At 40.6% G+C, this 121,896-nt stretch overlaps 7 protein-coding genes across 34 annotated transcripts in view; 2 read left to right on the top strand and 5 right to left on the bottom strand.

Annotated features, from left to right (window-relative positions):
- Positions 1 to 887: 887 nt before the first annotated feature.
- LOC122827813 (calcium release-activated calcium channel protein 1-like) lies at positions 888 to 5,324 on the bottom strand. The gene is made up of 2 exons (XM_044110855.1): positions 4,961 to 5,324; positions 888 to 3,319 (listed from the first exon to the last, which is right to left on the bottom strand). The coding sequence occupies exons 1-2, from the start codon at positions 5,072 to 5,074 to the stop codon at positions 2,780 to 2,782; spliced, it is 654 nt and encodes a 217-aa protein (XP_043966790.1). The 5' UTR covers positions 5,075 to 5,324; the 3' UTR covers positions 888 to 2,779.
- Positions 5,325 to 8,069: 2,745 nt separating this feature from the next.
- kdm2ba (lysine (K)-specific demethylase 2Ba) lies at positions 8,070 to 22,542 on the top strand. 10 transcript variants are annotated; one of them, XM_044110843.1, is made up of 11 exons: positions 8,112 to 8,249; positions 9,183 to 9,282; positions 12,367 to 12,591; positions 12,712 to 12,855; positions 14,334 to 14,420; positions 14,765 to 15,058; positions 16,182 to 16,993; positions 17,374 to 17,537; positions 17,636 to 17,797; positions 18,799 to 19,017; positions 21,315 to 22,542. In XM_044110843.1, the coding sequence occupies exons 3-11, from the start codon at positions 12,397 to 12,399 to the stop codon at positions 21,494 to 21,496; spliced, it is 2,259 nt and encodes a 752-aa protein (XP_043966778.1). In that variant the 5' UTR covers positions 8,112 to 8,249; positions 9,183 to 9,282; positions 12,367 to 12,396; the 3' UTR covers positions 21,497 to 22,542. The 10 variants fall into 10 exon arrangements, with proteins under 10 accessions (XP_043966776.1, XP_043966777.1, XP_043966774.1 ...); XM_044110844.1 differs by having other exon boundaries at positions 8,115 to 8,249; positions 9,186 to 9,282; XM_044110841.1 differs by lacking the exon at positions 9,183 to 9,282 and having other exon boundaries at positions 8,070 to 8,249; positions 14,774 to 15,052.
- Positions 22,543 to 24,875: 2,333 nt separating this feature from the next.
- Positions 24,876 to 33,238, bottom strand: LOC122827810 (E3 ubiquitin-protein ligase RNF34-like). Of its 4 annotated transcripts, none has more exons than XM_044110853.1 (7): positions 33,124 to 33,238; positions 31,122 to 31,340; positions 29,555 to 30,001; positions 29,258 to 29,320; positions 28,929 to 29,130; positions 27,723 to 27,764; positions 24,876 to 26,632 (listed from the first exon to the last, which is right to left on the bottom strand). In XM_044110853.1, exons 2-7 carry the CDS (start codon positions 31,287 to 31,289, stop codon positions 26,445 to 26,447), a joined length of 1,110 nt encoding a protein of 369 aa, XP_043966788.1. In that variant the 5' UTR covers positions 31,290 to 31,340; positions 33,124 to 33,238; the 3' UTR covers positions 24,876 to 26,444. The 4 variants fall into 4 exon arrangements, with proteins under 4 accessions (XP_043966788.1, XP_043966785.1, XP_043966787.1 ...); XM_044110850.1 differs by lacking the exon at positions 33,124 to 33,238 and adding an exon at positions 31,808 to 32,018; XM_044110852.1 differs by lacking the exons at positions 27,723 to 27,764; positions 33,124 to 33,238 and adding an exon at positions 31,808 to 32,011.
- On the top strand, positions 31,803 to 59,676 carry LOC122827806 (rasGAP-activating-like protein 1). Of its 11 annotated transcripts, none has more exons than XM_044110828.1 (22): positions 31,833 to 31,872; positions 36,829 to 36,885; positions 40,207 to 40,318; positions 40,420 to 40,533; positions 40,828 to 40,889; positions 44,079 to 44,208; positions 44,873 to 44,954; positions 45,331 to 45,471; positions 46,673 to 46,764; positions 47,203 to 47,320; positions 47,466 to 47,619; positions 50,038 to 50,102; positions 50,792 to 50,904; positions 51,538 to 51,730; positions 51,830 to 51,967; positions 54,417 to 54,561; positions 55,036 to 55,208; positions 57,316 to 57,453; positions 57,619 to 57,754; positions 58,654 to 58,774; positions 58,989 to 59,068; positions 59,243 to 59,675. In XM_044110828.1, the coding sequence occupies exons 4-22, from the start codon at positions 40,484 to 40,486 to the stop codon at positions 59,389 to 59,391; spliced, it is 2,280 nt and encodes a 759-aa protein (XP_043966763.1). In that variant the 5' UTR covers positions 31,833 to 31,872; positions 36,829 to 36,885; positions 40,207 to 40,318; positions 40,420 to 40,483; the 3' UTR covers positions 59,392 to 59,675. The 11 variants fall into 11 exon arrangements, with proteins under 11 accessions (XP_043966764.1, XP_043966762.1, XP_043966765.1 ...); XM_044110832.1 differs by lacking the exons at positions 31,833 to 31,872; positions 36,829 to 36,885; positions 40,207 to 40,318 and adding exons at positions 41,411 to 41,473; positions 41,546 to 41,700; positions 42,003 to 42,149 and having other exon boundaries at positions 40,460 to 40,533; XM_044110829.1 differs by lacking the exon at positions 36,829 to 36,885 and having other exon boundaries at positions 31,803 to 31,872; positions 59,243 to 59,676.
- Positions 33,158 to 34,984, bottom strand: dgcr6 (DiGeorge syndrome critical region gene 6). The gene is made up of 5 exons (XM_044110854.1): positions 34,579 to 34,984; positions 34,128 to 34,288; positions 33,671 to 33,771; positions 33,446 to 33,586; positions 33,158 to 33,297 (listed from the first exon to the last, which is right to left on the bottom strand). Exons 1-5 carry the CDS (start codon positions 34,680 to 34,682, stop codon positions 33,229 to 33,231), a joined length of 576 nt encoding a protein of 191 aa, XP_043966789.1. The 5' UTR covers positions 34,683 to 34,984; the 3' UTR covers positions 33,158 to 33,228.
- A 3,862-nt stretch (positions 59,677 to 63,538) lies between the features above and the next one.
- Positions 63,539 to 118,165, bottom strand: dtx1 (deltex 1, E3 ubiquitin ligase). 5 transcript variants are annotated; one of them, XM_044110846.1, is made up of 11 exons: positions 117,726 to 118,157; positions 117,557 to 117,612; positions 116,493 to 117,074; positions 90,793 to 91,540; positions 79,340 to 79,401; positions 78,976 to 79,137; positions 73,980 to 74,041; positions 73,649 to 73,807; positions 71,887 to 72,048; positions 70,920 to 71,009; positions 63,539 to 69,727 (listed from the first exon to the last, which is right to left on the bottom strand). In XM_044110846.1, the coding sequence occupies exons 3-11, from the start codon at positions 116,749 to 116,751 to the stop codon at positions 69,503 to 69,505; spliced, it is 1,929 nt and encodes a 642-aa protein (XP_043966781.1). In that variant the 5' UTR covers positions 116,752 to 117,074; positions 117,557 to 117,612; positions 117,726 to 118,157; the 3' UTR covers positions 63,539 to 69,502. The 5 variants fall into 5 exon arrangements, with proteins under 5 accessions (XP_043966781.1, XP_043966783.1, XP_043966780.1 ...); XM_044110848.1 differs by having other exon boundaries at positions 78,976 to 79,107; positions 117,557 to 118,164; XM_044110845.1 differs by having other exon boundaries at positions 117,557 to 118,157.
- A 3,362-nt stretch (positions 118,166 to 121,527) lies between these two features.
- slc20a1a (solute carrier family 20 member 1a) overlaps positions 121,528 to 121,896 on the bottom strand; it is an 8,992-nt gene continuing 8,623 nt past the window's right edge. For both annotated transcript variants that reach the window (XM_044110822.1, XM_044110823.1), the window contains exon 12: positions 121,528 to 121,896. This exon is cut by the window's right edge and continues 199 nt beyond it. The gene's annotated coding sequence lies outside the window, so the exon portion shown is untranslated.

Here is a 121,896-nt window from a genome sequence, read left to right as displayed (position 1 = left end):
TTCACTTTTATTTTTTCGTTTTTAAATATTATCTAGATCTAATACAACAGCACATGCTGAGTTCAACATTCACTTCAACCAAAGGAAAAAGGCAACTCAGAGACAACAATTTGTATAGTTTTACATTGAACATCAATTTTGTTATCCACCTTCCACAGGATTAAATCTTAGTATACGTCATGCAACTCTGAGATCTGGTAAAACATTTTTAACCCAAATAATACTTGTTTAATAATTTAATTCAAATTTATAACACAACTCTATTGTGTTAAACCAAGTCAGACCTGGATCGGTCCATATTTTACCAATGAATGTTTGCAAAATAACCTGATTTAGTTTAACTCCGGAGGTTTACCTAAATTTCTCCAGTTTGAAATTTAAGCTCAACACATTGTAGCGCTTTGCGTCTAAAAATGTTAATGCATCCAATTGTGGTGGGCGTGCTAACCACATGTCTTCAGCGAGGGGAATGTCATTGTTGCTGCAAACAGGAAGACGTCTCCTCAAGAAACTTTTCATTGAAACACAGCAAATGGACTTTTGGTTTATGAAAAACAATCTTGAAAATTTGTGCAGAGAAAGTCTAAGCAAAAAAACAAACAAAAAAGAAATCCTTTTCTTTACTTTAGTAAAGAAAAATGGTTTGTGGGTCTTTGCTGTGACAGATGCTCATGGCTGAGAGCCTTGACCTAATTTAAACCAAGATGTCCACACGTTCCTTGTGTGATTGATTCTACTGTGACCCAACTTCAACTGCTCTCTACAGTGTTGCATTGTTTTCCTCTGCATTTTTAGACATGCAAATGAGAATGTCAGGGATGCATAAATAAATATATTTTACTCCCAACCTGATCCAAAGGTAACATGACTAGAAACACGCAGAAGCGAAACTGGAAACAGAGCATTTAATGAACTGTACCTTCAAGCCGTGCTTTCAAAACACACAGTAGCATACACTCGATTTAATAAATAAGCACAGAAAGGAACAATAGCAACAGAAAAGTGTCGTGAAAGATTGCTCTCTGATTAATTCTGTGAGTAATTACATCGCAACCAGACATTTGGGAAGGCACTGATGTATTCTTGTGAGTTTCTGGTGCTTGACTAAATGACAAAAGTGAAAATTAAAACATTTAAACACTGAAAATGACAAAGCAGGACAACTACAAAGCTCTGTACAACCTATGAGCAGGTTGTCAGCAATACATACGCAAGTGACCCTATAAAATAACACAACCTCGATATCAACAGAAAAGTGTAACTATATTCCAACAAAGTGTGGCATCACCATTAGAACTCAAAGTGCAACAGACAAATAAACTTTGCAAAGACAGTGTCTCATGCAGCTCTGCTACGGAAAGACAACAGCAGCCTCAGCCACATTGACCCATTCATTGATGTGGGCACGAAAAAAAACACAAGCCACATTCGGCAACATAAACAATCCGTAACCACGCTTCAGCTTGTAAACTACTGCACAAAATGTACAAAACACACAAGTTTGCAAATAACAATTTTAACAATTTGATGCTCCGCAAAAGTTGTTCAGGGACACTTTCCCTAAAGTCAGTCACCACTTCTTGATTTACAGTGTATTTGATTAAAACAAACAAACAAACAAAAAGGACAGTATGAAAATGAGAACATGGAGAAAAAAAAAGGGTGTCCTTAATTAACAGCTTAACAGTTGTTGTGATATTTAACTTATTTAAAGTTTATTGTCAGTCAATTTGTCCTGCATTTGAAAATGCAGTGCATGCAGAATTGATTGGCAGGTCAAAGGTTACCTACTTTCATGGACTAATTACTGTGGTCCAGGAAAGGCATCTTTATTTAACAATGCCCTGAACTGCAAATACAACATTTCTATATATTTTTGTGTATATATATTTTTTTATTTTTATAATTTTTTTTTTCTCAAATACTGCTGAAAGTCTTTCCCCAAAAATGAACTTTGGTCATTTCAGGAAACTATACTGTGAAAAAAAGCTAAACGTAAATCCCAGAGATGAGTCCTGAAAACGGTTGTTTGGTAATAAAACATTCAGAGATTTAGTCGTGTTGAAAATAATAAAAAACACATGCAATGCAATGCAATCATTTCACTCATTAACTAACAAGAAAACAAGGTGGGAAAAACTTTGAGCTACAGCTGAATGCTGCACTGTTGACATGCAGCAACCTGTAGCACGTCTGAGAGGAAAACAGCACTTTGACAGAGGTATACATTACGGTAGATAGTGAAGACTCCAGACAGCCTGAGAGACTGAATTTGAGAAAAATATTGATTCACCTTATCCCAGTTTTCATCTTAGAACATCTGGCATTTTCAAATCTATTTAAAATAAAGCATGTTGTGCACAATTACTCACATTTGCCCTCTTCAGCTGACTTTGACCTTTGCCTCATCAACAAGAAGACACTCAAAGTGACACATCCAGTTGTTTACAGATAAACAAACGGCTGCTAGAATAAAATACAGATCTTTATATTAAAGCAAATAAAATGTGTAAACCACCCCAGCATCTTAGTGCTTTTGAAATTTTATCTCACAAATCACGCAATTTTATCTTGTAAGGATGTCGGCAACTAAAAATGATTTAATTCCCTGTATATAAAAGTAAACCAAATTTTGTAAACATGCAATACATAGAAAATGATTGAGCTGTGAAAAGCATGCTGTGTGACTCATCAGAAGAAATACCAACATTTAAAAAAAAAAAAGAAAAAAAAAAAGCCTCTTTATAAGGGAAGTCTACGTGAACTCGGTGGGCTGCAGTTAAGGGAAATGTCCGGCTGCCTTCAGCTCGTCGTTCTCGACCCCGTGATTCAGCTGTTTCTGGAGCTGAATGACCTGGTCCAGCTCTCGGATCTGCCGGTCCGTTTTGTGGCTGACTAGCGTGCGGTAGAAGTGGACAGCGAAGATGATGAAGACAAGTCCGAATGGCACCATTATGCAGGTGGACGCGATGGCCGCCGCCTCGCCGGAGCTGATGGTGGCGTTGGTTTCCTTTTTGAGCGGCAGGAACTTCACCCAGCAAAGGAGCATGACCTCCGTCAGGAACAGGAGGGTGCCGATGACCGTGGAGAAGGCCCAGGCCAGCTCTATGTGGTGGTGCATGCGCTCGTGGGGGGACTCGTTGACGGAGTTGAGGTTGTGAACGTTGCTGACGGCCTCCAGGTTCGGGAGGATGCAGGTGCTGATCATGAGGGCGAACAAATGCACGGCGACCAGAACCGTGGTGCAGGCGCTGAAGGCGATCAGCAGTCCGGGAGGATACGTGTGAGTGGGCTCCAGCTGTACCTCCACCATGGCAACCTGGGAGAAAACATCAAGAAATGTTTAAGCAGCAACCAGTAAAGATTTTTCTTTTGTTTAGTTCTGCCATTTTGAAATTGCGAGATAATTATTCTGTTGACATGAGAGAAAACGATTAATAATATTATTTCATTAATGCTTTTCTAATTCATTTTATAACTGCGGACATCCGATGTTAAACTTTGATTTGTATAAATGGAATCAGTTTCATGGTCTGTACTGTCAACTCAGTTCTAATGATGGATACATTATTTTTCCTCCCACTAGAGTCCCTTTCTCTGCTTTAGACATGCATCAAAAATTTTATTTCCTCACATAAATGCATTTACAATGAATCTACTCGTTCTTGATCACTATAAGTTCATGCCTCTAGTATATGTTACTTTGTCAAATAGAACACAATGTTTGTGGGTGTAATGAAACCAAACATAAAAAAATAAAATCCTTTTGCATCTCTCGTATACGCACTAAAAATAGTTTTCTGTATCTATTAAAAGTTTTTGTTCTTCAGGATGCAACAAGGTCTCAGTAAATAGACGTGATGTGTTACTTTCCCTTTATGACACTTCAGTTCAGCTAACACCTTTTCTTCAAAGCATTTTCTTTCCACCTCGGCTATATTTGGCTCGCTGGCAACGAAGTGAGGAAATATTTACGGTACCTTGAAAAAAGTATTTAAATCCTTGGAGAATTTTACATGTTGCCACATTTCAACTGGGAATTTTATGAAATATACATTTTTTTTAAACGAAAGTCTGAAAAGTGTCAGTGTTTATGCTTTTAGTCCTGAAACCAGAGTCCATCACAGCAATTGCAGCTGCAAGTCTCTTGCTGCTGTACTGTTTGGGGTGATCTGAATTTTTCCTTTTTCTTTTTGTCCTGCAGTACTCTGTACGCAAGTCAAAAAGCTCAGTGTTTTGTATCATCAGTTCTCTTTTTCCTGTAAGGTAACGTGAGATTACCTCTCTTGTAAACTTTTGTTAACTAAAACTGATATGAACTCTCCACCCGAGCTGTGTGAACGTCCGCAACTATTCCAGAGTTACCACAAGCGTTTTGGCTGTTTCTTTAATCAATGATGTCTTTGACCAGCCTGTCAGCTCAAATGGACGCCCTTGTCTTGTAACTTTTTCTTCTGAGATATACTGTTTCATTTTTAAATAAATTGGGCATTGACCAGTCTGCTGTGTTTTTTGATTCATGATAGTTTTTTCCCTAACTAACCTATTATGCCTTCACAGAGCAGCTGAATCTATACTGAGAAAATTACAAGTGAATGCAGGCACCACAGGATTTTATTTAGGGGAATCAGTAAAGGGAGCTGAATTTGAATACATATGCACATAATCATTTTCAGTGTTTTTTTGTTTTTAATCGCACTTATACTTGTGCATGACTTTATGTTGGAGTATAGAATTAAAACCCAATCAATTACACTAATTGTTGAGGTTGCAGCTTGACTAAAGTCGCAAAAGTTGAGAGAGGAGCAAATACTTTCGGCGCTCGCTTGTTGGCCATTATAAAGGAGGGATCGTAGCTGAAACAATAATCTGCGTCACACGCAAACTCTCCGGGTGTTGGTGCCCACGGCCTGTGTAGTTGCGCATTATATCTGTGAAAACTTAAACCTCACTTACTCACCATTGCGAAACCCGACAGAAGAGCCGAAGTGCGGCTGGTGGCTTTAAGCTTAGCTCGGCTCAAGTACAACTTTCTCCAGGACAGCGCCTGCATGGAGTGCTCGTTCAGGCTCATTATGACAGCTGTTCCAGGATAGACCGAAAAGTTTTCCTCACGACGCGGAAATATGTTCCCAGACAACACGCCTTGAGTCGACGTAGGAGCTTCAGCCCCAGTCGGATGCTAAAAATAAGACTTCTACAGAGCAGCTCTAAAAATCTGTCAAAAACTTCTCCGCAACAGCTGACTGTTGAAGTCTATGAGGAGGAAACTCAAGATACCCACAATTCAATGCTGCTCGCAGCCGCTGCAACTGTCAGGTCTGCCCCCTCCGCTCCACTTCCCCTTCCCTCTGAAAAATAAATTGTTTGACTTCATTGCTCTCTTTGACACCCTTTCTTTTTCGTTTTCGTTCATTCTTTTGTTGATTTAAGCTAATTTTCTGTATGTGCAGTAGTCTTTATGGTGCACACAACTTGATCGCCTTGAGATTTAGTTGAAGTAAACCTCTGCATTATTGCCATAAGGTAAACAAAAACAAATTGTCTTTTTCACAGAGAGATCTCTGTGTCAACGAGAGGCCGGTTCAACTCTAAAAATGTACAACTGAGTAAATATAAATGTTATTGTGCACTTATACGCTCCACTTTTGTAAGTAAACCCATTCAATTGCAGGTAATGGCATGACAGCAGCCCAAAGCATGTTCTACTTTCTGCCTTCAAATAGAGCATTATAATGGAGAATAAAGACGATTTAGGTGACCTTAATTATATGGGATCATTGTTGGTGACTGAGGTACGTTTTTCTGAGTATTTTGGAAACTGCTGATCTCATGGGAATTTTAGATTTAGCCATTTATTTGACTTATGGTCTGAAATATCCATTGAGCATATCCATGTGGATGCCCATTCCAGAGGTCAGATGGAAATGTGTGGACTGGTTTGATGTGACATAAATGCAACAGTCGAATAACTATTTCTTGTAACTAGTTTATATAAAATACCAGCAAACTTATCCTACATTTCCTGAACACTTACAAAAATTAGGTAATTTTTTGGTCTGACGAGTTTGTCTCAGTTTCAGCTAACTACATTCAAATGGAAGGGGTCAAAAATATAAGCAACAGGAAAGCATATCAATCCTAATTTCTGTCTTCTATCATTGGCTTAGTTTACCATACGCTGTGGTCGTATTTCTATACGACCACAGCGTAGTCATCTTCTGATGGCTTGTTCCATCCATTTTAACACACCGAGTCACAAAGCTCAAATGGTCTCAGACTGATTTGTTGACAGTAACAATGAATAAAAAAGCTGTGCTGCAATGGGCTCCACAGTCGCCATGTTTAAGTTCAATAAAGCATCTTTGCATATAGTGGAGAAGGAGAAAAACGAATCTTACTTTCATAGCTGACAAATCTACGGGAATTGTGTGATGATGTCACATCAAACAGACCTAGATTTATGATTTACATTGTTAATCTATGACATGAAACGTGTTTTAGAATGCTACCTATTACTCTGCACAAATGCATCTAAGCGCATTAACAGTCGTGCTTATCACCGATTATTTGTGAAGACAGAGAAGGAGAAAACATATCAGAGACACTAGATGGTGCCAAAGAAAAGCATTTCACCAACACTTCACTGAACTGCACAATTGTCAGTCACCATTGTACTTATATAAGATTGATAAATGCTGACAGGGCCACTGTTACCTACACAGGTGTACTGGTGCTGTACTCAAATTAAACATTTTTGTAACCCATTATTGTTGATTGCATTTACGTTTGAACTAATGTTTAAATATGTATTTGTTACTGGCTTTACCCACAAAATCTAATAAAATAAATTTATTTTCCATTACATTCTATATACACAATAACTGAGATATATAAATGTTACTGTGAAACATTTATTAAATAGTTAGATAGACTCTAAGAGATAAAAAGTAATTCCTTAATTTAAGATGAGAATGCAGTGAAATAAAGATTGGGGCAATGTTCACAAAAGATGTTTAAATATTAAGTTTGCATGTCTAGTTACAAGTCTTCCTCTAAAATGGTAAAGGTTAACATGTTAAGTAAATAAAATAAACAAAGACGGAAATTTACTAGAGAGACCTATCTTGTATCTGACTATCTTCACTTCCTCCTAAAACTATGGCGCATTCACTTTACGCAGTACGTGTCGTTCCTAAATATAAAGACATTGATCAGTTTGTAAAACATTGTAAATTTCTTTACATTAATTTAAAAAAATTTAAATTAACATATATATATATATATATATATATATATATATATATATATATATATATATATATATATATATATATATATATATATATATATATATATATATATATATTGCAGCACTGTCTGTTTAAAGGGATAGGATGAGATTTTTTTAAATACAATTTTTTTAAAACGTTGGCAGCAGTAACCTTAATCTGGCTTTATATTAAAAGGAAGACTCCCCTACAAAAATACTTGCCCTAACAGTTGCTTTAGCAAATATTTTTATTGTTTTTTCTAATCGCAACTTTTCTAGTCATAACATTTTTATTTTTATTTGAAGAGAAGCACCAGAGTAAATTGGGCTATTCAAATATATTCATCACCTTGTTTTTCCCCTCACTTTTTTCCATTTACCCTTCTATATTTGGAAAATGCATAATTATGATTCCACCACTTCATTGAAGCTTTAGCTATTCAATTATATGTCAAATGTGATTATGAAAGATGTAGCCAATGTGCATGTAACACTGAATATATAAAGAGGTAAATCCATTTGAACCACTGTTTTTATCAACAGAAGCATGCCACAAAAAAAAATTGTCCTATTGATAAACCATTATGGAATTATGAATCCCAAGTTCACTTGTTCGGTATATCCTATGGTAAAAGTCAAGAATAATATGATTACATTACATTACTGTAATTATTATTATATTGTATGTAATATTTTACCTTTTTATAGTCTTTTACAAGGGTATTGCTTCAAAAATTCACAGCTATCTCTTTAAGTGAACAGGAAGCTAATATTTCCTGTGGGGCCTGAAGGCAGCGCGGTGAACATAGCTGGCAGCTGCTGGGCCGTGTTGCTGTGTGGGAGGGGGAATGAGCTGAGCTGTAAGCTCGTTCAGCCATGTTAGTTTCCTTCTGCTGTTCACAAACGATGAGAGAGGAGAGTCATGGCCTTGTCAATGAGCGGAGACGATGAAGAATATGAGTCAGAGTCCGAGCAGGTACTTACCGCTACTCTTCGTTATGTTGACTATTTTAGTCCGTGGGAAGTTTAACGAAATTTGAGGAAGAAAGGCGTTTTTTGTGTGTGTGTGTGGTTGCTTAAGGTTAACGATAACCCCGCTCTTATATGTTTGTGTGAGTCAGGTTCAGGCAAAGATATTAGAAAAAGGTGTTTATAAATATCACTCACCTGTAATAGTGGACATTTAGCTTAGTATTATGTACACATATAAAGATGTTTATTATCTGTTATACACTAGCTGTCCGGGACACAGCATGTACTCTGCTCCTTTGATGTTAGCTACAACTGACCCATTTTGAGCTGGCCATTAATACGGCGCAGCTTCGGTCCGGTCATGATTTCGATAATTTCCTGTTAGCAGAAGCCTCCACCAGCCACCAGCTCGGCTTCAACATGTTTAAATCTACACCCGGGGTGAAGCTCTTATTGCTCCCCGAACACCGACCTGCCACGTTGAAAATGCTTTCTTTCTTTTGATTCATTTCCTCACTCTTCCAAAACTTGTCCTGCCACTCTGCGCCTTTAAGAAGGCTTTTGGCGAAATGTTGTTGAGGCAGGGACCGGGGAGGGGGATGGGGAGAGGGAACAATGAAGTGGCTTTACTTCTGGTGCTTGCTGGACCTCTGCTTCTCAAACTAGGGCTACCCATAATCCCACCACCCTAAATAAAAAACAAACAAACAAAGAAAAAATGCACTGTCCGGCTGCGCAGATCTTAACAGTTTACTCGTTTTGTGGCAAATTAAAGACGGAGTGCTTGGTAGAGTTCATGAGGAACGCTTAAAAGTGCTGATGCAAGATCCACATCAATGTGCTTGCACAATATTTGTACCCACAACACGGTTCCATTATCAGTACATCAAAGATGATGTTTTCGCTTCTTTCCACCGTGACACGTGGTTGACGACAGCAGCACTTGTTGTTATGAGGACCTCAGCAGATGATGAGCCTTGTGACTTTCTCCTACAAAATCCGAACTGAGGCTGAGTCAGACGACTGTGCTTGGCATAGTAAGTTGTATTTTTTTTTTTTGTGTTCGCAGGCCTCTGCAGCCAATCCCAAATTCCTGTCATATTACTGCAGAGTAACAGTCAGCACGAATCAGCTGATGCAGTAATGGCTCTAGGTGCCATCTTCAGCTACTGTGTTCAGGGTTTTTGTTTGTCACAACTTTCACGGCGGTACATTTTCGTTTTATTTAAAGTGAAGAATCGAGGTAAAGTGGACTATTATTCTCCTTTTTTTTTTGCATGCATTTGTTTCCATTTATCCTTCCGAAAACCGGGATTACAGTTTTCGGGATTTTAGAAAACTGCAAAATTGCAATTATGGTATTAATTGCTATTAATCTTCGTTTTCCTCAATCTTCAGTTTTTATTTGATCATCAAGATGGCCCCACCTCTATGATGAAGCTATAGCATCTCGATCACTTGGATCCATTTCAGGTGTGGACAGGAAACATGTAAAGAGCCCGTCCAAACAGCCAGATGTGTTATTTATATTAGGTGTTTCATCCTGGCAGTCTCTTTTAATGGGAGAATTGCACAAATTACTCTCAGAATCCACTTTATTGACCTCTTGTGAAAACTAAAACCTCCTCTTTCATTGCTTAAGGCCACTTCCTCTGCTGCAGCTCATCGAAAACTAACTTTAACGTGGTGGACCACATTTATAGTTTATTTTTCCTCAAATATGTGACGCCTAAAAACGGGCATTTTTCTCTTTCATGCTCCATCTTTCTGTACCAAACTTTCCGTCTTGAAGTGTGATTTTGTACCTTCGGACGTTTATAAGCAGTTTGTTCTTACGCCTGCCTTCACTACTGATTTCTACTATCTACTGCTAGCCTATCGTTTGATACATGAGTTGCATTTTGGTTTGATCAGAGGTCAAAACAAGCAGGCTGCTGCATAACGACTTGAAATGCTCTGGAGTGAAACGACACTCCTCGTTTGAAAGTGGTAAACATTGGTCATCGGAGAGGTCAGGCGAGGGATGAGGGGACTTTGGCTGAAACAGTTGTGAGTGATGTTGACAGTCACAGTCATCCCTGGAGCAGCTGCTCATCCTCCACTAGTTCCCTCCCACATTTTTATTATTATTTTTTTTTTTTACATTTTAACAGGAGCTGGATGCGTCTGCTGGAGTGTGTTTTTTGTCGAAATAATTTGTTAGCAGCCTTTAGGGCTATCGCCGCGGCGGGGAAGGAAAACAGTCTGGAAATGTAAAATTTGGAAAAAATGTGATTTGCAGACTTGGTTACTTTTTTATAGGCAAAATGTTATATCTGTGCATTCCTCCAAGCTTCTGTTTCTGTCGCTCTTCTTTCTTTCCTTTTTTTCCTAGCTCCTTTAGAAATGAGCTCATAGTCAACTTTTGTGTTTGACGCCTTATTGTGTTCTCTTCAAAATGGCACAAAGCACTAGAAAATAGTCTAGGAAAAGTCTGGAAACCAGTCTTGTGGGGGGAAGAATGTGAAGAAACCCTGGAATCTGTTATCTGAAGGATTAGGGAGAGGAGATTAGTCGTGTAATGATTTACTTTGGGTGTTTTCAGTTGGAGTCAACAGGACAAGTTTCACCTTTCCTCTTCAGTAAAGCTGTAGTCATTGTTGGAGTTAACCCAGGTTGTCCCGTTGACCTCGAAACGCATGTTACCTGTTATACCTGTCCTCTGGATGCAAGCAGAAACCAAATCTACCTCCGGTTGTTTGCTAACGTGCAACAATTTAAGGAGTTGGCAGCAGCAGCAGTAGTAAGTCAGCAGCGTGGGGGCTGAGCACCTGTAAAAAGTAATGCTATAAGAATAAATCAGAAAGATGTTCACGGCCTCAAAGGAAATCATAACCACCTCCAGCGAGTTTATTTTTATCCATCTGTCACGCTCCTCTATTTAAACATTTGCCACCAGCAAGGCGAACTGTTGCCAAGGTAACGTCTCCTGCGAAGATGAAAGGAGCTGAGATGGCTTCTTCTTTTAGTTGTATTTTATAGTAATGCCATGGAGACGAGGAAGATTTATTTATTTATTTATTTTTAAAAAGAAAGAGGTTGATATTGAAGATCATTTAATAAACATTGCTGCAGCTTTTCTACTGTAAATATGTGGATGCTAGTTTCACTGTTTTGCATGGCTTCCTCCTACTGCTCTACTTTATATGTTTAAATTCTATTGGACCAGATGAGGCTTCGTTTGTGTGGCCTGCTGGTGTTCTGTAGAGGAATGCATGATGGAGATATCAGGATTTTTCAACTGAGTGACTTCCTTCTGACGTGCTTTCCCACTTTTCCTTGCAGATTTTCAAAAAAAGAAAAAAAAGGAACTTCCCCCCTTATCCGAGTATATGGTTTCTGCAGGATCTTAAGCTGCAGTTAGTTAATGCTTAAACCCGAACATGCATTCACTGCGTTTTGGTCGTGGTGTCGGTAGAGTTCATCCGTTATATTTGTTGTAGTTTTTGCAGAGGAATTCGGATATTTTGCGCTACAACAAAACTACAAGTTCCAGGCTTATAAAGAATTTTACCCTGGAAGCTGCCGAGTTGCAAATAAAACATTCTTTTTTAATCTAATGTTATATTTTAGTCCCTATTTAAATATGTTAGTTTTTGGAATGTTTAAGTTTGAAATTTAAATCTAAGAGGTTTTAAAATAAAAATATAACTGACGTGTTCCTATGTGAAAACTATTTAAAGCAGAAAAGAAGATGGATACATTTCTTTCTGTGGGATGAATATAATTTTCAACATGCTGTTGTTTGATGTGTTTAAAGACTGAAAACTGCAGGAGTAGTTAATTTTGATGTGTTCAATGAATAGGCAAAATTCATCAGATTTTTCAGTATTTGACCTGCAGATTCAGTTTGTACTTTTTTTAGTTTATATTTGCCCAGAAGCTGAAATGAACAGAAGAACAATCAATAAATCACGTGTGTGTTCAGCATCAGCGACTCCCAATAAAGTATGCTGACTCTGCATTTTACCATTAGCATTTCTCTAAGTCTCTCCATAAAAAAAAAAAAAAAAAAAATCAACTCTTGGACCTGTAGTTTAATTGGTTTTCGATGAACCATTTGAACCATTTTTGTCTTCCAGCAGCGAGCAGTCAACCGTCCGAAGCCAAAGATGGGGTCAACGTCGGCCGTCAAGCTGCCGTCCAACCGGAGCGCGTCGGGAGCCAGGCGCAGGAGAACGCGCTGCCGGAAGTGCGAGGCGTGCCTCCGCACAGAATGCGGAGAGTGCCACTTCTGCAAGGACATGAAGAAGTTTGGGGGGCCGGGGCGCATGAAGCAGTCCTGCATCATGAGGCAGTGCATCGCGGTGAGTCAGCGAATGAGCTAGTCATTCCCAAGCTAGTTAAAATACAGTACGAAGCCATTGACTAATTGCCATTTGAGCACCGTTAAATTCTGCCGCTCTCATTTGTCTCGCTCTCCGCAGCCCGTCCTGCCCCACACAGCCGTGTGTGTGGTGTGTAAAGAGGCGGGGAAGGAGGACACGCTGGAGGACGAAGAGGAGAAGTTCAACTTCATGCTAATGGAGTGCTCCATCTGCAACGAGATCGTCCACCCCAACTGCCTCAAGGTACGCAGAGCCTCAGTCAGATGGTTCCCATGGTGACTCATTTTTGTTGGAGCAGCGTCCCGGGAAGGCCACATCATTATGACATGACTCAGCCCCTTTACACTGGAATCTGGAGTTAATTTGATGGGGAAATAGTTTTTTGTTGATGAACCCGCTGCTCTTACTCATGTGGTTATGAGGTTATAATGGCTAAAGCCTGACTCTATTTCATTTTAGTTTGACTTTCAGCCTTTAAGCTGCGAGGAAAACACTGAACCTGTGATTGTTTGGAAGTCGACTGCCAAAGAACAAAAACTCTGCTTGCCGAGTCAGAAACACGTCGCTGCTGGTCCAGACGTGATCAGAGCCGCTTTTTAAGGCCGTGCTGCTACTTAAGCTGACGACATAGAAACAGAATGTCAGCAGTGTTTTCATTTTATTAAACAAACACAATTGAGGAAAAAATAGCGTTCATAAAAATGCCTTGTTGACTTGCACAGTGCAGCTGAAGACGTGTAAGTTCCTCATGGCATCTAAAAGCCACTTCCTCTTCATGCAGCCAATACATGTAGATGGCGTGGCGATATGGGCGGACCACCGCTGCTGCTGCTGCAAGATGATTATTTGCAACAGAAATAAAAATTCCTGGGCGGGGGGGGATTGTAAAGGAGCAACCTTTGCAGTTATAAAGATTGCCTTCAGTACAGCTATGCAAGACTTGCTTAGAGTCACAAATGTTGCATAACCTTATAAAAAAAAAAAAAGACAACTTAAAATTGTTAATAAATATCTACTCCAGGAAATTTGTCATTTTTAAAGAGCCCCACTTCATTATGGTTTGTAGGTTTTAAAATAAAGAAAGTGTCATTCTGTTGTGAAATTAGCTAATTGTATGACAAAAAAAGCTACTTAAACTAGTATTTGTTGTTAAATTTATATTTAAAACTTTAGTTTATTTATCATTTTAAGGCAGAGTTGTTAGGAGTCGTTGCAGACGCCTGCTCTAGGGAGATGGAGCATAGGAAATATATGTGGTAAAAAGAACTGCATGTCACTTTATCTTGTTATTTCTGCAAGGTAGATGGTGGTGGCAGCATCATGCTGTGGCCAAGAAGCTGGTTAAGACTGACGGACAGCTTTTGGCTACGTGTCACTTGTTTTTCCTTTTATGTTGGAGAATGACGGTACATGAATTTACATTTTACAAAAATTAGTTCAAAACTTTTTTGTAGAAATAAAAATGAAAACAATCAACTTTATTTTGATTCAGGTTTGCACAGATGATCAACTGACGTGTTGTTTTTTTGCTTCATGTTTTTATATACATATATATAATAATTCAGGTTGAACAGCGCTGACCGGCCTGACGAGCGCACATCGCAACAGTAACTTTCACTTCCCACAAACTCGCTACTTGTTGGACTCTGTTGAGGCTTGTCGTGGTTGAAATCCTGCTCCCTTTTTCATTTATTTATTTTCTCTCTCCTTTCTCCTGTCAGGTGAGTGACGCTTCAGGTGTGGTGAATGATGAACTGCCTAACTGCTGGGAATGTCCCAAATGCAACCACGCAGGCAAAAGTGGAAAAGTGAGTACAATCATGCACGAGCCGAAGGCTGCACACTGAATCTTAATCTTGCAAAGTTTTGATAATGTTCTGTGAAGTAACCTTAACGATAAAGATAGGAGTCGCTTCCTCTTTTAGATAGTTTCAGTATGTCTTTTTTTATATATGATAATCTGCTGGCCACTTCCTGTTAATTCTGCCGTTTATGAAAGTCCTTCACATGACTGTATCGGACAGAGGCAGGAAACCCCTGACAACTAGAAGTGTTTCTTAAATCTTAAGCGCCTAGTTAAATATCAAACAGGGTTTTCTAGTCACGATAGGCTAAAGGTATAAAGTCGTCTCCACTGTTTTTGTCCCCTTTGGTATTGAAGCAAAAAAGGGGCCCCGGGTTCAAGTACGCCTCCAACCTCCCCGGCTCTTTGCTGAGGGAACAGAAGCCCGCGAAGGAGGAGGGGGACCTTTCCTCTGCGACGAAGAGGAAGCCGGACAGAGACGAGACGCCAAGATACAGAACCGAGGAGGCTCTCCATCGGCAGCCGCCACTGCTGTCCCCCAGTGGCCTGCCGAGGCCCAGACCCGAGGACAAACTGAGGAAGAAGAGGAAGCTTTTCGATGATGATGACGAAGAGGACCTCAATGTGAGAAAGAAGGTTGGTGTAAGTGCCAGTGACTTGCAGTTCCTTGCAAAACTATTCAGATCCATTTAACTTTTACAAGGCGGCGGATTAGAATCGGCATCATCGCAACTGCAAATGACTCCTTGAATGCTGTATTTTCTGGGCTCTTTTATTTTAGGAGCCATGAGAGCTTTAAAGTTGGTTTGGGTAATAAAGCAATAACAAACCCAGAGCTGGGGTGGGCAAAATGTCAACATGGCAAATATTACATTCCAAATGTGGATTTCATGGAGACTTGGCAGAAGAAAAGTCATAAGTTGTTTTTTGTTTTTTCTGCAGTATGCCACAAACTATGTAGGCGACATAAGCAAACATGTGGAAGAAAGTCATCTGGTGAGATGAGAACTTTATAGTCCCTCTTGTAAAAATAAAAAAACTATCTACACATCATAATGTGCGATTCTTCTGTTCATAAAATAACAACTGGGTGCAGCCAGTGGGAGGTAAATACTGGACAGACCTAGTGCAATATCTGCTAGAGCAGGGGTCTCAAACTCCAGTCCTGTAGGGCTGCTGTCCTGCAACTTTTGGACGTGCCTCTGCTGCATCACCTGAATAGAATAATTAGGTCATTAAGGCTCTGGAGAACTGATCTACACAAGGAGGAGGTAATTAAGTCATTTCATTCCAGTGTTTTGTACCTGTGGCTCATCTAAGAACTGCAGGACAGCAGCCCTTGAGGACTGGAGTTTGAGAGCTGTGCTTGAGGCTGCAGAAACTTAAAACTGGAGTGGATTTTACATAATGAAATGACTCAGACAAAAACCTAATCATATTAAATGGCCCAGTTAAAGTCCAGATCTCAATTCAGTTGATGATCTGTTGCAAAATAAAATTGACATTGCACACTTTACACTCGAACTGGAAGACATTTTAAATATCCCCCATAAAAAAAACCCCAAAACAAATGAAAACAGTAAATAAAAAGGAAATAAAAACCACACACAACAGATGACATAAAAATTATCCTTATGAATGGAAATTATCAAGATCATTTTAATTTATGAGATTAGTTCACAGATTACTGCGACAGGCCTGAGGCTCTAAGAGTTTGGCACCAAACGACTCTTCGTAATTGTTGCTAAATCTCTGTCTTCTGCAGGACAAGTCAGACGATTCGTACATTTCTAAACTTCTCCCCCAAGTCAAGACGGAAAAGGAGGAGGAAGATGATGATGATGAGGAAGGCGGAAGGGAGCATCCTTTCCGCAGCGGCGTGGACAGGAAAGGGCGCTTCGGAGAGGCCGAAGAGGAAGCGGACTACAGAGACTCCAGAAACGACTCGTTGAATTCTTCCATCAAAACCCCACTTGGAGACAGCGACCACTCTCTCTGCAGCTCTCCGCAGGCCGGCCCCAGCAGCGAGGGCGGCAGCGAGACGCAGGAAAGGGGGCCCCGTCCGAAGGCTCGCCGTAAGCGGCGTCTGCCCAACAGGGAACTGAGCCGAGAACTGAGCAAAGCACTGAACCAGGAAATCCAGAAGACTGAGGACTGCCTGGCCAACGAGAACAGGCAGCCGCTCAAGGTGGAGCCGGAGACGGAGAACGAGGAGCCAAAGAAGCTGTTCCGCAACGGTAACGAACTCAGCGACCAGAGGTCCCACCTCAAGACCAAAGAGATGAACGGGAACACCTGGGATTTGCGCCACTTTTACCCAAGTCCGATCACTCCCCTGGGCTTCAACCGGAGCACCCCGACCACGCGGCCGGTGCCGCCGCGCTCCCCACCCAAGTGCGTCCAAATGGAAAGGCACGTAATCCGGCCGCCTCCGATCAGCCCGCCTCCCGACAGACTGCCCCTGAAAGACGGGAAAGCACACATCCTTCAGCGCGAAGTCTGGATGAAGATATTCGGCTACCTGTCACACCAGGAGTTGTGTGTCTGCATGAGAATCTGCAAGACGTGGAACCGATGGTAAATGCACAAGCTTCTCTAACTCGAGCTGATTTCTTTCCTCAGAAAGCTGAACATGAAAATGCTGTCTTTTATTTGATAGAGGTAGTAAATTTGAATCAGGGAATGAAAGGAGTGCAAGACTAACTACAGGTGATTACAGAGTATATCAAAACATTTTCCAATTTTTTTAACATTTGAAATCTATTGAAGATCTAGGCAGAAGTACAAAATAAGTGAGATAAAATGATTATAGCCCTCTGTTGATTAGTGCATCACCAAATTAAATTCTCAGTAATAACTGTACATGTTCTAGATGATGTATGAATGTCTGAACCTGTGCTCTGCTTGGACCTGATGTGTCACACAGATTTTTCTTCCTTTATTCTTCCTGTGACCAGGTGTTGTGACAAGAGACTTTGGACAAACATCGATTTAAACCGCTGCACCTCCATCACACCACTCATGCTCAGCGGGATAATCCGCAGGCAGCCGGTCTCCTTGGATCTCAGCTGGACGAACATTTCCAAAAAGCAGTTGAGCTGGCTCATTAATAGATTACCAGGTACTTAGATATGAGACGCACACATGATGTAGAGAATAAAGGAGTCCTTTGTTTTGTTTTTTTGGATCAGTGATGGAAAATACGGTTGTAACTTCCAGGTCTGCGAGTGTTGAAGCTGTCTGGTTGTTCCTGGGCTGCTGTCTCTGCGCTCTGCACGTCCAGCTGCCCCCTGCTGCGCACGCTGGATGTCCAGTGGGTGGAGGGACTCAAAGACGCACAGATGAGGGATCTCCTTTCACCTCCCACAGACAACAGACCAGGTACGGTACAAGGAACTCCAATTATTCTCATCTGGAGCGCCATAAATCATAAGCACATTATGGCGAGTGTGAAGAAGAATGAACATTCTCAGAAATTTACAGACAATAGTGTAAATTATATCAGTTCTACCTACTAGGAAGGAAATTTTCAGTAATAAATAGCATGAGTGATATCAATCAGGTTTGTTTTTATAGCACATTTCAGACAATGTAGTTCAAAGTGCTTTGCATCATAAAAACACAAAGGTACAAAGTCATAAAACACCAGATCACAAGCATGTTGACCTACACTGACATACTCCATTCAGTTTGCGAGGAAACATGCTAAAGCTAAAATTAGCTAAAATGCTAATATTGGCTAAAATTCTATCGCATATGGGTTGTCACTAGTATGTTGACTCACATTAACTCATCCCATTCATTATGTTAAGTTTAGCTTTTATATCAAAAATAGCTAACATGCTATTTTCTCCTAAAATGCTAACGTTGGCATAAATGGTATCACCATGACCTACACTAATGTACTCAATTTAATATGAATGAAACCATGCAATAATATTTTAGCTAATATTAGCATTCCAGACAGACTGCTAATATTAGCTAAAATGCTATCAATTGCATATACTAGCATGTTGACCAACATTAACTCACTCCACTCACTTTAGGTGTAACTTTTATATACAAATTAGCCAACATGTAAATTTTTTCTAAATTTATAACATTAGCATAAAGAATATCATTAGCATGTTGACTTATTGTAATATACAAAAACAAATACCAAAATTAGCTAAAAAACTAATGTTAGTTCAAATACTGTTAACTGCATATGGGCTAGCACTAGGATGTTGGCTAATATTAACTCACTTCATTCAGTGTTGTCACTTTACGTCATAGGAAACTGTTGGTGGACTTTTACTATGCCTGAATGTATCTTGATGACAATTCTCACTGCCATTCTCCTCCTAGCATTAGCTGTGGACTAATGTGTGCTCTACCAACAGGTCAGCTGGACAATCGCTGCAAGCTGCGGAACGTGGAGGAACTGCGGCTGGCAGGGCTGGACATCACCGACACGTCCTTGCGTCTCATCAGCCGACAGATGCCTCTTCTGTCCAGGTTAGACCTGAGTTACTGCAACCACATCAACGACCAGTCTGTGAACCTGCTCACTGCAGCAGGAACTACAACCAGAGACTCACTCACAGAAATCAACCTATCAGGTGAGACCTGCACTAGAATGGTAGCAATAAATACTGATGTGCACCTTCAGGAAGCAGGATTGGTTAGATGTGTCTAAAAACACAAAGCAAATGCTGTTAACTATTTAAAAAAATTTATTTAATCATATTAATTTGTTTCTCAATATAATATTTATGAAGAATAATCTAAAAAGTATACCAAATGATTTGGAGATTTCTTGAAAGTTGCATAGAACTTTATGCTTTATGAAAAAGTCACTCCACCGCTATTTATTAGCTCGCTTACGGCGACGCAAACCTGGCTACGGGAAGCCGTTTGGCTCAAGTTTTCAGAATGTATCTGGGAGCTGCTGGATCCCATTCACACCACAACAGAACCACCTCCTCCAAACGGTCTCAGAACAGTTTTTCACCTCGACACAAACAAAGCCAAACCAGTTTGTTTTAAATGGACTCGGGTGCGACACTAAAATAACACAATGTTTTATCTGATTTAGAAAAAAAGTCTAAATATCTTACTCATAAAAAAATCTGAAATGTGTTAACTTGTTTTCTTTTACTTAATAGAAAATGCAAGTTTATGTAAGTTTATGCTTGTCACTTGTACAAACTTTAGCACACACAATTTTCTCATAGAGTACCATACTGGTGTTACGGCTCAGTACCTCAAATATTTTTAGAATAAGATGGATAATCAGACCTTCTTCAGGCTCCGCCCTGCTAAAATAGCTATAAAATCTCCTACATTAACAGCCTCACTGACTAACAGTGGCCCACAGTGTAGAGTTCTGTGTTTTATCTCTTCACATGAAGGAAGTTGGGAAACCTATATTTCCCATATTTCTCTCCGTCTTTTTTGACCTCGTGATCCGAAAAGAGGGAACCGAAACCTGGGTGACTGAAATGTTGCATCTCTACAAACATTTGTCAGCAGTTGCTTTTTATTTTTAAGCTAGAACTGTACACAAAGTTGTTTGTCTGATGGGTTATTTGATTAAAAATAGTATTACCGTATTTTCCGCACTATAAGGCGCACCTAAAAACCTTCAATTTTCTCAAAAGCCGACAGTGCACCTTATAATCTGGTGCGCCTTATATATGGACCAATATTGAGCCACAACAGGTCTCGCAACTACGATAAGCAGCCGCCGACTTCATTTTACCCTGTAGAAGAAGAACTCCAGCCGCTAGATATCTGTGTCACACGAGATTCAAAGCTAGACTGTGAACTGCGTGGGAACAGTGGATGACAGAAGGCGAACACAGGTTCACCAAGATGGGGAGACAGCGCCGGACGACATACGCCACTATCTGCCAGTGGATCGTAAATGCCTGGGCTGATGCATCATTCTTGGTCCGAGGTTTCAGGAAGGCAGGAATTATCACCGAACTGCGAGACAACAGCAGTGACACTGACTCGATTAATGACGACTTTGACGAGACGGAGCCGGAATGTTGGATGCCGTATTCGCCCAACTGCTTAATTCGGACACTGAAGAAGAAGAATTCGAGGGATTCGTGGATGAGGAATAAATTAATAAAGTGAGCTATACATGTTTATTTTGTGTGTTTACAGCTGAACACGGTTTGTCATATTGTGAATATGGACATTAACGTTTGAACAACGTTGAGTTATTGATATATTGTTATTGCTTTGCACTATTTAGAGTCACTATATTGTGATTGCACTAACGTTTGACTTACCATAACAGTATCAGACTGTTTTTTACGTGTTTATCGAATCGAGGAAAAGTTCCCCTCCACTATGTGATATAAATGTTGCACTACATGTTACCACGTCACTGACTTTACCTTGGAGAAAATAATAAAAAAGCTGTTTATTCATTTAGGGAGTGAACAGAGTTAGTTTGTAATCTATTAATAAAGTTTGACTAACCTATCTGACTGTTTTGTTGACATTCCCTTTAACGCAGCTCCATTGAATGGATGCATAACGTAACCCCAGCCTCTACTGGAGCGTCTCTTCTATGCGCCTTCCAATGCGGTGCGCCTTATACATGAAAAAGTTTTAAAATAGGCCATTCATTGAAGGTGCGCCTTATAGTGTGGAAAATACGGTACTGTATGAGCTTCCTTTTCTGACGTGCCTGAAAAATGAAGTATGGGAAACCTCCATTCCCTACGCTTTCTGAAAGTTGTAAATAGTTGTAAATCCGTCAGTATTTTTGTTGTTGTTGTACAAATCAATAAGGAGCTCCTGTATTTATAGTTTTGAAATGCAAAATGTGAAAAGAACACGACCGCCTTTATTAACCCAAAACTAATAATCCTTCTCTGTTCCTCCCACTGTATTCTAGTTTGTAACAGAGTCACAGATCATTCATTGAACTATTTCAAGCGCTGCGGCAGCATCTGCCAGATCGACCTTCGCTTCTGTAAGCAGGTGACCAAGACGGCCTGTGAGCACTTCATTGCAGAGATGTCTGTGAGCGTCCCGTTCAGACTGAAAGAGGACAAGCTGCTGCAGAAGATAAGCTAGTTTCCATCGGGACGAAAAACCCCCCCAACGTTTTCAGACTGTTTTTGCACTTAAACTACACGTCCTGTGATAAGTCTCTGAATCACTGTCGTCATAGAATACAATGAGAGGGAATTCAATGGGAGGTGATGTTCATTGGACAGAAAAGGAGGAAAAAGGTTGCATGTATTTCTTTTTATATTTTTACTTTTATAAACATGTGGTTGTATTTGAGTTATTTTTATTGGCTTTGTTTCATTTTTGAACAGATTTTTCTACAAGCAAAATCTTTCAAGTTATTTTCTCTTTCTGTTTCTCGAGCCCAAATATCAGACTCTTATGTAATTTTCAACAGAACAACTTGGCTTCCTTTTTTTTTTTTTTTTCTTCTCCTTTTTTTTTTTTTTCTCTTGTGTGCCAAAATCTCTGTTTGACGTCGACGCTTCAGTATACAGATAAGAAAAACATGCATGTGCTGTGATTTAATTACCATAGCTACGTTAAATAGGTAAATTTCAGAGAAGAGAAAGCGATAAATTTCATATTTCTGTTACACCCTTGGATGTTTTACAAAAGACTTTTAACTGTGGGGCGTTTTGTTTAGGGGTTTTCAGCAATCTCTCAATATTAATTTATTGATTTATATTTTTATTACAGTTTGTATTTATTTGTTTATTCAGTGACTTGACATAGGTGTCTTACATAGTTGGTTCAAATGATGCGTGTGAATAATTTATCAGGGTGGTTGGAGCTTGTCCCAGCCACCTGGTTTGTGTTTTGGTGCCCGAAAGTCAATTAAAGCGAATCTAACGATGACTTTAAAGCAGGCAACCTCGCACAACTATATGGGCAACTAATTATGACCTCTGCAAGTATTTGCATACATTTAAAAATATACTTCATACAGTCGGTGTTGTATTTTTGGGTGTTGTGCTGTAAATTTATCGCCTCAGGTGAATGTGATTATGTTTATACATGTAAATCAAAAAAGAAGTGCTAATTTGCATTAAAAGAACTTAATTTGTATCATCATGGAGACTTTTTGACTGATAAATGGCTTAAGCACAGGTTTATGGCTTTCTGATTCCTTTTCCTATAGAAAAAGGTGGAGGAGGAAGGATAATAGAAGTATAAAGTTGAAAGGTAGAGAGTGAGACACCTTAGTAAATTGCTTCTACACCTGTAGAAAGAGAAAAGAAGTGAGAAAAAAGCAACAACATATTCCTATATTGATATGGATATATATACACACATATATATATCAATATGTAATCAACAATGTCACTGAAAAGCTTACAGTTAGAATTATTACAAGATGTATTTAGTGGCAACAGCATCCCAAAATAGCGTATCTGTTTACAGGTTTCTGTACATAAATGTTCAACAGACATTGAGCTTGAATCCACAGAATACAAACATGTTCAAGTGTAGGTTTCCTATCTTTCAATTTATAATAAATATTTGATTTACTTTAAAATTTTACTAACTTTATCACAATTCAATCTTAGATCTATGAACGGTGATTCTGTTTTGCCAACTTTTACTTTGCATGTTTTTGGGTGAACCTAGTTTGAGAACAGTCCTTGTACATGATCCTTGTGGTACCACCTGTCCTGGTTTGAACAACTGGACGATGCATTAGACCAGTAATGTACATACTCAATAGAATGGATGTTACAGGCTTCTAATGATTCATTTGAGGACTCGTGTTCTGCCGTGGAATCATTTCAATAAATTTTAAAAACTTGGATTGGGTTGGGCATTTTCTCTAATCAGAAGATGGTAATTTAGTCAAAAAGCCAAATTAATATGTAGTTCAATCTCCCTTGGAACATTGCAGAAAACTTTTTTTTTCTTTTTCTGATCTGCAATTACAATCTGGCATTTAATTTCAGCTGTACATTTAAGTTTCTTCCTATCAGAAACTGGTGAAGCTCGTTTGATTTGATTTTCCAGAATCTTGATCTGGACTTTAAGCCGCTAACTGGCTCCACTCGTCAGATTTAAAATCTTCATTATGTTGGGCTTAGCTCTTTCCACTGTTTAAGTTCTCGGTTTGAGGCGCCAGCACCACTGGCACTGAGCCAGACCCTCAGCATGATGCCGCCGCAAGCATGCTCGACAGTCTTTCAAACAAACTTACTGTCATCGTGTCCAAATGCCACAACTTTTGTCCCCTTCGCCATATTTGAGTGATACTTTACGGTATCTATGAACAACGAGCTTCAAGAATCGCCTCGACTTAAAATGCATGGACTATTTTTAAATGTGCTCGGAAAGACAACCGATTTACTCGAACTCCTCCATTTGTCGAAAACGGAACAGTAAAATCCAGCAAGAGTTAACGCCAAAACGTGGCTGAGATTTCTACTAAAAGTGAGTGGTTAACTGGAACTTGCTGTGGTGCATTTAATGGCTCAGATCCACTCATTACGTGCAACCGATTAATGGTAAATGTGAGCAGCTGTCGAAGCAAGCTGTGGATTAGTCAGGTTTTTATGAAGACAAACCAAGCAGGAGCGAGGTCAGGGAGGCCTTGCAACTTTAGGCGAAGATGTCTGCTTGGGAGGCGATTTACAATTTGAACTCCCATATTTCGAAAGTCTCCTCATTTCCCTTTTCGATAGAGAGAAAGAAAACACACACACACACAAACAAGACGACGCATTTTATTTGAAGGCATAGAAAGCAAAAGTTTGGCAAAACCTCAAACATCTTGTGCAGCCAGGCTTTGTGGTAGAAGGCTCATGAGTCAAGACTGTTGCACCACCAACACAACACCCAGCGTCTCCTGCAGTCACCGAGCTGCAGGGGACACCGAGCTTGACTTCTGATTTAAAAAAAATGCGTCAAAACTTGGTCAAGCCCAAAATAAAAAAAAAGTAAATATTATTCATACATGAGCAAATCTGCAACAGAATGACCAAAAATATTAACTGTTGCTGTGATACGAAGTTCAGACCTCAAACCCAACTTTAGTCATGTGATGCAAAACCTAGACAGCTACACAAAGGCCTGTTAACCTCGAAGTAGTGGAGCGCTACAATTAGCTATCAATATGCCGCGTCAGTATTTTATATGACTTTTCGCTCTGCAAATGCTAACAGCGCCATTTAACAACAATTTCTTGTTGTTAAATGGTGTAAGGAAGGCTTTATTTAGGCCGCTAGAGAAAATTGAGTTTAACATCTAACATTTACTGGATGGATAACATGATAGACAACTTAAGTCAAATCAAGATTAAAATACATCTATAGATATTTCTGCACAGATCTGATTTGACAGGGAGTTTTTCATCAAATGTTCTCTGTTCTACACTTCTAAAAGTCTTAGAAAAATACTGTAAATTTCAAACTCGTGGTAAAACAAATTATGAAAAAAAAGTGTAGCGTGAATTAGATTTCTTTTTTTTTTCGTTTCAGAAACAAACGACTTTATTGAAAAGCACAGGTGCTTCTTGCAACTCATGCACAATGGTAACAAAAACACAAAACAAAAAAAAAAAAACTAAACAAAAAAAAAAAAAGAAGACATTAATTAAAATCTTTAATTTACCATAATATAAATGTCAACATCTGCAAATACAAAGACCATACCTTGTACATGATTATACCTTCAGTAACAGAAAAGTGCAATTTGCTCCGGACATCTGTACTGTGTCAGCAGCGAGTGTACTTTTTTTTTTCTTTTCTTTTCTTTTTTAAGCCGGGGAGGGAGATACTACAGAGAGAACGATGTAAAGCTTCTTGTTATGGTTCAAAGAAAAGCTCGAGTCAACCAAAACAGATCCAACACATTTCAGGCCACGTCACAGAACACAATCCTGAAAAAATAAACATTTTTGCACACAATTCAAACCAAATGGAAAAATAGAGCTATGTACATCTTATACAGACTGATATATGTACAAGTCATTATCTGGATATACTTTCACATCACTCAAATGGTTTCATTAGTCATCTTACATATGACAAACTTAAAAATAGTAATACATTTCATTCCAACAATGTAAGCTTCATGTGTAAAACGTCTGCTAGAAAACAGGGAAGATGATTGGATGAGTTAGCACCAGTTTAGTTTGAGTCTCCTGTTCGCGGACTGAGACGGGACATGAGGTGACAGACGTTAGCCGTTGCTGTGATGAGATCTTGCGTGAATGTTGGAACGGGTAACGCACTGAATTAAGCACTTATTTTTATGACAGAGGAAATTGACGCGATTAATAATGCATCGACCTCACAAAGCATAACCATAAATCAGTCGCAAGTAAGATAACCGGCAGAGCATCTGCTCCTTTGAGGGCTGCGCAGCGCTACATTTAAAACGGCAAACAACATCTCAAAAAAAAAAAAAAAAAAAGAAAAAAAATCTAATTAGCGTCTCTCATCAGGCATTCAGGAAGAGGAGCACATTATCTAAGCCACTATTAGCTGTCGTGAGGTGCCGTGGGGTTGTGAGTGGTGCTGCATTAGCATGGAGCATGGGCAAAGTGCTTTCCGATCCAACATGCTGAAACATTAACACAGTGTCATCCCGCAGCTGAGGGAAGAAGATGGGAAAAGAAGGAACAGAGGTGACTGCATCGATTGGCACCTACCTTTCACACCTCTGCTGAGATTCAGTGCAAGTCTTTACTAAGACATGTGTTCGCTTGCAGCAGCAGGGAAAGAGTCGTAGATCTGAGGAGGAGCTACAGTTCTACAGGTTGGGATGTTTACAAAAAATAAAAAATAAATGTGCCCGGCAACCTTTGCTTTGAAATACTGTAAAGAACGAAAACCTCCTGGTCGATCAAAGTTAAATTCACCAAAAAAAAGAAAGAAAAAGAAACCATTATTTTCCTGCCTGCGAATGACCATGAAGACTCCCGTCAATATAAAGATCTGAAAATGAGTTGTTGTTTTTTTTTGTCGAATTCAAACTTTATGAGCTGCATTTTTGAATTCGGGGGTTTCGAGTCAGTGGTGCATTAGCATTTAAAAACGTGCACAGCTCTCACGACGTACTGCCTGCATATCGGACACTGGTTCATTCTCTTGCCACAGTCGGTGCAGGTGACCAGGTGACCGCACTCCAACAGGACGCAGTCGATCACCGCGTCCATGCAGATCCTGCACAGATTGTCGTCCTGGAGCGTCAGGGGACACTTTTCACCATCTGGAGACGTGGGGACAGAAGGAGGAGAAACGGGAGGCGACAAAAAAGAGGGCGTAAATAAATTAAGCATTAGGCAATGACATAAATTTAACTGCATTTCAGGACCTCACTGAAGTGCTTATTCCCCCGATTTGTTACATTGCAACCAGAAATTTCAATATCTTTTATTTGGATTTTTATTAACTCATCAGTGTGAAATAAAATTTATAATACATTAACAGTTAGGGTGATATTGCACCGCCTGTAATTGGATCTGAGGGCAGAGAACGAAGAAAATTGGTATTTGGTCTCGAAATTCTTTGTCGTAATAAAACGTCTTGGCAACAATGTTTGAAAAGCCTGATTAATTCCAATTAAATTGAGCCGCATGTGTTAGGAAAACCCAGCTAGGCTTCATTTACAGTAAAATATACAAGCTTATTATTATTATTATTGTTATTATTGTTTTTTATTTGTCAAGAATCAAAGACATAAACAACCAAACACATTTTTTTGTGCCATATACACATTTAACTGGAATAGTTTGTAAAGTGGATCAAGGTTGCATTTGCTTGACTGTATTATGTGCAGTGTTGAACCTCCGCTGCATTGGTTTTTGTCAGTTTCTTAAGCAAAACCTCAAAAATACGTTTTACGTTTGAGGTTGTAAAAGTCAAGCGCTACGAATGTTTTCTAAAGGTATCTGTGTGCATATTTTTGCGTAAGGTCAAAAATATTAATCCCAGCCGTGGCTCAGCATTCTTCTTCAGCAGTGCGGTTTTACTGAAAACATGCCGCTCGTAGAGAGTAGGCACCTCGCGACCAGTGAGATTTTCGGACGATCAACACAAACGGCGACGGAGGGAACCTGATCGCAAAATCAAAACGGCGTGAATTTGTGTTAATAGGTAAAAATAAATGAATATCTACTTTCCCACGGCAAACACAACAGCAAATACCACTCAGCAGGACGAATGGTACGGATGGATAGCAGATGAAGACGGGTTCACAACGGACACATGCGTAGCGAGAATGAGGCTTTGCTCATACGATGGAAGAAGCGAAGGCAGAGGTGGAAACACCTGACCACGGTGATGAGCTGTAACCTTACCTCCGATGGCACCGTTGCAGAGAGGAGAGGGGAAGGCCATCACTTTATAGCGGGAGGAGTAAAGCAAGCATGTGATAAGTTTATCATGACTTCAAAAGAAAAGCTATACGAATAATCCTTTTTTTTTCCCCCCCCCCCGTTTTTGTTTTTAAATCTGCGTAATATATGGCAAGATAATGTTACCGCCTACAGGACAGAATGTCAGCAAAATAAAAGATCGATGACGTTTCTGTGGTTAAAAACAGGATCCTCCCAGCCAGGGCGGATAATCAAAGATATCTACACTGCCAAAGCATAAATACCACTTGTCACAGCGGCCACCTGCTGAGGGGAATATTTAACTACATGTCACACGGAATGGGCCATTTTCCAAATTTGAATCACTTATCATTTAAAAGTCTAAATAATTGTGCAGGTTTCTGTGTGCTGCAGTGCGCATGAAATAACGCAAGCTGTCCCTGTGGAGCATGAAACCTGATTGGTTAATCTGCCCAGGAAGCCAACGTTTCAGACCAATCAGCTCGAGAAGAGCAGAGTGCAGCGCATCTGGAGAGTATTCACTGCACTTTGCTTTTTCCACATTTTATCTTAGAGCCTTTAACATAACGTAACATCCAGCAGTGATAGATTACAGAAATGGCATTTCTTGGTTTCCTATTTTTATTAAATTTGCAAAAAAAACAAAAAAAACAACAACTATCTGTTTCCTACATTGTTTGTATCTGGATATTTGTGTGTAGGATTTTGAGGAAAGAGGTTAGCTCAATTGATACAACTTGGAATAAGACTGCAACATAAAACGTGGAGAAAGCGAAGCGCTGTGAATACTTTCCGGATGCACCGCGAGTGAAAAAAAAATAACGTTCATAATGTGGAATAAATTAAACCAATAATAGTGAAATAATGGCGTATGAATTTACAATTGGACATACATTTTTGGATGCATTTCAACAGAATTTCGGCCCTTAGATAGCTGGTCTGAAGAGGCCCCACTTAACCAATCAGATCTCAGGAAATATTTGACATTATTTCATCACTTTTTGGAACATTGTGATTTAAATAATTTACTCTTTTTTTTTTTTAAAACTAATCCAACTTCAAATCTAAAAGAAAAAAAAAAAGACTAACTGTATGATGCCCCTTTCTGGCCCTAATATGATGTTAAATAAGGAAAGTTGTGTGACCAAAAGCCAAGTAAACACCTACATGTATTTGTATTCTTCTCCTTTTCTCTGTACAATCTGTTGACACGCTCCACCAGCTCCCATTTTTCACAGCACCCGGAATAGTTGACGAAATTCCTTGCCAGGATCTCCTTCAGCTGCCTGACTGACAGGCCATTGATGTCCCCCACACTAGAGATGTCAGAGACGGACGCTCCGGCTCCATGGCGTGTCTGAGGACTCGTCTAAAAAAAACAAACATTTTATACACAAAAATGTGTTTGTTTCAGTTTAGAACCGATTTTAAAAAAATCTGCATTTAAAATCCTGTTTTTATATTGTAACAAGTGTGAGCCAAATTATATGGATCACCTGAGGAGTTTGTTCACTGGAGTCCAAGTTAAGGAGCGACACGGGTGTGGTCTCATCTGAATCCTGCAGGAAAACAATGTTGAGTCAGGAACGTGCCAGATTACAGTAGGTTAGGGTTACACACTCCGTTACCCAGTTTATTGGGCGAACTGGAAACAAAAGTGTATTGTACTTTCCATTCACAGACAAGACTACAACTCCACAAGCAGGCCGTGTACAAGTATTTACAGCGAATCCTGACCGGTCAGAGGTAAGCTGTGTCTGTAGAGTGATCAGGCTCTCTGGTTGGTTTCTCACCTGGTTGGTTTCAGGACTTTCGCTCCAGCTGAGCGATTCCTCCAGCGTGGCAGCAGACAGCTCAGAGGCAGGCGGTGCGATGGAATCTGTTAGCGTGCGATGAATATGAGAGAGGAGGCTGGCTGTGTTGGGGTCCTCCACCTCCTCGTCGTCGTCATCATCCTCGTCTTCCTCCTCGTTTTCCTCCTCCTCCTCCTCCTCGTCCTCCGCCTCAAAAGCCCTATGACAGAGGACCAAATCGACCAGGTCCTCCTTCTCCCTGCAGGTGTCAGTGGAGATGTTCCGCAGCAGCAGATACTGACGCAGGTCCCTCACTCGCAGACGCATGAGCCGCGGCCGATGGAACGCCGTGGACTTCAGCAAATGGCAGGTGGCGCAAATGCGTAGGCTCTCCAGAACCTCAGTGCAGAGCGAGCAGAAGCTCTTCTTGCAGTCGCAGCAAGTGTACTGCAGCGGGAAGGAAACGACAAGCTGGGGTGACGGAGGAGAGGCAGGCGGACGTTTTCACAGAGGTTTAACGCGTCACGCATCGGTAAAGTTTAGAGTCTAATGGGAGTGTATTGACGCATGGTGAAAACACTAAGCTGGGAAATTTAAGAGATCTGAACCATTACCGGGAGTTAGGGCTTTGTGACATGGCGTCAGTATAAAATCTTGGATTTTTAATGACATTTTTTTTGTCCTGCTTTCTTTTACGACAGAAAATATTTGCAAAAAGTGACTTATTTCTATCATCTCTACTGTGAGTTACACGAATGAGCATGAGGCTACAATAATTTTTGTTTAATTACCAGAGTTTTGTCATAATATTAGCAGAAGAAAGATGCAATTTTACCAGGAGAATGTCTTACGATTGTTTCAAAGTTCTGCTATTGATGATAATTTGATGCTAATGCATTAAAAGATTAAGTACTTTCTTATCTACAAAACCAAAACACAAGACGCTAAAGATTCTTCATTGTACGTTTTCTATTATTTTTTTTTGTGTTGGATTTCTCATAAAAACACTGTTATTCTTGTATTATTACAACTTTCTGTTTGTAATTGAAAAAAAAAATTGGCCCTGATATTCTATCATAAATTTAAAGTCTATGCTTAGATTTGTTTGTTTTTTCAATTTGCTCACAAGGATAAATACTTTCTGTTTTCGCTAAAACTCTATTTAACAATATATATTGTTAAATATTTCAATGATATCAACTCTGATTAATTCAAAATTTCCTTCCATACAAGCCTGTTGGAGCTTTATTGTCTCAGTCACTCAGCAAAAATCTATTCAACTAACATATAGATTAAGTAAAATAAACTAACCCAGAATTTTTAGCTGTTAACATATTGTAGCTGTCTTAGTCTTTACTTTTGTGTCACCTATGTTCTTTGTATTATTCAAAGCTTTTTTTTTTATTGCTTAAACATTTTGTGAGCAGATTTAGAAAGCATGACAGAAAAAGCTTCTTCAGAGATCAGCTTCTTTTTTTATTTCAAATCTGTTGATAACCTTAAAATTACTTTTCATATGACGCACATTTGACGTGGACGGGAATCTACAGCATCTAATGAGACCTACCTTCCTCCTGAAGACTGAGAAGGCCTGTCCACAAGCCTTACAAACAAGGCCGGGGTTCCCTGAGCTGTTGGGTGGGTACGTGGAATATCCCGCACTGGGGGCGAACCTGAAGGGCCCGGCACCGGCACCAAACCCTGGCTGCTGGCCTCGGACGGCCCCGGTACCCATGACTTCATTCAGCAGACCACAGCATGAAGCCCACACCGACGAAGCCCCAGCCTGCACACATGACAACATAGTTTTATCTCAAAGGTGTGTCACTCCATGTCAACTTTGAAGATGTTCTCCATAAATGTAAGTAAGCAGCGCTGCTAGCGAGGAGAAGCTGCTGTCCCAGCTTGGTGTATGAACACAGCAACCACAAAAACAACCAATGCGTTGCTGAATAAAATAGTTTTGCATTATTACACATAGAGTGACCATTTTACAGAGGAAAAAGAAAACAGCAATGCTAGTCTAAACAAGAGCTTACTACAGTAATAGTACAACAGAACAACAAAACATATAAATTAGTAAGAAATAAAAATCACCAAAAGCTCATTCACGCATAAGCGATGCATTTTAAAGGCTAATGTAGCACCGGCCGCTGTGATTTCCGCCGGGGCTTCCGTTACATTAGCCACCGTTAGGTTAGCCAGCGTTAGGTAATTGCTGCTATGGACAACAGATACATTTAAAAAGTGCACCTTCATTGTAGCTCCGACGTTGCTACTGAGAAAAACCCGACACCCGGTTCAATCATTGCTAACAGGTACGTAGCTTATTTAGCCAAAAAACAGCCAGCGACAAGGAGACAACCCACTGTAGTGCACTAACTCTCTACCGCTGCTATCCTCCTGCTGCTGCATCTGGCTTCATTGGCAACTGTCAAGCCATGCTAACGGTGCAGTAGCGCCTCCATTTGGACTAAAAGAGAAAAAAAGAAAATCCATCTTCATTCTCTCAGAACTACTTTCACAAAGTCAGTGTGAAATCCTCGAACTTTGAATCTCAAGAGATGATCAAGTAGCACCACCTTTATCACCAATCTTCTTGCATTTTATGCATGGCAGCAGAACTTGCTTACATGTCCTACTTTTGCTCAGGAATGCAAATGGGCAAGTTTTAAGTTAAATCAAAAGTACACATTTCACATGCTGCAGAAATTGTGTAGATTCTTAACCTTCCCCACATGCTCACAGTTTTCAATGCTTGTGAATTCTTCCAGACAAGCAAGACACAGACATTGCTACTTAGTTATTGATAATCTGTGGCAGATTGTAGTATTTTGACAACATATAAAACCCTTTAAATCTGAAGAAACATAGGTTAAGTTAAAAGAAAATTTTAATCTGAGATAATTTACACATAAATCTACCAGAAATGTAATTTTGTGCTTAACAGTATATCTTTGGTACATAGAGCACAGGTTTCAGTTCGATTATGCAGATTGCTACTTAATGTTTATCCAGATGATGGGATTATTCCTCATATTAACAATGTCCACTTTAGGAAGCAGAAAAAACTTAATATGTCTTTCAAAAGTGTGATTCATGACTTCAGGTGACATGCAGTTTTTATGAGTGGACCATTTTTTGCCCAGTTGTCTTTTATTTAGGAAATTGTTCAAAAAAACCAAAAAAAACCTCTAACCTAAAGACATATTCTTTACAGTTTCAGCAGATTAGCATACATTAGCAACATAATTCCAAAACATAAATTTACCGACAACTAAAGTAAGGTCACATGTGTCATTATAACACTAAACTCAATATGACCAGACCATAAACTAATAACAAATGAAACTTCCAACAAAAAAAATTGTGCAAAAAAACTGGAAATACTCAAAACTGTGGGTATTTCTCAGAAAGGTAATGAGAGATACATCAAAACTGTATCAGGCAAAGTGTCCTTAAGAAAGTTTACAGTGCATTAACAGGAATTAGGCCCACTTTTATCATTTCTTAACTATGATCAGGTCTGTCAAAATGTCCCAATGTTCTCCATTCAGGCCAAAACTTACTTTTTCCAGGATGTGACCAAATCTTTGATCGCATCTTTTTTTGATCTTCTGTATTTGACAAGAATAGAAAATATTGTCTCTGTTGGCACATCTTCCTCATAGCAGTCAGGCTTGCGAATCCTTCTGTTGAAGCTTGAGAATCAATTCAAGCAGGTTCATCTGCATCGTGAGCTCCTGCAGTCGCACATAATTGGTTGAAGAGTGGTTAGAGAAGATATAAATCTGCATCTGATGGACATTTGACCCATTTAAAAAAAAAAATTCTGTGTAGAGTGAATCAGAAAGAAATAACTACACTGAATGAATGTGCGGAAATGTTTACCAGAGGATTAGTGGTGATGTAAAACCCTGGGACTCCTGCCTTCTCCAAGGTGTTCTGCTGGTCAGTCACTTTTTGGTCCATTTCTACAACAATCTTCTTATCCATCATCTTTTGCTCCTCGCGAACCCGAACTTCCAAAGCCTGAAACCCATAAACAATATATAATATACATAACAGTCTGGCATTCCTCAGAGTCAACATAGTAGCTGAGGTTTTATTTCTCACCTCAAGTTCAGTTTGCTGGGTTGTCTTGAGAAGTGAAAGGTTGTGCGGCTTGCATGACTGTAATGCATCCTTGTGTTTTCGAACCAGATCTTGTTTGAGTCCTTAGGGGGAGAAAAAAAAAAAGAATTAAAAATAAATTGTAAGTTGCAGGCAAATAAAGCGAAGCAAAACTCTTTCATTTCAAATCAAATCAAATTTTATTTGTATAGCACATTTCAGCAGCAAGGCATTTCAAAGTGCTTTGCATCAAATCAAACACAGAAACACAAAGTCATCAAGTGGGGGGTTCTTACTTTTGCATCCATAAAAGGTTTACCGGTTAAATCACAGCAACTTCTACTGTGATGGTATTTTTATTCCAATAGGTATTGGAAGCATTTAAGAAGACTGTAGGTCTTGAGAATTACACAGGCATAAAAATCTGTTTTTGACTACGTTTTGTACGACTGGTACAGACCTTGATGTTCACAGTGCAGCTTCTGCCTTTGGTTGTACAGATTCTTTTCTGTCAGATGCTGAATATCCAGAAGGCCCTGCACAATCTCATATACTGTGCCATCAATGAGGGCTAAAGCCAGGTCGCTCAGCGTGTTGTAGGTCAGCCGCTGCTGGAAGGAGCTGATCAATGGGAAAAAAAGAACAAGTCAAAAAAGTCAAGTTTAAACCTGCGTGTGTTCTGACACTAAATTACATTTACAAGTTTGTTGTGGGTAGATTTTAGCTTCGATAAACAAATATTCTCAACAAAGTAGTAAAACAGAGTTACCATTATGTTTTTTTTATAGGTGACAAACTACATCTAAGTAAGTTATGCGAGCTCGACTGAATTCAAGTATTGCAAGTAACTTTACTTGCTGAAAGTATTTTGTAGTGAAGAAAAGACATCATGAGGAAAAAAAAAAACATACCTTGGTAAGTCTTTGACTAAAGTTTGCAGTTCAGATAGCAAGTAGTAATGTCTCTCCTGTAGTTTTGTTGAATCCCTGTCGGTGACTCCGGGGAACTCATCCATGTTTTTAAACTATAAATACAACTGCTTGAAACGTTGGTCAAAACAGATAATGAACGTTACCAAGTTCAGCTAACCCCATTTTACTGTTCATGTTAAGAAGGAACATCGCTCAAGTAATTTACAACACCATGAATATAAACTATTATTGTTTTTAAGTTACTAAAACCCGAATAATTTTACAACTCTATTTAATATACCGAAACAGACTGGTTGCTTTAACTGTATTTATGTTTAATCTAAGAAGACCCCAAAATTGTAGCCCGTAAACCTGCCTGTCTGTAATTACTGAGATTTTTCTTCTTCAATTGTTTTGGTGCTTGGCAACTAGTGCATAAGTATATTGCCGCCCTCTACTGGACTAGGTGTGGCAACATAAACCGGAAAAAAGTTTGAATGATCCATTACTTATGAATAATTTTCCTTAAATCATATCATATCATATCATATCATATCATATCATATCATATTATATCATATCATATCATATCATATCATATCTTTTGAAATAATATAAACTTTTTCCTTCAACTGCTTTCTTTCTTTATATATGTTACATACCAATCATGAGTGCTAGATTGGTTCATGTCCACTTTATGTTTCTCTGTAATTTTATCATTTTAATGTATTATATACATGCAATTGATTGTCATTGTTGTTCCTTTATTTCTGTAATATTTGTATATTTTCTGACATTGTTCCTTGATGAAGGACTTGACCTCGTTTTGCATCATGGATATTTTGTTTCTCTGTTGTATAATAATGAATTAATTACTTTAATTAATTTGCTTATGGATATATGGTAATGCACACTGGCACTTGAAAGAAATAAAATAGCACATAATTTTGACTTTGAATTCTGATGTTGAACCTCATATTTATGACTGAAAATCTAAAAATAGAACTTTAAATCCCATAATTCTTCTCTGAAAGTCCATGTTTTGGTATTGAAACCCAAAATTGTGACTTTGTAACGTTGTATCTCATAATTTTCAATCAAAGAAGGCAAAGACCTGGGTTTTGAAAGTAAAATGTATAACTTGTTAGAATTTGTTTCAATATTTGCTCAGACTCAAGGTCCAACCAAAAACAAAAACAAAAAACGTGGGATAAAGAAAGTCACATGAAAATGTTTTCCTCAGGTATACGGACTTTCTCCAATTATAATAAGATTTTTTGATAACAGCTATAAGTAACCATTTGAATTTTAATTTATCTTCGTAACAGCGCCCTCTGGAGTCCAAAGCGTTGATGTAGCAGCTTGGTCGATTTCAACTTTTGGCACTCAATAAAAATGGTCGACAGATGGCGCTTCATATCAAAAGACACGAGCTTCAAAATTATTGTCTAAAATGTATTACGACGATAACGCTGACGCTTCTACAAATATTTTTACCTGAACTAAGTTGTAATTTTATCCCGAAAACATAAAGGAGTTTCTGACTTAGCTGAAAAAAGAGAACCGCGGCTTGTGGTTTTGTAAACAAGCTGTTAAACACATTTATTTTATTGTATTTATTTTTTCTTAGGAATACTATATTTAAACCCCATTAAAAGCTTTTCAGACTGACTGAGGCTCGCATTGTTCACTCCAGCCATGGACTGAATTATTTGGTACAACCATGGACTGTAAAACCGATCACATGCTTTGATTACATGGGGCTCGCGGCTGTAACCCGCTCCACTGACTGGACGGTGAAGCGCGCCTGGGTCGCGCGCTGCTGGTGGGCAGAGCGCCGTCACGAGCTGAAGGTGTCATGAAACGGAGAAAACTCACTCGCAGAAAGGCAGGGGGCTATACCAGCTCGCATGGCAACATAAGAGATACTCGCCGGATAAATAAATTACCGGAGCGAAAATGGCCAAAAACACGTCTCTTTATTTTCGGATTGTCGAGGGCAGGAACCTTCCGGCCAAAGACGTGTAAGTAATTTCTGAATGGCATGTGCTTCTGTATTGTAGCCTTACCTGATAAAATAACCTACGTCTAAAATTTGGTTTCTCAATGGAATAAATTCAAAGAAACACGTATGACAAAAATTATGTTTACCTGCTCGTATTAACCTGAGCGTCATTAAAAAGAAAAAGGAAATGTATTTTAATCAATTACCATGTGCTCAGCCTGCCAACGTTTGCTCCTAATTTTCAGATCTGGGACGAGTGATCCTTACTGCATCGTTAAAGTTGACAATGAAGTTGTAGCCAGGTGAGCTCTGTCCGTTTCAGTCAACATTAACATAAGGTTCCTGTAACAATAAACACGTTTTCTGCTTTACAAACATCTGCAATCTAGTCAAAATGGTCTGTTGGGTCATAATTAATTACATGCTATATTCTGGTAAGCATGTAATAAATAGTACATGCAACCTACAATGGTTACAAGTGCATGTTACCCATGTGGAAGGTGTGTTCAAACGCCCACAGCATGGCCCGTTCATCACAGCTAGAGAACCTGATACTGCTTTGGCCTTTAAACACCCTTAGGTTACCATGGTGAGCATGCATCAATTATTGCAGGAGGCACCTGTAAGAAAAGAAAATACTGGGGAGATGAGAGAACACACCTTTTTACAGGTGTATTTGAAATGTATTGATAATCTAAAAAAATAAAAATGAAAACAATTCAAGAACCTTAGTAAGGAAATGGGAAGTATGACTGTTGTTCCATCTGGAGTGTTGAAAACTGCTCAGTGTTTCACTGCAGGCACTCACATTATTTTCACTTGCTGTGTTACTGGGCAGTTGACTCTTGAGTGTGATTTCCAAGGATGGTGAGCCTGGTAGATTGCGCTGGGAAGTAACGGATACACAAAACTCTTTCTATGCTCATTATGACACAGTGTTTTTTCCCGGTTGTCATTTGTGATAACTTTTAATTAGTGTTCATCTATAGGGCTTCTGACTTTTTCAAATAGTTTGAATGCTCTCAAAATTGCACAAAAGTAATCCAGTTTCTGAAAAATGAGAAACAAAATTATTAGACGTAGGCCTATTCGGTGTGTGACTCCCAGATGTGAACTATTCAGCATCTGAAATCTTAGTCACAGTTGTTGTAGGCTGAACATTGATCTGCAATAAATGCAACTCATCTTATTATTAGCCAGCAATCATTATGAAGTGTCAGCTTTAAGCTTAAGACTATTCCTCTAGCAGAAAAGCTTCCATTTTGGACTAATTAAATATAACCTTGGACCAAAGCTGTTTCGACTTGAGTCTGTAGTCTCTATCAAACTGCAGGCAGGCAGCAATGGTTTTACAAATTAACCAAATTAATTTAGCAAATTAACCTTTGTTGAGCATCTGAAACTCTGTCTCTGAACATATCAGGAACTTTGTTGTTTTTGCCTCCATCCTTTCTCAGTCACATTGGGATGGTTAACTTGAAAGCTTTCTGTAAATATAGCAAAGCTTCCACTTACAGCTGTTGACAGTTTGCATCAAAATAACACGTCTTTATTAGAAGATATAACATTGTTGTTATATATTATATGTTATGTGATGCCACATGTCATTACTAGTTAGTGTAATTTAAAATCTTTTTGTTGCGCCTCCTCAGTCACCTTGTCTCACAAAAATATTCATACCCTTTGAACTTTTGAACATTTTGTCACATTACAACTCCAAACTTCAATGTATTTTGTCGATACACTTGTATTTATGCTGCCTATCCTTCTGTTTCTCAGCCCTTAGATTCACTCTTCTTGCAGTTGAATAGATCAGCTAACCTCCACGTTGAAAAACGTGAGCGTTGGTTTATCATATTAAATCCAAATAAAATGTATTGTATTGTTTTATAACTGTCTCATGAAGCAGATGATCAGGGTTCTCCATCATGTTCTTCATTTTATGAGTAATGTAGTCCCTAAAATATTCTTCTTTATCAGATTGTTTAGCCTTAGCCTTAAGTTCATGGCTCTGATTCTCCAACAAATCAAGACAGAAGAGATTGCACTCTCCACAACAGACTTATAAAAGACATGCACAGACGAATCAAAGCTTCTTCAAAAAATAAAGTGGGATCTGTTCCCTCTTGTAAACAACTTCTCTGTTGCATCTCCAGTTCAGTTTGTTATCCAGATGAACACTGAGATATTTATACTTCCACTTCTTCCATGATGGTAATAGTGTTTGAACTAACCCTGTTTCTCTGAAAATCGACAGTCATCTCCTTTGTTGTTGTCACATTTACCATAAGACCTTCATCCCTGACCACACCGCTCTGTTATGGTTCTGTTAGAGCGTCCTCTCTAGCTTCTTCATGTATACTTTCTTATCTTCTCTAATCTTGACTTTAGTTGCTTCTGTATGCTCCTCAATAGTCCCCCAACTCCCTTCCTGAAGGCTCTTGTTTTTCTTGTTTAGCAGTTCCTTCAGGTCACTGTTAGTCAAGAGTTTGTTACTGGAGAAACATTTCACTGTGCTGGCTGGTATGATGTTGCCCATGCAGAAGTATATAGTCGGTCACACACTCAGTAATGGCTTTGATTTCATCTCCACATGACTGGAATCTCAGTCTGCAGCCTCAAAACAACCCTGTAAGACTTCTGCAGCCTCCTGTGACCATTTTCTCACAGTTCTTTGTTACAGGCTGCCTCTAAACAATGGGTTTATATTTAAGACAAGGAGGCTATCTGACTTGTCCAGTGAGGTTTATGGATTCTTAGAGATCCTTAACTACTACCAATTAGAGGTATTTGCAGATTTATGGATCTCTAACTTTTGCATAAAACCAAATGGCTGTTGCAAAATGTTTTGCTATCTTTGGTAGAGTCACTTTTTAAATGTAGCAGAGAATGAAGCGTGATTAAAATCTCCAGATATTTCCACAAAAGCACTGGAGTGTCGTGTCTGTAGCATAGCAACATCTGGACTGATCATATCACTTACATTCTCTGCAACAGCTGATGGTGAGATTTAAGTGGTTTCCAAAATAAAACATTTCAACTCTCTTGGTGAATAATATGAACAAAATATAACAATTTGCTACCTGGACTGCAGAGTTGACACTTCACAGTTACATGTCCTGGATTACAATATCTGCTGTTGACGATCAACAATGATCCTCCTCCGTTGCTTTTGCCGCTTCTCGTTAGCTTCTCTTTAGCAACCTGCTTTGCCGTTTCTCTGCCTGCTCATATTGTGAGGAAGACCGCCAGAGAGACATTGGCGTTGGTCTCGATCCTGCAGCCATGTCTCTATGAAACACATAGTGCTGTTTTCCAGATACTCTGGTTGGAATTCACCCAACTGGTTTGCAAACAATACCATGTTGCCAAAAGATGGCTTGAACCCCCTTCTTTTCTCTCAACTCTTTGCTCCTGACATCTTCTTTTCAGCAAATCTGAAATTTGTTTCTGCAGTTGAGGTATTATTTCGGTTTTTGTGGTGTTACTTAGCTGCTGGTGATTGTAAACCACCTTGTCGCTATGGTAACAAATGTCAAAAGTAAAAAGTATCACCAAAAATATTTCCAGCTGTACACCATCCAGTACAAGAGGGAATAACTATCCAAAAATGTTTCCACCAGAAAAAGAGGAATTATTAAAAAAGAAGAAAAAAAAAAGTCAGAATGAAATCAGCAGAGCCACTCCAGAATGCTGCCTCATTCTAGAAGAGGTAAAAAGTGAAAAGTATGAGGGGTATGTATAGTTTTGTAAAGCATTGTAGACATTAGAGGTGCATCATTCAGGCATTTATTTAAAAATAAACTTGACCAAATGTGCTGAACGTCTCTTTCCAGAACCGCTACAGTGTGGAAGAATCTAAACCCATTCTGGGGTGAAGAGTACACGCTGCACCTCCCAATGGGGTTTCATTCACTGTCGTTCCTCGTGATGGACGAAGACACAATTGGGTAAGAAGATTTGGAACGTCTTCATTCTTAAACAGCCCAGTATCAGGCAGGGGTTGGCATTTGATTTACAGCCCTCATTATTTAACTTAGCTCATGAATTGAACTTCAAGTTCAGCTAAACTGCTTTGGGAAAAAACAAAAATGAATAGACAAGCATCATCAGGCAGATGGTTGCCCAGATCAAGTTGCCATTTTTTATTTTAGAATATTAGGGCTGCAGTTGTTGCTGTTTGCAGCTTCATCAGATTGTCAATGTTTTTACCTGATAATATGCTTTTTTATTCTACTCTGCAGACACGATGACGTTATTGGAAAGATCACACTGAGCAAAGAAGCTATTGGAGCTCAAGCTAAAGGTATGACTGATGACAAAATAAACTTCAGTCTATAATCGGTTGAAAACATGACCAGAGTTCAAAAGTTAAACAAACATTGATTTCCCAAGACACCGAACAGTCAAATGTCCGTTTTTAGTCTGGGAATGTTTTTTTGTGTGTTGTCTCACATGTTAAACATGATTTATTTGTGCTGATTAATCACTTTTTGGAATATTTGCCTACCACAAACTCATTGGGTTTTTTCTTTTTTTTGTGATGTGTTCCTGCTGCTCATCTGCGTAAACCCTGGGATTATTCATTGTGCATCATAAACCAGGAAGGCAGCCAATGCATTTCAAACAGCCTTACACCATAAAATGCCTGGTTTCCTCACAGAAACGCTTCCGTTTCAGCTCCCAGTGTTTACCCAGCGTCAACTGTCACACCTTCTGCAATGTCTTGGCCATACATATGGCATATAACGCATGAAGCGCTTTGATAGTGCAGTAGCTTCACTCTAATACTGGAGGAGTTTATCATGTTATGTTTGCTGCATACAGATACGGTGCTTATGAGAATCACCTGGCATGGCCTTCATTCCAGTGACTCATGACTACATGACGGTACTGAGTCACTGACTCCCTCGCAGGATTTTTATCACAGCCTGTCTTTAATTGTATTGTTTCTTTTCACAGGTTTGATGTTTGTTTGATGTTTCTGAAGATCTAAACACAGCCACATAACTTGCAGAAGAGTTACGGTGACACTATGTTGGACTTAACAGTCCATTTGTCTTCCTACTCTGGATGTAAAAGAAAAAAAACAATTCGGATTTGTAACAGCAAAGCAGGTTAGAATATGTTAGATATGAGGAAGCAACACTGATCCGATTATAGACTTGAGAATATTCTTTTTTAGATTGCTTTCCAGACATGTTGCCTCATTAACCAGTCATATTATAAAACTACAATCAGGTAAGTCTAAGTCATAAAATGTACACTAACTAAACATAAAAGCACTTAGAGAGCTCTGTTCTTCTTTCATTTTCATTTCAAATGCAAGTTTCCAAAAAAAAAGTGTCATACCTGTAAAGAATCTTGTTCCTGAACTTGTTTTACATGTTTTCTCACAAAGTCTTATCTAACCCATCAGCCAGACTGAGACATAGAAGAGCCACGCAGACAGAGTCCTAGTCCATGTTGCACTGTGAAAACAAACAACAAACTACAAATATATGCATATGGACAATACATCTCTACTGAGATCTGTAGATCTGAGAGATTTGTCGTTTCCACTGCAGTAAGTTGTCTCACTAGAATAGACTTATTTTTCCAACAACTGCAACAGATGCTTAGATTGCAATCTGGACACGTAGAGGCATACATTTTTGGTCTGAACAAATTTCAGAGGTGGAAAGACGTCAGTGAGAGTACTGTAACTGGTTGATGCTGCCATATCGCAACCAACTATGACGCACTGTATATTTTGAGACCTTTTTCTAAGATCCAGCGATGATTTCTTTTAAAAATTAGCCTTTGCTTCATGTAATGCATCAGTAAAGTCTTTACACTGTGTTGGTTTACCACCAATCCCTCCTTGAACAACTGAAACAGTTGTTGATAGATGCTGCAGAAGGTGAGTATCCCAAGAAAGCTGGAGTTTTGAACTAAAAAATTAAGAATAAATTTCTTATATTTCTAGTCTTATATGTCTTAACTTTGTTTCATTATTTTTAGTTGTCAAACTGTTTTATTGAGAAATCAGACATGAGAATTACAACCTCAACAATACATGTTTGTTTTCTTTTTTTATGTGAACATAAAACATAAAGACAACACAAAATTAAAACAAAACAAAAGTGACATAAATAAGGACATTCTCAAGACCCAATCACCTCCCCCAGCCCACCCTCCTCCCCTTTTCCTGGGACTTACATCTGATCACACCGATAATCAAAATAAATCATCTTGAAATAGGGTTATTAATATATTGCTGAAGGGGTTGCCAAGTTCTGTTGAATCGCTTTAAGTTATTTGCTAATGAGAACCGTACTCTTTCCAAATGAGAGAGCCTTACCAGTTCCTCCAGCCACAATTTAACCGATGGAACCTCTGGTTTTTTCCAGAACATCAACAGTTTCTGTTCAGCTTTCTCAATTTAATAAATACCAACGACAATTATTATCTTATGCCTTTATCATAGGAAAAAAGCTAGCGTTGTTTCATTATTTTTATGTAAACCATCTTATGTATGAACATATAAAACTGCCTCACCATGGCGAATCATCCACAATTTTTCCCTTATCAAACTCATTTAAATCCCAACCCTTGGTCAATTTTCTCTCTTCAAATACATCATCTTTGAGAATAAAATCTTCACTTGCATTTGTTTCACCTGGTCATAATGTTATGCCTAACTGGGGTATGTGGGATAGTGGAAGGAAACAAAAAAAAATAAAGAAGCAGCACAAGTAGGTACAGCCATGAATGCATTCCTAGCAACTCTAACTCCTATTACTGGAGCAAATAAAATACATAAATAAGCCAATGTTATTCAGTGCCTAGCAAAAGGGTCAATCTCCCTTCATCTTTGTAAAAATGCGGATGCTCTATGCCACCGGGCCAACAGTTTGGCGTTCATGGATTAATGTTGAAAGCCATTGCTGAAGAAAAGTTATAAGAAGAGTCCCATTTGTGGTACAATGAAAGCCATCCGGTGGATGCCAGCAAACGGTCTCAGAAGATGCTGCTGTCAGATGAGACAAAAACTCAATTTCTTTCCCCTGCTTTCAAAACGCTATGCGTGGCAGATGATTATAACCCTTAAGACATCCACTGTAAACATGGTAACGGCAGCATCATTTTGTGGAAATACTTCTATTCAGCAAGTACAGGTACACTTGATCTATTTCACTGGGTGAGAGGAATGGGCAATCATTTCTGTCTCTACAGGTGCAAAGCTTCAAGAAACTTAAAACAAATAACAATAATAATAAAAAATCATAACAAAAATGTAACATTTTGCTGTAAATGTACAAATATGCACTATACTTTGTCTCACTCTACCATATAAAATCCTAGTGCTTGCTGTAACATAACACAATATGAATGTTCAGAGTCTTCATACTTTAACAATTTGATTTAAGAACCGTTTCTTTACCACCCACTACTGTCAGCTCATGTTAGAAACCACTGTAAATAGCATCGTCTGTCTGTGTGATCCTCACAGGGCTTGATAGCTGGATGAACCTGACTAGGGTTGACCCCGATGAGGACGTTCAAGGAGAGATCCACCTGAGTCTGGAGCTCCTTAAAGATACAATGAAGAGCAGCCTGCGGTGCCAGGTCATTGAAGCCAGGTAAAAATAAAAAAAACTAGTATCTAGTTTATTTACTTTGGATCAACATTATTAGCTTTTTTTCTTTTGCTCTTTCTTTTGGGTTTGTTATTTTGTTTGTATTTCTTTTTAAATCCCGTAAAGCACTTTGTGTACAGTCCTTGTTGCTGAAAATGTGCTATATAAATAAAATTACCTTTACCTTTTTTTTTTTTACCTTTAGTCACTGCTAGTGTGGGGAGGTGAAACTCAAGTGAACAAGAACGCCTCAAATAGTTTAGGAGCAAACTTGTCATAAAAAGAATAGAAATAACTTAGAAACAAATGTTCATACCATCTTTAACATAGTTGAATTTCTAGGGCAAAATGCCACACCATATCTGTTTCTGCGATGAAACGTTCTCTCAATCAGTTTGCTTCCACACTTCCTTCTGAGTCACATTGCCTCTATCGCCCCACTCAGTGCCCCATCTGCCTGTCCCAATCTCTCAGGCACAGATTAGTCTGACAATCACAATTTGACACTGGTTTTCAACAAGGCCGAGATAGCTCTTAGTTTAGCCAAAGAAAAAAAAACAAAAAAATAACAGTAATACCAAGATGAAACTTATATGATTTGTATAAAATAAAGGATTAGATTGAGAGTTGTTTTCACTGTTGATATTTGGTCTGCTGATACCCACAGGGACTTGGCGCCAAGAGACATTTCTGGAACATCGGATCCTTTTGGAAGAATTATTTTCAACAACCACAGTGCGGAGACCTCGGTGAGCTCTATGACGTGTACAGCATTCAAGAGATTTCCATAGTAAAAAGGTTGTTTTTCTGTAAATAGTGGTTGTCTAAGATGCTATGGTTTGTCATAAGCATAAGGCAGATGCAGAGATAATTATAGATATTTTGATTGTCATTTAGCTTAATTAATTTTGTATATGTATAATTTCTTGCATTTTAAGCCTGCAACATATTTCGTTAACTGTTGAGACAGTTAGGATTGGATTCATAACGTTGTCAAACATAACAACTACAGGGAGTTAATAATGTAACTATCTTTGCTGACAGAGCAGCAATGTTGGAAGTTTCTTTTCTTTTGTGCATAATTTTCATTCTAGGATGCGTTACCTTTTTTATGTCTGGGTGTAGATTATCAAGAAGACCCGTTTCCCTCACTGGGGGGAAACCTTAGAGCTGGAGCTGGACGCAGAGGAGCTGAATGAGGAGGGGACTGTGATGGTGGAGGTCTGGGACTGGGACATGGTGGGAAAAAACGACTTTCTGGGAAAGGTCAGGATCTCTTGAATTTTATGCTATGATTGCTGTCAAATAATGCAGGTTACTGAATCCATAGCTACTGAACCTTGTTCAATTTTAAAGCATTACAATTACAAATCTCAGATACAGATACAAATCTAGATAAAACACTATCAGATAAAACACTGGATAGATAAAACACACTTTAACTTGTTAAAGTTTGATGTTTTGTTCTGAGCTAAGGAAGCTCTATAAATAAGTTGGAGGCAAGATGGACTCTGTGCACCATCTGGATCATGTTCATCACTGAGAATAGGTCTTACAGGTCTGTGCAATTAAACAACCAGCGCTCTTTAGTAGCAAATTGTGAACTTGATAACACATTAAGACTGACTTGGTTTGTCATATAATTTTTTGCAATGTGGAAATTGATTAAGTTTCCTTGTTGGTGACTCTCCCAAGCTCACTAGTTAGCTACTTTGATCCACAAAGGTTATGGTATATATATTATGATCATTGTGAGTGTTATCTTATTACTGGTGGACCAATAATAAGACGTTATTGTCTATTGTTCTGTTAGTTTCCTGTGAGCCTTTATCTTAACTTGTCTTCTCTAACAGGTTTTTTTCCAGCCCTGCTTTTAGCTTCCTCCAACTTCCTATCGACTGTCCAACTTCTCTGTCCTTGTCTTCGAAGGCTTTGTTTCAATAATTTCTTTCCCCTTGTCACTCTTCTTTTAAGATCAGATTTACGAAGAGCACAATTATTAAGTGACATTCTTATTTGACATTAGATACCACCAGCTTTTGACTGGTGCAGCTGCTCCAGGTTTCTTTTCTGGTTAATGTTCTCCTTGCCCAGCCTGTCAGTTTTGGAGGATGGCAACATGTTTAGTAGTTTACCGTTGTATTTTATTTTCTCAGTGATGGATTGAACATTGCTCTGTAAGATGATCGACACTTGATGATCTCCACAACTTCTGGAATCAACATTTTATTGACTCATTTGTTTGTTTTTTATCCAAATATGCACAACGTTTATCAGATTTTTATATGTTAAAACTATACATCATTTTCCTTCCTCTACAATTATGCACTACTGTTGGTGTACCCCACAACATCCCACACTGAAATTTCTCGTTTTTACGTGACGCAATGTATAAACCTCTCAACACAAAGCTACCATCTGTGTTCTTGGCTGATGTAGAAGCCTTGTTTATTCTCTTACTCCACAGGTGGAAATCCCTTTTGCTTCTTTGCACAAGACACCTGTGTTAGAGGGCTGGTTTCGTTTGCTGCCCCTGGGAAACAATGAAGCTGATGCTAGGTGAGGATTATGGGTGTGTTTGTTTGTGCAATGACACCAATTTGTGTATTTATACCCCTCAAGTGTATTTTGCTCGTAGATATTTTTCTTCTTTCAATGCACAGGAGGACAGGCAGTTGCTCACCTCCATGCTCCCTTTCATGCATTTAAATGAAGAGTAAGAGGTGGAGGGCAAGGGCTCTGACAGCATCTGTTTCTTGAGATAATTTTAGAACAAAGGGCAGAATGAAATGCAAAAGAGATGTCATATTAGGTGAATTTCACAGGCTTATTAGGAACCATTACATGCTGTTTAGTGCAGTTATAATAAAAAGGCTTTGTTATGTATTACAATATATTAAATATCTCGGAGGGACTTACTATAGTTTGAGGTTACTGCAGGAAATTCCCCACTTAACCAATTCCTGACCTGATCCTTTTGTCGTTGTTGGTTTCCAGTGGCAAGCTGGGAGCTCTGCGCCTGAAGGTGCGTCTGGTGGAGGACCGGATCTTGCCGTCTACGTACTACCAGCCACTTATTGAACTTCTGGTTGAGTCGGTAATCTCCCCCACAGAGGTCAGCATCGTAGCTCGTCCTCCCTACGGATACTCATTCGTTCACCTTCATCATGACTACAGAGAATGCTCCATGCGTTACATTTCTTCCGTCTGTTTTCCAAAGGCACATTGTTAAGGTGTGATGAGGGTCTTTCTTTGAACAGGTGGAGGACAGCAGCGCCCTGACCATGCTGGAGGAGGTGACCACTGTGGAGAGCAGGCAGGATGTTGCGATGACTCTCGTGAAGATCTACCTAGGGCAAGGCCTGGTGGTGCCATTCCTGGATTACCTTAACACCAGAGAGGTCAACCACACAGGTAAGGACAAACAGGTTGAAAATACCAGGAAACTAGAATGAGCAGAGATTATTAATAACTGGTTATATGCAGCAGATGGAGCTTTGACGTTAAATAGTATATTTGTAAATAAATGCGAACTGCGGTGTGCTTTTAATTTCTGTCTGTGTTTCATGTGTGAAATCTGTCTCAACATCAATTTAATTGTAGTTTTATAATGACAATCTTGATCTTGATCTTGGACTGGATTTTCAGATGTAAACGTTTAAGTTCTAAACATGTCACTGGCCACAATTGATAGTTTACTAGTAAATATCCTTCAAATGCATTCATCTCTTATTGCAGTAGCATAAACTAACACTGAAAAATATATAAAGAGAATAAAGAAACTATCATTAATAAAATCACCAGCGACAAGATTTTTGGAACCTCTTTAAAATACATGTTAAAATATAAGGAAATGAAATATTTTTTTCAGCTTTATTCACTTGGTAGAAACTTCTAATTAGTAATCCCTGACTCTCTGTTTCCCGGAGTAAAAATATGCAGTAAAACAGAGTTTCACAGCAGAGGTTGAGATTCGTTTTTGACGTGAACTCTATGGTGTTTTACAATTTGTTCACTCATTACTTTCTGATGATTTGCTATTTCTGTGTTCTGTTCTTTTTTGGTTTAGGTTTCTCTTTGTTTTTACTCTTTATCTTTGGTGTAGTAGGATCCCCTCATGTCCTGTCTGGATCCCTGTGTGTTCGTTTCTGTGTTAATTAGTCATTTTCCCTCAAGTCCTCAGTTCAGGTCCACACCTTCCTGCAGTGTAGTTAGTTAATTGAGTTCCCATGTCACTAATCACCTACCAGCAGCTTTACTGTAAGTCAATCAGTTCCCTTTACTCTTCATCTGCTCTGTTGATTTTCCACCACTGCAGTTTTTCCTGTGTTCTTGTGGCTCACATGTTTTCTGTCACTTTATTCTTGCTGTCCCATCTTATGTTCTCTAGTTCTACACCTGCCTGTTCATTGGTTTGAAGGTTCTCTTGATCAAATAATCATCATCAACATGAGAATGTCATTTTCAGGTCTGTGTTTAGGCCAAATGCCAAAACAGAACATGAAGCTTCTGTATCTTCTGGTCGACTAAAGACCAGAAGCCGGGAAAAAAGTCTTTCCAGTTCTACCATCACAAATGTAAACATGTGCATTTAAAATGGTTAAAATTGATTTTTTTGACAACAAACATCTCAGTAGAATATGTAGAAATTAAGTATGGTGAAGGATCTGTGATGCCGTGGGCCTGAGTCTGGGAACCTTACCAGTGTTTTTTAGCACTGAAAATGAGTTGTGATTTGATCTCTCTGTATTTTCCAACTATATACAGCAGGGGTGTCAAACTCCAGTCCTCGAGGGCCGCAGTCCTGCAACTTTTAGATGTGCCTCTGCTGCACCACACCTGAATAGAATAATTAGGTCATTAGCAAGACTCTGGAGAACTGATCTACACAAGGAGGAGGTAATGAAGCCATTTCATTCCAGTGTTTTGTACCTGTGGCACATCTAAAAACTGCAGGACTGACAGAGTTGTGCTTGGATTTCAAGCTCCGTCGGTGTAGTTCGAGAAAATAAGTATAGTACCCAAGTTTCCATAGCAACTGCACATGATCCAACTGGTAACTGCTTGATCAGGAATAGATGCTGCTAACAGGCAGACATTAAAATTAGGAGCACAGGGCAAGGCGAGGAAAGCATATTGTACGTCCTCTGTGTGGGAATGAAATCAGTCCTGCCAGCCCTGTAGGTGACAACGTTTCACCTGACAACACAGTCCTGTCACCAGGGGCGTTTTTACTACCACCACTTAAAAGGATTTACAGTGGTGAAGCAGCAAAGTCGGGCTGCTCTCGTTTTCGACACCGGGCTGTGGTATTTGTGAACAATATTGTATCTTGGCTGGTTAAGCTGCAACAAAATGAATATCCAAGAAATGTCCACATAAAATATAGGAACTGTGTGTTATTTGCAAGTTCCGTCAATTGCAAATTTATTGACGGAATCTGACTTAATGTTGTGTTTTGATTGTTGATTCTATGTTGCATTGTGTTTTTGTGTTTGATTTGATGTAAAGCACTTTGAAATGCCTTGCTGCTGAAATGTGCTATACAAATAAAATTTGATTGATTGATTGATTGATTGAATTTGTTTTCATCTTGATATAATCCTTCAATTTCAAAGGTTGTAGTCAAGCCTAGTTAATGTGGGTGCTGAGGGATTTTAAGTGTTAATAGTTTCAATACAGCACTGAAGATTTAGATTGCAAAGTTATGAGCAATGAGCAAAATAAAAATCATTTAAATATTTTTAGTCTTAAAGCAGCTATTGTGCGTCACTCATTCAGTTCACTTATATTTGCTTTAATTTGGACATTTTCTTTGTTTTGTTTCCACAGCTGATCCAAACACCTTATTTCGCTCCAACTCTCTTGCCTCCAAAGCCATGGAACAGTTCATGAAGGTGCGACAAACTATGTTATTTTATTGATGTAAGAGTAAGTGTTTGTTTTTTTTTTTCCTCAAGGCATGATTTGTCTTTTATTTATGACTAACCCACTTTTGTCCCCGTTTGCAGTTATTGTATTTCCTGTCTCAGTTACAGTGCCCTACAAAAGTCTTAATCCCCCTTTAAATTTTACACATTTTGTGAAAGTACAATTGGCAAAATTCAATTTCTACCTGAAACAAACCCTCACTGTAGCACATGGTGATGCTTTTCTTCTGCAGGTATAATTGATGAGTGGATGCATCAAACTATATGCAAGGCAATCCTGAAAGAAAACCTGTTGAGGCAGCAGGACTATATGACCTTTGACATACAGCCAGAGCTGCGATATCCTGGTTTTCATATTTGCTCTTTGTTTTTAGATGACCTTTGCCCAAATCTCACTGAGCTCCTATAATTTTGCAAAAGGAACAAAAAATGAGAGTTTCTTGTTGTGTTGCGACCAAATTAGAAAAAAAGCTCGAGAGGTTTTAATGCTGTTGCAGGGCACTTTACTGCAAAAGCACATCTAATGCATCTGACTGTATGCGGTTAACTTTCTGCATTTTGGAGAATTTGGAGGACTTTTACACATTTTGAAGCCAAACCCTGTTCCAGTGATGTAAATGAGGTACTCTGATTAAACGATGCTGTCTTGCTGCCAGGCCGTTGGCATGCTGTATCTGCATGAAGTGTTGAAACCCATCATCAATCGCATCTTTGATGAGAGGAAGTACATTGAGCTGGACCCGTGTAAGATTGACCTGAACCGCTCAAGGTAAAACAGATCTACTGCAAACATCATGCTGGATCACACCACCAATGCAAAAATCTGATTCTGATCTATTAGCGTCGTCTAGGACAAGTTCAGAGATGATTTCAAGCCACAGATTTATGTGTGCAGCTGCTAAAAAGCTCAAGTTGAAAATCTGCTACAAGAGGTTGAGAGCAAGACATACATACAAGAAAATAAAAAGAAATAATTAAAAAAATAAAAGAATTTAAAAATGGGGAGGGTTTGTTGCTTGGCAACAACCATGAGCCCCCTGAGATGTGTCTCTATTTCTGACATGGAGAGAGAGAGAGAGAGATCCAGGATGTAACATCCTTTGAGTCTGCACTGGAGATGCCTATCCTAATCTCTTTTCCCCATTTTCCCTCCCACTGAATGGATCCCTTTTGACATTCTCAGCCTAACACAAAGTAGCTGTGTTCCTCTGTCCAATCTCCACAATATCAGTGTCTTACATTCATCCAGAGCACATTTATCATAATTAACCAGAGCAGGAAGGCCACCACTTGTGTTTAGAGTGGATAAAAGCTGCTTAGTTCTTGTATGTTGCAAGTAAATGTAAGCACAAAATGACTCTGGCTGTTTACTGTGCTCCCAAATCTGTCTTTGTGCCTGAAGACGGATTTCATTTAAGAGCGGCGTGTCAGAGGCAGAGGTTCGGGACTACAGCGTGGAGATGCTGCAGACCTATTTAACCAGCATCATCGAATCCATCGTCAGCTCTGTCGATCAGTGTCCTTCAGTCATGAGAGTGGCCTTCAAACAGCTGCACAAGAGAGTGGAGGAACAATTCACAGAGCCGGAGAATGAGGTCAGTGTCGAGCCCGACGCCTAAAAACTGGGAAAGATCCTCTGGGAAATCATTCTCAGTTCACGAAATTTTCTTTGAAACTCACTTTAATTTGAACAGGATGTGAAATACCTCGCCATCAGCGGGTTCTTCTTTCTGCGATTTTTTGCCCCTGCCATCCTGACGCCTAAGCTGTTCCAGCTGAGAGACCAGCACGCTGACACACGTACAAGCAGAACGCTGTTACTACTCGCCAAGGTACGACATATGGACAGACGTGGGTGTTTTTAGTATGAAACGAAAGGTGAATTGTTGTGTGTCCCAGAAGTCTGCAGAGAGGTGAAACACAAGGCTAATAATCAAGAATGATATAATTATGTTGGTAATTATTCCAACCATGGGGTCAGTCTTAAGATTTAATATTTCTCAGTTCCTCTAATTAACACTTCGTAGCTGAGAGAGACAACAGTTAATTGTGTGAGCAGCGCTTCAGAAACGTATTAACATTTTTAAATTATGTCATTAAAACCAAAAGCTTCATTGCATTTTATTTGGATTGTATCTGATAGACCAACATAAAGCAGAAGAAAAATAAACACGATGCTCCTCCTTATTTTAATTTAAGTTTTACAAAGAACAATTTCAAAACATACCCTAAAAGAGGGAAGTAATCAACATCAGATTTCACCTGTGTGTCGTTTTGTTCGAGGCCTCAGAGGCCTTTTTAAAAAACCTTAGTAAGCAGCATCATGAAGATCAAGGAACACACCAGGAAGTTGTAGACCCAGGATTAAACGGCTCACAGAGCACTGTTCATTCCTCTGTCTGACTACAGAAAGGGTATGACACAACCACAAACACCAATCCACACTGCAAATCAACCTGACACCACATGTGAAGTGAAACATGATGGTGGCAGTAACATCCTGTGGGGATGCTTTTCTTCAGGAATGGCAGAGAAACTGATCAGAGTTAATGTGAATGTGGATGAGCTACAAAGGACTAAAGATGGAAGAAAAACGTTTAGAGGCTCTGATTGAGTTTGCATTTTTTTGAAAGAAGGAGCAAAAACTCCAGATGTGCGAAGTTATGGAGCTGGCTGCTGTGACTGCTCACAATTTACTGATTCAAGAGACTGAATAAAAAAATGCACTTCACACTTTTGAGGTACTTAGCAGTAAAAAAAAACAAAAAACATCAAAACTATGCATAATTTTTTATTCAACTTCACAATTATGCTCCTCTTTGTGTTAGTCTATCACATAAAATCCCAAAAGGATGCATTAAAGATTGCAATTGTAATGTAATGTATAGAAAAGCTCAGGGAATGGAAGGAGGGGAACAAAAGATAGCATTATTTGCAGATGATGTTTTGATTTACCTATCTCAACCAGGCAGGTCACTTCCAGCACTAATGAATACGATGGATGAGTTCGGTCTGATGTCAGGTTACAAATGAAACACAAAGAAAATCCGAGTTCTCTCTTTCAACTATTCACCAGATCAATTTATTTTAAAAAATTAGTTGGGATTGGCATTCAAAATCTCTGAAATACCTCAGAGTATTTCTGTCTCACGACTTATCTGAACTAAAATCTTTCAACTTTAGCATCTTGGTGTCTAGAATAAAGTCAGATATGGGAATGTGGAATTTAATCCCTTTTACAAGCTTAGCGTCAAGAGTAGAAATGATAAAAACAAATGTATTACCAAGGTTACTGTATTTATTTACAACTCTCCCAGTTGAGGTGACAGATAAAGACTTTGCAGAATGGGATAAAATCATATCTAGATTCATATCGCAAGGAAGACCACAAATCAGATTCAGGACTTTGCAGTTATTGAAGGACAAAAGGGGGTTGGCCTTACCCTGTCTTAAGAGCTACTATGTTGCAGCACAGGTTGGTACATAAGCAATCCATTATACACTGCAAAACCGAAAGATACAGAATGTGAGAAACCGCATGACTTTAATCTCAGAATTCTGACTTTAATCTCAGAATTTATTTATTTATTTATTTTTTCGGTGGCCCTAATCCTCTTCCGTAGTGTGAATACTTGACACAAGGCACTGAATGAAAACTGATGATCATGCGAAACACAGGCTGCTGTTTCAGCAACGATGCAGTGAGCAGAGGGTTTCACTTCTTCACAACGGTTTAAAAATACAGCGTCACGAATAGATTGTGTGACAGATTAGATAGACTAGTGCTAGAAAGCCATTAGCACACTGTGACAGAGAGCTAACCACACCTTGAAATGGCAATGACCCACCAGTGTCTCTTGAATCAACACCCACCATATCTTTAAAAATAGCAACCGCATGTCACAATCACTTGCTAGTTGTTGAGACTTCATATTCTCTCCAGCGCATGGCTCTGCAGTTGCTGTCCATGGTGCTGAAAGGCTGTTGCCATGAATCTGCTACAGACACAGCGAGCGGCTATTTTTACCCCAGTATGTGCAGCAACCAGCCCGCGGTTCAAAGTGGAGCATCAGAGAGGGCTGTAGCGAGGGGGCTTCCTTCTCGCCCCTCACTAACCCCCTGCTGGGACCAGGTGGAGGCCACACAAAGAGCCTCACAGCACGCTTTGGCCCTCAGGCACCCTTCTGATCTTTGACTTTGAGACCTGCTGTCAGGGGGCGGATTTCTGAGGTGATGAAAGATATCAGTGGAGAGTGCATGTCGTGTGTTTATGGTCCTCAGGCGCTGCAGAGTGTGGGCAACCTGGGCCTTCAGCTGGGCCATGGGAAGGAGCAGTGGATGTCGCCTCTTCATCCCATCATCCTCCGCAGTGTGGCCTCCGTCAAGGACTTCCTGGACAAGCTGATCGACGTCGATCACAATATCGGTAAGGCAGATGACACTGAGCACTCCACTGAACCTGTACTCAACCAGCAGGAGACCAGCTGTCAGAGGGATCTGATACGAGCGCTATACTGTTGCTCTGTGGTGAAATATTCATAACTAGCTGGAAGTCTGGAAAAGGGATAATACTTGTACACACAACACTGGATACCCACCACGTCTTGAAAACACTCCCCCGTCACCTCCACCCTTCTGAAATATTGTATTTCACACCCCCTCTTTTTCTCTCCGGTGCCAGTTTGACATTTAGTGCTCTTCAGCTGGAGAGTTTTGCAGATCAGAACACTCATTATTCGCGTAATGAGGTTTTCCTTTTGTAGGTTCAGGTACCACTGCCTTAACAGGGGATCACGGTATAAATAACTGTCACCAAACAATTAGATCTTATCTATTTTATAGCATAGGGCTCCCCTGTGCCTGTCAGGTTGAACAAAGTGTTTTCTTCTCCCCGTCGCAGTGTCTTCGGTGCCTCAGAGGGCCGTGTTCATGCCTTCAGTGACGGTGAAGGAGGGATACCTCCACAAACACAAAGCAGAGGGACCCCAGCTGCTGTCCCGCTTTGCCTTCAAGAAACGCTACTTCTGGCTGACTAGCGAGACCTTGTCCTATGCCAAGACCTCTGATTGGCAGGTTGGTATAGTCTGCTAACATAACGTGCCTTTCAAAACTTTTCTTATAGGCTATTATCTATTTTGTCACCTCGTTACATTGAAACTGTGAAGTGGAATGAAGCATGATACATAGACTTCAAACTTTTATACAAAGACAGATTTGACAATTGTACTGTGGATTTGTCCTCAGACTTTTTTAATCTGATATGTAGAAATAAAATCCAGGGCGATCAGCTGCTTGTGTTTGAAAACATTAATGGACAGACAGCAAAATGAAAAACAGGACAGGTCAGCGGTAAAGTTGTGGGGATGTTTGAGGCAGGGTTAGCTTAAATCTGGATTAGCAGCTTTAAGAAGGAGTGGCAAGGGGAAGCCATTGTTCAAAGAAATGCATAAGAGACACCCTTTGCAGCTGACCCAAACCAGTAGGGGACAAGGCCAAGTTTCCCTAGTCCTTAAGGCACGCTGCCCTGCATGTTTTAGATGTTTCCCAGCCTTAACACATCTGATTCAGATTATTGCAGTTCAACAAACGCTTGGTAATCAACCAAAACATGCAGGGCAGTCTGCTTTGAGGACCCGGGTTGTGGAACTCTGCTCTGGTCGCATGAAAGAAAAAGTGCAGATGCAAATCTCTGCGTGTGGTCATGTACCAACACTACATCACTCTGAAATGGTGTGAAATGGTGTGTTCACCCATTCACACCAACACATCAAGTGTTACACTCTGGGCAAATGTCACACTTGGTGTGTTCAAGTGTGACACTTTAGCACACTAAAATACGGAAACATGGTGGTGGCAGCACCAACCTCAGCAGGGACAGGAAACTGAAGGGAAGATGGAGACGAACACAGAACAATCTTAGAAGAAAAGAGAGTGCGATCAACGTTGCTGCAGGACAATGACCCTGAATGTGAAGCCAGTGGAAAGATTTAAATCATAGTACATTTCTGTGTTAGAGACTTTGACTGAGCTGTTTTGCTGAAAAACACTGGAAAACGCATTCAAGACCTGCAGCTGTAAATGCTCGGGGTTGTTGAAAACATTTACACAACATATTTTCAGAATTTTATTTGTAAAAAACAATACACATAAATGTGCATGAAAAATACACATACAGCTTTGTGATTGTACCATGGCAAGACGTGGAAATGCTCAAAGGATATGAATACTTGTGCAAGACCGTGTAGTTTGTACAGACATTTGTGCTGCGAGTTGCTTTTGAATCCACCTGTTGTTTTTTTTATTGTTTTTATGTAGAAGAGTTCTTTTATCGGACTTCCAGAGGGGCCCTGAACAGCAGGTGGAAGAGAGCATTATTTCTTCAAGTCTTTTACTGTGACGCTTGGACGAATAAGCAATAAAACAATAACTATTTCTCCTCTGCCAAATGAAAGACCAGTGAAACCGAGTAATTGATTTTGGAAGCTGGCTGGTTGTCTTGTCATGAATTACTCACAGGTTGTGGCTTTGAACAGAGATTTATCAGCACGGAGAAAACGAGAAAATGGGGAAAGAAATGCATAAGAGATGCATAAGCCCTGTCGTGTTTTGATGTATTTGTGAGATCATCATTAGAGTTATTACCATGCAGAGTCTAACCTTGTAATAATGATCTCCTCTTATTTATTGTCCAGAGGCTATAAGAGAGAAAGAGAGAGAGAGAGGGAGAGAGAGAGAGAGAGAGAGAGAGAGGGAGAAACCCCTTAAAAAGCGCTCTCTTTGAGCCGGGTCCCCCGCTTTGTGTGACCAGAATAAAAGGCGAGGTTTAATTGAAGGCTCTGGATATTCATGCTAACATTGCAAATCAGACTGCAGACAATGTCCTGGCCCCTTCCCTCCACGCTCGGAGCACTCCATCCTCAGTGAGGCCAGCTCCCATCGGAAACGGCTGATTTACACTTAAAAGTAGCCTTCGCTGCCACACTGTTCTCATCTTCGAATCTTTTTTTAATTTTTTTTTTTTTATTTAGTTTTACTGCTTGTGAGATACACATTCTGCCATAGTAATTAGTTTCTTGATGGGTCAGTTTTACTTGAAGTAAACCAAAAACTGAAATCACCTTGGGGTAAGGAGTGATGTATCGTTACTGGTGTGCGTTAATTGTTGGATGAACTGTTGCAGGTGCGCTCCTCCATACCAATTCAGCGTGTGTGTGCCGTGGAGAGACTGGATGAAAATGCCTTCCAGCAGCAGAATGTAATGCAGGTCATTACACAGGACAACGATGGAAAGCTGAACACCATGTACATCCAGTGCAAGGTGCGCTAGTGCCTTCTCTCACCAGTCACCATCTAATTCATTACTTTTTTTGCCATTTGTTAGTGTGCAATTCAACTCAAAAATCTGGCCACATTTGTGCCTGGTTTTCCTTCTAACCAATATGCCTTTTTTTTTTCTCCCGTTGTGATGTTTTTGTCCTAACAGAACGTGAATGAGCTGAACCAGTGGCTGTCTGCAATAAGGAAAGTCAGCATCTACAACGAGCGCATGCTGCCTTCTTTTCACCCGGGCGTTCACCGCAGCGGCAAGTGGACCTGCTGCCTGCAGGCGGACCGTGCTGGTGAATCACGGCGTTACTACTCCCATCCTGAGTTGAAAAGAGGACTCAGGACGGGATTGTCCATCTGTTTTCTTGCACTGACTGCAAAATTATTTATACGCTTTGAACTTTTTCACATTTTCTGCCATCTAAATCACAAACCTTAATGTTTTCCATTAAGATTTAATGAGCAACACTCGTAGAGCTAGCACAAGTGGCATATTATTGGAGGGTGGATTAAAAGAAAAAATACTTATTCTTTTTACAAATATCAAAACTGATACATTTGCTATGTCCCCTGTGTGGTTTGTGGTAAACTGCAAATAGGACTTTTTAAAACAATCACTTTCTTTTTCTCCTTTTCCATTCGTTGGTTTAGTTTCGTTACACTTCCATCCATCCGTTTTTTTACACCCTTGTCCTTAGTGGGGTCGGCAGGGCTGCTGGTGTCTTTCTCCAGCGTGACTTTGTTACATTTTTAGATACTAATTTGTGCGCTATGTATTAAATTTCCTTTAATACTCTAATTTGTGTTTTTTCTTTTTTTTTTTTTTTACATAAATCCCTATAAAATTCATGTACATTTATAGTTGTAAAGCACTGAAAAGTTTACTATCCAAAGCCCTGTAGTTGAACCATATTTAACACGTCAGCATTTCAATTAATAGCTCTTGTGTTTTTGCTGCTTCGTGCTCAAGCTGTCTGTAGCAGCTTCAACATCGGAAGATGTTAGCTCTGTGTAGGTGTGTTCAGGTTTATTAAAAAACATTCTGCAGCGCTGTGCAAAATGAAAGGGGAGTCGCTGGTGTCGAAATAATTTTCCTACAGGGTGCCGCACTGTTTACACCATGATTTGTAGCTGAATCACCTTTTAGTTGTCATGTGGAGCGCCACCCTTTTAACCAAAAGGTTTTGCTCAGTTACAGGCTGCAGCAGAACCCACTCGGCCGTAACTCTGGGCGACTGGAGCGACCCGCTGGATCCTGATGTGGAGACTCAGATGATATACAAGCAGCTTCTCCAGGGCAGAGACAAACTCAGGTCTGCATTTCTTTTTTTTTTCAGCCTGGATGCAGCTCATTTGCCAGTCACTAGAGGTCTATGTTGCAACGCAGGACTGCTCTGCTGCTGCTGCTGCTCATGATATTCAGCCCTGCAGAGAGTCATGCATTTCTCTGTCACTAAATGAAAAGGCAGATGAGTTTCCAGAGGCAAAAGATGAGATAATGTGATGAAATTCTAACCAATACTGCAGGAAAAAATACCTGGAGATGGAAGACGCAGAGCCGACGTCAAGCAATAAGGAAGAGAGGATAAGCCCTGATATTCACCCAGGTGAGATCAGACTTTTATTATAGAGGAACCATTAAATGTGAGTTTGCTTTGACAGTGTTATTGCTAGTAAAAATGCATTTTGACGACAAAAAAATCCTTTTCAGATCGCTTGCTATGTTTTTCTTGGATTTGAATTAACGAGGAAAGCTTATTCTGTGGACTTCTGCCTCCTAGACGGTGCCGAATGCATCGCTCCGCCGACGAGGCCCGGTCAGAGTGTCGCTGCTCGGCTGCTGGTGGTGATAGAGGATCTGGAGCAAGCTCACGCCACCTTCCAGCTGAGAGAAATAGAGGACGCCACCAGAGTCATTCTGAATCCCTAGGCTGCACACGGCCTCTGATCTATTAATGCCTGAAAGGAGGGCTGGGTGTGTGGAGATGCTGGAGGAGGAAGAGGAGGGGAGGGGAAGCAGAAAGAGGGAGCAACAGCTACACGCACTCATGACTGCGACCTCGTCCAGCCTGTTGGTGTAAAGAGCAACAGAGACTTTCTAATCTCTTTCTGTACTTTCTGAATGCCACCAATGAGGAAGGTTATGACACGCGATGCTAAAATGGAGGGGGTCCCTGCAGCACGATCTGGATGTTATATGAATATATATATATATATATATATATATATATATATATATATATATATATACATATATATATATATATATATACATATATATATATATATATATATATATATATATATATATATATATATATATATATATATGTATATATATATATATATATATATATATATATATATGTATATTTTTGTAGATAACAAGCAGTCCGTTGCATGGCTTGCATCCACTTGTGAAATGTGAAAAGCTTTTATATTTCAAGATATTTTACAGGACTTGAAACATTTTTATGCAAAAAGGCTTGTTGTAGTGTACTGTACAGTTCCTAAATGTAAGGTGATTTGATACTTGTGGTTCATCACTCATGTTTTGTACCCTGATTGAGGTAATTCACTGCCAAGGCCACTTTGTAGCAGTTAATTTAACATCACACGTCATTCCAAGTGATGTCACGTTAAAGTAACGCTCAGTGTAACGCTACCTATATAGTGAGCGAAATTAGCAATGCTTACATGTCTTTTTTTTTTTTTTAAGAAAAACAAACAGCTTTTGTCTTTGGTGCTGTGGCCATTTGATTATTTAAATTGAGCTCTGATGTTATTGTTTTTCATATTTAAGCATTTCAGAAATTTGTATGGGTAATATTTACCTGACTCAAAACTGTCAGGCTGTGTTTGAGAGGCCAAATAGTCTTTTGTTTTTTTTCCTTTCACAAACAAGCCAATACAGAATTTGGTAAATTTATTTTCTGAAAATTAAGCAGGTTTGGTGTTTGAAGAGCAGAGCAGGGGACAATAATTGAGATCAGATGTTATCGAGGAGAACCTCAGCAGGTTGCTTTTATGTTATTTTATTTTGGGGGAACATTCTTCCTGCCATACAGGCAGCGTCTTGTCCAAGATTTCATATCTTTAAGAAAGAATATTTACCCTCATTACAACCGCAAACCCTAATGCATTTCTTTAGGATTTTAATAGTTTTATTAGGTTGACCCATACAAAGTGATGCCAACCAGGACATGACATACGGTTTTCAAACTTTGATGCACAGAACGTTTCTGAAAACTACAAAGTTTTGAGAAAAATACTTTGGCTGACTTTCACAGATTTTCTTCCACAATTGTCTGGGATTTTGCTCCATCCCTGCTCTTATAAACTCTAAGAAGTCTTTTTGTCGGTGATAAAAGAAAGAGCTTCCCCACAGCAAAATGCTGCCACCACCATGTTTCAGAATTAGGATGCTCATTGTCTGATTAATGTTCTCCTCGCTTGGCCTGTCAGTTTAGGTGGCCGTGTCTCTGTTGGTTTACATATGTGCCATACTCTTTCCTTTTTCTGAGGCCTTCACAAAACAGCTGGATCTTTACTGAGAGTCAAATACATCTGGATGCACTTCACTTTACTTAAGGCCATCAAAGTAAAAGAGGCTTTTCAGATTTTTGGGATCTTTTTTTACTTTCAATACTCAATTTTAAGCTACTTTGCGGCTGTCAGGTTACAGCTGACAGTAAAGTTGGACAAAATGTGGGAATGTTAAAGGGGTGTGAATAGTTTCCCAAGATACTGTTAAGTCCATCCTTCCACAGATGTAGAAAAACAAAGTCACGTTGAACATCATTATAAATGGGGGACCTCAAAAGAACCAGGAAAGTGGAAGCTATTCATTACATTTTCAATTTTAGAATTAGATGTTATTCATTTTTTGTGCTCTAATAGTTTTAGAGTTTAGGCCTGTTGCTTTGGAGAAACGCTGTCTGACAGCTGGAAAAAAATAAAATAAAATCAACAACTCTTTGCTTTTTGCATATTTTATGAAGACACTGAACAAGCCATAACTTCAAAAACTTTTAAACATATCCGACTTCTTTAAGTGTCTGAGTGCCCAAACCTTGGCGCTTCTTAGTTTTATTCCCGTGATCAAAGTGTAGAAAACAAAAATAAAATGATGTGATTTTTTTTTTTAAATCAATTGATTGTGTCTTTTCTAAAAAAAAAGAAAATACCAGTACCAGGATGTTTTACCTGCCAAGTGATACGAATCCTCTCAGAACCAGAGTAAGCATTGTTGAAAGGACAAAACAAACATGTTAGCAGTTTTCTGGGTGGGAAACAAAAAATAACGATTTGTTTCAAGTGTATTTGTAATTGTGGGAATGCCTGTATTTAATGACTACACCCCTTGTGCTGCAAAAAGAAATAAAGTGGCAATGTTAACTTGTCTGGAGACTACTGTCCTAATTAAATACAGCCACATCTACTCATTCATGAGTTAGCAAATAATGTGACGCTGCAGCTGATCCCAGAAAGCTCCTTCGGTCGAATGAATCATTTATTCAAAACCACGAACCGGAAAGGAGCCGATCCAGGAGCTGCCGGGTCTGTGCTGAGGAGAGCCGGTGTTGAATGCGGGGATTGAATGAATCCAGACACCGACAGATCCCAGAGCTCACTTTTATTTCCACCAGCCACAGCTCCAACAGTCAGAGTAACAAAAATGACCGTAAAGCAGATTTACTGCCAGCGAGAAGCGTCTCTGCAGCTCCCTCGAAGCTCATTTCGATCCACGGAACAAGGAGAGGAGCAGAGAGGCGTCTGAAGCAGCCCAAGTGAGAACACATCACACCTCTGAGAGGTCATTCAGAAAACAAAAAGAAAAAAAAGGGGTTTGGAGGGAAGCTGGGTGGAAACAGAGTCAAGGTGAGAAAATCCCTCAGAGCCTCCAACGGCACATATATTTATTTGTTTCCACAAGGAACACACAAACATGCAACAAGGTCATCACAATTCAATAAAGACTGATTGATTAAGAAGCCCTTTATAGTTTAATCAGTGTCTCTCAATAGCTTGCATTTTTGTTAGTGTCACACTGCTGGAGGTTAAATCAAAAATCAATAAGTGACCGTTTAAAAATATTTATTGAAATGGCCACCTAAATGCATTAGAAAAAGCTTTACCATATGGAGTTTGTAGACGCCTGGTGCTGCCTCAAGCAGGTGCATCTCAATAAATCAGAATATCATCAAAATGTTATTTTCATAGATCTATTCAAAAAGTAACAAACATATTGTATAGATTGTGTTGCGTGGAAAACGTTATGCAATGGCCGAAGCAATCGTGGGAAAACTTGCTGACGGTTGTCCAGCAGTCAATCGCTGACATGTTTCCACAGGAAGGGAAACAACAAAGGTTTGCAGTTCAGAATGGGCTGAATCCAAACACACTGATGGAGAGTTAAGTGTAAGGGGAAAGTGTGGTGCAAAAAGGGGGGAACATGCAGGAGGGACCATTGCTAAAGAAAATGGCTTGTCACATGGCACCTAAATGAAAGGTTCAGTAGAAGGAAAAAGTGTGGTAGTTGGTTCTTATACACAAGTGTGTTCATGGAAAATTGAGTGGAAGAAGGGTGAAGCGGAAAAAAGGGGGACATGCTGCCTGTTAGAGTGCTGCATGCATGCATGCTAATGGAAAGTTAAGGGGAAGGAAAAACATCAAAGCGAATAAGCAACAGAGATCATTGTTGACATAACCGCCTCTATACAAAGCGCTGTATAAAAGTGTGTTAATGAAAAATGTAGTGGAGGGAAAGCTAGTTTCTTTAGCAGTGACTTTTGTGTCAAACACTGACTGCTGGTCCACTGTGAAACAAGCTGCTCTGCTTCATGATTGTGTAAGCAACAACATAGTTATAACACTTTTATATTAAAGATTGTTTTTAGTCTTTTGCGATATTCACATTTATTTTCTGGCAAACTGAATTTTAGTCTTTCATCAGTCGTGAGCTACAATAAAGAAAATCAACAGAAATACACGATTACAATATGTCAGAACGTGTGTAACGAATCTATAGAGATAAGTTTCACTTGGCGACTTAAATAACTGAAATAAATGTACTTTTGATGATATTTTTTATTTATACAGATGTGCCTGTAAATCAAAACCAATATAGGCGATAAGATCTTTCTAACTAAAGAATTCAATAAATCAATCTTTTTTTTCCAGAAGACACTATGATGTTTTCATAGACAGAACTATGCATTGTCAATACACTTACAGTTTGGCTGACATGCACCTCTAGGAGAACATTACTGCATCTTGAAAGGACATGAACATAAGTTTTGTTTACTGGACACCTACCTGCCACACACCCACACCCACACACACATAGAACCCCCCCCCCAACTATTTCCACAGTTTTCAGCAAACACTACAAGAGAATACGGCTGTAAATATATTATGTAATATAGCTCTGACCACTTATTCCGCCTCTAATCAAATGCAACATATGAAGTGAATAAACAGAACGAAGCAGTAATGTTACATAAGATTCCTTTTGGAGACAATCATTAAAAAATACATAAAAATATATGTTTTCAAATACATAGCACATTAATGTCCTCAGACTGAAACCCCCTTTGCTCATAAACCAGGAGGTAGGCAAACGACAAAGGAAACATCCGCTGTCATATAAACCAGAAATCTGCCGTCCTGCTACAGACAAGCCACATACTAGAGCTCAAAAATAGGAAATTGCATAAAAGCCTTCTCTCTCTTTTTATTCAGGCAGATAATTTTCTCTCCGTTACTGAAACTTCATCCGACATCGAAAGAACGAAGAAAAAAAAAAAATCCCTGATTCACAGCTTTCTCTCTTGCTGTCCCATTTATTTATTTATCTTTTTCTATATTTATTTCCTTCTTCTTTTTTTTTGTCAGGAAGGTGCGAAGGAGGAAACTCCTGGAACAGTGACCGTTTTTAACACCAGGGGTCAAACATTGCACTGTAGTTCTTCAGAAGTTTTTTGTTTTTTTTTGTTTAAAACAGGTAACACAAAAAATTGCAGGACAATTTAGATAATAAATACCTTTTGTACATCTCCAACAGCTGATGTCTTTGGTTCTGGGGATCGAGGTCACAGCTTTTGTTCTTGCTATGAGCCTACATACTTGTTTTCCAGCTAACAGCTTGGCAATGGGTTTCACTGCACTCATGTTGTACACACACAGTTCAGGATAACTCCACAGACACAAGCCTTTTATTTCAGCTTTTTGCCTACAGTGTGTTATCCAGCCGCTGGTGACTGACGGTACTGCAGATATTTATAGAGGAATGGAGCTTTTCTGTGGTTTTGTCCTCTGTTAATTTACATTTAACGTGGAAGTTTAGAACAATTTGTCTTGGTAGTTCACCAAGGTTATGTATTATCAAACATATATATATATATATATATGTATATTTAATCTTGTTTAGGTTCTACTCATCAATCGAGGAAATTTAACACATTCTTTAGTGTCATGCAATCCTTTGTACCCTACACACTTATTGGTAGCCCTGGTGAAGATGTGTTAAAACTCTTAAATTCATCTTTTATTGGGACATCCTGTCCCTTATAAACCAAGTGTCAAGGCCAAAAGATAAATCTAGATTCAGCTAAACTCTTACTGGCAAAACTCACACTCAGATTATTTGTTGCAGTTCCAGTATTTTTTTTCTTTCAGCTATTTTCTGAATCATAATGATTAATATGCTGCATCCCAACTGGGAAGGTATGTTCTCTTGTCTTTCCCATTTAGGTGTGGCTAAGCGCATACTGGCCTCTGCATCATATCGACTAACTATAATTTACCTAAGCGGATCGGAGTAAGATGTGAAGAAATAAAAATGCTTGTGTTAATTCATCATAATGAATTGCAAGGAGTTCCAATAATTGTGGTACCTGTAATTTTTAAAAGATAAAATAAAATAAAAACAAATAAATAATAAAGCAAATTTCACTCAAAGTGGAATTTATTTTATCTCGACTAAAAAGAACTACATTGTAGGTATTTCTCTGTTTTCAGTTAATTCTTACAATTTAGATTTTTTAGTTAATTTTTATTTGCTTATTTTCTAGTTGATTTACAATTTGAATTTTTGTTTAATTTGTTATTTATATAAGTTCTTTGGTTAGTAATTCACTTAATTAGTTAATTCATTTCATTTTGGGTTTTCAGTGGGTGCTTCATGGTATAAATAGGTTTTAGGAAGGTCATTATGCACATGGGTGGTCATAAGGTTTTTTTTTAACCAGTCGGCCAGTCTCCAGTCAACCAGTTAGTCACTTCAGTCGGTCACCAGTTGCCAGGCTACCAGTCAGTCATCAGTCAACCAGTCAGAGAACAGGTGCAGGAATCAGAGCAGCAGAATCCTGTAACTAGTTTTGCCTGAATACGGAGTAAAACAAAGAAGTGCGTTTTGACTTTTTTGATCTTTTTGGACTGCGTCAGCCACAAACCCATGGTGCTTCAGGTGACTATTAGAGTTGGATTCACCTTTTGTTTTGATCACCTTTAAGTCTTATGTTTTTTGATTTTTGAATTTGAGTTTTGGACAAATAGTCACTACATATACTTTTGTTTTTCTTTTCATTTTCCATACCACATCTGAACCCAGGGTACCAAAGACATAGGGAGGGAGATACACGTCCAAATTCCTTTCACATAAACGTATTTTATACACCATCAGCATGTGTTACTTTATTTTAGAATTATTTGACACCATGGCTGATCTGATGGAAATATTCCTACTTCCAAGCAACAATGCGCAGATGTTTCTTTCTGCTTGTTTGATTGTCTTATATGACCAGAAACATTAACTTGTAAGAAATATGCTAAGCATTTTTTTGGGTTGTCTTGTTGGGCTGAGTGTTAAATTATTAGACTGGGAATTTCTTTCCTACTCACATTATTGCAAACGAACAATGACGACTGATGATAAAGATGATACCTCCTTGTTTTTATGGTCTTTGATTTGGTTTACATGCTGGTCTAATGTTTCATTTTGCTAAAACATCCTCTTACATTTATATCTGCAATTTCGCCTTCAGACTGCACAGACAGGATTTCAAGTTCTGGGCAGGTAGAAGAAGAGTAAAAGTGGCCTAACTCATTGAAAAAAAAAAAAAAAAAAAAAATAGAAAACAGAAAAAATATCTTCATGCTAACCTTCCCTTGCCAATAATAAAAGTCAATTTACTGAATTTACTGGCGTCCGACAGGCAATCAGCAAAGCAGATTCTACATTAAGGTAACGACAGACGCTTCCTAACACTACTTGTAATATACAACGCTCATGACATGTCACGCACGTTTCAGTCCCTGACAAACTGACAAACTTTGCCAGGATCCATTTTGACATGTGTTTGCGTATAAATATGTAGGACAATCTTTTTTTTCCAGTATATATAAGAGTATAAAAATAAACTAAACTTACGCCACCGACTCAAACTGAGCTCAAAATTAAAGGTATATCACATCTGCAATTATATATCATACATATATATGTATATATATATATATATATATATATATATATATATATATTTTTTTTTTTTTTCTTTAAAGCATCGCAAGCCAGTTTTATAAACATCAACTTAAAAAAAAGATAGTAAATAGTAATTTTAGACATCTTCTAAATGAAATAAAATAAAATAAAAAGACTGATTACACAGAAAAGTTGCCTCAAGGTGCTATGGAAGACTATGATTCAGCCCCTGGCCCAACTCATCGAATTGATCACATACACTCAGGAGGATTATCCACCGATAGGTTGCAAAGAAACATTATGAGGGCCTTGAGAAGCTCAAGCTCTCAGATACTACAAATGAGGAGGATGCAGGAGAAAGAAAAAAGCCTTCTCTGCCAAAACGGAAGATGAAATTTTGCACCCCTCTTTAACTCTACAGCTGAGAAGAAGTGAGGTGGAAGCCATGCGTCAGCATCAGCTTAAAACAACTTTGCATGAGCTCAGTCGGGAAATGAAATGTTTCCCTGCTTGCCCTACAGGGAAACATTGCAGTATTGCAGGCGAGCCCCGCAATGGAGCTCAGAAAAGGAAAAATCGTTGGTGTCCGAGAGAGGAACGTCCATCTGGGCACTCAGCTGTTCCACTCAAGGACTTAGAACCAGCACTGCGACGCCTCATAGCAGGCGATCGCGCTCTCGCGCCTCCCGTATGGTCGGGAGTGACTGTTCTTCCGACAGTGGAGAATAATAATAAAGCAGGCTTTCTGTTCGCAGAGGTCAGCCTCATCAGCATCGCCAACGAAGCGGATGAGTTTGGCCTTCAACAAAATCCTGCTGCACAACCTCGACATCCTGTTGCAGGCTTCGTTTCGGCCGGTGAGACCCCTCCGGGGGTCTGCACCTCTCAGACATCTAAGCACTTTGCAGAATACCAATTGGCAAAGAAATATAAATAAAAGCTAAAGATGACCTTAAATAGCTTTCGCCAAATCAGGGATCTTCACCTTAAAAGTTGCCCAGGCCGTTTGCTTCGTATTCACACCCCCTGGTCTTCTCACAGCTTGTTATGTTACAACTGTAACTGTATATGACAACTGTATTTTTATTTGTATTTTTCTTTGTGGAGATGAACTAAAATGACTGCAAAGTTGTGCAGTGAAAGGGAAATAATTTTTGCACTCGAAAATGTCATCAAGTCACCTCTGACAACTGTAAACAAAACGCACCGTAACCATCTGCCTTCATATAAGTAGTAAACGGCTATCAGGGCGTCCTGCTGCTCTGTGAAGGCCTCAGCAGACATTAGTGAACAAACAGCATCACAAAGTCAAAGAACACAGAGAGAAAGTTGTCGAGACGTTTAAAGGCAAGCAGAGCATTGATCTGCAACGTAAAGAGCCACATTGTTTGAAGACGTTGTTTAAGACGCCCCCATCTAAACTTTGAATGAAAGGAGCAGCTCTGGTCAAACTGGACTAAAATTAAACATGTTTTCTTGCAACAGATGCAAAACTATGTGTGCAAATAAATAAATGATAACAATAAAAAAAAAGCTACCACCACACATTACCCTGAACACACCATCCCCAAGGCGAAACAAGATGGCGGCAGCATAATCTTCTTCAGCCGGGGCGGAGAAGCTGGTTGGCGTTAATGAGTTAACGAATGGAGCTCATTAAACGGCAGTAATGGAAGAAAACACAGAAGAATCTGAAGACGAGCGCAGGCTCATCGGGACAACAACCCTAAGCAAACACTGAGAGCCACAACAGAATGGCAGAGACAGAAGCACAAGTTAACGAGTTCGATGGCTCAGTCAATGTCCAGACCTAGATATCTATCCCAAAAGAATTGCAGTAGTTGTAGTAGAGGGTTATTTATAATTGATTTTCAAAACCATCATTTTCCATTTCACTTAACTATGCGCTACCTTGTTGTGAGCTTGCCGTACGAAATCCCAATTTGAAGCTTGTGGGAATAAAGTGACCAGGGGTGTGAATACTTTTGCAAAACACTGTACTGCAATTGTTGGTTGTAAAGGCAAAAATAGCAAAGCAAAAACAAAATACAGTTATAGTTCTCTCCTGCGTATCTTTGTTATGACAGGCAACGGCTTATCCTGCCGTATTTGCTCAACATTCATTATGCAGCATTAGTCGGGGTCATGCATTCGAAAGCTTAGCCTTTAAAATATGTCTGATTTGGACCCTGACCTTCCAACTCATAAGTGCAGAGCGCTTTAGAGGTTTAAGTCTAAAAGGGGTTACGTGCAAACTGAGGCCCGTGGCTTCCGACACGAGTATAAAACCATCCTCACATCCTCCTCTCAGAGGGAGGGAGCTCATCGCGGCGGGACTCGACATCCTCAAGGCCTGGATCGGGAGACAGCTGGGTGGAGATCAAACATAAATCTGGACCATTGGTTTCTGCTTCTATTGCTCTTAGTCAGCCACTTCTGAAGAACGTTTCAGGTTGTAAGCTGTTAAGGAGTTGCCAGACTTGGAACTGGCACATCATGCATTGTCCCTTGTTCTCTGAAGGATGCTGTGTTGCTGGTCGCCGCTGTGGCCGGCGCATCAGTCCTTCAGATTGTCCTCGCCGACGCCCTGGGCCGACAGCTCCGTCAAGACGTTGTCCAAGTAGTTGGGGTCAGGGTAGCCGTGGCCGGTCAGGTTGGAGCCAAACTCCGTCTTGTGGTGAATCTCGTTCCACACGACCGTGTCCGACTCTCCCGTGGTGCTGGATGTGCCGATGGTGAAGATGAGGCGGCGGTCCCAAGCCATGATGAGGAGTTTTAGGACCTGGAGATTCAGAAAAAAAAAAAAAAAAAAAACAGGGGAAGTTGTATAAATCCAACTTTGGACAAAGGGTAAAATAAAAAAAAAAGTAAAACTGGAGAAAAGCCTAGAAATCTTCTAGGGACTTCATGCTTTCCTGATTTTTGATCAATCACAAAAAAACTAAAAAACTAAAAATCCCATCTCCACTCCCCTCCACCCCCTCTCCCAATTATTGAACACATCATAAATACGCACAACCTGGTCATGTTCAAAACAACACTGCTCAAATTGAAAATAGTTACGTAAAGTTTGACATTTCAGTGTCAGGGAGGTTTTTGAAACATTGCAAGGAAGCTTCTAGAAAGCAAAGTGTATTTTCAAATGGAGTCGTGTTGGCAGTCCAGTCAAGATACTCCAGTTGTCATTTTTTCCCCTCGCTCTTTCATGTTTTTCCAGTTTTACATCTTTCACACCTGTTCGGCTATGAAAAAGACACGTCTGCCACTGAAGGTCACGTCCCATCCACTTTGGACGTTTATAGTGTTCATATAGGCTACTAAACCAGAGTTAGACATCAGCAGATAAGAGAAAGCTGAGCGTAATACAGCAAGGAAGCTTTGTTTCATCCTTTTGAAAGGTCTAGTTTTGTCTGCCAATGGACATAGTGGATTTGGAAATGTTGGCGATATTTTAGAAATCTAACTTTCAAGGGGACTCACTGGGACTATTAATAATGCCAACCATGCTAATTGTGTTAGTCAATAGGCTGCTAAAGAAAGTTTAAATGGAAAACCTGCAATCCTGCTGTCTTTGTTTTCAAATGACATTTAATCCAGTTTAACTGCAGAGCTGTGTAACACCTACTGCTCTCTCTTATGCACACAATGCAACAAGTTGCCTCTGCTCCTTAAATAGCTAACTGTTGATCTGTTACCAAAAGGCTTCTTAAGGCTCATTCCTCTTAGAGTAATTAGATACCTCTGTCCCATAACCTGCAGGATTTTATTTAATTTACATATATGTGCAGATGCAGAGAGAGACAACACATTTATACAGAAAGTAGAAAAAAAAACCCCATTATTTCCAGTTCAAAAAAAAAAAAGAATATCCTAAAAATCTGTGCTTGCACATGTACAAAACCGTTGATTGGCCGCAGATCATCTGCTGCCTCTGCGCAGCACGTTTACTTCCTGGGACAGCAGTCGGCGCTCACCCTCCTGCCTTTCTCGTTGTCGGGGAGGTAGCAGTGTCGAGGGAAGCCTCTCGCACTGAACTTCTTGCCGGGGTTGGGATGCTCATTGGTCTGCCGAAGACGTGAAGAACAGAAAACAGATTTTGAGACACTCTACCTAGACCAAATACGGCTTAACAGTGCTGGAAATTTTCACAGCGCCCACATGACAAGCTTTATTGTCAGCGCTACTTAAATAGACCTTGGGGAGCGAGGATGTAGTGCGCACAGTACTTAATAATGTTTCAGAAAGGCTGTTTCAAGCCCCGCCTCCCTCACGTGGAAATGAAATTACATCATATTGATAACAAGAGAAACCTGCAATCGATGCAACTAAAATCTGATATTAACATTTTGAGATCAATTGTTTTATTGTCCTGGCTTCTTTTGAAGAAGGTCCCGCTGTTATTTCAGACATTTCCCTCAAGCATCACAATAACAGATCGCCTTACGAATAATATTATTATAGCGTTTTACTCAAGCTCCAAAATCTACTGAAAGCTGTCAAGGAGTACGCGGAGTGCGGAGGGAGAGGGCACAAAGAAACTCAGCAGACCTCCAGTAATGTCCCTGCTAATGATGAATTGTGCTGCGGTGCTGACCGGAGTGGTCGTGACCTCAAGTACTCTGACCCTGGGGACGCGGAGGCTTCTCTGCCAGTGGAGGGAAAAGGTCAGTTTATTGTCTCCATTAATGCTAATCTCAGCAGTCAGGATAAAATACGCAGCACTGCTCCGACTGGGACTGTACACGCCAAAAGATAAGCCCCACCCACAGCCTGAGACTGCAGTTTCCTCCAAGTCCCAAGCACTTCACCTTTCTGCACAAGTGTCCTTCCGACGAAATGAAGCAGATAGGATTTGCTGAAGAGATTCAGATGCGGGGAGAGACAGCAGATCCATGCGAGGAGGCAGCTGTGGTGGATCCGGTGAAATGAGACGGGTCTCACCTGGATCCCGGCGGGGATGTCGTACACGATGCGGATAGTTTTGCATTCCGAGTAGCCGGGCAGAGAGTGGGGGATGACGTGGTACTCCATCTTCCCAGGGGGCTGGGTGCCTGTTTTCTCCCCGTAGATTGTCTTACACGTTGGGCACTGCAGGCTGCCGTCCTGGTTGCAAAGAAAACAAGCTTAGGTCAACGACTGCTACTGGTGCGTCAGTTAAAGACTTCAATGAGAGAAACAATAAAATGCTCTCTCTGAGACAATCTGAAGGCAATTTGTGATCAAAACTTTAAAGACCTGAAGTTGAAGATGCAGGAAAAAAAAAAACCCAGAAAATTTGTATTTAAAGTGAACCGACATGCGCAGTTGTGGTAAGTACATGTCTGGGTCGGGTCAGTTTTCTCCTTCACGTCCCCTCCCCCACCTGTTGCAGCACACGGAGCGACAGAAAGCTACTTGACTTAAAACAAAGAAAGATTCAACTGATTCAAAGAATTTGCAATTGCAAAAACAAAATATGTGACTGGATTTATGAAGATGTAGTTTGTACGCTACAAACTGCATGTCTGACTGCAGACTGGCTAAAAGAGCAGACAGCTGGGCTAATTATTCAGTTTATATCTGGTGATTATACTCCCTGTGCTAAAAAATAACAAACCTCTTTACAGATTTCATCCATTTTTTGCTTTTTATCAGACTTCAAGTTTTCAGAATACCAAACTTGTACCAATTGAGACACAAAGTGATCATGTTTAAAGATTTTCTTGATTCTAGACGTCCGCGAGTTATTCAGTCTAGGTTTGCTTGTGGATAAAAATAGAATAGTTAATCTTAGTTAGTTAGTTCGTTATTAAGAAAAACAAACAAACAACAAAAACAAGTTGGGTGGCTTTAACCCCCAAAAAAATCAATTTAGAAAATCATATTTGTTGCTGTGAAGCAGGTCTTTAGAAACAGTCTGTCATTTACTTACTTTCAGGGTTTTTGTTTGGTTAGGCATCTTGTAATAAAATCAGCACGTTAAAATTGAGCTGGATGAAATGATGCATGATTTATTTATTTATTTATTTTGCATTACTCCAGCAAATAAAAGTAAAAGAAAACCGGATTACAGTTGCATTTCAGAGTAAAGTCTAAACTCATGTGAGAAGTAATGTGAAGCTACACTACTAAAATGGTTAAGTAACACACTTAAAAAAGCTTTTTCCAGGAAAAAAACGAAACCTGTTTAGGCAGAACAATGGCGGCCCTTTTATGCACGACGTTCGTTTTTCTTTTTAAAACTTAAAACTGAACACTCACCAGTGAACCCGTGTGGGTGGGGAAAGAGAGGAGGGGGTTTGACGCTTTGAGTGATTAAGTACTTTGAATACTCGTTGAAAGGCATTGTTATAATCTGTAAATGCCATATTTAATGTTATGATTAGCACAAAAGCTGAAAACTGAAAGACAAAACCTTTGAAACTGTCCCCACGCGCATTTTAAGATGCAATCAGGAGAACCAATTATGGCCGACTAAATGCGCTATCTGCATTTCAAGGAGTCAAAACGAAACGAACAGAATTTACTGTGATTTTATGAAACACTATGCTGACACGACCGATCCGCCGAGAGCACATAAGATCCCCCATCTGCGTGCGCCGCAGCTTCTAGGCCCGATAATTTACCAACGTCATGAGAACTAGTCGAGCTCTAAGATTTCGAAAGGTTTATTTGAGCCTGGAGCGACATCATAACAATGTCTGGCTCGCAAGCTTTTACCCACCTTATTGCCATTGTTGTACATGGCCACCAGGCACAGCAGATGGTACATGTGACCACATTTGCCAAGTTTGCCCACCGATTCTGGCTTGATGCCTTTGTGCTGCAGGATGCCTTCGTAGCCTGATGACATCGCCAGCCTCTCCATGCAGATGGTACAGTCCTGGAAGAGCCAACCAGAAATACTTCTGCTGCTATGGTTGCGTGTGTGTGTGTGTGTGTGTGTGTGTGAGAGAGAGAGAATCTTTCACACCCAGTTAGGATGCTGAATAGTGACAGATTGCATCTGGTGGTAAGACAGGAAACTTTTTGCTGTTTATTTTTTCTGTCCTCACCTCATCTGGCACCACTTTAATCTTCTCTGTGTATCTTCGGACCACATCCTCCGGGGTTTTACCTGGTGATAAAATCAAACAAAAAGAAATTATCCTCCAACAAATTGTAGCAAAATCTGAAATATGATAAAGAGTAATTTTTTTTTAGCCTTAAAACAAATGACTCTTATGTTGCAGAAGCACAAACTCACCCTGAAAATTTTGGAACACTCATTCAACAGGGAGCGGGGGGAAATAAATAAAAATGGGCGCAATTATTGGCACTCCTGCTGTGCCGTAGGCTACAGGAGTGCTAAGCTAAGAAATGGATTTTGCTATTTGGCTAAAAGAAATTCCTGTGTTGAATGTTGCAAATGATTGGACGTATTGCCACATGCACTTTCTACCCACAAAATTAATTAAAAGCTTTTGCCTTTGTCCTCAAAACCTAACACAATTGTTTTTTTGTAAAACACTTGCTTTCACCAATTTGAGTTTTATGAGTTTGTAACATGACATTAGTGTATTAAAATATAGATTATGTTTGCACAAAGAAAAACAAGTAACTGTGATAATGCAACTTAAAAATGGGATGTCCATTTTGATCCAGCTCAAATTTTTCTGACACTACTATCTTTTCTACGGCGCTCCCCCCCCAGACAGGTTTTCTATGACTTAGGTCTCAGATTCTCATTGGGATAAGGTTGATTTTATGTTAGATGAAACATTTCTGTTAATTAGGCAACGTCAAAAAATCATTATCCTGCTGAAAGACTCAATGTCGACCCATTTTCATTATGGATAGTTTTATTATTCATTAATCCATGCACTTTAGTTACATAGGCACCCCGTGGATTTGGAAAAGAAACATACCCACACCATCGCAGATTCGTCATCGTACGCAACACTGGAGGGCTTTTTCACATATTTACACTTTGTTTCAAGCCACACCTACACTGGGATCCCAATAAAACTTGATATTCTGACAAACCAAAAGTATAGAGGTCCAGTTAAGCTGCTAGCAGAGTTCAGAAAAATTCATGTTTATGCTTTTAAAATTGACAAAAAAGATTTTCCTCCTGACATCATTATTCCCCGGTTTGTGGCTGAGATGTGAACTGTGTTGTTAACTTACCTTACTATATCCTGCTCATAATCTACAGTGACAAAATAAATGTGGGTCCTCCTCTGGCCTAGAGGCCAGTGGCTAAATGAAATGGTCTTCTGTATCATGACATATTTAAACCCTCAGGGAAACAGCACGTCATTTATTATTAATTAAACATTCCTAGAAACTGGAACCTTAAAATAAGCCTTAAAATGATCCAGTTTAATCTACATACCAATAATTACAACTCTTGTTGTGGTTTTTTATCTCTACTTTACAAATTAAAGGTTCAACTTTTCTACATTTTCCAGCCTGAGATTCTCCTACTACGACGGAACATAAATATTATTTTAAAATATTGTTGCATCTTAAAAAAAATGTGTTTATAAATGTGGCACTGGGATTTTTTCGGAGGTTTTTTTAATAAGAAAACATGCTTTGCCCGAATATGGTACAGACATGTGATGGTAAAGAGGAGGTCACCTTCAAACCGGCACATAACAAACAGCAGTTTCCTACACTCCCTGGTAATCCCTGTGTGCAACCAGGCTACCATGGCTGAGAGCGCACACACACACACACACACACACACCCACACACACAGCTTACACCCCTAATACGCTTATAGGCAACCTCTTTCCCCCATGAGCCTTTGTTTGTTCATTTGAGACACAGCCAGCGAGCAAAAGCAGGGGCAGCGGTGGAAAGAGACAGAAAAGCTTCGGCACAGAACAAGCAGAGAGGGAGGAGAGAGAACAGGAAAGAGGAGAGAGATATAGGTGCATGAATAAAGGATATTGCACAACTGGGAGGGCTTAAATAGTAAGATCAGAAACCTCCCAGACAATTTTTTTATGTGCAATAAGCAGAGTGAGAATAAAAAAAAAAGAGAGAGAAAACCCCCCCGCTAATCTCTAGAATGCTCAGTGCCACCCAGTTTATGTGAGTTTTTATCCTACAATTGCAAACAGGGACAATATCCCCACTAATATTGGTCACAAAGTCTATAATTTCTAATATCATTGTCACTGTAAACTAATATTAAATGAGGCAAAATAACAAAGTAATTAATAGGTGCTGAGAAGACCAATGTTACTTTTTCCCTCAACACTGTGCCACTTTGATGCGCCAAACTTTGCTCAGACGTTTTCTTGGTAAAACATCACAAAAGGCCCACTGACCAAGACTTGACGAGTGAATAAATAAATCCTCTGTCTATCGAAGGTTCGCTTCGAGCTTTGAAATGAACTGAGGAGAGTTGCTTCACATGAGCAGCTGAAGTGAAAAAGAAAAAAAAACCCACACATTTTCAGCTAAGAAAACTTGTCAACCCTGTGATCTTTTTGCTCAATAATGAAATTAAAACGGAAATGACCGTTTTCTTTACTGCAGGTATTTTTGACTCAATTATTCACAACATCAGAGGCGCCAATGTAATTAAAGCCAATAACGATTGCTAAGTTCTGCTGATAGCCTGAGGAAACACTGACAATAAATCAGCCTGCACTGGAGCAGGTTGTTCCCTTAAGGGAGACGGTTCTTATTAATACATCAGTGCATTTCCTGCTGCGTTATGCCAAGTGTTCTGACTGTGAAATTGTCCTTTATCATCCAGTTTCTATATATCCGATTATTAACCCGGCAGCTAAATCCTGTTACAGCTTCTTTTTCAGCGTTGACACTTGTCTGACCTGGAATCCGTCTGCAGCTGCCAGTACAGGATGTAGTTTGTAGCTTCAGCCACAAACACGCGGCTTGAAACTTGGCACGATGCATTCTTGTGTTATGGTGAACTCCCAAGTCTGGCAACACTCCAGGTTTTCTAGTGGATCCCCAGACTGAGGAAGGAAACTGGTTACTTACTGTTTTTCCTCGGTCGCTTTGGTGCATTTCTCGAGTCATTTTCGAGATCCGCAAAGCAGTAGGTGCATTTTTCGAAGAGATTCGTACAAAATAGCAAAGTAGCATTCCAGTTTCTTCCTCAAAATCCTTAGTTCATTTCTCAAAATTAAATATCGGTATGGATAAACTAGACAGTGCTGCACAGTGCTAAGTACTGGTTGCACCGAGTTTGGATAAGACAGTCAAATTGATCAGTCATGTCGTCAATATAGTAGAGAGGGATATTTTGATGTAAACTATGACTAAACGTTTGATGACAAGAATTGTAAATTGGACAAGATTGGTATTTCTTTATTAATTTATTTGACTGTAATTTGTCATTGACATAATCTCCTTCGTGTTTCGTTCCGTAGAGGTCAACCACTAAGCTTCATCGTTGCGTTTGTGCAAAGACTTGACTGTGTGTGCCTGGACTCGCACAGTAAAGTGTGCGAGTCCAGCAAAGGGGATCTTAATAGGCCATCAGAGAGGACAAATGCACTGTCACCCCAATCAATTATGTGTCCCGCGGTCCAGGCCGCTCCACTGGGAGGCCTGCATTCATCAGCTAGCAATTAACTGGAGGCCAGATTGCTCCACCCAGACAACATACAGTGGATACAAAAGACAACACACCTGTTAAAATATATAAAACATATAAAATTCATGGGCTGCACAGTGGCGCAGTTGGTAGCCTTGCGGCAAGAAGTCCTGGGTTTGATTCCCGGCCCCGGGTCTTTCTCCCTGTGCATGGTGGGTTCTCTCCGGGTTCTCCGGCTTCCTCCCACAGTCCAAAAACATGACTATCAGGTTAATTGGTCTCTCTAAATTCTCCCTAGGTGTGAGTGTGTGTGAATGGTTGTTTGTCCTGTATGTTTCTGTGTTGCCCTGCGACAGACTGGCGACCTGTCCAGGGTGAACCCCGCCTCTCGCCCGGAACGCAGCTGGAGATAGGAACCAGCAACCCTCCCGACCCCATTAGGGACAAGGGTGTTAGAAATTGGATAGCTATAAAATTCACAAACTTTTTCTTCCTTCAATGAGTTGAGCATCCTGTATGAAAAATAAAATGTCTCCTTGGTCTGGATCTGGAAAGTGAAAAATACACAACAACCTGCCTGCTTGACAACCGTAAAACGAATACCTTGCTGGACTATCTTTCGATTTAATTAAATTTTATGATTATTGCTTTCATTGATTTTGACGTGTGCTTTTGAGTGTCTTTTATGAGCGATCAAAGACAAAAGAAGCCTACGCTAACAGGCCAGCGTTTCAAACCTCGAACAAGAGATGACGTTTCAGTGAAGTTGAAAAACAAGATCTCCCCGTTTCCCCATCTCTCTCTAGCCAACACTGGTGCAAGGATTGTGGATCAGAGGTGTCTGGCATTTAGAACGGTTCACGATTTTACACAACACAACAAAAAGTCTAAACTGACATCTGAATAAAAGCAAGGAGAGAAAAATGATGCTGCCACCACCATCATGTTTCACTGTGGGTCTCTTACTGTGGTTGTACCGGTGACGTTTGGTTACGTCAGACAAAAGCTAATCGACTGTGGCGCCACTGTTTTAGCCTCAGTGGAAACCTGCCACTTTAAGATAAGTGGCACGTAAAAAGGTTGACATGCACTGAATACACTTTCAAACCCAAACGTAAATTTAGCTTGCTTTCACCAAATTAACAGTTACAGCTCGGTGGAATATTCTGCAAGGTAAACCATCATCTTATGTCATCAGCTGTCCAGAAGCGTTTTGCTAACATTAGCAGAAAACACTGGTGATTCTAAAGTATTGTAATCCAAGCAGAGCCTGCGTGAAAACCTTCCACAGTTTATTTCAGAGGATGGGATGAAATGTAAACAACAGACGGACAGACAGCTGATGCAGACACACAGCGAAACTTGGCAGGACACTCAGCTGAGTGTCAGGAGATCGGCGATTCTTTCGCCGCAGGGTGTGGGGTTTCTGTGCAAAGAGTTCAACCTCAATTTGTTTGCTCTGATCAGACCGGTTTTCTCAGACTCACCTCTCTTCAGGTGCTTCTTCTTGGTTTTGCGCCGCATGCCATTGATCCCTGGCACAGGCTTCATGTCGCTCTTGTTGATGGGTGGTGGGTGCAGAATAGGCTTTGGAGCTCGAGTCAGACAAACGGGTAGACCTGCAGCGCACATCAGGATACCTGTCATGCCTGATACATATGTACGCACGCACACGTAAACACAGAGAAGAGTGGAAAAAGAACAGCGATAGTCACTCATTTCCTTCGGGATAATTATCTATAGATTAAAACATTTTGAGGGGGGAAAAAAAAAAATCAGAAAAGAACCTCTTCTAGTTTTTTTTTTTTTTTTTTTTTTTTTGTACATGCTGCAAGTGTGGTGATTTCTAACCTGCTAGCGCTGGGTGCACAGGTCCAGACCCGGTCAGATTTTTCACTGGTAAAGCAGGAACACTGCAAGGAGAAAACGCCAAAAACAGAAGTGAGTAATGTTGCTGACAATAAATGGCCCAAATGGTGCACCATTGCTTGAGATCTGAGAAGAAGAGGGAGAAAAAAAAACCCCAGAAAGCAGCCTACTGTTCTCTGCATCCCACTATAAATACTGAAGCTAAAATGTCATGCACTTCAACAGACACTGCTGCAATGGGTTGAGACGGCTTGACTCATGTACAAAGCACCACAGCAGAGCCTGATTCAGGATGACATTTGGAGAGCTTGGACTTTGTGGCGACCACAGACAACAGTTCACTTGCCCACATTTCAAACTCTCTGGAGCAGAGCGGACAAAAGCCAGCGGTGTTATTAATAGCGCAGAATCCAGTGACTCTTTCCGAGGGGCCGAAACCTCAATTCAAACGGCGCCGCCCTGCTGAGCAGAGCTCAGGAACTACAACACAAAACATGATGCTGCGCGGCTGACGCCAAAGCTCAAAAGAATTATTGTTTCTTGCGAGATTTAGAGTTTTAGAACGGCTAGAATAAGAGGCTTGTATTAAATGACATCGAACTTCGGAATAAATAATAATAATAATAAAAAAAAAAAAAATCCCACCCAGAACAAGAAGTTCCCTTTTAAAAAAAGGTCCCATTATAAACGGACAATAATCAGAGGTTTTTGTTTTTTTTCATTTTTAGCTTCATCTCTGACTGTTCGGTTGGTAACTAGACAATCCAATCTTTTTATGACCAGTGAATACACCTCGCCTGCCTAAGCACTGGCAGGTTCTGATGTAAAACAACACTCATCAGTGATGAAGTTATTACTGAAGAAGTAACAGTCAAAGCAGTTGCTCTTGTTGTTAAAAGATTGTTCAGGAGAAGAACAGCACTTTACTTTTCACCAACTACTTCAGTAAAAATTTTCTAAAGTTAGTCATAGTCGACCCCCATTGTTACCTGTGGTGGAAAATCTTACCACAAAGTCCTGAATGTGTTTAGATAGCTGAGACATGCTAATCACACATGCTGTCCCACCAGCGACAGCTTAGCTAGTTTGAATTGACATAACTAAGCTATTTCCCTCAAAACACTGTTTCTCTGGCTGTACAGTCTGGCAAAGAGCATAACACCTTCTGACATTTCTTTGGGCCAAAAAATCTCATCTTCTCAATATGAATTTATTCGCCAAACAAATTCACTGCCAGAAATGTGGCTTGACTTTTTTTTTTTCTCCTCAGTTTGTAATTTCTTTAAGAAGGTGAGAAAACCAGAAGATTTTATTTTAGAAATCCTGAAAAGTTCTCGGTAAATATTCAGTTCCTTCCAGAAAGGTCTTCTGTCACACCAAAACACAGCACAAAAAACTGGTTCGAAACTCCTAGAACACTTTGTGTTGACAGAATTAGTATTTTTTATTTTTACAACAAAATCCTAAATGTGGGGAGTGAATTCTTCCTGTTGCTTTGTTGGCGGATAGGCAAACACAGGATTTATGGTACCACTATATATGACATGATCAAACTTACTGTTTTTGTGCTGAACTAAATTTGCAGTGGCCATACTGAGGTTAGTCCTAGCAGCACGTGCAGTGGTCAACAGTCAATTTACTTCATCTGCATTAAAGATAGATGGGCTTAATGTCTGTGTGCTCCAGCATAGCAATAAATAAAAAAAAATTAAAAAAAACACACAGGTCAAGACAAATTTTGACCAATGGTTTCACAAAGCAGCCCAAGTTGTTCCTTGATTGAGGATAGTAATTATCTGCCTCACTATAGTCTGAATATAAATGTAGACCAGAGGCTTTGGAGGCTTCAGCTTCCATACAAATGTCTACAAAACTTTAGTTAGAAAAGGAGTAAGGAGCAGATGAGGCAAAGCAGGGTGCACATCAACATAGACTCCACTGGGTCCGCACTGACCGGACCCCTTGTTCTTGCGACTTTGGAAAACAGACATGATGCTCATTTATCTGTACTCAGTTAATCTTACATTCCCAAGTTTATTAACTACAAACCGGCCTAAAGGTGCACACAGGCCTTTGAATCTTGTTACCGTTTGACCGTTGTGGACCGGCGGGAGTCGTTGGCCCTCCGGTGCTCCAGAAGAGCACAGATCCACATCGGCAGTGCGCTTTGATGTAAGTGAAAGCCCTTGGTTCCTGTGCCAGGGGACGCCCTTCAGTGAATTAAATGCAACAACAGAAGCAGGACACGAGGTCGTGCGTCCCCTCCCTTCTGTAGCGTGTGCGGTTTCTCACTCACCTCCGTTTTGGCAGGGAGAGCGGAACGCATTTGTTCTGGTTTGCTGATTTTTCTTCTTCTTATTATTATTATTATCCTAACCACAAATTTCAACCAACACAAATCAGTGCGTATTTTTGAAGTGGAATGAAAATGCTCTGTGATTTTCACAATGAAAACTTTTCTATAAAGCATGCAGTGCAGCCACCTTTTCATCTGACACCCCTACACAAAATCCAGTGCAACCAGTTCCCCTCAGAAATCACCGACTTGGTATTTAGAATCTGTAATGTCGGGATATATTCTGCTATATCTGCATTTTATGTATCGTCGTCATTAATGCTACGCGGTGTCACTGCTTTGTGCTGGTCCATTGCATGAAAACTCAAGACAATACACTGGTGCTGTGGTCATAGAATAAGGGAGTGTGGAGGTTTTGAACAGAACTGTGAGCGCGAGCAATCAGCAGCTGAAAGAGCGAGAGATTTTCCAACAACAGAGAGTGATTTCACACCTTAAGCCACAACAGAGGAATTAATGTTATCTCTCAGCTCAGAGAGGGCGCTCAGAAAAAAACAAAAAAGAAAAAAGAAAAGCTAAAACAAAACACAGAGTTGATACTTCAAGACACGAGGCTGCCCCTTCACTCAATAAAGGTATCAGCTTGATTGAGAGTGTAGCCAGTGTTTGTTTCCACTGCTGTGGATAAAGGAGCGCTGGCTTAGCAGTAAATTTCAGAGGTAAGGTCGAAGATGTGAGGCATCAAGTGAAAAAAATAAAAACAAGATAAAAAAAATTGTGCTGCCCAGTGGGAAATCTTCCTTTTCACTAAAACACACACTTAAATGGAAACCAAATGAGAGTATATGAGGGACAACATGCCTCTGTTTGTGTGTGCATGTATAATTCATGGTGTCCACAGAGCGCCGTGATCAAACGGATCATTTACATCCGGGGAAGGAATGGGACAGAGCAGCATCTTTAGCATAATGTAATGCACCGTCTGCACGTACATTTTGTTCCAGGACACGACATTTATCCGACATCACGGAAACATGGCTCGACGTTCAATGGAGACGCCGTTTTGTCTCCTGGATTTTCAGTTCCGGTGACGATAACTCCCATCACAATAAATGGATCGATACAAACCTTTGGCTAGTTTTATCTGCTACAGGCGGGAAGAAATAAGCCCTTATCTGGATGATATATTTTCCACACTGACAAATATTCATACTGAACTCGTAAACAAACTCCCGTCCATCATCAGATGTTTAACACTTTCTGTTTGAAAAGAACCAACAATGCTAAAAGGCGCTTTTTCTACAAAGCTGCATCTTAAAATCGGATAAATCTCCGCCGTCTTCCTACTCCTTCCTCCTCGCCGGTTTACTTTAAATACAGAAGTATCCCTCATCTCCAGGCAGCCACCCTGTCCATCACAGCTGCACCTCAAGCCAGCTGCCTTCAAACAGTGATGACAGAACCTGCAGCTGCACGACTTCCATGGTTTAACCGTGGAGCAGCTCCCCGTTCGCTCCTTTAAAACAATTGATAAAATGTGGGGCAAAAACCAAGTAGCTCTTTTTTTCCCCCTTTTACCCATATTGTGCATGTGCAATCTGCAGCAGACTTACAAAGCAGGTAGCTCTCTCCAACTACAGGCAGACGCAAATGTGTCCCATGAAGTATGAGAGATCAGAACCAGAATCAGCTTTTGTGCAAGTAATGATAATTTTTTTTTTTTTTTTACAAAACAGGAGGACAAAAAGATGCCAACTCTGACTCGTTAGCTAACCAGGCAACAGATGTTCTCGCCGCAGCCACAAACAGAGCAGGTGCAGAGACGATCAAAGAGAAAAAGAAAAGTATTTCCTCACAGAACGCTCCAACATCTGGGAGAACATCTGATTTCCCCCCCATCACAAAAGAGTCTGCTCTGAAAGAAACAACGCATCAGATTATAAAATTATGCAGGACTCTCCCAACGGTATGGACTGTTTGGACATGTGTGGGGAAGATTTTGGAATATTTTATTATATTGTCCCCTGTGGCCCCCCAAAACAAAAAAAAATAAGGGCAGGTTGTATTTACAGAGTGAATACATTGGAGCTCTCTGGAGTCCAACAGGATTTTCAACACAGTTAAGAGAATTTATTCAACTAGAGAAATAATTTAGCAAATTACGAGGCTGAACTTTATGATCTGTGATACCTTTTAATTCTCCTGTGTCAAAATCCTGACCTACTTTAAGGAACTTTGTAATACACTCCTGATCAAAATCTTAAGACCAGTCAAAAAATTGCAAGAATTTGCATTTTGCACTATTGGATCTTAAGAAGGTTCTAAGTAGAGCTTCACAATGTTAAAAGGACAAATCAGTGCAAGAGACAAGAACATTTGAGCAGGGAATTGTCTGAAAACTGCATTTATACTCAAACATGATTTTTTCAGCTGATCAAAAGTTTAAGACCATAGCTCAAAAAAACCCGAAAACCCCCCAAAACAGAAATCAAAATGTCAAAAAAAAGGACTCAGTAATGAGTAGCTCCACCATTCTTGTTGATGACTTCAAACAATCGTTTAGGCATGCTCGATGCCAGTGTTTCCAGGAGGCTAGTGGGAACGTTGCTCCAAGTGTTGAAGATGGCTTCACGAAGGGCATCCATTGTCTGGAACTGATGTCCATTTTTGTAAACTTCCCTTGCCATCCATCCCCAAATGTTCTCAATTGGGTTTAGATCCGGGGAACATGCAGGATGGTCCAAAAGAGTGATGTTATTCTCTTGGAAGAACTCCTTTGTCAGGCGGGCATTGTGAACTGCAGCATTGTCCTGTTGAAAAACCCAATCATTACCACACAGACGAGGGCCCTCAGTCATGAGGGATGCCCGCTGCAACATCTCCACATAGCCAGCTGCTGTTTGACGCCCCTGCACAACCTGAAGCTCCATTGTTCCATTGAAGGAAAACGCACCCCAAATCATGATGGCGCCCCCACCACTGTGCCGTGTAGAAAACATCTCAGGTGGGATCTCCCTGTCATGCCAGTAACGTTGGAAGCCATCAGGACCATCAAGGTTAAATTTTTTCTCATCAGAGAAGACAACTTTCTTCCACCTTTCAATGTCCCATGTTTGGTGCATCCTTGCAAAGTCCAAACGGGCAATTCTGTGGTGTTGAAGAAGACGTGGCCTTTGAAGACGTTTTTTGTTTCTGAAGCCCTTCTCTCGCAGATGCCGTCTGATGGTTATTGGGCTGCAGTCAGCACCAGTAATGGCCTTAATCTGGGTAGAGGATCGTCCCGTGTCTTGACGGACAGCCAATCGGATCCTGCGGCTCAGAGCTGGTGAAATTTTTTTGGGTCTACCACTTGACTTTTTTGTTCCATAACCCTCAGGATCATTTAAAAAATGCAAAATGACTGTCTTACTCCCAACCTCAACAGCGATGGCACGTTCGCCAGAGAGGCCTTGCTTATGCAGCTCAACAATCCTACCACGTTCAAAGTCAGTGAGCTTTTTTGCTTTTGCCATCAGGAGGTCTTGACAGTGTAAAGACTTCACAGAAAATGACATGGAATCCAGATGTTTGCACAGCTTTTGGCTTTTAAAGACTATGGTCTTAAACTTTTGATCAGCTGAAAAAATCATGTTTGAGTGTAAATGCAGTTTTCAGACAATTCCCTGCTCAAATGTTCTTGTCTCTTGCACTGATTTGTCCTTTTAACATTGTGAAGCTCTACTTAGAACCTTCTTAAGATTCAGTGTTGCAAAATGCTAATTCTTGCAAATTTTTGACTGGTCTTAAGATTTTGATCAGGAGTGTATTTCAGGTAATCTGTAAGCTGTAAATCTTGTTGCTCTTTGAGAATTTGTCCTTAAAAGTTTAATGCCTCAGTTAAATCTGGGCAGACATCCTCAGTGAGGTTCATTCTGCCGGGGAAATCCAAAAACTCTCTCAAAAAGTGTTCAGAAATCTGCAACATTCTGTGCTCATATTTTATTTATCTCTTCTTATTTATTAAGAATTTAATAAATAATTTATTTCCAACACTTGGCATAGAATTGGAGGGATGGCTAAACATAAAGATTCAGATTTTTTGGTTTGCTTTTGAAATCTCAAACTAAATCAAGGCTCGTTTTTTTGGAGTGGTCTTCAGAGTTACAATTTAAACTGAATCAGTCAAAAATAAAAAAACATCCCCACACCTCACGATCAAACGGCTATGTGGGCCTGCGCTCAGACGTAACACATCGCAGCACAACATCAGGCACAGATCTTCAGCGTTTCCTCTGTGATTCTGCTGTTGTGGCACTTCAGTTTCGCCGAGGACGTTGAGCAAACCGCACAAAACCTTTGTCACCACTGCGTTTCTTCTTACGCCGTGAGAACAACTTTTGCTTTTCCTCTCGACATGCTTTCACCTTGAAGTTTTTCTGTCTCTGCTTTCCTGTTTTCACAAAAAAATAAAATAAAATCTTACGCAGGACCGTGTTTTTAAGGTCTCTTGCTCTGGGTTCTTAGGTCAGAAGAAACTGTTAAAAGAGTCCGCAGCTTCATTGCTGATGCTGCGATGCCACATTGATCACGGTCTCTGGCAGGTCGGGGCATATGGGTTGGCATATTGGTGCCATTCTTCCACTCCTGAGGGAATATTCAGCTTTCTTTTAGGGCCTAATCGAACGTCATTCTTCGTTAGACCCACGGCATGAAGCCCAGTTTAAAAAGAAATGCTGGTAAAGAACTAAAATCCACTTCATCTGCTCATCATGCATTATAAAAAAAATGTGGATAAAAATTTATGAGTACTTATTAAATTACTGTATTGACGCAGGCAGCAGCAGGCGGACACAAAGCTGCTTCTCCCTGCTGCGGTGGAGTTGGAGTGGGGCGGAGAGGAGAGGAGCAACACTGACACCAGCAAATTTCAAACTTGCATCAGTTTGGCCCACATAATCTCTCATGGTTTATTTATTTGCTATAATATTAATTTTCGTCCTGGCGGGGAGCGTCTGAACATAGCGACGGAGCAGCTCGATGGAGAATATTGATCTGTTTGCTCCTCGTCTTCGCGGGCCCTCCGGTCGGGTCCCACATTAGCATTCCTACCTCAGGGGCCTCATGAAAACAGCAAACATGTGGTTTAATTTTTTTTTCTCACTCCTTTCAACAGAAAACTTAGCTGTTGGTTTTCTTTCTCCTTTTTTTTGGTTTTACATTTTGTTTTTCGCTCATCAGAAGGTAATTTGGCAACACAGACACCAACTCTGCTGAACAAGAGAGGAAGTGGTTTCCTCTCAGTGAAAAAAAACCAAACAAATCAAAACACTCAAGACCGTGTGAACTAGCATGTCTGTTCCACCACAAAGTGTTACACACAAACAAGTCATTGCTATGTTAAGTCCACTTTTGAATAACTATTTGCTCAGTGAGAGTTTTCTTTTGTTTTTGCCTTTTTCCGTAACGCCTTCGTCAAGGAAATGTCGATGTGAGAAATGGATTAAAGACCAAACAGACCAGGATAAAAAAAAATTAATAATTGTATTTTGTGGGCTGACAGGACAGAAGTTTAACTTTTTGGAAATGTCGTGGCCCATTACGTAAATAAAACTAACACCGCCTCACAGAAAGACAACGGAGTCAAACGTGGCGGTGGGAGTGTGGTGATCTGTGCCCACCCTGTTGCTTCAAGTCCTGGATAACGTCACGTAAATAACGGTACCATGAATTCTGGTCAGTGTCCTGAAGGAGAACGTCCGGCCATCGCTTTATGACCTTCGGCACGGGAGCATTGAGTTATGGAGCAGGACAATGATCCAAAGCACAACCGCCAGTTCACCTCTGACCTCTGCCCAGGCAAATTTCAGACTTTAATGTCATTAAGATGCTGTGGGATGGCTTCAAACAAGGTTTTCCATGCAAAAAAAGAGTGAACCAAGATTTCTCTATCCCTCTGAGAAAATTGACATCAGGCAGTAAAAGCTTCCTGCATCTAAGCTGTCTTAGGTATCCAGTTTTCTTTTTGAGCCTGTGTCAGCTTTCCTCTCCCGCCCCCCCATTTGCTGACATCACAAATATGAAAAGATATTCACTGAAAATGAAAGTTTGTGCAACGTCTTCGCATATTTATGCATCTGCTGATGGCTGCACTGTTATTCCTTGGGACTCAGATTTAGATCAGATAAATGTGAAAGAAATCAAAACCAGAAGAAGCAGCTCTCAGGTTCCAGCGCCATAGCACGCAGTCCAGTTTTCACATACGCAGACGTGTTGACACAAACCAGCAGATGGTGCCACCTCTAATATGTTTGTGCGTGCGAGGCGTGACGCTCACAACACCCAACCTCCACCCGTTTTCCAGCTTATTATGGCCAGTTGTTTTATGACACGCTGACATGATAAGAGATCAATACATCAACAGCAGCTGTCGCCATCAAACAATGGACATGACATACCAACATTTATGACCCCGTGCGATCTTACAACAAGAATACATAAACAACATGCGAGATTCTTGCGACTTTTTGAATCGATCTAGAGAATTGACCTGCAGCACGGCGGCTGTTTTTCTGCACGTAAATTCAGCTGATCAAAACAAACCGCCAAATACCTTTCCTGCACCCAACAACAGCTAAATTAGGGCGTGGGTGTGTGAAATAGTAAAACAAAAAAGAAGAAAAAAAAAAAAGTCTGATGTTTTACACTCTGCGTGGGTTCCTCTGTTATCTGTGTGCAGCACTCACTTGTGGGAACGTGCGCTGGGAGTTTGCGTTTCAGGCTGTGCCTGCGTGAGATTGCAAGCTCTCGTGTCCTGCTGCGCGCATGTTAACCACACTCATCCTGTACGTCGAGCCACTCGCCTGGGAACCGATCTGCTCCGCCTTACGCTCAACACCACCGTCAACCCCCCTCCTTCCGCCTCCCCTCCAATCTGTTTTCCTCTCTCTACCGCTGTGGGTCTCAGTGTTTCTGTGCCTCGAGGTGAGAAAGTCACGTTTTTACCTACAACTCCTGCATGGCTGAGCTTTGACTGAGTCCTGAATTTCCAGAAGAGATGTCCCTGAATGGGAGGACCCCCGGGGGCGTTTCAGTGACCCGAGTCCGGCTGCAGAAAGCAAAAGCGTTTCAGTCAACAGTGGTGACAGGATGTTATTCTAGCAAGCACTTTAGTGTGTTTCTCCCCAGAAGCAAAAAAAAAAATAAATAAATAAATAAATAAATTAAAAAATCAAACTAGAGCAGGGAGAGGGTTTCATATCACGGACACAAGCGAGTGTCCAGATTGCACGTCAGTGTCGCCACCACACTGTGAGCATCATTTTGCAACCAATAAAAATAATAAGACAAAAAACCCAAACCCAAAATGCAGTTTTTCAGAACCAATTAAAAAAAAAAAAAAAAAAAAAAAAAAAAAAAAAAAGCAGAAATGTTACGATGAGGCCTACACAACACTGCTAAGTTGACACATCTCCAAAAGATTCCTGACCTCTTCTACGAAAAAGGGGGAACTGATAAATTACTGTATTCAAGCTTATGTTGCTTTTTCCTTCCACTGAATTTTCCAGGGACACCTGAAGCCTTGGGAGCAGTGTAACGTAAAGCCCATTTATGATGCTGAGTAAAATTCACAGGGCATGGACTGAGACGGGAGCCTGGACCAACTCTAAACATCTTGATGTAATTTAGCATCTTGCATAATTGTTCAGGCAATAAACTACTTACAATGCCTGTGGACCCCAAACTAAGGAAAAACCTTCACACAGAATATCCATGACAATCTCCATCTCCTATTTGCCCCTTATGTCTTATTAATAGTAGCTACTATTTAAGGTTATTTTTTAGATTTAATAGTAACAATACTATTACCATTTATTAAGGTGTTTCACATCCACCACATAATATATATATATATTTTTTTTACACAAAACAGGTAAACCTCAGAAACTTTACTTTGTAAAGTTAAAGCAAATAAAAGAAAATACACTCTGTGATCTCAAGATCAGCTTACTCACATTTTAAATCCATTGTCTTCTATAGAGTTATTCTTTATTGCTGTTTATATATATATCAGTGATCACCAGTTTTTGAACATTATGATCAAAGTACTAAAATAAATAAGCAGAAATGATTTTAAGAAAAACAATTCAACCTTGAGTGTCTGTTCTAAAAACACAGGTACCAAGCACGGTGTGGGTTTTCAGGGCCAGGCTGCTGCTCGCAACATGGCCGACCCTAGTGTATCTTTTCGATCATGCAACAAATTTGAACGAGTTTCTACTTTGTTCCTATGCTTAGGTTTATTGTAACGGGGGGGAGAAAAAAACCCCAGGATCAGGGACAAGGACTGCTTTGAACGTGAAACTTCCTTTTCTTGGTTCCTTTTCTCTGAACTGCACTGAGGTCAGCTCCATGCTGGCGCTATGATTTTCCCTTGATCCATTATTCATTCTTCCCCGCTGGAGCTCTGCCTTCATGGCAAACAGGCTCCCAAAGCTACACCAGTGCCCTCTTCGCACGTTGCCCATCAGTCACTCCACGTACACAAGAGTCAGAAACGACGCGCAGTCAAACAAAGACGCTGTTAAAAACACATACCACACATTCACCCCCCCCCCCACCTCCTCGACTCGCCCTTCAGACTCCTCAGCTTCCAAGCGACTCAACAACCCCGGCGCACCCTGATAGCAACAAATTAGTTCAAAGCAGAATGATCCAGAAGAGCCGCAGTATTTCACGCCTACTGGGGCCAACATAAGCTCATTAAGGAGCACGCACACACACACACACGCCCACGCCCACACACACACACATACATACATACAGGGAAGGAAAGGGAGGACTCTGGCACACAAGACTAAGCTGAAGATTTTTTTATGATTCCTCTGCAGATCCATTGATCAGCATGTTAAAAGAGAGCAGTCATAAATCAGCGGAGTAAGAAGTGGAGAGAGAGAGAAAAAACAAACAAAAAAAAACAAGTACAGAAAATCCGACACGTTCAGCGTAAAGCTTTGTGAGGCAAACATGCTGTTTGTTTGTTGTTTTTTTAAAATATTCAATCAATATCTAAGTTGAATGTGAGCTTTATGCTGAGGCAGTAACACACGAAGGCTGCGGCGGACTTCAGAGAATCTCAAGGAGCAAAAACAAACACCATTACCCAGGTGGGATGGCTCCTCTGGTGGTCCCCATGGAAATCCGCTGGGTGCCTGGCCGGTTCAGATTGTTCTGTCCGTTGATGGTGAGCGCGTGGTGACCGTGGGAGGATGAAAGCGATGTCATCACCGGGGAGCAGGGGAAGTTGGCAGAAGACAGCGGCGACTGCACCTGTTCGGCTTTCGACTGCCCACCTCCCGCACTTATGTTATTGTGGTTGGCACCGGAGGAGCCGGACGTCGGGGACCACAGGGAGGTTCCAGCGAAGGTGTTGCTCTGCCGCACGCCGCCGAGGGCTCCCGTGGCGCCCGAGTTGCCAGCCGTCCCTCCGTGGAGCTTACGCCGCTGAGAGGCCAGGATGGCGTTGGAGGCAGCTCTTGTACTGTTCACCAGGATGCACTGCTGGCACGAGCAGGGCTGGCCAGAGCTGGCGCCCACGGGCCACGACTGGGACTTGGGAATGGAGCCCATGATGAGAGGGTACGCCAGGTCCATGCGTCTCCGAAGGCGGCGCTTGCGCTGACTCTGCCGGTTCGTCTGGGACATGCTGTTGAAGTCGATGAGGTAGCAGAAGCCCAGAGAGGTCAAGTCCAGCCACGGGTGCTGCTTCTCGTAGGCATTCTGGATGGTCACGCAGATCTCCATGTCGTACGGCGTCCACGAGCCGTTGTCGTTCTCCCACTCCCACACCACGCCTTTCCCTGGGGCTGACGACGGCTCGTAGAAGTTCCTCTGCACGGGCCTCATGGTGCCTAAGAGAAAGCGGAGAACAGTAGGACGTGAAAATGACTTCTTGACTTGAATGGTAAACACTTTGGCAAATGAAAGGATTTACAACTTTAATTTTAATCACGAGGCTTGTCTCAAACCACCCACAAGTCCCTTTCGGTTGCCTCTTACTCATTTCTAGTATTGCATTAAGTCTAAAGCATCGTCAGGGACCCCACTGGTGGCTGTTGCCACTCTTCTGTATGACGACAGGGTGGAAGGGCACTTTGTGCCCATGTACCACTGCCGATGGGCACTCAGCTCCCTCCTCCATTATAACACAATTACCACAGCCCCATGGGAAATCAGGACACCTCAGCCTATCCATCTCCACGCCACACATCAACAAAGGTATGCTGCAGGCGCTCCTGCAGAAAGCGTCGCTCCTCTTCCTCCCCCAGCTAATTTAACGGCTAAATGCACAGTCCCGTGCTAGAGCCGCGACAGTGACGGAGGAATGGGAGTGTGTGTGGAGAATAAATAGGCGTGGGATTGACATGGGTTGAGCAGGACCGCTGGGCAGCGGTAACCCCCTCATTTGGCAGTTTGGCACCAATGCAAGGGAATACACTGCATCAGCAGAAACTGCGACTCTGACCTTGATTATGTCCTGCAGTCTGCTGTTAAAGGACTCGGTTTGGTGGCTAATTTCAGTCTGAGCCGTGCGCTCACAGATGACTAGCCAGCCAGCCGCGTGCGTCTCTCACATCTTCACCCAGCCGTCCGTGCATAAATCTGCACCAATGTGTGATCGTCGCTTGCAGGTGTACCTCCTTTATCTCAGAAGAAAGCCAAAATACACAACATTGTTTAATACGTTTCAAAATGAAACCGCTTCCACGTGGTTTTTGAAAGTCATGTTCTGCTCTCTGTAGAAGAGAAAGGCTCTGTGATGTTCCAGCTCCTCACTGTGACTTCTTCCTTTTTTTTAACAGATGTGCAACATGCAAGTATGATTTAAACTGATGTAAAAAATCAACAGCTAAATAAGCATTGTGCAAATTTCATAAATAATGTAACAAGCGCAGTTGCTTGTCCCCAGGCCTTAATTTATCCACATGGTTAAGGAGGGATGAGCAGCATTTCATTTAGAAGACTGTTTATTAGCGTAAGCTGATCTGACAGAAATCCATAACACAGACGTGACCATATTATGTGGTTAATGTCTGTAATGTGCTACAGTTACTGTCTAGTCTTAAACAGAGAAGCAAATAGTTTTTCTTTTGTTAGTATAATAATTCAGGGATTTTAATGACATATATATATATATATATATATATATATATATATATATATATATATATTCTTCTTTGTGTCTCTCATGTTATGAGGTAGGCTGTAGCTCGAAGGATCTTGCCTAAGGACCCAGACAGGATAGCGCCCTTTTTTCCGGTTTCGACCTGGATTCGAACCCGGGTCGACCGGGTGAAAACCCGCTGACTTATCTGTTGAGCTATCCTGCCAGCACAGTGGTGCCTGTGGTCATCGGGACCCTCGGGGCAGTCACCCCCAAACTGGAACAGTGGCTACAACAGATCCCAGGAACAACATCAGACATCTCAGTCCAGAAATGTGCAGTCCTAGGCACAGCCAAGATACTGCGCAGAACCCTCAAGCTCCCAGGCCTCTGGTAGAGGACCCGAGCTAAGAGGAAGAAGAATCACCACCCGCGGTGGGTGAGAAGGGAATATATATATATATATATATATTAAAGCTGGAATTGGACCACTGGTTTAAATTTGTGAAGGATTGCCTCTAATCTATACACACCTAGAAACTGGCTGGATATTTGAGCACTGTTAATGGCCAAACTGGTGGAACTAATTTTGCTTTCTGCCTCTGACAAGATGTTTAGAATATTTATTTTTTTTCCCCCAAAGCGTAGAGGTCATTCAGGGAGCTTAAAGTAAGTGTTATGTTACATCATAACACTGTTCTGATGTCTGCTTTATCCAGCATCAGTCCTGATGTGTGTCTGCGATCTGAACTCGGATGGAAAACCAACTTGCCTCCAGGTTTCTGCAACCCGGCTTTTGGTTTGAGATGAAATACATCCGCTCTGTACAATGAACCAGTGCAGCAAAAAAACGCCACTGCCATCCTTTACTGCTGGTTCAGTGTTCCTGAACTTGAAAGCCTCGTCTTACAGCTGAGCTGCCCAGTTTTTGTCTCATCTGGCCACTACGTGTTTCTCCAGAAAACATTTGGTCGCTCCAATTAAAAGCCAAGACATCAAAGCCAACGGTGGGTGGACGTAAACTCCTGACGGGAAGTTTAGGGTTAAAAAGCTGTACACGTCTCAGAAATTTCTGGAAGAGCGGCTTGTTTAGTTTACACCGTCCTGCTGACTTGACGACCTGATGACTAATGAAACAATGAGGTAAGAAAAAAAAAGGGTTATAATGTAAAAATGATTTCCATTTACAGAGTCATCATTTTTATCAATTATTTCTACACCGTTCATCGCTCTGGGACATCCAGTTTCCTTCTGTCTGACAGCCTGTGTGCAGCTTCTCGCTAAAAATCCTCCCACCACTGTTACACCATTGGCCAGAGAAGAAAAAGGAAAAACTGTGAGAGAGCTGCTCTCTTTGTGTTTCAGAACTGCCAAATAATGATTGATATTAATTGTACAAATTACACAAAAGGTCTTACAATGACTTTGACAAATGACGATGGAAAGAAGTTTGGCTTCACGAAGCTCAGCAGTCCAGTAGAAGCAAAAAATGTGAAACGAAATGAAGTTAGTTTAGAAAATATTACCCATGGTGCAGTATCTTTATTTAAAGCAGTAAATAAAGTCGCATACACAATGCACATCTGGCAGGACCTGTATATTGTGAGCTTCTTATGAACGCAATGTGTTGGAGTGAATTGCTGATGGAGGACGAAGGCATGGCGAGGTTATTTCCATAGCAACATTCAGAAACAAGATCATTCAAAGTGCTTTACGTGATGAAATGATTAGATTGCAGTAACAAAGAAAGGGAAAAATTGGACTATAGACTAAATGTAAAGAAAACTGGGTTTATATCAAGGTGTTTTAAACCATCGTGTGATTACCATCATGTTAAAAGTTACCAGACTTGAACCACTGAAGTATTGTACCGAAAGCTTAAGGACAGCAAAGTGTGTTTGCTTCTGACCATATCTTTGATTTCTACTCTTGTACTCAAATTAATGTTTTATTTTTTTCCACTTAGTGTAAATAGCTTAATTTATTTGAACACAGAAAATCCTAATGGCTCAAACTAATCACCAGTCGCTCAACCAGGTATGACAACTGTTCTGTGAAGTGCACTAAAAGCCTTAAGGGCTTTACATTGGAAAATTATGATATGTTTGACCCACAGTCACACATCCTTGGGTATATTGATAGCTACAGAAAGAAATAACACATAGGCAGACAAGAAGACAACCAGCTTTATGATATGAAATTTGTGCAACAATGATCTACAACGTCATAAACCAAAGAAATGATGCTGAGGGAGGCTGGACTGAGACCGATGTCAGCACGTCTACAGAGGAGTCAGTCATTTTGACATTCAGTCAAGTACACAAGTAAACTGGTTTCTGCCACTAGTACTGTAATCAGCAACTTACTACATCAGCACTTCCACCCGTAACATTTTACAGAGGGCTTTCTGGGTCTACATGGGATTGAGGACTAGGAAATGCCAAGGTGAGCAGTTCTAAACATGGTTTGTTATTTATTTTCAATGTTTGAGCAGAGACAAGATGTAAAACAATGTTACATTTAATAGAAACCATTGTCGTATGAAATGACTCGTGGCAATATTAATTTAGTATTTCCGCTGTTTGCCTATGACACAGTAATTAGGAAGAAAAAGTGCTATGGTGCTAAAATGTTTCAAGTATAATGCCAGTGGTCAAAAGAGATGGGTTATAGGAACACTGGGACATGAGTAATCGGGTATAAAAATACCTCAATCTGAGTATTTTCACATCTCAAATTGTCATCCAAATGAAAGGGGTGGGTGATGTTGATTGATAATGCATAAAGCCATATTCTGTCTTCATTCTGACTGCGGTAAACTGACCTGACCCCACATATGTGTCCTATGCTAACGTGACGTATTTACCCTTCAGTGAATAGAAGCTACAGAGCAAACTTAATTAGGGAGTGTATTAACGTCTCAACCGAACCTGGAGCGGAGACGGACGCTTTGAAAACACAGAACGAACACACTACTGTGGTTGTCTGTTTTTATGTTTAGTAATTGTCAGTGCATCTATTCCGAATAAAACCTGCTGCCAATGCATGTAAAGATCGGATAATGAATTTTGTTCTCATATGAACAATTATTTTTCCCTCTCCCGGTCTGAATACATTTCAGTACTATAAAGTAATTTTGTGCAAGTAAACATAGCTACTGTCCGCTATAATGACAGACTTTGTATAAATTCATTTAATTTTGCTAAGCAGATGTTTCTGTTAGTTATGTGGGGGAAGAAAAAAAAAAACCCTGAAAAGTACTGCACGTGAAAGAACGGTACCCCATAAGCAGTCTTGCAAAAATTTAAGAGTTGAGGTTTGGATTTGGACACGAAGACAAAAGGATGCTGGTACCAAATATAACCAGCTGCCATAACTCCAAAACTGAGAGGTGAGACTTAGTGAGGCAGAAACATTTGTGCCGTCATGTTTGCATTCTGCTGTAGGATCTGTGTAAACTGCTGACGGAGGATTGTTAGGACTGGAGACCAGAAGCCACAACACAGCAGTCCCAGAGCCATCTGTGGAAAAGTTTTGTCCAAACATTCATTCTGAAACTTCTGCCACCTATTATATCCTGTAATTTACTGCTGTGCAAACACTCCACTTCCCCCCCCGTCCCACCAAAATGTCTGGCCTGAGCTGCTGATGTTCTCCCGGTGACCCTTCCCGCTCATCCTAACAGGAAACCGAGCAAGAGTGGTCACTTCCTGTCTGACCTTCTGTGCCTTCGGCGGCCATCTTTCCTGCCTCACTTTTCTCCCTCGATGTCCTCCATCTGTCCTCCTCCTCCTGCCCCCGACACCAGCACAGTCTCCTCCGGGTGAGGGAAAGCTGCATGATGTATTGTTACAATCGAATCTCGCCGCGGAACTCTCGACCCACTGTCACACAGCACCAGGCGGGTTCAGGGTGGGCTCAATTGGCCTTTCACATCTTAGCCGGAGCAAAAAAATAAAATAAAAAAAGAAGTCACTCCAGTCCTCATCCCTAATAGCTTTGTGTTTGCCTGTGAGTGGGAGGGAATTACTCTCTGAAAGGGAAAGACATGCATCATTAAATTGCAACATCCTTGACTGCCCTTAGAGGTATCCTGCAGGGGAAGTAAATAGATTGGGAAAATGATACTTCATAGATAGCAATATTGACTGCTTTTACAGCGAATGTACAATCACTGCTCATTCTGAACGAAAATATGCAGCACAGCCTGAGGGGATAATTTACTCTGGAAGCAGAACTCTAATGCTCTCTTTTTACCCTCCCCCCTCAAGGATTTTCCTCATTTTTCATGTCAAAATAAAGACAAAATGACACTTTTGAAGACTGTAATTTCCAGGCTTCAAAATTACATTTCTGTTATCCCCCTGTTTTTTTTTTTTTTACTTCAAAATAATAAAATGTCTGTTTTTTGGCTAGAAGTTTCTACGGGTTTGTGGACAGAATAAGAAGAAAGTACAACTGTAAGTGGATGGATGAATAGAGGTGAATACATTCTGGAAATACCATCAGACATCAGATTTACAATGACCTTTTATTCTTGTGCACTTATCCAGACCAGAAACATAAAAAAAATAAAATACAATTTTTTATCATTTCAAAAGGAGGTAAAAAAAAAAAAACTGCAAAAGAAAATGGTGCTATTTCTATTATCCAAATGAATATACTACATAAATATGCCAGTAAAATTGTGTCGCGCTTTCGGTGCATTTGTGCTGTGGCTATCTGAGAAACAATAATAAAAAAATAACTCACTCAAGCCATCTATGACTCGATCAGTAGCTACAGGTAATTCCAGATATGGCAAAATGCACCAGGTTGAAATGGTGTCGTCACAGAGAGGCAAGACGCTGCTGTCACGAAAGAGAGAAGAGCGAGCAGGACGGGGTGGGTGCGTGTGTCCACATGTGAACCACTGTACTATTACTTTCCCTGAGAACAGCACCAGCAGAGTCTTCCTCCTGCACTCATCATCTGCTGCTGACGCCAGCTTCCCCCACCGACCCCAACACCCCTCCAGTCTCCTCTGGATCCTGACCAAAGCAGTCACACTGAGCCATTCCTCACATTTTCCACTCTGTCACTCACTGGACCCCTTCCCGGCTCTCACACATACAACGCTCAGTTTTTGGACAGAGATGAGAGATCTGTGTCAGTGGAAAACATCACCTTGTATTCATTGCTCTGGGTTGCCCCGCTGCCGCTGCGCCTGGATCAAGCTCTATCATAAATCCCTATAATTGACAAACCTCTACCGCTTCCCAGGGGCTCCCGTTGATCGTATTAAAACATTCTGCTGCGGTTCCCGCTGAACTGGAAGGGGAGGGTTCGCAAAACGCTCAGTCATATGTCTGAAAAGTCTTTAAGGGGTAATGAAAACAAGACGAAATACTTGCATTACATTGGTTTTACTCTTCCTCTCAGCACCCGAAATCTAAGTTGTGCTATAAATGTTTTTCTGAACTTGGTATTCGGTTAAATACATGCTCTCAAGCACCGGTTTCCCCTACGAAATGTTCCCTTTAGGCGTTGACATTAAAACATTAATGCTCTTCCTGTGCTTTTTCAATACACTGTTGAAAAGTTTCTAATCCACACTGGCAATAATCTGACTTACTGCAGGAATCCACTCTAAGGTCCATATAACATAATTTGACCCAGAAGTTTTTTTGGGTTCTTTTCTATTGCACGTCAACTTTCAACGAAGGAACTATTAAATGTCACGAACTCCCCGAGAAGCATGATTACAGTGCCTCTATAAAGAATAACACTAAACTACCACATTATTGTCAATGGGAAGGGAAATTAAATATGTTCTTTAGGAAGTAAAAACTGATCTGTGCATTTTTATTCTGCCTCCTTTATAAAACAACCTTGGACTGAAATTAAAGCCTCAAGTCTTTCAAGGTGCATCTCTACCTGCTTTGTACGTCCATTCTTCAGTCTAGAGAGCAAGCCATCTGAAAACATCCTTTTTCAAATCTTGTTAAAAATGATTTAGGTTGCCAGTTTGAACACCCACCATGCACTATTCTGATGGTATGGCAGACTCACTTCTGTCAGTCTTCTCCAGGGCAGCAGTGGCTACAATGTAGCTCGCCATCATCGGCGTATGAATGTGTGTGTGAATGGGTAAATGACTGAATGTAGCGTAAAGCACTTTGGAGTCCTCAGACTTGATAAACCACTATTCAAGTACAGGCCATTTATCTTTTATCATCATCAAACACCGTCAACCAAAGGACAAGAGGGCCTAGTGCCTGAGTGTTAACCTCTGCTGTACCTGCTGCCCCTCTATTGACTCCTTGTGTTTTCCCTCATGTGCTTTAGCCTTTCGCTAATTCCTTCTTTGTATTCATCCTTCAAGGTTTCCTCTGTCATTACCTCCAGAGTTCCTCATAGGGTTCCTCACTCGTAATCTCCCTGCAATAGTTCCTGGGTCAACCATTCACGACCTCTTATCGATGTCATGCAGCCACTGATCCAACACGTCCGGCTTCTATGTCAGCTCCCAGCATCCCCTGTACCACGCCAGCCAACGACTCCCCCGACTCTGCTCATTCTTTCCTGGCGTTCATCGCCTTCATCCACCGAAAGCCATCGACCGTTCAACCTTCATTAGGGTTTGTCTCCCTGGATCACCTCTGTCCCTCTACCTCATAGTGTTGCCATTTCCTGCCTCCTCCTGTAGGTTTAACAGATTCAATAAAATCTGTTAAACTTTTACTTTGTCTCCTGAAAGAGTCTGGGAGAACCGAGAAAGACATGACAAGCCATTATGCTGTTTGTTTACCGATATTCTCCTTAAAAAAAAAAAAAAAAAGCAAAAAACTTCTAACGCCCTGAACAACTCGATTTAGGTACACAAAAGTTGGACTCTATTTATTCTAATTCCTAGAAACCTTCCCAGGATTATAGGATCTACTTGATTTTATTAAGGTTTATGAGAGAAAGGGGTGCGGGGGGTACAATGAAGCAGATCTTTTATTTGTAACTTACCAATTATGTGATCACCAGTGTCTTCAAGAACAAGCATTTTGCCACAGTACCCACGTTGAACACTGACACAAACATTTAAAGCAAACCTGAAGGAACTAATCAATTTAAATCTGATAAACCGGGTCCGACGTACAAGAGCATCCAAAGAAATGTGTCAGAAAACTAAAAACACAATGCAATCTGACAAACATGCCAGGGAAGGATGACATTTCCAAAGGGCTCAACCTCAGACTCACCTGGAAAGGATCTAGCCACTGCAACCCTGAACTAAAATGCGTCAAAAATGTTGCTGCAGAAAAAAGAAAAACAAACAAAACAAACTCCATGAATTATTATTATCGGCCTTCATAATTTTATATATGCTAATACATTCTTGAGTATGGGAGACATAAAATAATTAGAGCCAGTTTGATGTTTTTCACATAACTCCCTGGGGAAGATCTTTAAAAGACTTTCATCTCTGTAAAAAGGATCCCTCACAAACAATAAACCCAAGCTGGCCATTAGCGATGAAAGAGGGAGAAGTTGCTTTGAATACAAATGCCTCAAACTGTCAACAAAAAAAAAAAAGTTGTGATATTACCTGAATATGATAAAAGGAGATTTTTTCTTTTTATTGAAATGCATGTAAAGCAGAGGCCTTAGAAGTGAAATCTCCCTCTCTCCCGTGTAAAAAAAAAAAAAGAAAAAAAAGTGGTGCATACCTGTACATCAAAGTCCCAAAGATCAGTAAGAGACTTATCTGCTCGTTAGGTAACATGCGGAGATCAGAGAACATCTTAATCAGCGTGATAGGCTGGGATTAAGCAGCTTTAGCAGTATTGGATCTTAATATCTCTGTTCTTCAGCTCCTCTTTCATAAAAGTAAGACAAAAACTCAACAGGCGAAGCTCTTTCCACGTCCTGATTCATTGCTTTTAGTTTCCCAGGATGCACCTCTTCATAAAGGGCTGTGGTCATGAATAGTTACTTGGATTCCCTGAAGCATCCTCATCTCTGTCTGCAAAAGTGATGCATGAACAAAAGTGTCGGCAGATGAGGGAGAAAGGAGGGGAGAAGAAGAAGAAGAAGAAGAAGAAGAAGAAGAAGAAGAAGAGAGGAACGGTGGGGGAGAGAGGAGAGGGGAGAATCAGAGATGGAATAAGGCCAGAAAACAAGAAAGAATAAAAGGAGGGGAGGAGAAGGTGGAAAGCATCTGATGAGAGGAGCTTATCAGCTGACAAGCAAAAGAAGCAAGGAGTGCGGTGGTGGAGGTAGCAACTTCTTGAAAAGTAAACGCTGCAGTAAAAAAAGAAAGAAAGAAAAAAAGAAATTGCCCAACTTACAGTTTCGCCTGCAAGAAAGACAAAGTGGTCAAGAAAAGCAAACCGACTCCCACTGCAACCGTCCTCCTCTTCCCCAGCCCCTCCAGCTTTCCCAAAGCCTGGCAAGGTGAGGGGAGCTGGCCAGTTCCAGCATACTTGTGCAGCGTTTGCACTTACTGACGTTACACAAAAGAAGACAGAGTGGGTAAGAAAGAAAAAAAAAAAAAAAAACTTCAGAAAATTAAGTTAGAGGCCTGTCCACCTGCCAGCTTCCGCACTGCAGCAGGCGCTGAGACAACCTTATTGTTGTGGCCGTCCCTCGGCTCACTCACTTGTGGCGACCTGCAGCTGAGGGCATGAGCAAAGAGGCGAGCAGCGTTACGTTGAACTTTGACACAAAGCTGCTTCCCTTTCGCGCCGCTTCAACTCAACTGCACCTCGTCAGTGCAGTCGAGTTGTTGGGACAAAAAAAAAAAAAGGAACAAAAACATAAAAAGATAGAGGGACAACTCAGGCACCATTTGCTTCACACTAAACCTGCAGCTTTGGCGTCACATAACATGGCAGCACAAGCAGAGAGAGCTGACAGGTCTCCGGTGAATAAGATTTCTTGTTAGCAGGAGACGCAATTTCGCAAGGAAAGCGAAATCCAACTCCGTTAATTTTTCAAGCAAACACATGCAACGTAGCTAACCGGAAAACACCGAGCCAATGAGGACGGAGGGGTTTTAGAGGGAGCGTCCCTGTTGAAAATAGTCTCTTCACCTGCTTACCTTCTGTATTAATAATCATTTACTGACAACTCCCACAGAAGAGCTCTTGTGCCTGAGCAACAGCTAAATATTTCATACAGGCATCGGTTCAACAGTGAAGCCAAGTATTACCGGAGAGCAGATTGAATAAAAACATGAAAGTCCTTTTGAAAAATGTTTCAAATAACTCAAACACACGCAGCCAGACTGCTGGGAGAGAAGCAGAACTAATCCGAGTTTAAAAACGACTGAAAACGAAATAGCTGCTTCATCGACACCCGAGTCGATGAAGCAACACAAATACGTAAAATTAGGATATATATGGAGAAAATTTTATAAATGTTGTTTTAAATGAAGATTTTTTTTTTTATGGAGAAACAGAAGAAGATGTGACCACTTCTTGAGGCAGACGACCAAAGAACGAGCAATTTTAAACCTCCGAGCCACTTAGCTAATGTGGAGATATTTTCACAAGAGACCAAAGCAAAATCACCGTGTCGCTAAAAGCAGAAATTTGAACCTTGAAAAGCAGACTGAGACAGACCTCTCTCAGTCTGTGTTCATGTACCTCAAGGTTTATTGCCAGTCGTGCAAAATGTGCCTCAACACGAGACATTAGAGCTGATATTAGCGACAGCAGTGCTGACACAGGTCTACTGCAAAAATAATAATTAATATTTATTTATTGTTCCTTAATACTTTAGTAGTTGATTTAATTACTGTCAAACATCACTATTTGTTTTAAAAAAAATGATTTGAATGTGATAAATTGAGATTCCAGAGCCTTCCAATTGACTGAATCTCGCCTGATGCAGTCAAGTGAATATTGAGACGAGGCCATCTGACCTCACATCGCCAACAGCAACGCTAATCCCTCCATTTAGCAGGAAAAAGTGACGGGTCAGACTTTTACTCCCCACGCCGTTACACGGTGATGTATTCCACGGCAACGGCGCCATTATTCATGCCAGGCGTCGCACCGCGGCAACAGACTCCACCGTCTGCTCAGCCGGAACCTGACTGATGGGCCGACTCGCACGAGGAGGGACTTGGAGAAAAAAGGTCACGTTGTTCTCCATCGAATGACCTCGGCCACGTGACGCATGCAACACTGGTCGCCACACGACTCAGTTTAAAAACAATTTGGCACAAAATGAGGTTTTACAAAAAAGAAAAAAAAAAAAGAGGAAGAACCACCTCATCTCTTTGGACGTCACAGATTTCTGACTCACTGCTTTGTTCGCACAACCACACACAGGTCTATTGGGTGGCCTACTCAACACTCATTGCTCACAAAATATGTAAAGTGGGTGGCTTGTCCCCCCTCCCGCAAAACAACAATCACTTCCAACAAATCACCCATTAAAAAAAACAACAACAAAAAAAACCTGGAACTACTGAAAGCGAGTGTGACTCATCCAAATGAACAACACGCAGCGAATGTGTTTGCCGAGATGGGCTTTCATAACCCACTTCGCGGCTGTCAGACGCGCTCAGGCCTTATCAGAGGAAACGTCTGGCCACATTAGCACAAGCTGTCCCTGTGCCAGACGACAGTGGTCGGCTCTGATCAGCGCTAAAGTGGACATGGTGCGAGAGCGTTGAGAGGCCGTCAAAGTGCTTCACCCGCACAAAGTGGTGATGTGTTCAACAATTTCACCTCAACTGTGCTGCTCTTTCTCAAGGATGTTTTTTTAAAAATTATTATTCAAAAATCAGGTCTGGTACCTTTCCCCCATGGACTCGCAACTTTAATCACATGTGTGCAGCATTCAGACTTTAAACTACATATCGAGTGCTCGTCCTAAGTGCTCCTCTATATTTCTGCGTCGCACAGTTCATCTTTAATCCCTCCGTATATAAGGAGTAGACGGTTAACGTAAGAGGCCGGTTGTGGTTGAGGTCAAATCTTTGCCATTTAAGGGCTAAAAGCACGAATAAGGCTCCAAAGATTACCTCTACACTGTTAGGGGTTTCGACAAATGGAGCCCGCCTCGCTTCTGGTATAAACGATTCAAAAGTTATCGATTGTGCTGATTTGGCAAAGGAGGAAGCGGAAGTCACTGAAATATTAACAGCGGAGTGTTACAGCTGAGCCAGAAAGATGGTTTTCTTCTCATTGTACAGATATCGCTGAAAAGGGTTCACTTCAATGAGACGATTTCATGCCCTCGGGTTCCCAACAGCTGGAAGAAATATGCATAATTCAAAAGGACCTATGATTAATGAATCATTTATGACATTCTTAGAATGTGTTATTACTCCAGAGGAGATAAGGGTCAACTCATTTAATTAGTATTAAACTCAGAGATGTGGAAAAAAAGAAAACTGAATCTAAAATTTTATATATATATATATATATATATATATATATATATATATATATATATATATATATATATATATATATATATATATATATATATATATATAATATTTACTTTCCTTCTTGCTGCTGGATAAGAGGGTGCAACAGGAAGAATAAACCCTGCGCAGCTCCCAGAGGAAGGACATTTAGTCGTAATTGTAACGACACAGTGAAGTCACTTTATTTACAACAGAGATTTTTGAACAATATGAGGGGTTGGCATGGTGTTCATGCTTGTATTGAGCAGATGAATATTTAACCTTAAGGAGATGCACAATCCGGCCCTACAGAGGGCCAAAGTTCCCCGCCTGATATCTTGTCTCATAAAGAAGCATTGTGTTTGAGGTATTGTATTAAAACATTTAACTCATGTTAAAATGTCTCTGATTTGTGTGTGTGCTTCAACCTGTCAGAAGCTTACAAAACCATGACATCATCATCATCATCATCATTGTCGGGGATTTACCAAGGTGACTCAAGGCGTAGTAATCTCAGTCTTTGTAAACTTTTGACTCTGAAAATGTTTCTCTGTATCAGTAAATGCACCATGCTAATGCCAGCCAGAGGGGAATGCCATGTTTGGTTTTTTTTTAAGCCTTATGAGATTTCCATTTCTGTCTGTTTTTCAACATCCTGGAGTAAAAATGTCGGCAGCCTTTTTGGAAATCTGAGAATTGCAAACTTCAGGAAATACACATAAAGGCTGCTGTTTTACAGTGTCAGCCATCCTAACTGATGATGTACATTAGCTAAATCCTGCATAACAACAACAACTCACACAGTGATATGAAGCTTAATCTGCTTCTTGGGCTTTTCCCTACTTCCTGTGCAGCTCATGTTGACTTGGCCGGTTCGTCAAGTTTCTCATTTTAACTGCAGCTTTTGGAGTATTTTATATTGAAATAATACCAACTTCCACCTCTACATGACTTATTCCCAATAAAGACTCCTTACAGTTTTATAATTCGGCCCGAGCAGTGAATCGCTGTGAAGGCTTATTATTATTATTATTGGATGCATGCAAAATTCTTCCGCCAGTGGATTTTAAAACTTCAATCTAGATGCGATATGTCTATTTTTACTTATTTATTTTTTTACATTTTGATTATTCATTGCTTTATGTTTGAGTTTTGTTTATTAATCACTTGTCACATTTTCAATCAAGATAAAAAACGCTGCTATGGTCTTTCCCACACTGAAACCAATCAGTCATAAAAAAAAAATCGATGGGACTTTGACATGAATCAACACCTGCAAGACTTTGCAACGACAACGCTCACATTCTTTCACCTGTCAAACGCCTCTCTGACTGAAATGCACTGATGCAAAGCACATAACCGGAGGCAAACGGCGTGGAATCACGACGGCCCGCAGGTATAAACCCCGGACACATTTCCAGACATGCGACGGCATCCGAGCAGCTCCTCCGAGAAGGAGAAGTGGATGCGGGCTGCCAGCACCACCTGGCACACTTCCTCCTCTCACAAGTTACTGCAGGACACTCCTGCTGCTTGCCGGGTTTGGCCTCGTACCAAGAACCGTGATTTAGAAGTACTTACAGGTGACGCAGAGAACGGAGGAGAGGAGGGCGGGGAGCGCCTCGCATTGATATTCCACCAACTGCTCAGGCAGCACACAATCAAAATAAGTGATATTGCTTGTAGGGCCAGAGCCACGCTTTGCCACAAATATTCTCCCTCTTTTTGTCATCGCTCCAAACAGCTTTTGACCTTGCGGTGGGAAGGAAAACTTTGCAGCCAGATATGCAGATCCAAATGGTTTTGGATACAGGAGCAACCGATACTTAGCATGGTATTGGGAGCTTTTTAGGAAAGGATGTTCGAAATGATCTGAATTATTATTGCATAAATAACAATTATTGCTAGATGAACATTAAATCATAATCCCCAAGTAACGTTTCTGGTCGACTGGTTAATTGGGGCATTCATACCAACCCAGTTCAGCCCCACTTTAATTGAAATCTGGACCTTTTGTTTAGAAAGTCCGGTTCGTTTGGCGAAGTGGAAGTGGACTATGTCGCAGGGCATTCTGGTTAAATACAACCCAAACAAAAGTGCAGGTCCAGTGCCAGCAGGGAGAAATGTCTTTGAGTCTTTTACCAAAGACTAAAGAGAAATCCCACAACCGCTAAAATCTGACGCTGCTCCACTTTTGTTGTCATTTTGTGAAGAAGGAAGTGGCGCTCGGTGTCTTGTTCGGAGGTTTTTCATGTCGTTTCCTTGAGTGGTTCTTGGTGTGGTGCCGCCAGGGGCCGAGGGTACACTGGTTTCTCAGAGACTTTGAATCGTTTGACACAGAGCAGTTTGAAAGTGAACTACACCAGCTGAAACTGTCACAAATTTAGAACCGATTCTGCCAGACTATTAGTTGTGGAAACACCCTAATTTTTATACAGTGTTAGAGCAGTGAGAACAGTCCAGCAACACAACAAAGTGGCCATTCAACATAAATGTCTTTCAAAAGGAAGCAAATGTTCATGACATTCAAAACAAAAGGAGAGCTATACATGTAGGACTTAAAAATAGAAGACAACCGATACAAAATGATTTACTATTTACCATCATTCATTCAGATGGTTTTATGCTCTCTACATTTAATCACATTATGCAAAAGCTGTTCCGACCTGCACGAGGCGATCTTTAGAGGAGTGATTTACATGAGCGCGAGGATACTTTAGGACGGAGGCTCGACGCGCATTTGTTCAACAAGGAGTCACCCAATAAACAGAAGCAGGAGATGAAGCGGAGTTTACACAGACAATGCTTTGATAATGCCTTTGATAATCCTCGCTTTCTGGCAGCACCGGGCCGAGTCAGACTGCCGAGCTCTGATCTGAGCGACCTCCCAGACAGACAAGCCTGATAAGGGAACAGGGGGGGTGAGAGCAGCTTTAAAACCGCCACCTTGATGGAAAAGTAAGATATCCACTTTAGATGTTGAAAGTGCCGACTTGCTGGATTACGAGTTCAAACGTGACGTGAGGAAACGATTCCACGACCGAAGCCAGAGGCTGCAGACACTAAACTCATCAGAATAAAGCAACAAAGATGCGGAGTGAGAAACAGAACCAAAGAGGGCTGGAAATCAGGCTGGCTTCAAACTCAACAACCGTCTGCCTGATGCTTTAAATCAAAGCTGCGGGGATTATTGATCACAGTTCGACGGAGGAGAACCGGAATTTCGTTCTGATTAGCTTTTTTGTAAGCTGTTTCAAATTAAGACAAATTTCAACATAAAAGATATCCTGACCCAATACAAAATACGTTTCCCCCAACAAGGATTTCATTTGTTAGCACACAAAGCAGCCTGTTTAAGCACACAGCTGAGGTGCGGACCGTCTCCGTTGTTTTGTAGCCACAGACCATCACACTGCCGCCACCGTGTTTATGCTGAGCATGATGAGCTTTCACTGGAATCCTGTGTGAACTTTAAACCAGATGTGCGGTGTGGTATCGGTGTGGGTGTGCAGAAAATAAATAAATAAAAAATAAAACTTTTCTCCAAAATATTCCACAAAATGTGCTTCTAAATTTCTAGAGGGTTCACCATGGTGTTGTTTAGTAAATCTGACATTGAGATTTGTGTAGTTTTTTTTTCTAGCAGTGATTTTTGCTTTCGAACTTGCTTAATTGGGGCAAATATGTTCAGCATTGCTTTGGATGTTTTCTGGGTACTTGGCAATCTCACTGTTGTCATGGCAATCCTGCCGTAGTTTAGGTAGATGGGCCACTCTTGGGAAGGTTTATCACCGTTCCACGTTTTCATTTGTGTATAGCGTTTGTTACTATAAAAGTCAAGTACTTTGTTTCTTGTCTGTTCTTGAATTTTATTTGGTACGATGCGTTGCTTTTGAGATCATTTATCCTACTTCATGTTGTCAGGTGGGTTAATGATTATACAGATTTGGGAGTATTCAGACCTGGGTGTGGCTAGTGAAATTAAACTAAGCTTTCCAAAAACGTGAAATCAAAGTTGAAAAGGTTGCTTCTCTGCTTTATCGTTGTTGTTTTATTACTGCATTTACTCGGGTTATTCTCGTCATATCACAATTTGAATGCTAGTAAAAAGTGTAAAAAATAAAAAAGAATGTTTTTTGTTCTGTTCGTAGCAGCATACCCAGAACAATACGCAACGGTTCTGCTTCATTTGTTGGTTTTACAAACCGTTCTCTGACAAAGTTGTCTTTTTTTAATGCATTTTGTGTTTTGAACGTTTGACTGATCATTCCTGAAAGTCCCAAAATGGTCCGGAATCATAATACTGTACCCAGTAATTAATACAATATATAATTAACAATATATTTTGCAAGTTTTAGATGGTTTTATTTATCTTAGCTACCAAAAAAAACAAAACAAACAGTAAAATATGTGACTGAAACATAGAAATACTGGAGCCTCCAGTTCATTTCAGAGTCCTGTGCAGCATCATGCCGGTGTTTGTGGCAGCCATCAGCCTCCCACCATCACGCTCACCAAAAGAAATGCTTAATCAGATAGTCAGCAACAAATATCAATAAATAAGGCTTGTTTATAATAAAATTAAATAGGAAACCATTAGGCTTAAGTGGATGTTTCACAGCAACAACACTCAAGCAGCTTCCTGTGATTCATTCTCTTCCTCCAATCTGTCACTTCCCATCAGGAAGCCGTTCCACCTCTCCCTGTGTTCCTCTTCACTCCACACCTCTGCCGGTTCCTCCCTCCATCTCCCTTTTCCTGCAGACATCCAACTGGAATCCAGCCAGCTGCTTCGGGCCTAACGGACCCCCGAGGAGGGCGACACCTCAGCGCCGCCCCGGCTCCGGATCCCGCTAAAAACGTCTTTCTGACAAATCACAATTTAACTGTACTATTAGTAATATTTTGTGGTACTTATTGCAATGGCTGTACACATAGCAAGAAACCGTATTGCAAGAAACATTTGAAAGAATTGATTGTAAAATCCTGATAATATTTTTAGACCTAAAATCAGGACCGATAATTAGAACTTACTCCGACTGATAATCAACAAACCAATGTGTCAAAAACTATGAACTCCCACAATTTTCTGTTTGGCATAAACACACCAAACAACAGCAGGTATTAGGGCTGGTTGATGTGTTTTTAAAACAACAGTTCTTACTTTTTTATACACCAAATCTGATTTTAATCACCGTTTTCACTTAAGAAAAAAAAAAGACAAAACAAAAACAAAACAAAAAAAAAACACTTGAGCGAATGAATTCAAAGTTGAAAAAATAGAAGCTGTAAAACAAGATGGCAGTTCTTGGTCAGACTGCTACCACTCTGAACTTTAGAAATCCAAGAAGTGCATTGGTGGAAACAACAATCTAAGAAATAAGTCTTCAAAAACAGAAAATCTGATTAACTGATCAAATCAATTCATTGCCCAGTCGTAGCAAGTTCCCCAATGGACTTTTTTTTTTTTTTTAATTGAGCAAAAATCACATAAAAATCAGTGATGTGCTTTGACGGATACATTGGAAGAACCTTGTAATTTCTTTATTTCCTGTTTAATTCACAACTACAATCTATCGCAGAAAATGTAGCAGATGTTGCTCCATTATGCCTTTCAGTGCTTAATTAAAAAATGCATTCGTCAAATTTAGAATTGGCAGCTGAGACTTAAAAATAAATAAATAAATGAAAAGAAAACAGAAAATGATACTGGCCAGGAAATTCTGGTTGGTACATCTCTATATTTTCAAACCGGGGGAACCTTCTGGTGTAATGAAATAACTCAAGATGATTAGACGTTTCTGGACACCGATGAAGTATGAATAGTCAACGGTGTCAGTAAATGCGTCCGTCACTGAATGACTGTCGACACAGTGATGCTTCTTACTGTAATCAGAGTAGCGTACCAAACACACTGCGCCAGCCAACATCACAGCAACGCTGGTGCATACACTCAGCGGGAAACCATTTGAAAGCAACGGCAAACGCACCACAATCACACCCAACGACAAACGCTCCGTTTCTATTTCTAGCCGGCTTCCTCACATCTCTCCGCACACAAAGCGCAGACTTTAAAGTCTATAGGCTCCACTCCCGACTCGGTTTCGCTTTCTTCTCATGCAGATGGAAATTTCACAGTCAGAGCTGGCGTGCACGCCACCTGACCTTTTTCACGTACATTGCAGGAATCCTTTTCACAGCTTCCTCCCACAGACCACCGAAACTGTTCCCACACATACTCCATACTGAGCAACAAAGGACGGAGAGAAAGAGAGAGAAAGGAGAAATTCACCGCTCTTTCTCAACAATATGCAGCCTTTTCAGTGCACAGGTAGCAGCACTGAATCCCCCGACCAGCCCGTAACCCCTAATGACGTCTTTGTCTTCTGCTGCTTGCGCTCAGTAATTAGCCAGAGAGAGGGCAGTTAGTTGTAGGTAATGAGCCAGACGAGAGGAGGCTATGGAGCCTCTGCGACCAAAACAAACAGAGCCTCGGTGTGGCAGCACAGCAGCCATCAGCGGCTGATGGAGGTTTATCTTTGAGACACACATGGGCCTTCTTGTGCACAGTGACACTGCAGAGGCCTCAGATACCCGGCAAAGAGATACAGCACACATGCTGACATGCAGAAACGCTGTCAGATTTTGTCACGTTGCCACCACAAACCTCAACATATTAGATTGGGATTTATTGTGAGCCAGAGGTTTAAAAGAAGGCTTTAGATCAAGGGCTGTTCAAAGTGGGGCCCGGGGCCACATTTTTGTTGATTTTAGTTTTTGAGAATTAGATTTTTTTTTGACCCACAAGTACTTTTGAGCTGACAATTTGACAAAAAGTTTGGACACCACTGGTGTAGTTTCTATTCAACTTCTCAGCTCTCTTCTTCTTTGCTGGTCCCCCCCAAAAAATTATGCCAAGTTTGTGGTTGTAATGTGGCAAAATGTGAAGAAAACCTCTGACACATATATACGTTTGCAAGGTCCCGTGCATTTTATTCGATGGTGAATTTTATTTCATAGTTTACTTGGAAATTAACATTTCAGTCACCCTATGATTGGCAAATATCAAACTTGATTGCTGACTTAAACTCGTGGGGAAGCCACCCGAGCAAATAATCAGGATATAAATTCAATTTGCACAATGTCGGTGGGAAAGATCATCCACGGTCGACACGTGCTGCATTTCAATTTCTGCGTCCCACAAAGCAAATTTCTATTCGGCAAGAAAAAAGGTCACAACAAGCGACACACACCCACACACATGAATGCAGATGAGCTGATCTGCGCCTCATACCCCTCGTCATAAAAACGGAAAATATTGAAGATGTGAGAGCTTAAAAGCCAGGCAGCAGAATCAATCAGCGTAACGTCCGTCTGACAGGCCGGGAGCGTTGGTGTATGACGGCAGACGGGTCTGTCTGTTTCACCCAGGGAGCGCTGTAGTGCAAGGGGATCTGTCCGAAGCAGTGTTCAGATTTTCAGCCGTGCATCTGGGGAGGAGAACAGATCAATCCCGATTGGCCGGCAGCCAGTCGTCGCCTTTGCCTTCACACGCGGAGGGCCGGCCTCACCGAGGTTCCCGTGCCGTGATTCATCCCGCTGCAAATTAAGTAAACATGTTTTTTGGACTGCCAGCCGAAAAGAGGCACCCTGCAGCATCATCTGCGGTGCCAGCGCCGTCGCCATGACGCTCCGATTACAGGGAGCGCACTGAAAACTAAACCTGCAGTCTCATTAGTCGGAGTAAGTCGGCCTGGTTGCTGCCCACAGGGAGATCCTCCCAAACCCACACACCCCGCACAGCTCACTGGGACGGGGCACAAACAGCATGGAACAGCACACACACACACACACGCAGACGAGAAACTTTCCTTTCTCATTCATGGACGGCAGAATTCTCTGATAACTTTTTCCAGCTGAACAGAAACAAAACTCAAATCATTATCTTTGGACCTAAAGAGTCGGCCCGCAGCTCCAGTTATTACAGCTAAGCTAGTGATCAGGTCTGAAATGTGGGTGAAGTGACGGACTCTGACCTTAACATTCAGAGCCACATAAAGGCAGCTACAAAATCAGCCTCTTATCACCTGAAGAACATTTCCAAGATTAGAGGACTAATGTCCCAGCAAGATGTAGAGAAACTCATCCATGCATTTATCTTTAGTCGTGTCTTCACAGGTCTGCCTAAAAACAAAAAAAATCAGACAGCTGGCTCCTCCAGAATGCTGCTGCTCATGTTCTGACTAAAACCAGGAAGACAGATAAATCACTGACCCAAAATATATTAATCATTTGTTGTTGTGTCAACCTTCCAATGGATTGCAGACCTGTCCAGGGTGGACGCCGCCTCTCTCCCGAAATGTCCTGCTGGAGATAGCCACCAGCAGCCATCCTGACCCCACTAGGGACAAGGGTGTACAGAAAATGGATGGATGTTGTGTCAACATTGCAGACCACTCAGATCTTTTGGTTCTGCTTTGCTTTGCTTCCCCAGAACCAGAACCAAACAAGCAGCATTTAGCTTCTATGCTCCTCAATTCTGAAGTAAACTTCCAGAAACCTGCAAGACAGCCGGCACACTGACTTCGTTTAAATCTAGGACTAAAAACTCGCATGTTTAGAGTTGCCTGTGAGTGGAAGTAAGAAGAACATTGATCAAAATATTTGATGTGTATTTGCTTGATGATTTTGATGATGACATTTGACAAAATGTAATGTTTATTGCTTGTTTCGTAGTGTTATTTTATGATGGAGAACACGTTGAACCGCCTCGTTGCCCAATTGCGCCACACAAGTAAATTTGACTCCCATTTCCTGCTAAAACTGGCCACAGAGGATGAGAGAACAGAGAACTGCCCTGGTGAATGGGATTTCCCGACAGCATGCGTCGAACACCATGTTTGACAAGCTCACGGTGCGTCAAAGACGATGTCCTGGCTGGAGGTTGGGCGCATTTAGGAGCAGGGAGGTGAGAGTTCGGAGGATTGTCGTCAGGCTGCGGCGTGACAGGTTGATCCCAGACAGAGGTGAAGACAGCGCTCCGAACGCCACTGGGAGACGAGATAAACGTCAGGCCCAGCTCTTGCTCTGCGGTAATGGCTGACAGAGTGTTTACTGGCTCATCTAGCAGCCAGTCAAACTCGAGGCTGTGCAAGGGGGCAATGCCAACAAGGAGGATCAGAAACTAAGCCTGACATCTTCGTAGAGCATTCCAGGGATGTGAAGAAAAGCAGTTGCGCTCGTTTCCACGTGTTTTATTCAAATGGAACTGAAATAAGCCGTTATTTTACGTGTTTTATTCAAATGGAACTGAAATAAGCCGTTATTTACTATGACTCCCCGTTTCTTCCGTAACTAATTCTACAAAATGCAAGGCGCCTTAAAAAGGTTTTCATACCCCTTCAGTGGAAGAGGGATTGTGCGCACTAGAGCAACATATTAGGGCATAATTGCGAAATGTACATTGTTTTTCTATGCCTTTAACTAATAAAGGACTTAGCTTTTGGTATTTGTGTTCAGTCCCTTTGAGTAAATTGTCAAAAAAGCAACATTTCCCTGCGATTAGCGCTCTGTCTCAGTGGACAGCGAACTTCTGTGAACATCAGTTTTCAAGTCTGGTCACAAGTTCTAAATTAGATTTAGGGCTGATCTATTCAAACACATTAATGCAATTTGATTAAAGGATTCCATATTAGCTCTGGCTGTGCGGCTGATGACCTACTGGAAGGCAGACCTCCATCCGAGTCTTTTTTCCTCTAAGGTTGCCTCGCTTACCTCCATTCAACTACGCCACCGACTCCAGCTTAACTACCCTGTCCCTCCTGAATAAAAGCATCCCCACAGGATGATGCGTCCAGCGCCGTGTTTCATGGTGGAGATGGTTTGATTGAATACAAATTCACATCAGATATTTTCAGTTCAAGGGGTATGAATACTTTCGAATGGCACTATATAATCACCAGCAACTGCATAAACCTTTTTTTTTTTTCACAAAACCTGGAAAGAAAAAAAAAAAAACAGAACATTTGCTCATCTAATAAAATCAAACCGGAGAAAAATAATCTGTGTTTAGTGAATGTTTGCTTGTAAAAGCGGACAGTTACCAGCCACACACACATCTCAGAAAAACTTCAGATGGATCTAATTCAATGAGGCAGAGCCCTTACCGAATTAGAGCCGTGCTTCTGTTCCGTCTGCACTCTAATATAATAATGCACTCGCAAATTAACCACAGCAAACCCATTAAAGGTGACACAGAGCAGTTCCATGCACTGCGGGGTCACCTTCTGCAGATCCCATGTGTACGTCTGTGAGCCACGTGACACTTTCATGTTGCATAATGTCTACGAGAACAAAAAAAAAAAAAAAAAAAACAGAAGAAGAGCAAGAAACCCACAGCATATGACAGAAAATTATGAAATGTGTTTAGGTGGTTGCTTTTTTGTCGCAGATGTGACGACTGCTCCCAATAAAGCTTCAGATATAAAGCTCATTTGGTGGCCATCTTGATGTATAGCTGATCAGAAACATTTAGGCCTACAAATGAAACACGAAAGTTTGGATTACTGAACAGAAATCGTGAACTCTGCCATTTTGATTATTTTTTTTATTTTTTAAGGAAGGCTCTGCTAAAAGGTTTGAAGCAGTTATTATGAGACTTGCTTTAGCAAACTCTCTTTTCATCCGCATTTTGTACGAAAGCAGATGAATTGGGCCTCGAGGCAGAAGCTAACTGCTGGTGCAAAAAGGGAACCAACTCAAACTTTTAGCATATAAAGACACCTCCAGTCTCAGAAACTTCTATTTTATATAGAAGTGAATGATTATTTACATCAGAAATGGAGGTAGGAGGCAGTGCACTTAGGTTGTGTAAACTGAAAAAAAGTCTTCACTTACAGTGCTATAATGTTTTTGCTTTTAACTATTACAACAGGCCGTTATTCTGACTGGAAATGTTTTACATGTTCCTTTTCTCCAGCACTAGTTTCCCACCGGAAGGCCATTAAAGGTGAACATATTCCTTCCTTCATCACCTGCTTAGATCACCGTTAGGTTTCATATGAAAATGGGGGAAAAAAACAAAAAACTATTGTGGTTATGTTTACATCAGATGAAATCAGTCCTGGGGTCATCCTGCACCTCTTGTCACCTTGTGAAGAAGTAAAAACTGACCTGTGACACATTCGCAAGAGGAATCGTTTTCTTTGAAAGGAGAGTGAACAGAAAGGCACTGACTAAACAGTGCTCACTCCTGTTGACCTTAGTCAAGGTCATGGCATTCAAACTGCTGGATGATGACGAGTCAACATAAAAATAAAATAAAAATAAAAAACAAAACATTGTAATTTCACTTGAAGCACATTAGTGATTTTTCTTCTGTTTGCTTCTCAGTTCTGCATCTTACATTCACCAGCCTCAGCAAATGAATGACACAAAATATTAATATAGCAGCCATAGCAAAGTATTAACAGGATGGTAGAGTGGTGGTCTGAAAGTGCTGTGAAAATTATTTGCCTACATACGAATACTTCTTCTGTTTTCGCTTCCAAGAGCAAAAAAGAGTCAAAAAAATTTTTTTTGCTTTCTAATGTGAAAACCACAGATGACCAAAAGGAACAAAAAGCTTCATCTCACATTTACCTTAAAACATTTAGATGATCCCCCAAAAATATATCATGGATTCACCAGAACAAAAGTGGAACTGTTTGGAAGGTGTGTGTGTGTTCTCTGCCAGAAAATCCCACAGGAAAATGTTTAGCAACCGCTTTGTGACATTAAGCTCAAACACACTTCGGTGATGATGCAGCAGAGAAAAGATCCAAACCACAGACAGCAGCAAGTCCACCTCCGACTCGCTCAAAAACAAAAAACAAAAAAGAGAAGTGAAGAATTTTGGAGAAGTCTAGTTGAAATCCAGACATAAATCTGACTGAGATCTCCCCTCATTGCTCTAAATCTCTCCAACGTGGCTGAATTACGACATGAAAAACCAGTTATCACAAACGCTTGGCAGCAGTTGTTGCCACCAAGCAGGACGGCACAGGCTGTAATTAGGTTTGAGAGGATATTACTTATTCACTTTTGGTTTGGATAGCATTTACCAGCTGCTAAATTAAATCACTATGTGAATACTGATCCATATTTACTCAGGTTATCGTTGTCTTAGTTTACTGAAAGACACACACACAAAAAACAACACAAAAAGTCTGCAAGGGGCAATAATACATTTCCCCTGTAGTGCCTCCACTCTCCTGGAAACCAGCAGCTAAGTCATCTCTGCCCAGGGTCTCCTGCCTCTTACCTGTGTCCTGCCGAAACTGGTGCATAGACTGCAGGTCGATGATGTAAGGGGAGAGCTGGGCATCCACCTGCCCAAGAACCACGCTTCCCCTGGCGTCCCCCTTCAGTACGTTCTCGATGTGGTGGCACACCGCCGCGTTGTACGGCCTCCAGCGCCCATGCTCGTTCAGCCACTCCCAGACGACCACCCTGGCCAGGTTCTGAGGCGGGTACCCCACGCCATTCATGGGCACCAGCAGCCCCGACCCGGGGCGAGCCATCTTTCTCCGGCGGTGTCTGGGTCTGAGCTGCTGGGCTGTGTCCCCGTGGTTGAACACCACAGCAACCCCCAGCCCTCTTAACGCCCCCCGGTCAGTCAGCTCACACACAGGAACATCGTCATCCCTCAAAAGAGAAAATAGCTCGAATCAGCAGTTTGCGTGATAGTCCTCAGTTATCTCATGCTGCTTTTCAGGCAATCGGCTCGGATGAAGTCATCTTCAGCAGGTTCCTCTCTTGACAGGGGCCACTTTCGATGATGAGCCGAAGTCTGTCTTGTCCTGTTTGAAGTGACAGATCTCTGATGATGATGACCACAGGAGAGCTACAGCAGGTAGACAGAAAACATTCACTAAACAAATGACAAGTGGCAATAAATAAATAAATAAATAAATCCACCAATAAAGAGATGTCCCAAATCAGTTTCAGCTACTGTTTCTGCAGGAAAGGGCGCACATCTAAATCTGCGCTGGACGCTGCAGCTCTGATCCTGTTGGCGATCCGGATTTCTTTCAAAATCTATGAAAACTGAGCGAGTCTGCATGGGAGCTGTGTCAGCAGCAGCAGCAAAATATCTGCCATCAGATGTATAGATGGGCAGTGTGCAAACACAGCAAAAAAAAAAAAAAAAAAAAAAAAAAAAAAAATAGAGCCAGCTATTATCAGATTATCTAGATGGTATCTTACAGAGACAGATCTGTCTGCTCTGAAGCAGAAAAAAAAAACAAAATAGCACATGCGATCTCCAGATTAACTGTTAAAACTAGTCAGAGAAAATGCCTCAAAAGAGATGTTACAGATACAGACCTGTAGGCAGCAGCAGCAGCTGTGGTGCCACAGATCTGTCAGGTAAGAGGCTGCATCTTGCGGGATCCGGGATGAAAACCAGAGAGCAATACGCAGGGGGTTAAAAAAAACAACAACAACAAAAAGAGGGGATGCAAACCCTCCGACACACGCCTGCCTTTCCACAGACCTGTTCCTATACTCAAAGCTCGAAATTGTCCCGCAAACGCTGAAGCTGCCCCGACTCCGTTACGAAAGAGCGAGCCGTCGCCGTGCAGAGGCTCTCAGATCACAGCGGTTTGTTGGTGCGGTGCCGCTGCTGTGTGCTGACTGAATGCATGCCCTAGTTGCGCGGTTTGCAGACAGAAGCCGCTCCGCTGGTGGGGAGGAAGGCTCCTTTCCGTCCGTGTCACACTGACAATCAGACGAGTCTAACGCAAACATCCGATCCCACGCTGCTCCGGTATGCGCAGCCGTGCACACCTGTATGCATGGACAGAAATGTAGCCTATTGGTCAAATACACAGAAAACACGAAAAGTTGGCACTTCCGGTATCCGGTTTCAAAATAAACTCTGCATCCTTTAGGAGAGGAGCTGACGATAAACGGGGCACACACACCATGACCTTTGAACTTATCTATATATTTTTTGAAACGTGAAAACCGCAGTGTGATTATCACTGGGATTGCATGTGAGGGACTGGCACAATTCAGTTCAGTTCTGTTTATTTCTAAGGTGCCAATTCACAACACACGTCACCTCAAGAGACTTTACAAAAAAGTCAGTTCAGCGAGACACCGTGGAGTTGATATTATCTTTCAAATTGGTCCTAAAAAATGTTTTATCCAAGGAAACCAAGCAGATTGCATCAAGTCACTGACTGGATGAGCATGTAGCAACAGTAGAGAGGAAAAACAGGAAAAAACAGGAAAAAGCCATGTGTGACCGGCCATCTGCCATGACCAGCTGGAGGTTTGACAAGAAGCACATACACACGCACGCACACAATAAAACAAACAAACAAACAAACAAAAACAGGAGCACCAATACATCAGTATTTTCTATGTTAGAGAAAAGCAGAAAGTTAATGTGACTGAGTAGTAGCTCCTTTAGCAGCTTCATTTATAGCTTTAAAGACTTGTGAAAGAAAAAGAGCACAGGAAGTTAAGAGCAACAAAAGTTCAGCTGGTAGCTTTGTTAGGGAGAGAAACAGGGTTAAACACTGAAAGATGGGATCAAGAATGATCTATAATTTGATGTCAAGTTGTAGGCAGCAGTAGCTCAGCCAAGGCCAGAAAGCTAAATTTTCTTCCGCATGTGTGCTGATGTGCGTCCTACATGGTTTGTGGCAAATTCAAACTCTGCATCACAAGAGAAGATATTCTTTGTGACGTGGATGAGAGTTTGTGGCCTAACAGAAAGAAATTGGTAACACTTTTATTTGACGGGTTGTGAATAAGACTGACATGACATCTGTCATAAATATGAGTAAGTCTTCATGAATATTTATGACTGTTGTCATAAAGTGTTATTGGGTAAATCATGACACTTTTAATACAAAGTTGACATTACTCAAAATGTCTTTGTTATGACAACTTGACATTAACCAAGAAATCATAATCTGACATAAATTTGTTCTAAAAGTATTACTGATTAAACTTTAAAAATTATGTAGTTTTATGTTATTAAAGCTAAAGTTTAATCAGTAATGCTTTTAGAACAAATTTATGTCAGAGCATGATTTCTGCCTCTCACCCAGAACATTAGGTGGAGATAAGCACCAGCACCCCTCCCAACCCCACTAGGGAAAAAGATGTTAGAAAATGGATGGATGGATGGATGGATGGATGGATGGATGGATGGATGGATGGATGGATGGATGGATGGATGGATGGATGGATGGATGGATGGATGGATGGGTGTCTTATTTTAAAATAAATTTTCTCTTCATTAGTTTCAATGATTATTCTTCTTAGCCTGCCTGATTGTAAAGGGTCACTCGCTGGTCTCATGTGAGAATTACACAAGTGTGTTGCCTGGTTACATGGAGAGATCAGTGTGATGAAAAAACATTTTCTTCCTTTTTTTTTTTTACCCCTCCAATAGCGACTCTAACTTTACAAAACAGCGCCATCACGTGGAATGTTGGTGTTAGTGAACTGAGCACTAAAAAACAAAGCAACTATGATAAATGTTTGTCTGAAACTTTTTTTTTTTTTGTGGACTTTTGGAAATGAAACCTATTTGAATTATTATATGCTGGTAAAGCAACAGAACAGAAGCAACATCTGGAAAATGTTTATTCCATAGAGGTTGCTTTGTGTTACTCTAGTTTCTTTTGCAATTTTCTTCCTCCTTTCAGTTCAGTCAGGTTCATCTCTGGGAACAGTCTTTAACACAGACTCAGCCATATTTATCTATTTTAAAAAAGGTTTTGTTATATTGAGAGATTTTAGGAAACAACAAATTGAACTTCAGTAGCAGTCAAAATTGGAACAACACCTGAATCCAACCACACCTTTACCTGATGTGTCAAAAGTCCAGAATGACCAGCCTTATTTATAATGCTGGCAGCGTCAGAAATTAGCCATGTGCAGCCTGAGACAAAACAATGCATTTTCTTAAGGGTCACATTATGTCTCTTCTGATACTGCAGTGCTGTTTTTCACTCCTGGCAGAGCAACACTAGCGAACAGACAGAGACCAAAGAAAGAATATCTGCCATGTTGCAAGTTTTAAATGGATATATAAATGCAAAAAAAAAAAAAAAAAAAAAAAGAATGAGAAAGGCTGAACCTGCCTTGCAGAAGGACCTGATTTGGAATCTTGGTCTGGGGTCCGTCTGCGTGGGTTTTCTCCTCCTTACAGTCGAAAAGCGTGCATGTTAGGTTATTTGGTCTTTCTAAGTTGCACTTAGGTGTGAGTGTGTACATTCATGGCTATTTGTCCTGAGTGTCTCTGGTTTTCCCTCTGAAGGTCAGGCGACCTTTCCGACCTTTTCTGTAGCACACTTCCTGATGCCATTTTGGAGAGACATTGGCATGTCTGGGTGGATGGTTTATAGAAAGTAGGGAAAGAGGTCATTGTTAAGGGAACTCTAACAAGGCAGGTCATGCAACTTGAAATCAAATCCGACTTTTACCCATATTTAATGCCGGTGCTAGAATAGGACCTTTGTTTGGCCAGTGTGAATGAGCCGCACGTGAGCAATGACACATAACAGGAACAGCAGGAAAGTGGTTTTATTAAAAATACCTTTCAATAACAATGCACCACGAGTAATTTGCTCACATGTAAACTTTCTGCATTCAGACCTGTGCCTGTACTAATGATTTTGTGTGATTTCCTGTTTGCTTTCTGTTCTCATCTCTCAGTTTGGACCTGTTTACCTTGTGAAATACCGTGAGGTGAAATTTGTTGAGAACTGGTGCTGCACACTAAAAATGAATAGCATTTAATCGTTCAAAATTATTGTTCTAATGTACACATGTTTGACTGATTTATAAAAGTGTCAGCATCACCATATTATGGTCCACTTTGGGATTTTTTCCATGCAGCAGGATGGGGGGGAAAATACAAAAAAAAAAAAAGAAAAGAAAAACCCCAAAAAACACAGAGGTAATCATACAACAACATTGGCAAAACATAAAAAAAATCTATCAAATATCAATGGAACAAATCGACTACACACACGTGAAGAAATGTTCACATTATGTTTTCAATGCAATCTGACTGAGCTTGAACTGTTTATGTATAGGCCTTTGCAGTAATAGCACCACCTTGTGGTGAAATTTAAAAGAAATTACAATTCATCTGAATTGTAATTCATGTTGTACTTTTATTTGAAATATTATTAAATGTATGAGTGCAGAACAAATATGTATACATATACATAGATATTATAACAAACAGAAACTAAGCAAACCTGTTAATTTTGTTTTATTATTTTTATAATTTGAAATTTACGCTCAAAGTATTCCCACCCCCCCACCCCCCCCACAGAACAATGTGAAGTGAATATTTTCTTTGCAAACATACATACTGTGAAATCACTCCTTATGAAACAACTCTTTCCATTCAAATATATTCAATAATTTAATTTCCATTCAAGCTATTGGCTGCTGCATACTCTTAATATTCAGAAAACTGATTTGGATTACACACATCATTTTTATACAAATATACAGAGGAATATACTGTACATGTCTTTTGTACAGCTGAACAGTGTTACTTTTATAAAACTCCATGCCATTCTTGAAAACATTCCTATATAATGATGGATGGAGATAAAATTACGCTAAATGATAAATCAATCATTAGCAGGTAACAAAGTGAAAGCATATTTTTTAAGAAATTGGTG

This window comes from Gambusia affinis, linkage group LG03 (assembly GCF_019740435.1).
Source record: "Gambusia affinis linkage group LG03, SWU_Gaff_1.0, whole genome shotgun sequence".
NCBI classification, from domain to species: domain Eukaryota; kingdom Metazoa; phylum Chordata; class Actinopteri; order Cyprinodontiformes; family Poeciliidae; genus Gambusia; species Gambusia affinis.
Note: the sequence above shows the minus strand (reverse complement) of the source record. Positions and strands in the feature narration are given on the sequence as shown.

What these genes read in the sequence shown, in the direction of transcription:
- LOC122827813 (XM_044110855.1), bottom strand. Translation starts at nt 5,074, where the DNA reads ATGAGCCTGAACGAGCACTCCATGCAGGCGCTGTCCTGGAGAAAGTTG. An exon ending in TTCTGTCGGGTTTCGCAATG is followed by an intron (nt 3,320 to 4,960) that starts GTGAGTAAGTGA and finishes GTTTTCTCCCAG; the next exon opens with GTTGCCATGGTGGAGGTACA.
- kdm2ba (XM_044110835.1), top strand. Translation starts at nt 12,074, where the DNA reads ATGTGTTCAATGAATAGGCAAAATTCATCAGATTTTTCAGTATTTGAC. An exon ending in ATGTGAGAAAGAAGGTTGGT is followed by an intron (nt 15,059 to 16,181) that starts GTAAGTGCCAGT and finishes TGTCTTCTGCAG; the next exon opens with GACAAGTCAGACGATTCGTA. An exon ending in TGCAAGACGTGGAACCGATG is followed by an intron (nt 16,994 to 17,373) that starts GTAAATGCACAA and finishes TCCTGTGACCAG; the next exon opens with GTGTTGTGACAAGAGACTTT.
- LOC122827810 (XM_044110850.1), bottom strand. An exon ending in TCTCAGTCTTCAGGAGGAAG is followed by an intron (nt 30,002 to 31,121) that starts GTAGGTCTCATT and finishes TTCCCGCTGCAG; the next exon opens with TACACTTGCTGCGACTGCAA. An exon ending in GGAGAAGAATACAAATACAT is followed by an intron (nt 27,765 to 28,928) that starts GTAGGTGTTTAC and finishes CCCGCTATAAAG; the next exon opens with TGATGGCCTTCCCCTCTCCT.
- dgcr6 (XM_044110854.1), bottom strand. Translation starts at nt 34,682, where the DNA reads ATGGATGAGTTCCCCGGAGTCACCGACAGGGATTCAACAAAACTACAG. An exon ending in GCTGCACTGTGAACATCAAG is followed by an intron (nt 33,772 to 34,127) that starts GTCTGTACCAGT and finishes TCTCCCCCTAAG; the next exon opens with GACTCAAACAAGATCTGGTT. An exon ending in ACATCACCACTAATCCTCTG is followed by an intron (nt 33,298 to 33,445) that starts GTAAACATTTCC and finishes GTGCGACTGCAG; the next exon opens with GAGCTCACGATGCAGATGAA.
- LOC122827806 (XM_044110824.1), top strand. Translation starts at nt 36,538, where the DNA reads ATGGCCAAAAACACGTCTCTTTATTTTCGGATTGTCGAGGGCAGGAAC. An exon ending in ATGGACGAAGACACAATTGG is followed by an intron (nt 40,534 to 40,827) that starts GTAAGAAGATTT and finishes TCTACTCTGCAG; the next exon opens with ACACGATGACGTTATTGGAA. An exon ending in CCAAGACCTCTGATTGGCAG is followed by an intron (nt 55,209 to 57,315) that starts GTTGGTATAGTC and finishes GAACTGTTGCAG; the next exon opens with GTGCGCTCCTCCATACCAAT.
- dtx1 (XM_044110845.1), bottom strand. Translation starts at nt 116,751, where the DNA reads ATGGCTCGCCCCGGGTCGGGGCTGCTGGTGCCCATGAATGGCGTGGGG. An exon ending in TGTGCACCCAGCGCTAGCAG is followed by an intron (nt 79,138 to 79,339) that starts GTTAGAAATCAC and finishes CATATGTATCAG; the next exon opens with GCATGACAGGTATCCTGATG. An exon ending in TTAAAGTGGTGCCAGATGAG is followed by an intron (nt 73,808 to 73,979) that starts GTGAGGACAGAA and finishes TGGCTCTTCCAG; the next exon opens with GACTGTACCATCTGCATGGA.